The 144179-nt window shown below is 42.7% G+C and overlaps 1 protein-coding gene across 1 annotated transcript; it reads right to left on the reverse strand.

The window, feature by feature from the left end:
* Nucleotides 1-33326: 33326 nt before the first annotated feature.
* RXFP2 (relaxin family peptide receptor 2) lies at nucleotides 33327-92769 on the reverse strand. Its single transcript, XM_054034345.1, is given in 19 exon segments — nucleotides 33327-33751; nucleotides 39078-39488; nucleotides 40579-40805; nucleotides 45520-45591; nucleotides 49633-49704; nucleotides 49806-49877; nucleotides 50890-50961; nucleotides 51854-51925; nucleotides 59974-60053; nucleotides 63062-63137; nucleotides 63487-63522; nucleotides 63524-63550; nucleotides 64880-64951; nucleotides 69709-69810; nucleotides 70749-70854; nucleotides 73003-73080; nucleotides 82125-82180; nucleotides 90094-90315; nucleotides 92698-92769. Coding segments are annotated over 16 exon segments (1968 nt in total). The 5' UTR covers nucleotides 73049-73080; nucleotides 82125-82180; nucleotides 90094-90315; nucleotides 92698-92769.
* Nucleotides 92770-144179: the final 51410 nt, after the last annotated feature.

Here is a 144179-nt window from a genome sequence, read left to right on the forward strand (position 1 = left end):
AAAATTGTTGAATTTGTAAATAAATCTGGGGAATACATTTATATATACAGACCTGGATTGCTTGGTAAGATGATCTTATTTCCACAACATGGATTTTATATCTAGAGCCAGCTGAAAATTATCCCGTGAAACAGAAAACTTCCATCAGAAAATACTGATTTGCAAAATCTAAACATTTCACAGAAATAAATCAATTTTTTCAAAATCCTTGATGAAAAGTTATCAAAATGAAGTGCTTTGATAAGATTAAAACACTTCATCATTTAGATAAGGCAATTTTGATATTTCGAAAACAAATTTTTTTTAGAAATATCGTTTAGCAGAAAATTTCAACTTTTCATTCTAATTCAGGATGAAAGGATGTTTTGAAATGTCAGAATTTCCCATTAAAAGGAAATTCCAAGTTTCAACCAGCTCTAGTTTTAACACAGCCAAATGCAAGATCAGACTTTTAGGAACAAAGAATGTAGGTCACATAAGTATGGGGACTATATCCTGAAAAGCAGTGACTGTAAAAAGAACATAGGAGTCACAGCAGATAACCATTTGACCACAAGCTCCCACTGTGATGATTAGATCAGAGGAGGAATGCAATCCTTGGATATATAAACAAGGGAATATCGAGTAGGATTAGGGAGATGATATTGCCTCTGTATACAGTATGAGTGAGACCATTACTGGAATACTGTATCCAGCTCTGGTGTCCGCACTTTAGAAAGAACATTGAAAATTGGAAAGGGTTCAGAAGACAGCTAGCTACAAGAATGATTTAAGGTCTAGAAAGGAGGTGACTTGATCACAGTCTACAACAGTGGTGGGCAGCGTGTGGCCCACAGGCTGCAGGTTGCCCACCAATGGTCTACAAGTACCTATATGGGGAAACGATTTTTGATAGTAGACGTTCTCTTTAATCTATCAGAAAAAAGCATAGCATGATTCATTAGTTGGAAGCTGAAGCTAGACAAATTCCAATCAGGCATATGTTTTAAAGAGTGAGGGTAATTAACCACTGGAAAAACTTACTTGAGAATGTAATGGATTTTCCATCACTCGCAGTCTTTAAATCAAGACTGGATATCTTTCTAAAAGATATGATATAGCTCATATAGCAGCTATGGATTCAATGCAGAATTATTGAAGCTATGGAGGTTTGTTGCCTGTGTAATGCAGGAGATCAGACTAGGGGTATGTCTACACTGCAACTGGGAGTGTGCCTCCAAGCCTGGGTAGACAGACATGCACTAGTGCTGCTCAGGCTAGCATGCTAAAAATAGCAGTATGGACATTGCAGCATAGGCGTCAGCTTAGGCAGTAGAGACCTACCCTAGATTATCACAATGGTCCCTTCTGCAGATTTATGAATCTCTAGGTTACAAGATAATTAGCATTTTATGTGACACCTCTCACCCAAAGCCTGTCCAAAACTATTTGCATATAAGTGGTCTAATTTACATTTTATTTGTTTACATAATGCCTTTGAGCCAAAGTTCTAGGGAAAAACTACAGAAGGACATAGGAAACAATGTAAAAAAATACATAAAACTGTAACAATGATAAACAATAAATACAAACAGATCAACAACTGATGGTATTAAAGTGTGAAGTGACTCTGTAAAAATGTCACCATGGAGCTCTGTATTTATTGTCTCTCCAAGACTATATCTAGTTTACAAATAAAGCCCCCCGCCCCATCCTGTAGAAATTTCCACAGCTGCACAACTTTACTCATATGAGTAGACCCATTATCTGTAATGGGACTACTTGTGGAAATAAAATTATACATGTGCTGAAGTGTTTGCAGGATTAGAGACAAAAAGATGATTTTTTAAAAATTGCCTGACCTGGAATCTCTCAGACCTGGGATCTGAAAGTCAGGCTGGGCTCTTTCCTTCTCATGCATCATCTTTAGCAATAAATGCCCTAATCTGCTAAGATACTTCATGCAGATGGAGAAGGCATAGTGGGTTCAGGGGTTGGGAGTTAGGGGTCTGTCCCAACAGAGCAACATACAGGATCAGGGCCAAAGTTTATGCAGGCCAAATTATGCACTCAGAAACATCTGTGCAGCCTCATTTTCTTCTTATTGTTCCTTCAGTTACACAGGACTGGTAGGAACCTGCTGGGTCATTGAGTTGTGTCCCCTGCTAACACAGGTAACCCTGTCAGATAATCCCATTCATAAATTTATCAACTTCATCATAAAACTAGTTAGGTTGTTTACCCCCCACTATTCCTAGTGGAAAGCTGTCTCAGAATCTCACTCCTCTGATGGTTAGAAACCTTCTAATTTCTAGCCTAAATTTATTCATATCCAGTTTATACCCTGTTGTTCTTGTGCCAACATTATCCAACAGTTTAAATAGCTCTTCTCCCTCCCTGGTGTTTATCCCTCTGACATACTTATAGAAAGCAATCATATCTCTGCTCAGCCTTCATTTTGCTAGGCTATTATAAAATGGGCTCTGCATGCCCCCTGATCATCCAGTAGCTCTTTTCTGAATCTATTCCAGTTTGAATTCCTCTTTCTTGAACATGGGTTACCGGAATTGTACATATTCCAGATGAGGTATTACTAGTGTCCCGTACAATGGGATTAATACTTCCCTAACTCTACTGGAAATACCTTGCCCGATATATCTTAAGGATTGCACTTGCTTTTTTTATGGCCACATTACACTGGTGGCTCATAATCATCCTGTGATCAGTTAAAATATCCAGGTCTTTTTCCTCCTCTCTTATATCCAACTAAGCCCCCGTTTATATCAGGAATTCTTGTTATTTGTCCCCAGGTGCATGATCTCATCCCATTTATATTACTCAAGTCCTCTAGGTTATCTAATTCTTGCTCTATAATATTCTGAGCTTCCTCTGTATTTACAATGCCTCCCAATTATGTGTCATCAGCAAATTTCATTAGTACCTTTTGTGCCAAGATCATTAATGAAAATATTAAATAAGATCAGTCCTTGACATTAGTAACTTCCTTCCAGCCCAATAGTTCTCCTCTGAGCACAATCCATTGTTCTTTTTCCTTTAGCCAGTTCCTTCCCACCTTACTATTCCTGTACTAATCCCCACCTTAACTAATAATTTACCTTGTGGTGCTATGTCAAATACTCTACTGAAGTTGAGATAGATTAGATTTACTGCATTTCTCTTGTCTAAGAAATCAGTTATCTTATAAAAGAAAGAGATCAGGTTACTCTGGCATGATCTAGTTTTGGTAGACCCATGTTTCATTTTATTCCATTTCTCATTTACTTCTATGTCTTTAATGATTCTTTCCTTCAAAATTTGTTCTAAAATCTTGCATACTATTAAAGTCAGATTAACAGGTCTGTAGTGGCCCAGATTGCTTTTTTCTATCCTTTCTTAAATGTAGGTACTACATTTGCTTTTCTCCAGTCATAGGCTACTACCCCAATTTAAAAGATTTATTACAAATACTTGCAATTTTATGTGCCAGTTCTTTCAGTATTCTGGGAAGGAGTTACACTTGTGCAAGTCCCATGGTGAGGCTACAGGGTCGGCAGTTGATGGGGCGGGGGGAGGGGCAGAATCATTTTTTCTTATAAACTGACCCATTTGATCTGGAAGTTATTGAGAGATGATAAACTTAGAACTCTAGTAGCCAGTTTCAAATAACCTCTTTTCATGATAGAACTACAAATAATAGAAAAATAGAAAAAATAGATATTTAGAAATGTCAGGAGTAGAGTAAATGTTGGTAAGAAGATTGGGGAAAGATGGGTGAACAGAAAGAAAGGAAGTAATAGCGAGAAGTAGGAAGGTCTCAGGAAATAGCATTAATTCTACTCTAAATCAAGCTATCTATGGTATTTATGAGTTGCCTATCAGAGAAGAAAAATTGTCCAAAGAAAACACTAAGTTTCCCAGCAATGACAAATAGAAAGATGGGAATATAATCAAGTATAAGAAAAATGGACAATGGAAAAGAGGAAAAACAATTGGTGAGGTGATAAGATTTAGAAGAGAAGAGAAACTTCAGGCTGACTTGAGTTCTTTTTGTGAAAGTTAGCAATGGAGGTGGTGTTCAAATTGCACTTTGATTATTTATTAATTATTATTATTTGTATTTGTCTTGCAGTAATGCTTAAAAATGCCAGTTATAGACCAGAACCCCATTGTGCTAGGCACTATACAAATACATACAAAAAAAAGAGACATTCCCTGTTCCAAGGAGCTTACGGTCTAAGGCCCCCAGGGCCGTCTCCAGGCACCAGCCCAGCAAGCAGGTGCTTGGGGCGGCCAAGGGGAAGGGGCGGCTCGTCGGGCTGTTCAGCGGCAATTCGGCGGCGGGTCCCTCTTGGAGGGAAGCACCTGCCGCCGAATTCCTGCCGAAGAAGAAAGCTTTATTTTTTTCTCGCTGCTTGGGGCGGCAAAAACCCTGGAGCCAGTCCTGAAGGCCCCAGTCCTGCAAACTTTACATGTGCTAAACTTTACTATTGAGAGTAGCTTCATTGAAATCAGTGTGCCTCCTCACAGTAGTAAAGTTAAGCACATGCATAACTGCTTGAAGGATTGGGGTCTAACTATAAGACCGAGACAGAGGGATACAAACAAACGGACAGGGAGAAAACACAAGAATGGAGACTATCTTGCAACCTTAACTATGACTCCATAAAATACAGCAGTGAATGAAATGCAACCTTCTTGGAATGCAAGGTTGCAACCAGGTGCATAGCACAAAAAAAAGGGGGAAAGGGCCAGCCGCCAGGCGAATTTCAGTCATGCACTCAGGGGCAATCCCCTATTCTTTTCTCTTTAGGTTCTTATACTTCCCTCATCACTGTACTATCTCAGTACCCTACAGTAGTGCATAAACAACATGATTAACATCTCTCTCATCCTCTCCCTAGAGGGAGAATTCTGTCTGCAGTGTAGTGTTTTCTTTTGGTTGGGTTTTACTTTTGTGTTGTTGTTTTTTTAATTTACACACTGCTATGTGTTTATAATAGAGAAGGAAAGGCTGAAGATGTGCATGGCTGGAAAAGTTTGCACACCACTGCCTTGGGTGCTAAATTTAGGAGGCTGCAAACAATGAGGAGACAGTGGACTGTGAGGTGTGGGGAGTACGAGGGAGAACTTGATGGGATTCAGTAGAGACTCAGTTGGGATGGTAAACCAGGGGTGCAAGAGGAGCCTGAGAGAGAAGGGAGTATGAGGAGTAGGAAGAATGGGCTGCAGAAGGAAACTGGAAGGAAGAGAATGAAGTGGAACAGGGCATAGGGAGGCAGTACAGGGGGATGTGGGAGTACAGGAGGTGGCTGAAGGAGTGAAGGGGAATGAATGCACAAGAAAAGGTTGTTGGAGGATAGGAAGTTGAGGAAGATTCAATGGAATGTAAAGGAGCAAGAGGAAACTTAGGGAATACCCTTAAAGGCTGAAGATCTAGAAATCTGGAGATTTTGTACCAATGATTTACTAGTGTAATTTGCATATATCATGAGTAATTCATTCTCCTTTCCCTTTAAAATTTACTTAGTGGCTTGATTGGCCATCCCCATTCCCCGTATCCCCTTCTAACCCTGCAACTCTTGCTCCAGGATAAAATACTCCCACTAAACAACTTCTGCTGCACCCCAGGAGCTTATATGGGGATTTGTGCTTTTCTTTCTTTATTTTTTAAGATGAATCATATTCAGGGGTTGAGGATGTCCTGCTCACTCCTTATTAGCTCAGTTTTAAGTAGGAATTTGACAAGGAGACCTAGCTTCTCAGATTTGGAATCTGATCCCAGTTTGTCCAGCTGAGGAGCCTAGCAGGAAATGGAATAGAGAGGTGACACCCTCACAGATGCCCTCTATCAGGAGAGGTGACCGAGGAGACAGTGCTGGCTGCACTTGTGCTCTTAGGAAAAGTGCTAGAGCATCTTTAGGGCCATATTTTCAAAATCACATTTAGTTTGCAATGCTACCATGCTGAGTACTGTGGGCGACTTTCAGACTGAATATTGAAAATACTGAAGTTGTATTTACTCTGTGCCTACACAAAGTGCTTGACTTTTAAAAGCTCAGGAGCCCAGTGCTGCACAAACAAATGTCATGCAAATCATGTATTTCTGTGCTCAAACTACCAGTGAGATATCTAGTTGACTACATATTCAAATATTCAGTTAATGTCTGTATAGTGAACAGACAGCACTCATAGCATTCTGTATTATTCACAAATCTCACTAATTGCATGTGAAAATTAGATGTACTGTGGTATATGCACTTTTGCATTTGGTGTAGGCCATCTGAGTTTTAAAAATCAGGCATTTTATGTCTATTTAGAACAAAAAGGACCTCATTCTTTTTGAGGTCTTGTCTGAAAGAGACACACGTAATACACTGCATGTTACTCAATTTAGCTCTCTTAGAAAATTTAAGGATGAGTCAACTCTAAAGGGATTTGAATCTGTGGTGCCAGGGAGTCTAGATATTTCACAGTTGAACCCTAGACAGATAAATTAATCAGTTATTTTTCAATCCCAAACACCGAAAGTAAAAGTTCTTTTATGTTAGATTATGAACTGCTCAGTGGAGAGACTGCATCTTAAGCATATTTATAGTCTTAAGTAGTTATTGTAGGATTAATAATACAAATTATTTTTTCCATTTGATTTCTCTTGTTTGCACATTATTCTGCTTTCTGAAACCATAATGAGTAATACACCTTTGGGCTAAACACAAGACATTGTCTCACAAGCAGAAATGATCCATTTCAGACTTCCCACTGCTGATGAATTTACCCTGTAACCTACTCTTTGTTGCTGACCCAGACATTTTCTTGAAAATTAAAAAAACCAAGCACCACAAGTAACAGAAAATTAATGGCTGATTCTGGGTACAGTCATTAAGAACTCCAGGTTTTTTTCTCATATTCAATATATACATTGAGTATTATACAGAATATTCCTTAACCCCCCTACTCCTAAAATTACTATATTAGCTCAAAACATGGCAGTAATGCTACTGTAATCTACAGCATTTTGGACCATTTGTGTAGAGACATCAGTGTGTATTTTTAAAACTTCACTGCAAATCCTTTCAATATATTTTTTAAGGATCTGCGCTAATCTGTGAATTCAGCAACTCGCATCTTGACTACAAGGAGCTGGACTTAGCCAGCAGACCCAGAAATATATATTTTTAGATTCTGTAGGATTCTCCTAATTACTAAGTAGAAATTACAATTATAAATTGGTTTGAAAAATATTCACCTATAAATGTTTGCTTTTAGAACACTGTTAATGCAAAACTTACATTTTTTAAAAAATCCTTACTTCTGTTACTAATCACACCTTGAAATTAGGGCTATCAAGCGATTAAAATATTAATCGTGGCACTGTTAAACAGTAATAGAATACCATTTATTTAAATATTTTGGATGTTTTCTACATTTTCAAATATATTGATTTCAACTACTACACAGAATACAAAGTGTACAGTGCTCACTTTATATTTATTTTTTATTACAAATATTTGCACTGTAAAAAAACAAAAGAAATAGTATTTTTCAAGTCACCTAATACTGTAGTGCAATCTCTTTATCGCGAAAGTTGAACTTACAAATGTAGAATTATGTACAAAAAAATAACTGCATTAAAAAATAAAACAATATAAAACTTTAGCGCCTACAAGTCCAATCAGTCCTATTTCTTGTTCAGCCAATCGCTCAGACAAACAAGTTGCTTACATTTGCAGGAGATAATGCTGCCTGCTTCTTGTTCACAATGTCACCTGAAAGTGAGAACAGGTGTCCTCATGGCACTGTCGCAGCTGGCATCGCAAGATATTTACATGCCAGATGCGCTCAAGCTTCATATATCCCTTCATGTTTCATCCACCATTCTAGAGAACATGCATCCATGCACCCGGGAGAACAGTAAAATAAAGACAATGGATTTCAAGAAGGCAGACTTTAGCAAACTCAGGGAGTTGGTAAGTAAGATCCCGTGGGAAGCAAGTCTAAGGAGAAAAACAATTAAAGAAAGTTGGCAGTTTTTCAAAGAGACATTATTAAAGGCACAAGAGCAAACTATCCTACTGCTGTCGGAAAGATAGGAAGTATGGCAAGAGACCACCCTGGCTTAACCAGGATATCTTCAATGATCTAAAAAATCAAAAAAGAGTCCAAAAAAAGTGGAAACTAGGTCAAATTACAAAGAACGAATATAAACAAATAACACAAGTATCATCATCATTATCATTATAGTCCCATTACGCCTCTGGCATTTAGGGCAGTGACAAAGCTCCTCCACTCCTATCTGTTTCTGTTACTCAATGGGGGAGGGGGAGACAATAACTGAAAATGCAGAAATGGCCGAGGTGCTTAATGATTTCTTTGTTTCTGTTTTAACCAAGAAGGTTGGTGGTGATTGGACGTCTAACATTGAAAATGAGGTTGGATCAGAGGCTAAAATAGGGAAAGAACAAGTTAAAAATTACTTAGACAAGTTAGATGTCTTCAGGTTACCAGAGCCTGATGAAAAGCATCCTAGAATACTCAAGTTGCTTACTGAGGAGATATCTGAGCCATTAGCAATTCTCTTTGAAAAGTCACTGAAGACGGGAGCGATTCCAGAAGACTGAAAAAGGGCAAATATAGTGCCCATCTATAAAAAGGGAAATAAGGACAATCTGGGAATTATAGACCAGTCATCTTAACTTCTCTAGTGGGAAAGATAATGGAGCAAATAATTAAGCAATCAATTTGAAAACACCTAGAAAATAATAAGGTGATAATTAACAGTCAGCATGGATCTGTCAAGAACAAATCACGTCAAACCAACCTGATGGCTTGTTACCCTGTTAAAGAAAGCTTTGTGGATAGGGGGAAAGTGGTAGACGTGGTATATCTTGACTTTAGTAAGACTTTTGATACTGTCCCGCATGACCTTCTCATAAACAACTTAGGGAAATGCAACCTAGATGGAGCTACTATAAGGTTGGTGCAAAACTGGTTGGAAAACCATTCCCAGATAGTAGTTATCAGTGGTTCACAGTCATGCTGGAAGGGCATAATGAGTGAGATCCTGCAGGGGTCAGTTCTGGGTCCGGTTCTGTTCAATATCTTCATCCATGATTAGATAATGGCACAGAGAGTACACTTATAAAGTTTGCGGATGATGCCAAGCTGGGAGGGCTTGCAAGTGCTTTGGAGGATAGGATTATAATTCAGAATGATCTGGACAAACTGGATAAATGGTCTGAAGTAAACAGGATAAATTCAATAAGGACAAATGCAAAGTACTCCACTTAGGAAGGAACAATCAGTTGCATACATACAAAATGGGAAATGACTGCCTAGAAAGGAGTACTGCAGAAAGGGATCTGGGGATCATAGTGTACAAGCTAAATATGAGTCAACAGTGCAGCACTATTGCAAAAAAAGCGAACGTCATTCTGGGATGTATTAGCAGGAGTGTTGTAAGCAAGACATGAGAAGTAATTCTTCTGCTCTACTCTGTGCTGATTAGACCACAACTGAAGTATTGTATCCAGTTCTGTGTGCCACATTTCAGGAAAGATGAGGACAAATTGGAGAAAGTTCAGAGAAGAGCAACAAAAATGATTAAAGGTCTAGAAAATATGACCTATGAGGGAAGATTGAAAAAATTGGGTTTGTTTAGTCTAGAAAAGAGAAGAAAGAGAGGGGACATGATAACAGTTTTCAAGTACATGAAAGGTTGTTACAAGGAGGGGGGAGAAAAATTGTTCTTCTTAACCACTGAGGATAGGACAAGAAGCAATGGGCTTAAATTGCAATAAGGGAGCTTTAGTTTGGATATTAGGAAAAACTTCCTAACTGTCAGGGTGGTTAAGCACTGAAATAAATTGCATAGGGAGGTTGTGGAATCTTCATCATTGGAGATTTTTAAGAGCAGGTTAGACAAACACCAGTTAGGAATGGTCTAGATAATGCTTAGTCCTGCCATAAGTGCAGGGGAGTGGACTAGATGACTTCTCGAGGTCCCTTCCAGACCTATGATGACAGGTTCTGCTCGATAACAATCCAAAGCAGTGTCGACCGATGCATGTTCATTTTCATAATCTGAGTTAGATGCCACCAGCAGAAGGTTGATTTTTTTGTTGGTGTGACGTTGTGCAGTCTATATGGTTTTATAAAAACAAGATAATAAGTGAATATAATGTAACTGGAATAGTTTTATAAAAACATGATAATAAGTGAATATAATGTAACTGGAATATGCCTCATGCAAAAGGTCTCTTGTAAGGTATCATTACAAAGCTTATAATCTACTGAGTGTGATCATCCTATTTGTATAAACGTATCACTCTTGTATCTAAAACTAGAAATATAAAATATAACTCTGAGGGCCTACTGTAATTATGCAAAGTGTGGGCCATTAATGAGGGTTTGGAATCTTGATGACTCCCTTTAACCAGGACCATTGTCTGTAAATGGCTGGGTTTTACCTGTAAATCTTCCTGTATATGTGTGTGCTGGCAAGTGGGTAATGAAGTCTTGCAGTGACATGTGATCATGTCACCTGAACTGGAATCCATCTTTAACCTGGTGCTTTTCCAGTGCGGGGGGGGGGAACCCAGAGGCACAAAGGGTTCCCGCCTTATGGAAAAGCTATATAAAGGGGTGGAACAGAACAAAGGTGAAAGAAGAGCCATCATGAAGAATCCCCTAGCTACCACCTAAGCTGGAACAAGAGCTGTACCAGTGGAAAGAATTGTGCCCAGGCCTGGAAGGTGTCCAGTCTGAGGAAAAAACTTACTGAAGCATCTCTAAGGGTGAGATTATCTGTATTTAGTTTCATTAGACATAGATTTGCGCATTTTATTTTATTTTGCTTGGTAACTTACTTTGTTCTGTCTGTTACTACTTGGAACCACTTAAATCCTACTTTCTGTATTTAGTAAAATCACTTTTTACTTAGTAATTAACTCAAAGTATGTATTAATACCTTGGGGAGCAAACAACTGTGCATATCTCTCTATCAGTGTTATAGAGGGTGAACAATTTATGAGTTTACTCTGCATAAGCTTTATACAGGGTAAAATGGATTTATTTGGGTTTAGACCCCATTGGGAGTTGGGCATCTGAGTGCTAAAGACAAGCACACTTCTGTGAGCTGTTTCCAGGTAAACCTGCAGCTTTGGGGCAAGTAATTCAGACCCTGGGTCTTTGTTGGAGCAGACGGCAGTGTCTGGCTCAGCAAGACAAGGTGCTGGAGTCTTGAGCTGGCAGGGAAAATAGGAGCAGGGGTAGTCTTGGTACATCAGGTCGCAACTCCCAAGGGGGTTTCTGTGATCAAACCCATCACAGTTGGTTCAGGTTCTGTATCTTTTGCATCAGAGTGTTGCTCTTTTAAGACTACTGAAAGCATGCTCCACATCTCATACCTCTCAGATTTTGAAAGGCACTTCATATTCTTAAACCTTGGGTCGGGTGCTGTAGCTATCTTTAGAAATCTCACATTGGTACTTTTTTTGCGTTTTGTCAGATCTGCAGTGAAAGTATTCTTAAAATGAACGTGTGCTGAGTCATCATCCGAGACTGCTATAACATGAAATATATGGCAGAATGTGGGTAAATCAGAGCCAAAGACATACAATTCTCTCCCAAGTTGTTCAGTCACAAATTTAATTAACGCATTATCTTTTTAATGAGCATCATCAGCATGGAAGCATGTCCTCTGGAATGATGTCCAAAGCATGAAGGGACATACAAATGTTTAATGCCGGCTACAAAAGTCCCTTGCGAAATACCTGTTCTTGCTTTCAGGTGAGATTGTAAATAAGAAGAGGGCAGCATTATCTCCCATAAATTTAAACAAACTTTGAATTTGTCCTAGTGACTGGCTGAAGAAGAAGTAGGTCTGAGTTGACTTGTAGGTGCTAAAGTTTTACATTGTATTATTTTTGAGTGCAGTTATGTAACAAAAATATTTACATTTATAAGTTGCATTTTCACAATAAAAAGATTGTACTACAGTACTTGTATGAAGTGAACTGAAAAATACTATTTTATCATTTTTAGTGTAAATATTTGTAACAAAAATAATAATATAAAGTGAGCAGTGTACACTTTGTATTCTGTGTTGTAATTGAAATCAATATATTTTAAAATACAGAAAAACATCCACAAATATTTAATACATTTAATTTGGTATTTTATTGTTTAAAAGCGTGATTATGATTAAAATTGCGATTAATCTTTTCAATTGCAATTAATTTTGTCGAGTTAATTGCACGAGTTAACTGCAATTAATCGACAGCCCTTGAAATACTAAAACTTAAAAGAATCTTATTTGCTTGTCAACCTTTATGATGTTTATTGATATTTTGCATTTCACTTGGCTTAGATAACAAAAAGAGACAGGCTAGGTTTTTGCAGTCAGTCTCACTCTCTGGTTATCCTGCATGAATACAATGGTTTAGTTTTGCAACGCTGAACAAGAGTGTTTAAATTTAAAATGTTTCCATGGAAACGAAATCATGTACACGTGGTTTCAGATCTACCGATGAACAGCACTATATGAGAGATAATGATTATTATTTATTTTCATATTAGCTGTTTCTCTTCTTTGTTCTGCCACTTTATTTTTCTAAATTAAAGGCCTCGAAGACAGACAATATTGAATAGATCTTTCTCCACTCCATGTGGAGGACACATAGTTCTTGCTACCCGGGGGACGGTGTTTGGAGGTGGAATTTCCTGGTCTCTCCATTCTTCTCCTGTAAATAGCACCACAGGAGACTAGAGTTTGGCCCAGCATTTGGTATCTAAATAGGGTTGCCAGTTTTCTACTTACCAAACACCCTTGCTCCGCTCATGCCCCTCCCCTTCTCCGAGGCCCTGCCCACCGCTCACTACATCCCCCCTCACTCTGTTGCTCTCTGTCCCCACCCTCACTCACTTGCTCATTTTCACCAGGCTGGCTCAGGGGATTGAGGTGCGGGGGTGTGTGTGAGGTGTCCGGCTGGAGGTGCAGAGTCTGGGGTGGGGCTGGGGATGAGGGGTTTGGGGTATAGGAGGGTGCTCTGGGCTGGGGGGTGGAATCGAGGGGTTCAGAGTATGGGAGGGGGCTCCGGGCTAAGGCAGGGGGTTAGGGTGGGGGAGGGATGTGGGCTTTGGGCTGGGGGTGTGGGTTCCGGGACGGGGCCAGAAATGAGGAGTTCTGGGTGTGGGAAGGGGCTCTGGGCTCGGGCAGTGAGTTGAGATGCAGGAGGGTTGAGGGCTCTGGCTGGGGGATGCAGGCTCTGGGGTTGGGCTGGGGTTTGGGGTGCAGGAGGGGGCTCTGGGCTGGGACCAAGGGGTTGGGGGGATGGGAGGGGAATAAGGGCTGGGACAGGGGGTTGGGGCATGAGATGAGGTCGGGCTGCAGAGGCCAGGTGGCGCTTACCTCAAACAGCTCCTGGAAGCAGTGGCATGTCCCCACTCCGGCTCCTATGCAGAGGTGCGGCCAGTCGGCTCTGCGTGCTGCCCCATCTCCAGGCACTGCCCCCGCAGCTCCCATTGGCTGCAGTTCCCAGCCAATGGGAGCTGCGGACCCAGCACTTGGGACAGGGGCACTGTGCAGAGCCCCCTGGCTGCCCCTACACATAAGAGCCGGAGGAGGGACATGCTGCCGCTTCCAGGAGCCGTGCAGAGCCACGGCAGGCAGGGAGCCTGCCTTAGCCCCGCTGCAACGTGGACCGGACTTTTAATGGCTCAGGCAGTGGTGCTGACTGGAGCCGTGAGGGTCCCTTTTCGACCGGACATTCCAGTCAAAAACCAAACACCTGGCAACCCTAGGCCTAAAACTAGTTGACACAATCTCTCTAAAATAAAGTAGCCAGTAACACCAGGTTAACTACAGCCTTGCAAACAGAATGAAGTTAAAAGTGAGTCTGTAGTTGGTCCTGTGCCAGATGTAAATCCCAAAGGAGCTGTTTTGACTTAGAAGAATGTGAATTATGACACTGATTAAAAGGAATAATAAAAAACACTTAGAGACCAATCCTGTGGCCATGAAGGCCTAGAATACAACAGAACCAGTGCAGGGGGAGGCAGGGGACCCCTGCACTTCAGCATAGCTAAGGACTTTGGTGTGGATGTAAGCAGGGGAATGGGCCCACTGTTATGGGGAACTTTCTTGGCTTCTGCACTACCCCGATGGAATTGGATAGCAAAAGGATCTGAGTCCTCACTCCAACTCCAACTTTACCTGCAGGCCTGCCTGACCTTGAGGACTCCCCTGCCACTCTCCCATGCGGCAGAGTCCTTGTAACCCCGACAAGGCAGGGCCCAGGATTTCTGGGAGGCTTAGCCCCCAGTCTTGTCATGGTCACTTGGACAGGGGCAAGGCTATCCTCACTCTCGGGTACTCTCTCCACTCTGGACACTTCTCTGACCCACTAATCACCACATTAAGTTCAAACCAAATACAATTGATTAAACAGCAAATGTTGAAAAATAAGAAAAAATGGAAAAGATTAAAGGAAACAAGGAACGCTGCCCTATGGGCATGGGGAGCACCATAATCATCAGTCTCTGGGATGTAAGAAGAATCAGTCTTTTGTCCCAAGCCTCCCTCCCAGGACCTGGCAGTACTGCAGTTGTACCACAGGTAAGACACCTGCTCTGATGGTGGCCACACACCCTTAGGCTCTAGATGGCAGGGACCCTTCTCCCCAGTATTGGCCCTCCCATCAGGTTCACATCTCCCCCTCCAAGGCCCTGTCTGGCGATGGCTCCCTGCACTAGGCCCCCACCTCGCTCTCCCCAGCCGCTCACCAGGCTTGGCTGCAGTGTTACTTGTGGCACAACCGGCGTCAGCTATCCTGGCTCTGGCCCTGCAGCTCCCCGCTGTAGCTCAGCCCTCGCTCACCGTCGGCACAGCTGGTCTGCACTGCTCCAGCTCCGGCTCCTTTGGCTCTGCACTGCAGCTCTGCCTCCAGCCTAGCTCTGGATGCTGCTCTCTCCTTAGCTCTGCCCTATTCTGGCTCAGGCAGCTGCAGCCCAAATGGAGGACAGGCCCCCGAGCTCCCGACTTCCTCATTGGCCCTGGGGACTGTCAGTCTGAGGACCTGATTTCTCTTCAGGTCTCCCCCTTCCTTTTGGTATTGGGAGAGGGCCAACACAAACCCCCCACTAAGTTTCAGTAAGGGGCCAACAGCCCCCTACATGGGGAAGCAGAAAGGCCAAATTGACTCCTTCAGTGTGCCTCAGAGCCAGCAACAGTGGTGGCTGCAGCTGCTGGGCTGCTGTAGTTCTGTCCATGAAGCACCTTTTTATCTGCTCCAGTGTCTGGGGAAAGTTTTGTTCCCTGGATCCACACATGCTATCCTAGTGCACAGCCCATACACTCAAGCTGTGTCCTGAGAAGATTTGGCTTTTTATTTGGGAAACCCACTGGCCCAAAGCTGCTCACCTCAAACCACATGGCCTTGAAACGGGAGCCCAAGTGTCAACCCCCTCTTCGTCCAGTTGCTATGGAGAACAATTGCATCTTTCACCATAACAATATATTCTGGTATGTGCAATGTGACTTTTCTGCATTTAAAGTCTCTTCTCCAGAGGTGGGCAACCTGCGGCCTGCACACGGCCCGTCAGGGGTAATCCCCTGGCGGGCTGTGAGACAGTTTGTTTACACTGACCGTCAGCAGGCACAGCCGCCCGCAGCTCCCAGTGGCCGCTGTTCGCTGTTCCCAACCAATGGGAGCTGCAGGAAGCAGCGCGGGCCACAGGGACATGCTGGCTGCCACTTCCTGCGGCTCCCGTTGGCCAGGAACAGCAAACTGCGGCCACTGGGAGCTGCGGGTAGTCATGCCTGGACAGGGTCAATGTAAACAAACTGTCTTGCAGCCCACCAGCAGATTACTCTGATGGGCTGCATGCTGCCTGTGGGCTGCAGGTTGCCCACCATTGCTCTTGTCAAACTATAGCTAGAGGTTGAATGTGCATATGCCATTTTTAAAATCAGTATCAACATAATTTAACATGCTCCTAAAGTCTATAGTGTTCATTATGTAAAAGCCTTTAACTCTCTTAAATTGTAGCTTCGCTCATGCTCAGAAAGCAAGATGGCAAGTAATCCATTTCAGGACCAGATTGTGCCTTAAAGGCACAGCGCTGTGTTGTGGGAGTGTATTGGAGAAGGGTCATGTTGCAGCAGGAGCCCCATCTGGAATTCCTATTGAGGGTCCCAGTGACGGCATGCTGCAGTAGTAAGTCCACTGCTCTTCAAATGGGTGCAGCATGTACTCCCCTCCACCCATTACCAATAGTGCTGGCTGGGGTAGAGACCATGGTCTTACCCTAAGCCAGCACTTCGGAAAGTCTAGCACCACCAGCAGTGCTGACACGACTCAGTCACTTCATGGATACTCCTGTGACAGGTTTCCCTTGGGGTGCCACTTGGAACTGGGGTATCACTGAGCCCCCCTGACCCACCAGCCTGGGCTCCCTTTACACTGTACTGCTGTGACAAGCCCTCTCCCAGGCTCCAGCCTAAACTTTTACCAGCACACATACAGATAGGGATACACCCAGCTGCAGTTACATTCAGACGGGTTCTTTTACCAACCCCTGCATGAGAAGGCACAGCTAGTGCACCTTCCAGTTCCTAAGGCACGAACCTCCTCTCTGAAGTGTAAACCCCAAATTATACTGTCTTGAGCTACACAGAGAACTGGACAGAATAAGCTCATGAAATTCACCCCCTCCCTCTATGTGGAGAGGAAACATACAACAGCTTTCTGCCCCAAGTTATGACTTCCAAACACACTGGTTTTAGATAAAGCAAAAACAAGTTTATTAAGATAGATAGATGTTAAGTGATAGCAAACAGATCAAAGCAGATTACATAGCCAATAAACAAAAATGCAATCTAAGCTTAATATACTAAATAGGTAGGATATGAATTAGCAAATTCTCACCCTGAGTGATAAACAGGCTGGCAGATCCTTAAGGCACAAGCTTCCCTGGTTTTGCAGCTTTGGTTTCCCAGGTGTTCCAGTCACAGGCTAAAAATCCCTTTAGCCTGGGTCCATTACTTCCCCCAGTTCAGTCTTTGCTCCTTAGGTGTTTCCAAGAGTCTCTTTGGGTGGGGAATTAGTGAAGAACCTCCATGATGTCACTCCCCTGCCTTAAATAGCTTTTGCATATGGCGGGAACCCTTTGTTTCAAAGCTTGGGTCCCACACTACTCAGTGGAAAAACACTGGCATCTCAAGATGTAGTCCAGCACCAGGTGACCTTGTCATATGTCCCTTAATGTCATAGCAGCCATGAGTCAGAGGCTGTTTGTAGTGACTTCAGGAAGGCTCCCCAGGTCCAGGAAAATAAGCTTCTTCTAAGGCCTATTGTTTTCCTAACAGCTCATTAACCTGAATGGGGCCTTCCCAGCCAGCCATCTAGACTAAGTACATTCTGCCTACTGGGCGGTGCCCATGTGTAAACACAGATACATAGTCAATATTCCTAACTTCAGATACAAAAATGATACATGCATACCAAAAGAATAATTCATATTCAGTAAATCATAACCTTTTCAATTATATCTCACATGACCTCTTACATAAAATACATCATTATGCCATAATCATATCATAATAATATCTCTATGAAGAATATGGGGTGCAGTGTCACAACTCCCTCTTCAGTGGGACAAGGATGAAAGGCAAATGATTCTTGTGTTCTTTCCGTGCCTAGGGCACCACCCCAGGGACAGCCACAATCTGGCCATGACACTGAATTCTTATTAAGCACCATATGGAAATGGGATGAAGGGCATGCTGCTGTTTTAGCACTAGTAGGAATAGCAACATCATCACTACTAAGAGTAAATCCCCTTCTTAGGATACATACTCCTGCAGTGAATGTCTGGCATATCATTACAGAAAAGGCTAAAGAGCTACTGTAGTAGAGCCAGGAGCTCTAATAGAAACACCTTGTTAATTTCTTTGTAATGTATTGCTTGGTGAACCCTTACAAATAACATTATTTACCCTCTGATTCCTCCATACTGCTCCCTTCTGTGTGTGGTAGCAATAGCAAAGTGAAAGTAACAATAATACCAGCTTCAGAAATCAGCATTTGCTTGAGCTCCACTGTGTTACTGTTACACACAAAGCAATGGTGGAAAACAACATAGGAATTAGAGGCAGATGGGGGAACGACAACAATCAGTGGGAAGAAAATAGGAAGATTTCAAGGCTAGAAAAAGGAGAGTTTCTTACTTCTTTACATGTAACTTTTTGAGCTTCAGCTTTCTGTCTTCTCATACAACAAAGTGATAAATTAATAGTGCCCCCTCTGCTCCAGTTGCCTGGTGCCTCTGGATGTGCAGAGATGTTTTCAAAGCCCCAAATGTCTGGCCTACATGTACCCAAAATCCACACAAAAAAACCCAAAACAATTTTTGCCATTCATTTCTAGGTACAAGAGTTGCGTATAAGATTATTTTTGGTTACAATCCCTGCTTTCATTAGTAAATGTGAATGAAACCATTATATAACAAATCAGTAGTCAACTGATGTGTATATCTAGACCTACAAGATTTTATCTGACATGATTTGTATTTCAGTGTTTTGCTTTTCTTACATTTTCAAGCAGCAAAAAGATCATATTTAAATGCTACTCATTCTAATGAAAAAAATCAATATGTTTGTGCTTTCAGTAAGTGTTGATCTCTAAATGTCAGACGGTGGAATAATAGGCAAAGGCAACTGAAGCCACTAATGTATTTTTGTTGTTTACAGCACTCTTCTGGAAGAGGCAAAGAGATGACCCCATCTAGGCCTAGTCACACTTTTGATGCATAATTTATTTAGATACTGAGACATCATTGAACATGCAATACACAGCCATCATCATCCATCATACTGGCATACATTCTATGGATTTATACTAAAAGGAAGGTGACTAGCTTTACTCTTGGTTCCATTATTCATATGTTGTCCTGAGGGGACCTGTATTTGTATTAAAATATGTCTCATGAGCAATCTTAGTTCTGGGCTACAGAGCAGGGAAGCTAAGTAGTTCTACCTTGGACAAATAGTGAGGTACACAGTGTATTAGAAATATCCTAAGGGCACCATACATACTTACTTCTAAAGCACTGAAATGTACAAAAGCTAAATAAAATAGATTAATCTAAAAGCCTCTCAGTATTATAACATGAGAGGGCATCTTCCAATCAAAAGAAGAGGAAAGTTCAGACAATGTATTCATCTGTCCAAGAGAGAGCATAAGTGCTTTATATTTCAAGTAAAATTATGGAGACATAGGGAAAAACTCCATAAAGAAGGTTGTGTTTAGGTTTTTACATAAAGCAGAATTAAAATCTTCCTATTCCACAGTTCAGTGATTGAATTTAGTCTGCAAATTGACTAAGATTACTGTTACAGAGTGCAACTGAATTTTTGCTGTCAGTTTTTGGATAAAATAGTTCAATTATTCAGGAGAAAGCTATTAAAAAAAAAAGCACTTATTTTTGATACTTGGCCCCCAATCAGTCTAATTTTTGTGGTCCCGTAGTTAAAAAACATAGTAAGCACAAACTTCAAATTTCATTCATTCATTCTCTCTCTCACCTCATTCCCTTGCCTCACTCAACATAGACAGGTTTTGCCATTTTAAAAATTAAACAGGAAGTTATTTCTCTTGTTTGTCATAGCCATAAAGGGCATAAGTGGCTGAATTTTAACCAGAGAAGACATCAGTTTTCCTATCCAGACACAGATCTGCACTCACAGAATCAGCCAACATGGTCAGAATCCAATCTACCTTATCCATGAAGTAGATAGATATTCCTCACAATATGAAAAATCTGACTGTTTGAGAGTGGAGGGAACACAGATTCACCAGGCTGCCTACCACCTGGAGCAGTTATGTTAACAACAACATTTCACAGATAAAACTGTGAAGAGAAGAACTTTTTTGTTGCCTGCATCACAGTCACACTGCAGGACCTTAAAAATTCTCCTATATTGCAATCAATAGGACTACAATTGTGATTTCCACCATTAGCGCTCTAACTTCTGACCCGTATGTTTAATCAGTCATAGGTAATTTTTATATCAAAGTGACCCGTGAGGGCAATGTATAAGAAAAGAACACTTAGGAACCACCAAATTGATGGTTAAGGACAAGAGATAATATTATTCGCCACAGTATTTTGTAGGTAAAATTTTGCTCTGAAGTTAGCCATTAGCTTTTTTTCTAGTTAAATAGATTTTCATGACTGCATGGCCAAAAGTTTTTTTTAAAAATTGACAGTACAAAGGCAGTCACCCTCTCAAATCTCCACAGCATTTTCTTTTTAAAAATAAGCACAATAGAAAATTCTAAGGAGCATTTTATTAGGAAACCAGACGTTAGATCTTATTTCTCTTTACAGTTAAAAACTAGGAGATTGTTTATATATTTTACTGAGACTAACAGTGAAAAAGAAAAAGCCACACCATTTTAATCACACTCAGTATCCATACATTAAAAACAAACATAAGACCAGAATGAATAAGCTCTTTTTTCCAGAATTCCATTTTTTTGTCACATCTCAGCAATACAGTGGCATGGTCACAAAGCTGTACAACCAATTAAAAAAAAAAAAAGTGTGGCTGTGATGCTTCCCAGGAGTGCCACTACCCCTGCCCTTCGCGTGAGGGAGCCTGGTCTTTGAATCAGCTCCCTGAAACACCCAGCTGCTGGCAATACAAGCACTGCCTTCCAGGCTTGGACAGGCCTTGTTCTCTGTACAGGTTAGGGACGCATCAATCACTGAGTCCTCCAAGTGTCCATCTGAAGTGGCTCAGCCCCTGTTCCCCTGAAAGCTCACAGATCTCTCAGATCCCTATTCCCAAAGGAATAGCACATAGCAGCTTGTAAGATTCAGCACAAGATCACCACTTTGCTTAACACATAACTCTTATTTATATAAAACCAAGAATACGTTTATTATCAAAGAACAGAGATTCAAGAGATTCAGTGACAATGGGTAAGATTAATGGGAAAAAATGGTTACATATAAAACAAAAATCATAACATGCTTTCTAGAGATTAAGCTTAACTAACAAGGCATTCCCCTATCTCTTACCAGACAGCTTACCCCAAGTTACTTCCCCAGTGTTTTCAGCCAGTTTGGTTGAGACTCCTTCTCATATGATCAAGCCTGCTGGCAGCTTTTCTTCACAGATTCAAGGAATGCCCCAGGGTCCATCTGTACTCCAGATATAGTTTCAAAAGTTCGATGTCTTACCCCAAAGCAGGATAACTCCCACTGTTTTTATTTTTTCCTCCAATCCTCATAATCTATTGATTAGGATTTTGCTCAGTCAGTAAATGGGCATTCATTGTGAATGATACAATACTCAATTTGCATATAACCTGCCAGAGTGATATAAGCATCTCTTCCTCCCTACCTGCCAGGAATATGTGGATTACCTTTTGGTGACATGTCTTAACTCACAGATCCAGAGAACATCATTTTTAGTATCTATACATAACACTTATATTTTTCCATACCTATATCTCACAATGATTATGATAACCAGTGTGACAAGCTTTCATTAGAGACCTTACATGACATTCTTTTGTTCCTCTGTGCCCTCTATCAGTTGGAATCAAGAGGTCCTTGAGTCACAGCTGCAAAGGACAAATAGCCTTTAAAATCCTTCAGCATTTTATGTGCTAAATGAAATAAACTATGAGCAAAGAACAAGACATCTGAAACATTTTATTCAGAGAGTCTTTTTCTTCATTCATATTCATAACGAAGTCCAATAACTGGAAGCTGAGTGAGCAAAGTTCAAACTAGAAGTGAAATGCACAATTTTAACAATGAGAGCAAATTAACCATTAAAACAGATTACCCAGGGATGTCAAACTCTCCATCACTTGGCAGTCTTTAAAGCAAGATTGGATGTATATCTAAAAGGTAAGTTCTAGCTCAACCACAAGTTGTTGGGCAGGCTACCTGCAGTATTGATGGAGTGATTCTGGGCCTCTGTTATGTAGCAGGTCGGACTAAATTACGATAATGGTCCCTGTGCCTAAGATCTATGAGAATCTGTGGGAAATGCACATTGACCTCCATACACAGTAATATGCAAAAGCCCCACAGTACAGCATTCATTAAAAATGTGATGTGCCCTATCGTGGTCCTTTCTCAGGCAAAATTCTCTTTGATGTTAATAGGAGGTTGAAGGACTGAGTAAGGGCTGCAGGACTGAATCCAATTAACATCTGGATAAAATTTAAAATGAGACATTTGAGAGAATTTTTTACTACTAGAAAAAAAATAGAGCCTTTGACACAATCTTACTAATGAAACTTTTATTTTTCAAATGTATTCGCAAATCATTGTGCAGGGCTGATTTTAAACACGACAGGAGAACATCAGTTTGGTCACGAATCTTCCCTTCTTTTAGCTGCCACAAATGTAACCTGCTCTTTTCTTTGTGGTGTAGGAGAAGGGACCTGGCATGTGAGCTGGCCAGCTCACATTAGAGTAAACATGCTCTGCCAAGATAGGGTTATTCTTCCAGGGCAGTTGGAGACAGGAAGAAAAAGTGAGTCAATTGTCCAAGATCTCTCAGATCAGATTTCAAGGTGAAGGTCTCTTTTCCATTACCTACTGGAGTCGCTCTATGAGACCTTGAACTGTTGCTGTTGGTAATCTGGGAGGCTTGGAAGCTGCCTGTTGAACTCAGTGAGTTTGCGTGCAACCTCTGGCACCTCCACTATCTAAAGAGAGGGCAAATAACGGCTGTCCCTGCATAAATCTTGAGATCTAAATCCAGCACTTCCACAAACACTAAATTCACTAAAGCAAAGCATGAGAATTGAGCAATGATTTTCTTGGATGGTATAGTATTTGTAGGGGTGGGAGTGAATGGATCTGTTTCCTAGGAGCCCTGCATGAGAGCCAGAATAACCTTGTGTTTCTCTTTCCAGGGATTTGCAGTAGGTTGCAGAAGGTTCAGTTGAGCACCTGGAAGATGATTAAACAAACTTTCCAAATCTCTCAGCAAATTTGACTGGAAACCTCATGAGAAAGGTTACCTAGAGAAATACTTCATGTACTACTTGGGCAAAAAATACTAAAACAGCAGCTTTTCTTCTGATATTCGAGGATTTTGTGGTTGGTCAAATGTCTAGTGGCCCATAAAATGTAAAAACAGAGGGAAAGACAACCAAGCTTTTGAACCTCAAGAAAGGTTTATTAAAGTCTGGGGTAAAAGTTTGAGTTCACTCTTATGTTTTTCACCTAAACAGTATATATATGGGCACCTTCATGGAGGTTTTGTTTAGCACAGGTTAGTGCTGCCTTTTGAGCAACTCAGACTGCTTGTGTTTCTCATTCATTTCATTGCAGAGAAAGCAGTGTTTGCACTTTAAAACAACGGGGTGTTGATATATAAGTGCTACGACTACCCAAGCACTAAATGTCAAAATATCGTATTAAAATTTCATGATATTCCTGTCAGACTTCTTGCTACATGTGTACAAAGGGATTCATCCCCATCACGCACAAAGAGCATAGATAGTATGAAAAAAGGTTCACAGTCTGAATGGGCTAAATTATATAGTCATTCAGAAAAAGTCTAAGCATAGTTATTTAATATATATTACTGTAACACCGAGAGGTTCCAATGAAGATCAGGGACCCAGTCTACTTGGCATTGTACAGAAACATAGGAAGACACAGTCCCTGCCTCAAAAACTTTCCTGAGAAGGAAGGCACATACAATGTTACTTCCATTCTTGCCGAATTTATATACTGTCAAATTATGCAAGTTTCTGTAGAATTAATTTCTCTGAATTTAAACACAAATTAACAAACAACCCCCCAAAACCCTCCAGACTGTTAGGAAATGGAAAGATTGGCAAAAATGTCATGGATCACCGTCTTTCATCAATCTGTCTAAATGAGATTAGAGATCTTATTTAGATAGCTTGACTATAGATATTCTTGCAGTATCACATGAAACACTGGCAAAAGCACGTTATTAATCTACCATTATAGTTAATGAAAGCTAATGTTACATTACATAAGCCTGTGTAATAACTTAGATTCAAACTATGCCTTCACACAAGCAGGAGTCAATGGGAGTTTTGTGTGCAAATGAGGACAGCATTTAATTCTTCAGTTATATTTCATTATGCTATGAGGGCAGCATTCAATATAAACATCCCTGTAATGTAAACTCTCTAGGGTGGGATTAAGGGTATGTCTACATTTGAGCTAGGAGTTGCGATTCCCAGTTTTTAGCATCTAAAAATAGCATTGTATCAGCAGCAACTCAGGCAAGCCACCCGAGTACATATCCATGGGTCAGGCAGCACTGTACTCGGGACTGCTAGCCTGTGCAGAGTGCAACATACCCAGGGTACAACTCAGATGAGTGGGGGGCTGTGTCACCCATGCCCTGCAACCTTGGGTTCCTTACAATGCCTTGCCAAAGTAGCTCCCACCTGGGCTGCTCACAGACAGCCTTCCAGCGGGCAAGCCACACCCTGAGTGTCTGTGGGTAATTGCAACCTACCAAGCTATACCCTGGCTATAACCCGGCCTATACTGCCGGGTGATCCCAAACACATCCTGGATTTTCCTCCAGAAATGTACGTCTTGTACTTTTCCAGCCCTCTCCTGGAAAGTACAAATATATTAAGTCCCTTATTCCTTTAAGGGAATAATATGCCAGTTTGTTACCTTAAACAGTTGTCCAGACTCATCAACTTAAACGCACTGGATTAGAGAAAACAGTAAAACAAGTGTATTAACTACAAAGACATAGATTTCAAGTGAGTACAAATAATGAGGCATAAAAATCAGAAATGGTTACAAGAGAAATAAAGATAAAACACTTATTGGTATTTACTTAAGAAACTTTCTTACCACATGCTTCATCAGATTACTGACCAAACTCTCAGGTCAGGATCTCTCCCTCGGAGTCCAACGGCTGTTCCCTTTTGTCTTCTCAAGTGCAGAGAATGAGGTGGGCAAGGAGGGGGTGGTGGTGGCTTGGGGTGCTTGTCCCTCCTTTTTATAGTTTCAGTCCCCCTCTTGACAAACATTTCCAGCTGAGACCCAGGAGACAAAGAGTCTACGTGGAAGGATGTTCCCTGGTGGGGTTTTTTCCATGTGTTTGAATTACCTTTATTTTTCCTTTTTGCTTGATGACTCTGTTTACTGCATAAATGGAAATTAAGGCAAGCACACATTCCTTTACTTAGGATAGACCTGTTTGCAGACTTCTGCTTGGGCAGGGCTGTGGGATTTGGAACATGCGTTAATACTACCATACAGGGGAATCTTATAACTTCACATACAATGTTGCCAAACACATTTTCCCAGGACAATACTGACCAGCAAGTTATGAGTTTTCAAATGATATCTTACAAGGCATATCTTGTACAAAGATTATTACAACACTGTTTAGGGTGTGAATACAGGATTGTAATCCATCACACAGACACACTGCTCTTTTTTTTTTAGGGGCAGAGCTAGTGTAGATATGTCTGCTCAATCTAGTATCGGGGGTAGCCGTGTTAGTCTGCATCCACAAAAGCAAGAAGGAGTCCAGTGGCACCTTAAAGACTAACAGATTTACCACCAATAGGTTTTTTACCCGCAAAAACTTATGCCCAAATAAATCTGTTAGTCTTTAAGGTGCCACCGGACTCCTTGTTTTTGCTCAATCTAGGAGTCACATCACTCAGCTCAAAGCTAGAATTATTATTATTACCCTATGTTCATATATGAATACCAATCACAAAGAAGGAACTCACTTTCTCTGGAACCTCTAGCTGGTATTGTACCACAAATATGAAATAATACTAGTTTTTGTGAGCATATGTGTAGTATTCAGATCTGTAGCAGAAAGCCAGGCAGGAGATGACTGTAGAAAGAAACTCTACAGTGAAGCAGAGAGAGACTAGCTTTAGAGATAATACTGTTTTCTTAATTTTAATAAAGATTCTTGTTAGAAGAAAGTCATAATTCATTATCTTTGTCACATGACACTTTTCAAAAAGTTGTTGAGGATTTTAAAACTTGTAATGACTTAAGCTTCTTTGCTTCTTCCATCCCTAATAATCATTTGTCTCTGATTTGATGACAAAAACCTAGTTTCACATTGTCATTGGTGCTGGTCTTTTTCCAGGGCTGGGGGAGAGGCATTTCTCCCCGCTGCAGCCCTGAGCGCCTGCACGGCGCTTAATAGGCTGCTGTGCGGCCATGCAGCTTAGAAGGAACTTAGGTGAAAGGTAGTGCAGGCATCAGGGCCTAACAGATGGCATGTTTAAGTTAGATATGATACCATTCCTCCTAAGTCTCTAGATTGAACTTTTCTTGTAACGTTGCAAGAGGGAGGAAGGTAGCATTTTCACTAAATTGACTGATGGTCAAAATCTCTTTTCTAATGCAAGCTGGTCAAATGATGGAGTTGTCTGCTATGCAGAGTTTGAAGTTACCCCAGATAGAGGCCTTGGTATGAAAAAGGGGGTGACTTATATTTAGTAGACATAATATGCCAAATAATTATGGTTGCTAATTATTCTTTAGGGAATCAGTAGTAATCCAAGTGCAGCACATTGGAGAGAGGAAAATCTGGGGCTCTACAGCATGAGGGAATGCCTCATTGAGCTGCTTGGCTAAGAATTATTGCCTGATGGTAAAGTTTAAAGCTGGGAAATCTAAAACCACCTGTTTTGATAGGGAATTGTAATCTTTGTAGAGAGATTCTGGATTTGATACCAGCATCCACAGGAAGGATCTGAACATGTTGTTAATTTTTGGTAAAATAAAAGGGCGGACTATGGATAGGGAGGGAATTCAGAATAAAAAGGATCCTGGGAAGAACATTCTTTATTTTTTCCCCAAAGGGAGAGAGCTAGTGCCTGCCATATATTTAAATTGTTTGCTAACTGCATGATTAATGGGGCTAGATTAAACTTATCCTGGCATTTTGGCAAAAAACAAAACAAAACCGACAACACCATCTGCCATTTGTCTGCTGCCAACTAAATGTCCTGTTAGTGTAACCACTTCTAACCAAATCCGGTGAGATCTATCATTGTTTCCAACTTATCCCAATTTATGTTGTAGCCAGAGAATTTACCAATGTTATTTATTGTTTGTAGGATATTTGGAACAGACTGATCTGGATCTTTAATAAATAGGAAGATGTCCTCTGCATATACTGTAGAAGGATTTTTGTCTGAGTCCCTGATTTGATCCCTGGAATACCTTGGTGTTCCTTAAATAGTATTGCAAGTGGCTATGCTAGATTCAACAGGAGGGAGAGAGGGGACATCCCTATCTGATTCCCTAGTTCAGATGGGGTGAGAGGATGTTGTGCTATTAGAGAGAGTTGGGATTGGAATACAACAGGTTATCCATGAAATAAAGGATTTTCCCCAACCCAAATTTATACAGGGTAAGAAACAGATATTCCCAGTACATTCTGTCAAAGGCAGTCTCTGCATTGAAGGAAATGAGGAATTTCTAGAGAGTTGACAGAATACCATAACGATTAAGGCTATGTCTACACATAGAGTGCTGCAGCAGCACAGCTGTACTGATGCAGCTGAGCCGCTGCAATGCATGTGGTGAAGACACACTATGCTGACGGGAGAGATAAAACCATCTCTGCAAGCAGAAGTACATCAGCGGGAGAAGCTTTCCCGCCAACATAGCGGTGTGTACATGAGCATTTATGCCAGCGTAACTTCTGTTGCTTGCGTGGTGGTTTAATTCACATCCCTGAGCAGCGTAAATTATGCCAGCCTAAACAGCAGTATAGATATAGCCCAATTGATGTGTGTTATCTGAACCGGGCCTTTTAAAAATAAATCCCACCTACCTGGGCTGATTGAGTGATATGGTTACTTTTTCACACCTCTTGGCCAATATGTTTGAAAGTATTTTTAAATCAGTATTGATTAAAGAGATAGATCTATAGTCATTACACTTTTGCACATCCTTACCCAGTTTAATACAGTAATTAGGGCTTCCCTTATAGTAGGAGGTACAATACTTTTCTTTAAGGCATCTTCATCAATGTATATCAGCTTAGGAGCCAGAATTTCTTTGAAACTTTGGTAGAATTCTATCAGGGCCATGGGTCTTGCCTGGACTCATTTCCTTCATAACTGATTATTTTTTGTGATTGCAAGGAAGAGGCCAGCCTGGCATGCTGCTCTTCTGAGATTTGTGGGAGAGTAAGAGTTTTAATAAAATTATTCAGTTCTTCTGGGACAGGTGATGAATTATAGTGTAAAGAGCCCGGTAGAATTTAAAAAAAAAAAAAAAAAAAGATCACTGATCTCTTTTTGATTAGTAATAACCTGCCTTTGTTCAGCTTGGAGTGATACTATTTGAAAACTTTGACCTCTCGCTTTTAATCAGTAGGAGAGAATTTTTCCCACTCTCTTTCCCCCTCAACTCCCAGTATGTTTGAGTCTAAAAAGAGCAAATTCAGCTTGTACTGAAGTCACTTTGTTCACTCTATACTGATGATTAATTCATTTTTTAAAGGTTTTTTTTTGGTGGGGGGGGGGGGAAGAGAAGAGGGGTAGTTTTTACATTCTAAATCCTTAACTTTAAGTTGTTCAGTTAATTCCAGGAGCCAAGCACGGCTAGCCCTCTTCCTACCCACTGACATCAGAAATGATCCTACTCCTTAAAAAAAAAGGAGTTAGTATATCCTATTGGGTGATCTGGGATATTCCTGATGCATCATTTGTTTTGAAGAAAAAAAACATTTCTTCTGCAACATAGTTCTGAAAGTGTTTATCTTTCAAAAGAGGAGTTCAGTGTCCACCTTTTACAAGTCCCATTTGTCTCAGGAAGGGAAAATGTAATATCTTGGGTACATTCTCAGATATCATGATAGACCTGATTTCATTATTAAACACTGAACCCAATAGCTTTGTAGAAATGAGGAAGAAATCTATTTGTGAGCAAGTAGAATGTGGGGAGGGGGAAAAAAAATAATCGTAGGGGTCTGCAGTCACCATACACCTTTTAACCCCAGTTCTTCCATATCATCTTTTTTCATGTTTCTAGCATGTGATTATGTAGATTGTGGCTGGCCTGGTTTGTCTAAAAAAGGGTCCAACACCTCATTAAAGTATCCTGCTATGCTGTTATTAATCTGGGATATTAATTAATCTGGAAAAAATATTTTAAAAAAATTGGATCATCTTTATAGGGTCCCATCATGGGGTTTACTCACCCCTAGGGCACCCCCTCCTGCTGCTATGAGGATTTGCTCCTTCCAGGTCTGACTCCCCTTCTATCACTCGTTCATGTGCCCTGTTGCCCCTCCCCCCTAGAACTCAGGGTGCTCTCTTTGTTGCTTGGCCCTTCAGCCAGGTCACTATAATCCTCCCTTTTCAGGATATCAAAGTCCCATTGGATGACTGTCCCAGGCAGCTTTCTGCTCCATTGCGTAGTAGGGGAGCCCAGGCCCCTTCCTCTACTCCAGATTCCAGTTCAGGGACCCTAAACCTAGCAACTGGGATCTGCTTTCTCTCAGCCCCCATTGTTCTTTCCTTGGTCTCCTGCCTATGGTTCCAGCTCCCCTTCCCTGGGATAACTAGCTTAAACTCCCTCTTTCCAGGGAGTGACTGCAGACTACTTAAACTCTGTAGACCCCTTTCTTCCCCCCACACCGCCCCCCCCCCTTTTTTTTTTCTTTCTCTGGCTCTCATAGAATGACTGCAGATTACTTCCCCTGAAGCCTCTTTTTGCTGCTACCTTCCTGGCTTTATACCAGCCCCATCTGTTTCTTCTCAGCTGGGCTCCATCTGCAATCAGCCTCTCAAGCGCTGGCTCTCCCCCAGGTGTATCCTTTCAGGTTAATTAAACCTACTTTAACCTGCTCTGCCTTGTGTGGGGGTGAACACCCCATCACAGGTCTATACATATTAATTAGGGTATGTATATATTGAGTCAGAGATATTAGCCTTCATCAGCAAAAAAAACCAAACCAAACCAAACAAACAACGACAACACCCACCACCTATCTTCCGCCTCTTTCATTTACAGCTAGAATTTGAAAATTGAGTCTTTTGTTAAATAATAGCACTACTACATCTTTGGCTGCAGAGGAGAAATTGTTAAACCCCTCTACCCCATCCAGCCCCTCTTAAATTTCTCTGCCTCTGAGTCATTAAGTGGGGTTTCCTGTAGGAAGTTAATATCTGCTTTCAGTATTTTTAGATGAGTGATAATTCTTTTTCTCTTTATTGGGTGGTGGTCCAGGAAGCACAATTTGTAATATTAGCCATAAAGAGTGCTTAGATCAAATATATCTTTTTGTCAGGCACTTGGACAGTGTCTTTGCTTGGGCCATTATTAATTCCAGGTCTAGGAAAGGTATATCTGGGTTCCCTTCATCACCCCAGGGACATCGGGGGGTGGGGGGGAAGGATACAGGATAAGGCAGACCAGGAAAAGAAAAAAATAAATATGATGTGGGGAACAGACAGAGAAAAAGGAATAAAGTGATCAAAATTGATCAAGAATCACTTAAAAATATGTAACTCTTATCTCAACTGAAATAGGACCTAAGTCCAGCAGGTTTACAAGGGGGTGGCCTCATTACTCACTCTCCCCCCTCCCCCTACACTTCGGGTATAACAGGATTTCCTTTAACTTTATGAAGAAAAATAGTCTCACATCAAGGGAAGAGCATGATTTCTGCACTACTCACAACAAGAGCAAAAGACCAAAGAGGGAAGAAGGCTACCGTCTAAACTTAAGAACAAGCCTATAGTGGATTGTGATGTTATCTGATTAAAATATGACTATAGAGATCATTGTTGCAACCACTATTATATATTTGCAATATATCTTGTACAAAATGTGGCATGTAAGATGTCTATGAAAAGGTTATGATTTGCTTGTTACGATTATGCTATCTGTATACATGTATCATTTTTGTATTTGAATTTGGCACTATACCTGTATTTCAAATGTTTGCTCCTGGGGTAACTAACAAAGTAGTTATCCAGCACATCTTGGAGGGACTATTCAAATTGACTGGCCCATCAAAAGGACACTTAACTCACAATGGACCATGGGAGACACTCATTTACCCTGAGTGGACTGTCCTGTAAACGTGCTGTCTGGAGTATAGGTAATGGCTTCCTGCAATGACTGAGCGAAATTGGGCACGAACATGTGACTTGCCCATGTGACTCCAAATTCCCATCTTTTACCTGTAATTTTCCACTAGCTGTGCTGAGGTTTTTGTTTAAAACAATGGGTTTCCCTCCACAGGGCAGAAGATATAAAAGGCCCTGGAATCCCCTTCATTTTGCCTCTATCCTGCTCCAGCCTCTGGACTATGGACTTATACTAATGGAAGCATTCTAACCAATGGACTGAGGACCCTCCAATGATTTGGAAGCAGCCAGAGACTTGACTTAAGCCAGAAGTTTATTCCATCACTGCTACAAGCCTGAACCAAGAACTTTGCAATTACTGTACAGTAACTCCTCACTTAACGTTGTAGTTATGTTCCTGAAAAATGCAACTTTAAGTGTGTTCTGAAGATCAGGAAGGTGCAGAGCTACCAGTGTGATCTGGTGCAAAACGCAGCATTCCCATAGAAGTATGGCTTCCTGACAGAGTGGGGATGATCTTAGTATCCCTTGCTGGTTGATATAGCGCATTGCTGTTGTAGCCCTTCTACCTGGTGGAGCCGGCAGCAACCAGGGCTGAGTTCAATATCTAGGGATTCCTTTTCAATGATACAATTCAGAACCAGCTCAAGCCCCCACCCAATAACCTGGGAAAATTACACACCACCACTGGGCACCTATGAGAGGCAGAACTTCCCCACTTGCAAGCACAGAGTCTGAGTGTAGAAAAGAAACTTTTAATGAAAGGAGGGAAGTCACCTGACATTAATTAGGGAAAATGCCACAAGCTGGATTCATAATCATAAAATTGTGAGCAGGTCACCCAGCCCAGAGTGCATGGGGCTGTGTCTTCTGCTTCATGTTCTTGAGTTCTACAACCAAAAGTTCCTTTTCTGTGCCCCTCTCTGCTGCCTCATCACACCCCACTCATAGTGGTTGTCCTTGGTCAGTGAGGACTCAGGGTTCAGAGATGCATCTACGTGAGCTCACCTCCCACCCAGTGAAGAAGACACTTTGCTTGTTCTGCCATCTGAGCACTTGCTCTAGCTGGCCACCCTACTAGCCTTGCCAGCCACTCATTGCTCAGGACTTTAACTAGAACATATGTGGCACATAGGAAGTATGCTGACACCCTGCCCAGCACTCTATCTGGCCCATGGTGAGAAATATTAGCCAGACTCACACCATGCAACGTACAGTGCAATCTCACTGAGGCAAAGTACTTTTGGAGACTCCTTCATCTATATCTATTCAATGTTACAGAGACAATGGGGAATTACTAGTATAATTGTCAAAAATCACTTTAGAAATTCTTTAGAAATTGAAGTGAGTGAAAGTATGGACACCACTTGGCAAATTAAAAAAAAAAAAAAAGCCATGTGGCTTCTGGGTTAGTGCACATTAACTGTAACTTGAGACAAGAGGTGCCTAGCTATATGAACTGTGGCACCAGATTTTTGCCTGCTTGGCACTGCTTCACGGCAGTACTGTACTGGCATGAATCGCTTTTGCAGTATTTCTAGGGGAGTACACTGAAAGGACATATCGTCATCTGGTGATCCCTTCAGAAGTGGCCAATGGCAATCCTACCCTTAGATGGCTACTGACTAAATGCAGTGGTTGCCTTTTTAAATTCAGGTTCCAACCTCTCATTACCCTCTGAATTGTACCTAATCTTGACCTCGAGAGTCAGTGCTGAAAAGTCACAGCTGCACTGTCATTTTAGACCAGTTCTGCTTCCAGTTTTCCTGATGACAATAGGATTACTGCATGACCTCAAACCTTATAATACTGTCTAAAACATTTCAGGGTGTAAAATTTAATGCCTACTCCAATTCATCTCTTCCCTCCCCTCCCCTCCCGCACCACTTAGTGTCTGAAAGGACAAGCTAATTTAGTCTCTGCCATTCCATCAGGAATTAGGGCTTCATGGGGAGAGGGATGAATAATGAAAATGCCTCATTATTTTCAGCCCCAACACACAGTGTGATTGCACTGAAACCTTTACATGAAACTGAAATGATAAAAGCAACAGCTGTCATTTTATCTTACAGGAAGATGAATACAAAAATGGTAATGACAAAGACATTTCAAAATGAATCTCAAAAAGATTAACATAACTAATTCTGGTACTTCCAAGTCTCATGCTCTTGCTGAGAAACCATCATTCGTAAATTAACTTATTGACTTAGCCCCCAAAAGTTATTTGTTTAAAAATCCAAGTCTAAGAAAGGAGGCAGGAATTAAGGAATCATCTGTCCATACTATTGAAGTAGCCAAGCTTTTTCTGTCATTTTTGAAAACCGACCTCCTTCGATGTTTCTGCAGTAACTGCTTTAACTTCTCCTTAAAGAAAGTGGTGATGAGAGTGTAGAGAATTGGGTTTAAGGCACTGTTTATTGGCAGAATAAATATCACTATCCAGAAAGTGACAGTGCCTAGAAAAAATCACAATGAAATACAGAACTTTAGAAGATAATCAGCATTTTCTTTTGGTATGAAGTACATAGAAGCATCCATGTGAATGTTGCTTCTTACTTCTGATGTCTGAAGGGCAGTTTTTTTAATGGAGTAAAACATACTGACATATGAAAACACTATTATGATGAATGCTTGTAGGTTCACACCTTTTGGGAAAAACAGAAGATTCAAAAATAGGAAATCCTATAAAAGGGATATCCTCGTATCTTCCTTGTCTCCCATCATTTTTATATTCTTTCTTCCTTTCTAACTTTATTATAAATATTCATCACTGCAGATAGCTTTTTATTGTTAGAAGTATGTCCTATATATTTTCTGCTGTAACAAAGCCTTCTTAAGTACATGTACTCCCCTCTGTTACATAGTGTAAAATGAAGGATTCTGTAGTAACTTACTATAGAAACAGATAGCTTCCAGAATTCCCCAGAGGTCTGAGCCCCTGACTAGATATGCTCCAATAAGGCTGGAACACAAAGTATCTGTAGGAATCCTGCATATCGATCGCAGTCGGCTTTGGACTTAACTATCTAGAGCAGTGGTCCCCACCCTTTTTACCTCGTGCCCCCCCTTACCCTTCTGTGTACCCCCCCCCCCCGAGCCAGGAGCGGGGCCGTGGCTCCAGGACGGGAAGATGCAGATGGGGTAAGGGAGCTGAGGCTGGAGCCACAGCAGTGGGCAGAGGCGGGAGCGGGGCTGAGACTGGCAACTGGGGCCTCGGCCACAGGGTTGGGAACCGTGGTGGGGAGCAGATCCCTGGGTGTGGGCCAGACAGCTGGGGCCTCGGGCATGGATCTCTGGGCACGGGGTTGGCAGCTGGGGCCCCGGGTGTGGGGCCGGGAGCGGAGCCCTAGGTGCGAGGCTAGCAGCTGGAGTTGGGGCCAGGACCAGCCAGGGCCAGGAGCACAGCTGGGTGGTGCTCCCTTCCCATCCCCCATAAGGGCTGAACCAGGCCCCAGCTGCGCGCCCCTGAACTCTGTGCCTCCCTAGGGGTGTGCACCCCACAGTTTGGGGACCCTCTGATCTAGAGTAATTTTGTATCATCTGCAAACTGCAACCTCACATATACACATAGGAAGACATGGTCCATTCTGTGATGAGTGTAGAATCTAATTTTATACAAGACACAAGTGAATGTAACAAACAAAAGGAGGGAAAGAAGTGGGGGCAGGGACATGGCTAACAATAATAAGATAATTCAATTATATAGCCATGGCCAATTCTAGGGGCCAGCAAGCAGGGGAGTCAGTCTGGGCACCAATTTCCAGGGGGTGCCATATCGCTGTGCCAGTTGGTCATTTTATTTGTTTGTTTTGCTGCTCCATGGGGTGCAGAAAATGCTTTCTGCCCAGGCTGGCAAAGGCTTAGGGCCTTTCCTGTACATAGCTGCACTGTATGCACAACATGATGGTTCCAAATCTTTTGAAACCTTTCCACTTTATAAATTAGTAAAATCAGGTATCCCCAACCACCATTCAACCTAGTCCTCACTGGGGATCATAATGGATCAAACCATCAAATTACAAAAGCAGATAACTTAGGTGCAGTATAATAGCAGAAAATAGCAGTCATATAAGATTAACACAGAGAATCTGAGGAATCATTTCCCTAGTTAGGCTATAAATTGCACTAGGAATAAGCAGCCACAAAAAAACTAAATAAAAACTCTAGTATGGAATACACACCACCATGCCAAAGATTAAGCATTAGTCAAACTCTTGGCACACTGTCTTCCCTCTGCCCCACAATCCCTAAGCCACATTTATACACTGCCAAAATATTTATATTTAACAATTATCCCCAATTTTTGTCTCTTGGTCACTGTTCCCAGGTTTTCTTTTAGCAAAACAGGCAAAAAATAACTATAAACAAAAATATAGGGTTGATGTTTGTCCAGAATCACATTCCCCTCCTGAGTCACAAGTGTGAGGGCAATAAACTTTCCAAAGACTACGTCAAACTCATGTAGCAATCCCCTGTTCAGTTAAAAGAAAAAAAAAAAGCTTCAGGCTATGCCACTTGGCAGGTATGAGCTCGCAAAGAAGGCCTCGCCTCTTTTTTCAAAAACAGAACCAAAATATGAATGATGGAAATCTTCTGTGATGAGGCATCCTGCTGAAAAACCCATTATACTTAGCACTGATTTGGGAAATACTGCATTTCCATGTTCACTGCAAATGTTATGAGCTGTAAATATAAAATGACACAGCAGGTGAGGGAAGATAACTCTCTTCTGTGTTCTTGCTATACTAAACTATTCAGTTTAAAGATTTTGGTTTGAGGCAGTTTTCCTGGAACTGACAGAATGACCTTTTTGCGAGATCTTGATCTCTTCCAAGGAGGTTTTAGTGCAAGCTCAGGCAAATGAAGAGATAATTTTTGTTTTTGTTTTAGGCCCCAGTTCAGGAAGATTCTAAAGCAGTGTGTAACATTAGCTACATAAGTAGCCCTACTGGTTTGTATATGATCACTTTAAGTACATGAGCAATGCACATATATAAATACTTTGCTGAATCAGAGCCTTAGTAATTTTTACTTGGGACTCACTAGAGTTGAGTAAGGACTACTTGCATGACCAGGGTTGCAGAAATAGGACCTGTTTTAGATATACTTTTATTTTTGCTGCATTCACAGTAGGACTGGCTTATTAAAAAAGAAAAATTCAGAGGTTGCTGATTCAAATGTTTAAATTATTCCATCCACAAATACTGTTTGCAAATGTTGGGGTTTATTTTAGATTGTCCCCCCCAATCCCTTTTTAAAGAATCAAGAATCCAATATTGTTTTCAGTGCTTAATAGGAGGCTATCAAAATTCTTTTGTGGAAGATGATTTCTTATAAATATTTTATTGATATTAAAATTTGACAATAATAAATTCATTACAAATACATTAATAAGACTTTGTTTGTTTTCCTCAATTGCCTCCTGTGTAAGACTTCTCATAAACAACTATTTTCCGTCCTTCCATTGAACCTCTTTATTTAAAAGTTATTGTTCCATAGTATGACCTATATATTAACAAATATATGTATATGTTACAAACATAGGGTGTGATTACAGAAATCCAACCCGCCTCCCCAAGGGCCATGTGCTCCTCTCTTGCAGCAAACTGCATGGAGGGAGCAGAGCTGCACATAAAGAGAGACAAGAAAATGTTGCAAGAGTTAGCACCAAATCATGCCAGCTGATTCATAGATTCTAGGACTGGAAGGGACCTTGAGAGGTCATCGAATCCAATCCCCTGCCCACATGGCAGGACCAAATACTGTCTAGACCATCCCTGATAGACATTTATCTAACCTACTCTTAAATATCTCCAGAGATGGAGATTCCACAACCTCCCTAGGCAGTTTATTCCAGTGTTTAACCACCCTGACAGTTAGGAACTTTTTCCTAATGTCCAGTCTAAACCTCCCTTGCTGATATGCATGCAACTCCTACTTGTGGACTGTAAAGTGGACTTGGATAAAAATCCTCTTGTAAAGGAACACAGAGGATACCTCTCCAGGGAGGGGGCCCCCCATTATTGTGCAGGAATACTAAGGATACTTCTCTGGGGGAGAGGCTCCAGGATATTAGGAAAAGACAGGTAATAGTAATGGGGGACTTAGTTGGATGTGTGATGACTGGAAGAACTGCATGGTGAATTGTCTGCCAGGTGTAAAGATTGCAGACTTCTCGAAACATCTAGACAGACTTATATGCAGTGCTGGGAGCAGACAGTGGTCATGGTACATTAGGTAGAAAGGTAGAGGAGAGGTCCTGGGTGCCAAATTTAGTCTGCTAGGTAAGTGATTAAAATTCAGGACCTCCTTGGTAGCATTCTGGAAAATGCTTCCAGTTCCCCATGCAGGGCCAGTTATACAGGCAGAACTTCAGGGTCTCAATGCGTGGATGAAACGATGGTGTTCAGAGGAGGGATTTCGGTTTATTAGGGACTGGAGAACCTTTTAGGAAAGGAGGAGTCTTTATAGGAAGGTTGGGCTCCATCTAAACTAAAATGGAACCGGATTGCAGGCATGTAAAATTAAAAAGGTCAGAGAGGGGTTTTTAAAGTCAGAACTGGAGGAAAGCTGACAGGTGCAGAGGAGCACACGGTTTGAACAGACACATCCCTTAAGGTAGGATTTATTAAAGGGGATAATCTATATCTTAATAAAGAGGAAAGGACAGAAGTTGATAAAGTACAGGTAGGAACTGAAGAGAAACAGTCAAACAAAAAGGAGTCCCATTCAATTACATTGCATGAAGGCAGACAACTAAATAGTGACAAATTTTACAAATGCTAGAAGTCTAAATACTAAGATGGGTGAACTTGAGTGCCTGATATTAAATGAGGATATTGATATAATAGGCATTACAGAAACTTGCTGATACAATGATTCTCAATGGGACACAGTAAGACCAGGGTATAAAATATACAGGAATGACCGAATAGGTTGCACTGGTGTTGGAGTGGCACTACATGTGAAATAAAATATAGAGTGAAATATAGTAAAAATCTTGAATCAAACAGTACCATAGAATCTCTGTGAATAGAAATTCCATGCTTGAATAATAAGAGTATAGCAGTAGGAATATGCCACTGACTACCTGACCAGGATGGTGACTGTGAAATGCTCATGGAAATTACAGAGGCTAAATAAACAGAAACCCTAATAAAAATGGAGGATTTCAACTATCCCCATGTTGACTGAGTACATGTAACCTCAGGATGGGATGCAGAGATAAAATTTCTAGACACCATTTATGACTGCTTCTTGGAGCAGCTAGTCCTAGAACCCACAAGGGGAGAGGCAATTCCTAAGTGGAGCACAGGTTCTGGATCAAGAGGTGAATATAGCTGAACTGTTCGGTAATAGTGAGCATAATTTAATTAAATTTAACATCCCTATAAGTGAGGGAATATAGAAGAAACCCACCAGAGTAGCATTTAACTTCTTAAAGAGGAATTACACAAAAATGAGGAGGCTAGTTAGATGGAAATTAAAAGGAATGATCACAAGAGGGAAATGCCTGCAAGCTGCATGGAAACTTTTTAAAAACATCATAACAGAGGCTCAAACTATAAGTATATCCCAAATAAAAAAACAACAGTAAGATGACCAAAAAAAAATGCCACAATGGCTAAACAACAGAGTAAAAGAGGTAGGTAGAGACAAAAAGACATCTTTGAAAAATAGGAGGTCAAATCCCACTGAGGAAAATAAAAAAGGAACATAAACTCTGGCAAGTCATGTGTCAAAGTATAAGTAGACAGGCCAAAAAGGAATTTGAAGAGCAACTAGTAAAAGACACAAAAACTAGCAGGAAAAAAAATTAAGTACTTCAGAAGCAGGAAGCCTGTCGAACAATCATTGGGACCACTGTAAAAATATATCTGCTATACATGAGTTTTCTGTTGTCTGGAAATCAGTTTTTGTAGTGCAATAAGAGAAACAAGTAATAAAGATGTATGAAAATATTAAACTTACCAAGAAAAATCCCAAGAGAATACCCCTTGCCTCTAATTTCTTCTGTTTGATCAGAATAAAGTGGGAAACAAACTCCATTTTTTCCATAATAATTTCCAAAAAAATCCTCATCCCAAAATGAGATTATTGCTATTACAAACCCAATAAACCATATGGATACAAGGATTATTATTGTCTGATGCTTTCCTGGTCGGATATTACTGAAGGAAAAGACAATTACTAAATATTTTTCCAAAGTCAGATATGTCAACAACAAGACAGAGACCTCTGTAGAAAACATGGCCAGGAAACCCATGATATGACATGGTAAACTCTCCATCCACAGCACAGCATATTTTTTATATTGTCCACAGTATTTAATGTCAAAGACTTCAATGGAGAAGAAGTACACTCCCATCAGACAATCAGTACCTATTTAAAAAGAAATGTTCAGAGTTTATTAAAAATAGTTATTAAATTTAAAGATTTATATACTAAAAATGTTTTTAGAATTGGCCAGATCCTGGCTGACATATGCAGTAATGTAATTTAACCCAGAGTTTGTGGCATCAGAATGAATTTGATGGAAGTGGCTGAGATAGGGTGACCAGACAGCAAGTGAGAAAAACTGGGACAGGGGGTGGGAGGTAATAGGAGCCTATATAAGAAAAAGACCCAAAAATCGGGACTGTCTCTATAAAATTGGGACATCTGGTCAACCTAGTCTGAGATCATGCCATGAATACTAGGTTATGGCACTGTAGTAAATCTATGAACTGCAGGTAACCGACACCTCTCATTTGAAAATCACATACAGATAGGGAGATGAAACTACAAGCTAGTACTACTTGAGCCAAGGGAGAATTCTCTTAGCCTGGACGTAGAATCAGATTCCATATCCTCTCTATAGGCTAGAAGAGGGCAGCATCACACACTCATTTTATAAATGGAAGCCAGTATAAATTGACTTTAAAGAAGTTGCACTTGTTTATAGCAGATCTAAATTTGGCCCTGTGTTAATATTGTTCAAATGCAGGCTCTTAATTCCAAAATTATTGTTAGACAAAATATGGTGCATTAATTTGGAGTCAATATAATTTTCTGGCTAATTATGAAACATGGAATTTATAAACCACAGTGAAGTTTACTAGTTGCTGGTGCCAAAACTGAGAAGAATAAGATGGCACGGCACATCACAAAATGCATGCAATAGCCAGTCTAGCACTGGTTAACCTTTCTGTTTTCTTGGATGTAAAATTAACAGTAAAATTAATAAAGTGAAACCATTAGGCTGCATAGACTCTTCTTATACATCTTGACCATTTGAATTTAAGGGTTAAAAGCAACTTTCTGCTTATATTTAGAATATTGGAAAATGGGACAAAAATAGCAAAGTTTACTAATATTTTGAAGTTAATGCCTTGCTTATATTTTTATCTATAATGTAAATGGTTGAATACTCTAATGTACATAGTACAACGGTCTGTCTGATTTAAAAATAATACCACTAATATATACTTACAACACAACATTTTGATAGACGTGGTGTGCGTCTTGTTTTCAGCACTGATAAATGATCTCATTCCAATGACAAAAAGATTCCCAAAACAGGTAACACAAGCTATGACCCAGACAAATACTCTAAGAACATTAGCCAAGAGGTTCTCAAATGATGAAATCCCATCTGTTAATGGTGTGCACATTTGCACATGGAGTGCATAGGAACAATACGGAAAATTTTTGAAATAGTTGAAAGCAAAGAAATGAACATATAAAACTGCTGTTCAAGCACAGGTCAAAGTCACAGTTATGTATTAGATATGCAATTACACCTAAAGAAGTGAAAGAGAGGAAATTCTAACAATCAAAATTATGCCTATTGGTTTAAGTAGGAGGTGTAATGTGAATAGCATTTCGCATTAGTTAGTGTAACATGCCGCCAGTGTGAAGCCCTTGATCTGTGGCTGATATTAGAAGGCTTTTTGTCAAATCAGCTCAAAGCTGGTTTTGTTTTGAGAATGTGGCTACTTTGAACTGGTGACCCTAATGCATCCCTTTGCACTAATCCAATTCTGCTGCCTTCCTTTTCTTCATACTGGGTTGACAAAGATGCAGATCTGTTACCATGTCTTGGCAGAAAAGATTTTGCCAGGACACTACTTTGCTTTCTGCATTATCAGACTGCTGGTGTGTGGACTGACTGTAAGTTGATAGTTGACATTTAAGGCCCTCAGCAGACTGGATCTCATATATGTTACTGAGCTGACAATTCTGACTTCTTAGGCCAGATGGAATGTGGTTTCTGAGGAAGGCCCATTTCTGCAGAAGGGGTTTGTGTGGAAAAGTTCATTCCCAATGTATACTAAAAATAATAGTAAGTTTAAAGCTATTGACATTAGGGCTGTTGATTAATCGCAGTTAACTCACATGGTTAACTAAAAAAAATTAACTGTGATTAAAAAAATTTGTCATGATTTATCGCACTGTTAAACAATAGAATGCCAATTGAAACTTATTAAATATTTTTGGATGTTATGCTACATTTTCAAATATATTGATTTCTATTACAACAGAGAATACAAAGTGTACAGTGCTTACTTTATATTATGATTTTAATTACAAATATTTGCACTGTAAAAATGATAAAATAAATTGTATTTTTCAGTTCACCTCATACAAGTACTGAAGTGCAATCTCTTTATTGTGAAAGCGTAACTTACAAATGTAGTTTTTTTTGTTACATAACTGCACTCAAAAATAAAACAATGTAAAACTTTAGAGCCTACACATCCACTCAGTTCTACTTTTTGTTCAGCCAATTGCTGAGACAAACAAGTTTGTTTACATTTACACAGATACTGCTGACTGCTTCTTATTTACAATGTCACCTGAAAGTGAGAACAGTCATTCGCATGGCACTTTTGTAGCTGGCGTTGCAAGGTATTTACGTGCCAGATATGCTAAATATTCATATACCCCTTCATGCTTTGGCCACCATTACAGAGGACATGCTTCCATGCTGCTGATGCTTGTTAAAGAAAAATGTGTTAATTAAATTTGTGACTGAACGTCTTGGGGGAGAATTGTATGTCTCCTGTTCTGTTTTATCCGCATTCTGCCATATATTTCATGTTATTGCAGTGATGGATAATGACCCAGCACATGTTCGTTTTAAGAACACTTTCACAGCAGATTTGGCAAAATGAAAAGAAGGTTTCTAAGGATGGATACAGCACTCGACCCAAGGTTTAAGAATCTGAAGTGCCTTCCAAAATCTGAGAGGGACAAGGTGTGGAGAATGCTTTCAGATGTTTTAAAAGAGCAACACTCTGATGCAGAAACTACAGAGCCCAAACGACCAAAAAAGAAAATTAACCTTCTGCTGGTGGCATCTGACTCAGAAGGTGAAAATGAACATGTGTCGGTCGGCTCTGATTTGGATCGTTATCGAGTTGAACCCGTCATGAGCATGGATGCATGTATTCTGGAATGGTGGCTGAAGCATGAAGGAATCCTTAGTGCATCTGGCATATAAATATCTTGCAATGCCGGCTACAACAGTGCTATGCAAACACTTGTTCTCACTTTCAGGTGACATTGTAAACAAGACGTGGGCAGCATTATCTCCTGCAAATTGTAACCAAACTTGTTTGTCTGAGCGATTGCCTGAACAAGAAGTAGGACTGAGTGGACTTGTAGGTTCTAAAGTTTTACATTGTTTTATATTTGAATGCAGTTATTTTTTGTACATAATTCAACATTTGTAAGTTCAACTTTCATTATAAAGAGATTGCACTACAGTACTTGTATTAGGTGAATTGAAATATACTATTTCTTTTGTTTTTTACAGTGCAAATGTTTGTAATCAAAAAATAAAATAAGCACTGTACACTTTGTATTCTGTGTTGTAATTGAAATCAATATATTTGAAAACGTCCAAAAATATTTAAATAAATGGTATTCTCTTATTGTTTAACAGTGCGATTAATCGCACGATTAATTTTTTTTAATTGTGCGAGTAATCGTGATTAATTTTTTAAATCACTTGACAGCCCTAATTGACATATATTTACCAAAAGAAAATATACATTGGTGGCGCGTGAATCACAGGTTATGGGAGGCTAGCCCCCAGCCACGCCCTTCCACCCGAGGCCCTGCCCCTTCCACGCCCCCTGCCAGAGTCCAGAGCCCTCCGACCGCTGGCTTCAGCCGCAGGCTAGTGCCCCCAGCCCCAGAAGAGCAGGTGCTGTGCCTGCAGCCTCCCCAGCCCCAGAGCGCCAGGAGGGCAGGCAGCACAGCTCCAGCCTCCCCAGCCTCGGAGCGCTGGGAGGGCAGGCGGCATGCAACCAGCCTGATCCGGGGATACCGCACAGGGAGACTGGAGCAACACCGAGTGGGAAGCAGGATGGGGGGGGGTGTCTGAGGGCAGATTCTGGGTGGGGCCACACCTGGCTGTTTGGGGAGGCACAGCCTCTCACAGTCTATGATACCTGCTGTCCATGGAAATATAACTTATGATACTTTATAGTAGCATCTATGCTCTTGGTTCTAACACCTCCCAAACCTTTAGAGTGACAGAGTTTGTTTCATGGATCTCTCCTTCTAAAAGCTTTATCTTGGTCTGACATACACAGGAGGGCATTATTGCATATTTTGTCAACTCAGACGTTATGTTCCATATGCAAGAACAGTAGCTAAGTTTATAAGATACCCAATGAAGACCTCATGCATATTTGAAGAAAAAAACAAACATTAATATTGTGAATCACACAAAATCATAAGAATACTCTTACCACCAACTGCTAACAAAGGGTCTAATCATCCAACCCTGAGTCAAGCAAGTAATTCCACTGGTTTCAGTGGAACTACTAGCATGAATAAGGGTTGCAGGACTGGGCATAAAGGTTCTAATACATCAAAGCACTTAAGCATATGCTAAACTTTAAGCATGTTAAATCCCATTGACTTCAGTGAAACAAACATTTGGTTAAGCACTTTGCGGAATGCTTTAGGCACATGCTTGAAGTTAAGCCTGTGCTTGAGTGCTTTGCTGAATTGGGGCCCTAAAGGGCTGTAACAAAATATTGGCATAAAGATCAAATTCTAAAATCAAACATTTTATCAGTGTTTGTATCCATCTATAATCGTAAAACTTCCCACTCTATTTGTGAAATGATGCACGTGGATAATAAATTGTTAACGAATATCAAAAGTATAAAAATATGAAAGATACAAATATGCAATAAAATTAAAATGGGAAAATATTCATTAGAAGACACTATTTTTCTGAAATTATTGTGAAATGTATGAAAGTTGATATGCCAAATGACAGCATGTAGGTGTGACCCAGCCGTTTAGTGGGTGGGTCTGCCAATCATACAGAAATCTATTTAAGTTTCACACTTGGATGGCATGGGGAAGCTAGGAAAATTATGAAGCTTTCAGTTTTCAAGAAGAGTTGAGGGATGTCAGACAGAGTATAATTTGAGCTCTAGAAACAAAGTGAAGAAGAACACTGCACACTTGCTTCAGACTGCTTACTTTGTGTGTCATGGTAGAGAGGTAGCAAATGTGAACAGGGCCGGCTCCAGGCACCAGCGGAGGAAGCACGTGCCTGGGGCGGCACTCCATCCATTCTTGGGGCGGCACAGTCTGAGCGTTTTTTTTTTTTTTTGCTTGGGGCAGCAAAAATGGTGGTCGAGCCGGCCCTGAATGTGAATATTATGAGGGAGCCACAAAAGAAAAAAAAGGCAGCCTAGAATGAAGTGCTAGAGCAAAAGATTAAAGATGTTCAGTTAGAGTGGGATTGACCCTATAGTTACTGCCTTGGAGAGGAGAGAGACCTTGTGGCATGTGTCCTGGCTGGGGTCAATGAGGTGAGAGAAAACATGATCCATAAGCTGGGGTCCTCTGCCTCAAAAACAGGGGAAAAAAGGGGTTTTGTAGTTCAGAGGCATCCAATAGTACTACAAGCTATGACATGTTATGAAGCTACTGAGACATGACAGTAGAGGAAAATAGTCACGTGAAACTGTCTGCACAAACATATACAGCTCTTCCCCCAGCCAAAAGATACGTACTCTTTGCATACAGTAAGTTTTTGGGTAACTCTACCTCTCTTATGATGTTAATCACTTGAAGAGCTATTCTGCTTCCCAGAAGTATACGTAACTCCAAGTAATCAGGCAGAAACCCCCACCACCCGATGTCATAAAAGTGGTTACAGTGTGGGGAAGAGAGGGGTGATGCCCTATGGAAATATGAATTACATGGAGAAAATGTATTTTTCTTTATTTTATTTGTATAAAATGATATACTTAACATTTTTTGCAGAAACTGGACTCCATTGTGACAAATATTTTAGTATTTAATAATATGGAAAGACTTAATAATCAGAGCTACTTTGTACATTCTTATATGCTAAAGGAATGTCACCATGATGTCGGCTATTTTCCATGCATGCATGTAGGAAAGGTTCTTCAGGGACTGAAACATTCTTGACTTTATATTTGGAACCTCTATAGTTTCCAGGTCTCTGGAAAAGAAGTAAATTTCGTTATCTATAAACAAACTTTAAAATAGTTTTATTTTAGTTATCACATCCTGAATTACACGAAAAAGTGTATTTCCCAAATCACATGGTAATAAGTAGCCTGTGCACAATGCACAATATGCTATTGCAACAAGACTACTCTTAGTATTTTGTTCATCACAGTGAGCTTGTTTATGGAAGAGTATAGAATCATAGAAACGTATAGGACTGGAAGCTACCTAGAGGTCATCAAGTCCAGGCTCCTGTGCTAAATGGTCTAGTAAACCTGACAGGTGTTTGTCCAACCCGTTCTTAAAAACCTCCAATTAAGAGGATTCTACAACCTCCCTTGGAAGCCTATCCAGAGCTTAACTATCCTTATAGTTAGAAAGGTTTTCCTAATATCTTACCTAACTCTCTCTTGCTGCACATTAAGCCCATTATTTCTTGTCCTACCTTCAGTGGACGTGGAGGACAATTGATCATAGCCTCTCTAATAAAATAAAACACTTAACAAATCTGAAGACTATTATCAAGTCCCCCCTCAGTCTTCTTTTCTCAAGACTAGACATGCCCAGTGTTTTTAACCTTTCCTCATAGGCCAGGTTTTTTAAATCTTTTATCATTTTCATTACTTTTCTCTGGGTTCTCTGCAATTTGCCCACATCTTTCCTAAACATGGCACCCAGAACTGGACACAGTACTCTAGCTCAGGCCTCACCTGTGCCAAGTAGAGCAGGACAATTACTTCCCATGTCTGACACACGACATTCTTGTCAACACACCCCAGAATGATATTAGCCTTTTTCACAACTCATCACATTGTTGATTTACATTCAAGTTGTTATCCAATATAACCCCCAGATCCTTTTTAGTAGTGCTACCACCTAGCCAGTTATTCCCCATTTTGTAGTTATACATTTGACTTTTCCTTCCTAAGTGTATTACTTTGCTTTTCTCTTTATTGAATTTCATCTCGTTGATTTCAGACCAATTCTCCAATTTGTCAAGGTCATTTTGAATTCTAATCCTGACTCCAAAGTGCTTGCAACCACTCCCAGCTTGGGGTCATCCACAAATTTTATAATCATACTCTCCATTCCATTATCCAAGCCATTAAAGAAAATATAGTACTGGACCCAGGACTGATCCCTGCAAAGCCACAGTAGATACACCCTCCCAGTCTGATAGCAAACCATTATTAAGTACGCTTTGAATATGATCTTTCAACCAGTTGTGCACCCACCTCATAGTAATTTAATCTAGACCACATTTCCCTGAGTTTGCTTATGAGAATGTCATGAGGAACTGTCAAAAGCCTTTACTAAAAATCAAGATATATCATGTCTACTGCTCTGTCTCCATCCACTGGGCCAGTAACCCTATCAAAGAAGGAAATTAGGTTGGTTTGGCATGATCTGTTCTCGACAAATTCCATGCTGGCTATTCCTTATAACCCTATTATCCGCTAGCTGCTTACATATCTATTGTTTAATAATTTGTTCCAGTATTTTTCCAAGTATTGAAGTTAGGTTAACTGGTCGATCATTCTCCAGGTCCTTTTTGTTCCCTTTTTTAAAGACAGGCACTATGTTTGCCCTTCTCCAGTCCCAGAGGATTTCACCCATCCTCCAGGAGATCTCAAAGATAATTGCTAACAGTTCCGAGATTGTTTCAGCTAGTTCCTTAAGTATCTTCAGACGAATTTCATGAGTCCCTGCTGACTTGAATACATCTAACTTATTTAAATATTCTTTAACCTGTTCTTTTCCTATTTTGGCTTGCCTTCTTTCCCTCTTGTTAATTGTGTTCAGTAGCTGGTCACCCTTAACCTTTTTAGTGAAGATTGATCAAAATAGCCATTAAACACCTCAGCCTTCTTGATGTCATTTGTTAAGGGTCACCTTTCCCACTAAGTAGAAGACCTACACTTTCTTTTGTCTTTCTCTTGCTCCTAATGTATTTAAAGAGCCTCTTCTGATTGCCTTTTATGTCCCTTGTTAGGCGTAACTCATTTTGCGCCTTAGCCTTTCTGATTTTGTCCTTACAAGCTTGTGCGTTTCTTTTATACTCCGCCTTAGCAAGTTGTCCATGTTTCCATATTTTGTAGGATTCCTTTTTGATTTTCAGGTCATTAAAGAAAGCACTTGATGGTGCCATAATTGGCCTATTTACTATTTCCATATGTCAGATATAATATATGTTTTGTCTCCACTAATCTGGGATTCACTAATTTGAGTGTCCAGTGATATGAGATCTCAGTCTCAAAGAATTATGATTTCCTGCTGATTATTAGGGTTATTGTGCTCTGAAATCCTTAAGGAATACACCATGTTTATAAAGGAATGAAAGGAGTCCAATAGAATATTGTAAATATGCCAAATATCCAATTCTTTATGGCACTACTTTCAGCAAACTATAACAGAAAATATTTTAAGGATACCAAAGATGTAAAAAAAGCAAAACAAACAAAAAACAAAAGACAACCTCCCCTCACTGCTCCCAAAATCTGCAAAAGTCTTTGAGTCCAAATAGTCTCAAATGATTTAGAAAAATGTAGTTTCTGCCCTGTTTTGCAAACTACTGTTCAAAAGACTTGCATCTGAAGAAGTGAGATTTTTACCCATGAAAGCTTATGCCCAAATAAATCTGTTAGTCTTTTAGGTGCCACCAGACTCCTTGTTGTTTTTGTAGATACAGACTAACACGGCTACCCCCTGATACTTGTTCAAAAGGCTGTACACTCACAAAGAGTGTATAGTTCAAATAACTACAGATGTAAAGCTTTTTAGATCAAAACTTAGTGTATTGATTTTATTTTAAATAAATGCCCCAGTTCCGCGATTTCTATATATCACTATGTTCAGATTCCCTGCTGATATTTTAAAGGAATCCGTTTTTGAAAGACACATTATAATTAACAATAGCATATAGCAGTCACACATTCATCCTCTAAGTTTTGTGGATAAATTTTAAGACTAATTTTGTTGATTTATACAGAGAAAAAAGTGTAATTGGACCTCATTATCTTGCATCTTTTAGAAACCTCCTTTTAATTGGGATTTAAAAAATTAAGATTAATAAATCAAACTGGTACCTGTGCATGACAATAAGTACCTGATTTATCTGTATGCATTGATGCCATTGGGAGACGTACATGCACAGATAAACCAGGTATAGATTAACCATACCTACCTGTATTCCATTAACATAAACTTCAGTCTAATTTACAATAAATTACAAATTTGGCTGGTTATAGATTGATGTTTATAATATGAATCTATTTGTCAATGGACAACCAAAAAGGATGCAGAAATTCTGCCATATATTTCATGTTATTGCAGTATGTGGGTAAAACCAGAGCAGAAGACATACGATTGTCCCCCAAGGAGTTCAATCATAAATTTAATTAGCACTTTTTTTTTTTTTTTAACATGCATCATCAGTATGTCCTCTGGAATGGTGGCCAAAGCACGAAGGGGCATATGAATGTTTAGCATATCTGGCACATAAATAGCTTGCAATGCCGACTACAAAAGTGCCATGCGAACACCTGTTCTCACTTTCAGGTAGGGTGACCAGATGTCCTGGTTTTATAGGGACAGTCCAGATTTTTGGGTCTTTTTCTTGTGTGGGTTCCTATTACCCCCCATCCTGATTTTTCACATTTGCTGTCTGGTCACCCTACTTTCAGGTGACATTGTAAATAAGAAGTGGGCAGCATTATCTCCCATAAATGTCTTGCCCATCAGCCTATGCACTGTAGGAGATGTATAATTTATTTTTTGTCTGAACTCTTTGGTTGCTCCTAGGCTTACTGTTGAACACGGCAGTAAACTTTATCAATCTTTGTGGCTGTGAATTATACATTTTGGGCCTGATACGTCTAAGTACTGAGCACCTATCAGTGATGTGCTGACTGCCCTTATGTCCCTTTGTTCAGTATCTCACAGTATCAGGCCTATTATAATTAACCAATATTTCTCCTGGCTTAGAGGCATACCATTCAATACACTATGTAACATATTTCAATTCTTCACTTACAAAGACTCAAGTTGTTGAAGACTGTCAAACTGATCCCCATACAGCTGAGAAAGTGGATTGCAAGACAAGTTACTGAAAATAAAAAAACAAAAAAAATTGCTTATTGCTCAGAATTTAGAAAAAAAAAAATCAAGCCAAACTACAATATTCTAAAAATCTGATTTGTGACTTACAGTTTTTGTAAATGTTTCAGATCTTCAAAAATATAATGTGGTAATTCTGTAATTAAGTTGTTGGAGAGGTCACTGGGAGAAAAATAAAGACCAAAACCATTGGGAATCATCATCAGTGTTGTGCTCTTCCATTTCAATAGATAAAGTTTCATTCAATAGCATATTTGATCTTGAGGAAGCCAAAGAAACAGATTTTCTGCACTTTTAACATTAGCCGGAATCCCTTCTATCCTGTTACTTAACAACTCATGACAAACGCTTCCATTTCACTTGAGAAGAATTATTTGTTTGCATTGCTTCCGTCCATTCTATCACTTGTTTCTTACAACATCCTTCCTCTTTTGGGATGTTGAATTGATTAAATGCATGCATTGGTGTCTGGTGATTACTAAACATTAATCATCTGTTTGCTATATTGAGCTGCAATTTTTACATTTTAGTACAGTTAGAGTAAGAAAAAAAAAAAAGAGTGCTTTCAACACTGTGAAGATTGAACAATATGATGAACCAACTAATTTTATACAGAATCACATTACTGAATACCCTGCCCACCTCTCAAAAGTTTCAACGTTCTGGCAAGTGAAACCCCCTACCAATTAACAGCTCCACCTACTCCTCTCTATTCAGCTGCCAATGACAGTCAATTCTAATCACTCATCATGTCCCTCTCTCCAGACTAGGCTGATCAGACAGCAAGTGTGAACAATCGGGATGGGGTGAGGGGGGCTAATAGGAGCCTATATAAGAAAAAGCCCCAAATATCGGGACTGTCCTTATAAAATCGGGACATCTGGTCACCCTACTCCAGACACCAATGATCCATTATTTACCCTTCCCTTCTAGACTTCTACTCCCTCTCCAGCTATTTGCACATGTTCCCTTAGACATGGAACACCAGCTAGTTTAGTAACCGAGTCCCCCTTTTAGGATTCAAGAGAGTGCTAGAGCTATCTTCTGCTCTTCTCCAGTATTGGTTTACAAGGAAGGGAGAATACACTGCATGTGCCTCTTAATTATTCACTCCCACAAATTACTAAAATGTAACAGACCATAACTATCATTCAAAAACAGAACAACTTCTCACAGTTCTCCCAGATCTCTTAATGAAGAAAATGTCTTTTCAGGCACAAAACAAATTTGATTTCCACAAAGAAAACTGTGACATTAAATAGATGTTAAAGTAACAGTTTAATGTTTTAATATAGTTGTTTCTGGCTTTATAGCTTTTCTAGTTGAATTGGAATTTACATAGGACCAGGCTCATTTTCACAAGCGGTGACGTATTGTACTTTTTTATTCAGCTCAAAAGCAATTGTGTTGAGCTAAGTTCTGAGGTACTTAATCAAACAAAGCCCTCCCAGAAGGCAATGGAGAATTTGACTGATTAAAGGCTGATGGCTTTGGTCTATAGACAAGAATCTTAAATACTCAAAATGTAGCATCAGGTTTTTGCTCTGTAAATCCCCCTGAATTTCACACAGTCCTACTCTAGAGACCCCAACTGGAAAAAATCAGCATGTGTAAAATGCAGGTATTTATCCTTTTTCTTGATCTCCAGAAAGCTCTCCAAGTGCACATGAATCCCCTCCAAACTCTACTTTGCATAACCTGGGAAACTGACCGAAGAATCTTGTTACTGACAAAGAGATATTGTTGTATAGCCACAACTCACATGGTAAACACCAATGCAGCTGAATGCCCTTCTTCAACATCAGCTTTGTTTCTGTCTGATATTAGGCTCCTGGTCTTGACACATTAACTTAAAGAGGGATCTGATCATAAGGCAGAAACAACAGAAGTTGTCTAATTCTTATTCTATTTGTTGAACCAACTGATAAAATGATCATTTCCAAAAGGCTCCTGAAGGCTGTGCATAAAATAACTAATTATTATTAGTTAATTAACAATAAAGATTGTTCCCTTGACAAAATGCTATGAAGCAGAAGTGTCCCTGACTAGGAGTTATGAATGGAAATAAATCATGTGTTGAGTAATATGATTTAAGGAGTTTTTATTGCTGTCATTTTATGAACTGTTTATTTACTTACAGTACTGTGAGTGCATCACATTCCAGTAAGGTGGTATTAGTTAAGGTCTTGATACGATTGCCTTCAAAATCCCTGAATGAAAAACAAGAGTTTTTATTTACTTTTTATGAACAAATCATACAAATATTTTCATGGCAGTGGCCCCAAGGCTCTGGGATGTTCTTATGCTTTTGAACTTTTTTACTACAAACCATCCCTTATTCCAGGACATAAACATAAATGTCAAAGAGAGGAAACTCTGTTACTGGCCCAATTGTGACCATCCCCTCTCTCATTTCATCAGAACTAAACCAACCTGCCTGGCATTTCTCATGTGTATTCTGTGTACTGAAGTATACAGATCAGGTGTGGCCAAACTTACTGACCCTCCGAGCCACATACAACAATCTTCAGAAGTTCAAGAGTCGGGATGCGCCTGCTGGGGCTTGGGACCTCAGCCCATTTCCTGCTGAAGCCCCGAGACCCCCCTGCTCCTCTCCCCACACACCCTGCTGGTCAGAAGCCAGAGGTGAAGCATGAGGGGGGTCATGTGTCCCCCTCTGATTTTTGCCAGGGTTTGCTGGCCCCACTCAGTCACATGGTGCCGCTGGGCCCCTCCCTGCACAGCAGCTGCTGGAGCTGGCAAGATGGGAGCTGCGGCCATGGGGAGAGGCAATGGCAAACAGCTGGGAGCGGCAGAGAGAGCTGCTACTTTTGCTGCTGCCTCTCCCCATGGAGCTGAAAGAGCGGCCCCTCCCTGTGTAGGGATATTAAAGAAGGAACTAACAGTGATTCCCCCAAGAGACAGTGACCCCCTCATAATTTGGCCCTCACACTTTAAAATCCAACAGTTTCACCAAGTACAAAAATCTCTTGGGTCTTCTGTTAAAACTTGTAAGCTACTGTCTGTAGAAACCATTGATTATATCTATCCTGTGACTACTATGTAAAACTTACAAACAAGTTAACTGACTTTGTTATACAATGTAAACAAACACTATAAGCTGTTAAGTGTCTTTCACTTCATTCAACTGCTCCTAGGACAGACCCCCACCCTCTGTGATTAAAGGGCCGGGAGTCTCAAATGAATTAGCACACACTCTGAAAGTGGTGGAGACCATAAATTAAAATATGGTTAAGGGATGGAATGTATGCTGATGAATGCTTGATATACATGGATGGTTAGGGAGGTGCCAGCCTAGAAAAGGAGTATCCATCGGCCGAAGAATGTGTCAAGTGGATGACCAGAAACCCCCGGAGGGTAAACTGGGACCCACCCCATCACCTGGAAGGATGAGAAACACAAACTTTGGACAGTGTGGAGCCACCAGGAATGTGCCACTTTGGACAGGAATGTGCCATCTGCTGATTGAGTCAGCAACAGCAGGATGAAACAGCTCCCATAGACTAACATAGGAATTAATTCCTATAAGAAGGGACTCTAAAGACTGATGACTTTGAGTCTCTGGTTCTGCTGCCAGCCTCCAGGAGCATCAGGTGCACCTGACACAGACTCGGCTCCATCCTCATGACCAAGATACCTGGCCAGTAACTTGGCATGAGCAACTTCTAGGCTGGTAACTATAACACCTATACAGAACTTGAATGAATGATTGTGTGAATGAATCTCTCTCTCTCTCTCTCTCTATATATATATATATATGTGTGTGTATGTATAAGAAATAAGTAGTCAAACAACGTTGTTTATTTTTATCTTTTGCTTTATCAGTATATTTACAATAAATGTGGCATCTTTGCCTTATCCCTCTTAATAAGATCCTGCTGGTTTTTATTCTATTGGTATAACATTTTGGTGGAGAATTGCGAAAGGGGGAATATTGGTAAAATGCCTCAGTTATTGTGAACATTGGTGTGCACACAGCCGGCTCTATAGAGAGCGGTTCTATTTTTGGTTAACCAAAGCCTACTGACCTCCGGTGGGTAGAGGCTTCATAAAAGAGCTCATAGAAACTTTAAGCTACAATTAATCTTATCCAAAGTGTTCACTGAGAAATCAGGGGTAACAAGAGCCTATAGGGCAAGGTAAAGCTGCTCGCTGAACGAGATCAGGGGTAGCAGGATAAGATAATTTAGGCTGTGTCACTCGCTGCAAGGGTTCAGGGGTGACAAAGGAAACTATACACGTGGTAAAAATGTTTAAGAAAAGACAAGGGAGAACAGTCTCAGAGACAGGAATGGAGTTTGAAGGAGCTCCAACCTCACCTTTTGTAAAAGAAATAACACCCTTTAAACAAATCCTTCAGAGATATGGGCACAGTCCTTGGACTGAACAAGCCCTTGCAGATGCTTGCTCTATTTCAGACCTGGAGGATAGATTGGCCCACTATATCCTCATATGTAAACCCCCAAATGCAGCAAAAAGAGACGCTGCAGGGATCTGGCTGCTGTGGGAGGCTTGTAATGACAGCTACCTCCGCCTAACAGCCTGTACAGAGGAAAACTTACTGTTTCTCGCTCTGATCCTGGGAAGGATTTTTATATTTGGTGGATGAACCCTCGGTGGTAAAAGCTCGAGCAATACAGAGGGAAGCTTAGCATCTCTCCCTCTGTCCCAAAGTGGGTTAAAATCATAAGATACAAATCTTGTTCTGTTAAACCAAACTCTGAAGAATATAGGAGTTTGGGCAGTGTAGTGTGGTTTATGTTTGTTTGTTTGTTTTGCTTTGTTTTGTTTTTCTTGTGAGTGATATTGTGGTCATTTCACAATATTGAAAGAAATGTTTAAGGAAATGGACCAGGAAGGGTGGGGGCTGGTTGAGAAGCCCACCCTCCTTGCTAAATTGGTAGTGGAACAAAGCTTGTGCCCATGGAAAGGAAAGGTTCTTTGGAAAAAGCAGGATCAGGCCCAGACAAGCAGGCAAGAAATTGGTTGGAAGCCTTAAGGGCATAGTGGCAGGAGTAAGAAAGCAGTAAGTACAGGCATGAATCCCTGGAACAATACTTAAAATGGTAAAATCTAATTGATAAAGGTGTCATTTTGGGAGATAAACAGTAATTTAAGGAAAGACCCTGAAAAGTTAACTCTACAGAGGCTGAACAGAATTAAGCAGTTAAACTTTGTGAAAATGCTAAAAAGTACCATGTTAAAGAGAAAAGGAATTCTTGGTTCCTTTGCAGCCATTCTGAAGGAAAAATGGGCCCTTTTCCAAAGGAATGTCTGTAAATAATCCAGGTATTTGAAATAATTTGACTATGAACAAATTAGTCAAATTTGTTAAAAACATGAGGGGATTCTATTGGAACTTAACTGACCCAAATGTATGAAGGGAATATAATCTATGTACAGCTATGTAAAAACAGCAATGTAGAAAAGATGTTAAGGGAAAGAAAATGTGTATGTATCTATTTGTCTGTGGAAATATGTAAAGTTCTAAGAACCTAAACCAACACATCTGGTTTGTAAAACTCCTGTTTTGTAAGTTTAAGATAAATTACTTTTGTTTTGTTTTAAATAATGCCACTAAAAATCCATTTAACTATTTGATTCAAAGTTGCAAAACTGACAGACCTTTTTGCCAGACACAGCTAATCAGTGTTGGCTGGCTTTTGGGATTTGGCATTTAACCCTTAAGGGGTAACTCGGTGCTTTACAAAATTTAAAATGTTTTTAATAAAAACCAACGTTGTGACTGCAGCAGGGCAGTCAAAATCAGGAGAATAGGAAAAGATTCTGGATTCTTCTTGTTTGTTTGTTTAGTTGTTTTTTTGTGTGTAACAAAATAGCAAATGAGAGCTGTAGTAAAAGAATAAGAAATTAACAGTGCCCCTCTGAAGCAACAGCAGGGGTGAGGTGCACAAAACAAAAGGAAGCAGCTGCAGTTTGGCTTCTATGGAAGACCTGTAACAAGGTATTCCTTCAATTGGCTAAAGGCAAAAATTAAAAACTGCACCAAGATTTACAAGCCTCTGCTGCAAAAGCAGAGAAATAAAATGTATGTCCATTAGTACCCAAATCCAGTTAGATGTCCTTAAGGTTGGGTACAGAGAGTTAAAACAGCACTCTCAAATCTTACAGCAGCAGTAACATCAGAAGAAGGAACATTTAAGACCCCAGAAGGGGCAGATTTTTGGGACCCCTCTGGAAATTGGGAAGGGAGATATTTGGGTAAATTCCTCCTTCCAGGGCCAGAATGCCCTTGCAACAGTAATAACAGTGCCTGCTTCTGCCTCAGACCTCCAGGCCATGGCAAAGTGGCTGGGGATTTTAATATGAAAAAAAAAAAAAAAATTTAACTCACAAGAAATGCACCACTTAATTAGCATTTGTGCAGCCCCAAGTATCAAACACACTGTGGCAGAGACCAAGCAGGTTCTGCCAGGGTGAAAGCACTGTGCTAATTTGTTTCCAAGCTTCTATCTTTCAGGCTCTGAACCAGAACATCAGGAGAGCTGGTACCAGCTGAAGAGTTATAAAAGACCATGGTTATAGTGTCATGACAAAGTCTGTGTTCAGTGTTGTGTGTTGCATGTTCTGTGTCTGTCTCTAGTGGTGTCCTGTGCTAGCACTGGGTCTAGAAAAAGGGGATACTACACTAGGCAAGACAAATGTCTTTTCTTCTACTTCCCCCGTATCCATCCAACTTATCAATCACCACTTGTGTCCAAAAAAACTTTGGTTCCCCAATGCATCAGGTTTATTTTTTGTTAGGTTCTCTAATAGTATTGTTAGTTACATTCGCTTGTACTATTAATTCCACACTTTCCTCTATGCACTCTGTATTCTACTTCCCCAAGCCCTGAAGGGTAGTTCTTGGGCCCCCATAACCTGTAAGACCTTGGCCCATAATTGTATGGCCCCATCTTTCAGGTCCCCAAAAACCTCTGAGAACAACTGTTAGAAATAGGGGATTCTGCATTAAAAAGGTCCTAACCTCAGTAACTTTTATTGTTTGATGACTATTGCAGCATCAAACTTGGACCTCATTTTATTTGTCAATGTACTTAATTATTGTAATGGTTTTAGGTTTTATTGTATTCCCAATTATTATAATTATTTGGTTGCATTTCTGTTTATATTATATCTGGTGTTTGGTCAATTGTAATGATTTTAGTTATACTCACCTGCTTATAATTGTTTGGTTTGTTTACAACAGATCACCTGTGCCCTACAATGACAACTACTGTACTGTAATGATCATAGATCAAGGGGCGGAGAGTTGTAGGAGCAGCACTGATCTGTATGCAAACGGCTATAGCTATGGGATGCACTGAAATGCAGATACTTGCCCTATCTACTTTGGAACACAAAATGTTTTGGGTAACTTTGGGTAATATTAAGGTTTTAATGCATTTGTTAAAACAAAGGAAATGATCTCTGTTTGATACTTACCAATATGACTGGATGCAGTATGTTTCCAGCACTGTGAAACCAGACTTGTTAACTGGGGAAATAATTGTAAAAATAGCACATCAACAGTCTCTGGAAGCAAAGGTGTGGAAGGTTAGCCCACTCCCCATATTACACATGGGATCATTCTGGCTGCCTCAGACCTCGAGCCAGTGGGCTGGGGAGGGAGGAAAACTATTGGACACTAGAGGTTGTACCAAATGGACTCCTCAAAAGTGGGGTATGCCTCACCTTACCGGTTGCCCCAGAGCCTTGTAGTAAAGATGTTTCATTGGAATCATGTATGTGGGATGAATTGGATAATGACACCAAAGTATTGTACAATGGACAATGTGTATGTATCCACTCATGGGAGGAAGTATTTTGGGAGGATGGGAGTGTTAGCAACCCCCCCAGTAGATGAATGTAAATGATTCTCTGGATGGTCCCCGACTACCACTGGCATCCTATCAGTAATGCTACACCCCTTGATAGTAGTCTTGATATTAAATTGTATTTGTATAATTGGTATGTATGGCATGTGTTTTCAGATAAACAGAATGTACGCTAAATTGGAATCACAAACACATGTTGCCTCACAGTACCTTCTCTTAAACAGGTTAAAAAGAAAGTGACACTAACGACTATATAAATATCGTAGTGTCAAAAGGGGGATTATGTAGGGATATTAAAGAAGGAACTAACAGTGATTCCCCCAAGAGACAGTGACCCCCTCATAATTTGGCCCTCACACTTTAAAATCCAACAGTTTCACCAAGTACAAAAATCTCTTGGGTCTTCTGTTAAAACTTGTAAGCTACTGTCTGTAGAAACCATTGATTATATCTATCCTGTGACTACTATGTAAAACTTACAAACAAGTTAACTGACTTTGTTATACAATGTAAACAAACACTATAAGCTGTTAAGTGTCTTTCACTTCATTCAACTGCTCCTAGGACAGACCCCCACCCTCTGTGATTAAAGGGCCGGGAGTCTCAAATGAATTAGCACACACTCTGAAAGTGGTGGAGACCATAAATTAAAATATGGTTAAGGGATGGAATGTATGCTGATGAATGCTTGATATACATGGATGGTTAGGGAGGTGCCAGCCTAGAAAAGGAGTATCCATCGGCCGAAGAATGTGTCAAGTGGATGACCAGAAACCCCCGGAGGGTAAACTGGGACCCACCCCATCACCTGGAAGGATGAGAAACACAAACTTTGGACAGTGTGGAGCCACCAGGAATGTGCCACTTTGGACAGGAATGTGCCATCTGCTGATTGAGTCAGCAACAGCAGGATGAAACAGCTCCCATAGACTAACATAGGAATTAATTCCTATAAGAAGGGACTCTAAAGACTGATGACTTTGAGTCTCTGGTTCTGCTGCCAGCCTCCAGGAGCATCAGGTGCACCTGACACAGACTCGGCTCCATCCTCATGACCAAGATACCTGGCCAGTAACTTGGCATGAGCAACTTCTAGGCTGGTAACTATAACACCTATACAGAACTTGAATGAATGATTGTGTGAATGAATCTCTCTCTCTCTCTCTCTCTATATATATATATATATGTGTGTGTATGTATAAGAAATAAGTAGTCAAACAACGTTGTTTATTTTTATCTTTTGCTTTATCAGTATATTTACAATAAATGTGGCATCTTTGCCTTATCCCTCTTAATAAGATCCTGCTGGTTTTTATTCTATTGGTATAACACCTGCTGCTTCCAGCTGTTGGCCACTGCCTCTCCACGGGGAGCTAACTGCTGGAAGATGCGGGGGTGGGTGGCAGCTGAAACTAAGGGGGGACAGGACTCAAGCTGTTGGGGGGAACCTTTTAATGGTGCCCCCCCCCCAGCAGGCACCAGTCATCTCTGGCAGAAGCCCCTAGCCCACCACCCCGCCGCAGGGTCGCCTACCAGATTGGAGCAAGCGGGGTATGGGGAGCTCCACAAGCCAAACTTTAACTGTAAAAGAGCCGCATGCCGCTCATGAACCACGATTTGACCACCCCGATATAGATTATTATGGCAGCAGGCATCAGCAGGTGGCACTGTTACACATATGCTAAGAAACAGAACTTGGAAGACTGAGAACAAGTTTTTAGTCTGTTAAGAAATGCTGTATTGCTAGTTTTGTTATGTGGGGAGAATCTGTGGCAGATAGAAGAGAGTTTGCTACTGGCTTTAATCTCTATATTTGGAGGAAATTCTTAGGACAGGGTAAATTTTGGGCATTGATATGTGGGGTAAGATTTCTGGAAGAGTGAATTACAAGTTACAATTAGAATATACCCAGATTCTGCATCATCAAATTCCTCCCCATTAGGAAGCTCACCTGCCCCAGACTTCTGCTACTGCATCAGCAGAGGAGTGTCACCGATGTAAGAAGAGGGACACCGGTGTCAGAAGGGGCAACTTTCTATATTTAACTTTGTAGACAACTGGTTGAAGCACCTGTCAGATGATGGTTTGAAACACAGGAGAGTTTAACTTTTGCAAATTTCCTGATGCTGTTTTGCGAATGTCCAACTCTCAAAAATGGCTTGACCTAAAAACTCCACATCTGATTCGTTCTGTTATCTTCACAGAGGCCAAGTGACAATTTTTGGACAACCATAATTTAATGTTTTAGGATGAGGTTTTTGAAAGTGCTCAGTCTTAGCTATTGACTTCAGTGGGAGCCGAGATATGCCAATGTTGAGTGTTTTTGAAAATTCCACCCTTAAATGTTAATAATTTATTTGAGTAAATAACCAGATAAACCTTTTGCATAATGTACTTACATCCAGTTAATAAAAGGCATTTCAGTACACATTTTCCTGGGAAGGGCCTCAAGTGAGTTGCTTATCATAAAAGGAAGACACTATTACAAAAGGAACTGTTGCATTGTACTCTAAAACATACTGTCTAGTAGTGGAAAAAAACATTCAAAACATAAACTTGTGAGCGAAGAGTCCATGAGGTTAGGTTAGTTACATGGCCTTAAAAGCAAGAAATTAAGTTTGCTACAGTCCATTAAGAAAAAAAAAAAATCAGTGATTTAAATGGGTTCCCCCCCCCCCCCCACTTGTCTCTGTACCATGGGGCATGAGTCACTTGCAGGTTTAAACTAGTGTAAATGGTGGATTCTCTGTAACCTGAAGTCTTTAAATCATGATTTGAGGACTTCAGTAATGCAGCCAGAGGTTATGGGTCTATTACAGGAGTGGGTGGGTGACGTTGTGTGGCCTGCAATGTGCAGGAGGTCAGACGAGTCCAGGGGTTCTCACAACAAATTTTTTGGTGGCCTCAGAGTGCGGCCACCAACTCTTGCTGGTGTCGCACTGACATCTTTTTCCTAAAATTATTTATTTTTCCAAAAGTTAATAAAGTAATATGCACATATATACATCCAAATCATTGTAATTTATTTATGTAAGGTTTGGGAGGGGGGTTGCCTCCCTGCCAGTACGTCCCTCCTCACCCCCCCCCCCCCCCACTTGCTGCTGGCTTGCTGCGTCCCTCCTCAGTCCTCCACCTGCTGCTCACCTCCTCTCAGCCCCCCACCTGCTACTCACCTCCTCACTCCCCTGCCAGATGCTCCCCTGCATGCTGTGAGAACCCCCACTCACTGCTGGCTCACCACTCATTCAGGAGCAACAGGGAGGAAGGGGAGGGGCTGATGCTTCCTCCCCCATCACTGCCCAGGAAGCTTTCCTGGCTGCAGGGAAATCCCCTGGTGGCCACATTTGAGAAATGGTGCACTAGATGATCATGATAGTCCCTTTCTGACCTTAAAGTCCATGAGTCTATAACAAATCTATTATCTTCTGACAGTGGTATATCAGGTATTTTCTTAACAAACAATAAATAATACATGCTCATGAAAGGAGTCAAATTGACAACCCCAGAGTATTTTTTTCCATAAAATAAACTACAACCCAGGTAGTGCTAGTGCCAGTTTCTTTCAATCCTGTTCCCCAATCCTATTCTGGAGGCACCAACTCTAAAGGCTTACATCCACCATTTCTTCATTGGTCATTCTGGGAAGACTGGCAGCATGGAGACCAACTAGTATCAACTATAGTGGTTTCTGTGATGTAGGACACTGTTTGCCAGGAGCTTGATTGAAACAACCAAATAGTTTAAAATAAATCATTGCTCTAAAATTGCTGATTAATCATTTTTCATCTCTACTGACCTGGACTGGATTTGAACCAATGGCCTATTAGTGAAAGTCTCTGTATCCGATTATCAAAACCCCAAATTGTTCAATTCCCTGGAAATTATTTAAAGCAGCTGTAGTTAAGTTTTCAAATAAATATGCTGTAATAATATATGTTTGGGAAAGAAATCCAGGAACTCCTGAGGAGAGCTAGACAACTAATGGATTTTTTGATTCTCTGGCAATTAAAAAAAAAAAAAAGTTTTGTTTTGGATTGATCTGAAAATGACATTTTCAAAACTTTTCAGTGAATTGAAAAACCAAGGACTGTTTGAGTCCAAACATTTTAGTGGTGTCTCCTTATAAGTTTTGGGCCAGTGGTTAGAGTACACATCTTGGATGTAGGAAACCTGGATTCAGTTCCCCCTTCAGCCTGATAAGGAGATGGAATCTGAATTTGGGCCTCCTACGGGAAGAGCACGCTTGCCACTGGACTTTAGAATATTCCAGTGCAGGGGCTCTCTCAGGCTAGGTCTACACTGGTGGGGGGGAGGAATCGACCTAAGATACGCAACTTCAGCTACACGAATAGCGTAGCTGAAGTTGCGTATTTTAGGTTGACTTACCTGGCTGTGAGGAAGGTGGCGAGTCGACCGCTGCCACTCCCCCGACGACTCCGCTTCCGCCTCTCACTGCGGTGGAGTTCCGGAGTCAACGGCAGAGTGATCGGGGATCAATTTTATCGCGTCTACACTAGATGCGATAAATCAACCCCTGATAGATCGATCGCTACCCGCCGATCCAGCGGGTAGTGAAGACGTGCCCTCAGTCTCTTCTCTTGAAGCTGTTCCACTTTTAATAAATAATTAATCAGCCCTTGCAGCCAGGACTTGAATTGTTCTAAATTCAATCCCTTCTGCTGATCAGGCACAGGGGGAAATTTAATCCCCGTTTATCACATCCCAAGTGAGTGCTCTAACTGCTGGGCTAAAACTTACAGAGGGAAGCATCAACACCACTGTCTCCTCCTCTAGCCATTTTGTGAGTCTAGTCCTCCTTTCCTTTGCTTTTGTCAAAATGCCTAAAAGTCAAAACACATTTTTTGGATAGAAATGAAATTAAATATTTTGTTTCCATATTGGAATATTATTGATATTTTTCAGTTCAATGGAAACTATTCAGTGAGCCTGACATGAATTCACAAATACATGTGTTGGACGCGAAACTGTATTTTTCATTGAGTAAAACTATTTGCCCAAAAAGTTTCACCTAGCTATGCTCCTGAGTCCTAATCCAAATTTTATTTTTAGACTTTTCTATAGTGCTCATCACCATAGTATCTGAGCACTATATAAGTACTTAAATATTACTCCAGTTTTCTATGTCTATTGTAAAAGAGGGTAGGAGTTAGCTATGTATGTCCAAGAGTTTTCAGTGTAGAAGCAGAGTTTTCTTTGTGTGTTATGAATGTAAATAAATAACTTTGACATAATTCAAATCTTAATAATAGCATAGTACTTTATAGTGTGGACAATAATGGACCTTAAAAATGGAAGGAAATTTGAAAGCATCCCTTATTATTAGGAAAAGTTGAAAGGTGAGATTTATTCATGAGGAAAATGTTTGAAAATCTTATGGAAAGAAAAGAAGTATATTATGGCTTTTAACTGGTAGCAGTGGCACTGATACTGAAAAATACAGATATGAGAAATGTACAAGACTAGTACTTACATAAAAAACAAAGACTTTAGCCCAGTAAATAGCTGCTGTGAAATTTTCGCTATTGGGTTACCATCTAGAATTCTAGCAAGACATAATTGATTTGTTACTACATGAAAGACATACATAAAGTCAATGAAAAATGGTCCAGAAAACTAATTCATGAGGAAGTTAGATGAGTGGTTTCTTTTTGAGATCACAAAGTGACTAGAATTTGATATCTACAGTAACTAATATGTAGCCTATGGGATGATTGTAAGGATTGCAAAATATCTGCTATCATGAATTACAGTTTCTAATTCTTTTTTTTTTCTGCAAAACCAATTACAAACATAACATTTATGTTTTGGTTTTATCATTTTAAATCTACAGTGTAGGTACACATTTACAATGACTGACATTGCTTTTAAAAGTGAAGAAAATGGTCACTCACAGCCATTTCAATAGGTCTCTGAATATCCCAGATATCCCTGGTGATACAGTTATGACTGAGATATCTGTGAAGAAAGGACTATAATGTTAAGACTAAAACAACAGTACCTGAATCTAGATTAGACTAACAACCAAAAAACAAAACAAAACTGAAAGCTTCTTGCAGTTAGACATTGATGTGACAACACTTATGGAATATTTATGGATGACTGTAGCAACCGCCTTTGTGTTTTTAAAACCCTGGATGATAGCAATTTAACTTCTGTCTCTTACAGAGGTTCTGTACTACAAGAACAAGACAATTTGATTTAATCTTTCTTTTCTTGTGTTGTTAGACATTTAAAACTACTGTGGATAAAATATTTGCAAATCTTGCTCTATATGGGGGTGAACAACTATAACTTGTTGTGTTCCTGTGTTTCAGTGAACAATATTTGCCTTGATCCTGCACAATTCCTTTTAAGATGAATGCAGGCCTAGTAATAAGAACTCTTAGTATTTATATAAGCTAACATTCAAATGTTGATTCCCAAAGTTAGGCATCTAACTCCATGTTAAGGGACCTAAATAAGTAGCTTGATTTTTCAAAGATGCTGAGTACCTACAACTCCCACTTGAAAATGTCAGGTCTTCACTATCCCTCAAAAAATCAGTGTGTTGTTTGAAATAGACAGCAAAATTTGGACTGAGGTGCCTAACTTTAGAAACCTAACTGACTAAAATGCTTTGTAAACATCAAACTAATGAATCCTCATCACCACTGTAAGGAAAATATAGTAACTGATTATTATTATAGGTTGACACTAAGACACAAAGAGGTTAAATGATTTGCACATACTGTAGTCACAAAGCAAATTCAGAATCAAAGCTGGGAACAGACCTCAGGAGTTCCTGGTTCCCAGCAATCTTGCTGAGGCCACTGCCTCTTGATTGACCAAGGGCTGGTCCACACTAACCCCCCAGTTCGAACTAAGATACGCAACTTTAGCTACGTGAATAACGTAGCTGAAGTCGAAGTACCTTAGTTTGAACTACAAAGTACTTACCGCAGGTCCAAACGTGGCAGGCAGGCTCCCCCGTCGACTCCGCATACTCCTCTTGCGGAGCAGGAGCACCGGCGTCGACGGCGAGCACTTCCGGGATCGATTTATCGCGTCTAGACAAGACATGATAAATCGATCCCAGAAGATCGATTGCTTACCGCCGAACCCCAAGGTAAGTATAGACATACCCTAAGATTTGAAAGATAGAGCACAGCTGAAATTTCCCATAGGAATATTTTTAGCAACCTGTAAGTCTTACAAAATTCAATTTTATAAATTATGCACATTCTATTGTATACACTAGACAATTAGTTATATTAAAAAGTAAATATAAAGCAAGAGATTACTCACAATATCTGAAGTTTGTATAATCCAAAAAATGCTTTCCTTGAAATAGTTTGAATGCAATTATGTTGCAGAAATCTGATAGGAATAAGATTAAAAAAAACAGGGTAATTATCTTTCACAAACATCCTACAATTGCAGATGTTTCATAATCTCACATTTACCCCTTCTGCCATGTAAGCCTGCTAGGCTAAATTCATTCCAGGTGTAATATCTCTGAAATAAGTGGAGTTACACTGGGGAGGAATATGGTTCAATATTTCCCAACGAGAATGAAACTCTCTTGACAACTTCTTCACCTTTACTCTCTGTGTCAGTCTGTAGGGGATGCTGTCTCTCACTGCCTCAAGGAACAAGTTCATTATGTCTGTGGAACATAGTCTCATATGTCATAAGGACATAATATGCACAGCAGTATGGGGGAAAGCCCTATAGAGTTTCTCACCAAGCTTATAGTGTTCTGAGTTTTATCACGCAAGGACAATCCCTATTCACATTCAGGGATGCACTTACAATATATTATCATGTGCACTGAGAGGAAAATAAACCCTACTGTGTTTACACTTTATTAAAATAGAAGTAATTCTAGTGCCAGCCCATTCTTTAAATTATGTGACCCTCTCAAATGATTGTAGTTTCTGAAGGCTGCCAGTCTGTTCTGAATGGAAGGCAGTTTGGGCTGTCATTAGGACCTGCCTAATAACAAACACATAACCTCAAATCAGATGGAATAATCTCATATACTGTGTTCTTGGAGGATTTACTAAGATTTACTTAGTCTGCTATATGAATTCCTGACGTTTTAGCTGTCACTCTTTTCTCATGTAGAAAGGCCAGGATTATATGTACCTAGTGCTTTGTATGTACAGTTCAACCCTATGAAGGTTTATCTGAGAGTGACATTTGGTATGAAGCGGTTATCAGCACAGCTAATATTTTTGTTGTTGTTGCTAGTAGCTATATTTAACAGAATCACGGCACATTTTACCAGACTGTATAATTTACACAAGAGTTCCTCTTACTAAATGAACATCAGATTGGTTTCTATAGTAACACTGATAAAGCCATACTTAAAGCTTCATACATTGAATTCCAGTAAAAGGTCATCTGATGCTACCATTTTAAAAATTCATTTTTGTTGATGTGGGGCCCAGAAGTGCCACAGAGGATCACGGCCTGATTGTGCTAGACACAATACAAACATGAAGGACGACAGTCCCAACCTCAAAGAGCTTATAATTTGCACATGAGATACACATTTCATAGCTCACTCACTTCTGTAATAGGCCAAACCAAATCCCGGGATCCAAACACACGTGAACTTGGTGGGGTTCAAAATTAGTATCTAGAACTTTTATTACAATTCAGGCCCATCTCTAGTGAAAACAGTGGAAATTAGAAAGTTCCCAGGGAATTAACTGATATCCCAATAATAAGTATTTAGCAGTAGGGATATATTACCAACAGCCTGACCAGGATAGTGATAGTGACTGTGAAATGCTCAGGGAGATTAGAGAGGCTATTAAAATAAAATACTCAATAATAATGGCGGATTTCAACTGTCCCCATATTGACTGAGTACATATCACTTCAGGACGGGATGCAGAGATAAAGTTTCTTGACACCTTAAATGACTGCTTCTGGGAGCAGCTAATCCTGGAACCCACAAGAGGAGAGGCAATTCTTGATTTAATGCTAAGTGGAGCACAGGATCTGGTCCAAGAGGTGAATATAGCTGGACCGCTTGGTAATAGCGACCATAATATAATTAAATTTAACATCCCTGTGGTGGGGAAGACACCACAATGGCCCAACACTGTAGCACTTAATTTCAGAAAGGAGAACTACAGAAAAATGAGGAGGTTAGTTAAACAAAGTAAAAGCTACAGCACCAAAAGTAAAATCCCTGCAAGCTGCATGGAAACTTTTTAAAGACACCATAATAGAGGGTCAACTTAAATTTATACCCCAAATTAAAAAACATAATAAGAGAACCAAAAAGAGCCACTAGGGCTAAACAACAAAGTAAAAGAAGCACCAAGAAGCAAAAAGGCATCTTTTAAAAAGTGGAAGTTAAATCCTAATGAGGAAAATAAAAAGGAGCATAAACTCTGGCAAATGAAGTGTAAAAATATAATTAGGAAGGCCAAAAAAGAATGTGAAGAACAGCTAGCCAAAGACTCAAAAAATAATAGCAAAAAATTTTTTTTAAAGTACATCAGAAGCAGGAAGCCTGCTAAACAACCAGTGGGACAACTGGAAGATCGAGACGCTAAAGGAGCACTCAAGGATGATAAGGCCATTGCGGAGAAAAAAAAAAATTCTTTGCATCAGTCTTCATGGTTGAGGATGTGAGGGAGATTCCCAAACCTGAGCCATTTTTTTAGGTGACAAATCTGAGGTACTGTCCCAGATTGAGGTGTCATTAGTGGAGGTTTTGGAGCAAATTGATAAACTAAACAGTAATAAGTCACCAGGGCCACATGATATTCACCCAAGAGTTCTGAAGGAACTCAAATGCAAAATTGCAGGACTACTAACTATCATCTGTAACTTATCATTTAAATCAGCTTCTGTACCAAATGACTGGAGGATAGCTAATGTGATGCCAATTTTTAAAAGGGGCTCCAGAGGTGACCCCAGCAATTACAGACCAGTAAGCCTGACTTCAGTACCGGGCAAACTGGTTGAAACTATAGTAAAGAACAAAATTGTCAGACACATAGATGAATATAATTTGTTGGAGAATAGTCAACATGGTTTTTGTAAAAGGAAATCATGTCTCACCAATCTACTAGAATTCTTAGAGGGGGTCAACAAGCATGTGGATAAGGGGGAATCCAGTGGATATAGTGTATTTAGATTTTCAGAAACCCTTTGACAAGGTCCCTCACCAAAGTAAGCAGTCATGGGATAAGAGGGAAGGTCCTCTCATGGACTGGTAACTGGTTAAAAGATAGGAAGCAGAGGGTAGGAATAAATGGTCAGTTTTCAGAATGGAGAGAGGTAAAAAGTGGTGTGCCCGAGGGGTCTATACTGAGCCCAGTCCTATTCAACTTATTCATAAATCTGGAAAATAAGTAAACAGCGAGGTGGAAAATTTGCAGATGATACAAAACTACTCAAGATAGTTAAGTCCCAGTGTAGTGGGATGGTCACCCACTCCTGCCCTGAGGGGTTTAAAACAGCCCTGGAGGAGCGCTGTGGAAGGGCAAGATGCCTGGGCTGATTGGGAGGAAGCAGGCTCAGCTGGGGCCACGTCCCAATCAGGGCCCAGCTGGCCCTATAAAGGCTTGAGCCAGGAGCTCAAGCAGAAAGCAGTCTCTCTCTGACTTGAGAGGGAAACAGGCCTGGTTGCTGGGGAACTCACCCAGAGGACCTAGAGGGAGGCAGGACTGGGGAAAGGCCTTAGGAGCTGGGAAGCCCTAGGCCAGCAACTCCCCAGGCTGCAGGGCCTAGTTCTAGGCCCACCTAGGTATTGGGCTTGCAGAGGGGCAGCCGGAGTGTGGATAAAGGCAGCCAGTCCAAACCCCGTGTTGCCTATGATGATCAGCTGATAGACTGCAGTCCGCCCCAGGGTGCGGGGGCTAAATGGAGACTAGCAGTAGCCATGACTGAGGTGACGTGGGGATATGGGGGTGGGGCTTCCCCTGGGGTGGGGAAACCCAGTAAGATGGTGGGGTACTGCAGGAGGCAGAACCCTGAGATAAGGGCACTGGGGTCCTGGGAGGGACACGGGGGGGGCCAACAGCAAGCGGATCACCGGCCAGCAGAGGGCATTCCTGGGTCGAAGAGCCAATTCCTGAGGATGACCAGCAGGAGGCGCTGCAGGGGTGAGTCTGCACTGTGCTACACCCAGGCAGACTGAAGAGCTACAAAAGGATCTCTCAAAACTGGGGACTGGGCAGCAAAATGGCAGATGAAATTCGATGTTGATAAATGTAAAGTAATGCACATTGGAAAAACATAATGCCAACTATATGTATAAAATGATGGGGTCTAAATTAGCTGATCTCAAGAAAGAGATCTTGGAGTCATTGTGGATAGTTCTCTGAAAAATCTACTCAATGTGCAGCAGCAGTCAAAGTGAACAGAATGTTGGGAATCATTAAGAAAGGGATAGATAATAAGACAGAAAATATCATATTGCCTCTATATAATCCATGGTACACCCACATCTTGAATACTGCATGCAGATGTGGTCGTCCCATCTCAAAAAAGATATATTGGACTTGGAAAAGGTTCAGAAAAGGGCAACAAAAATGATTAGAGGTCTGCAGCATCTGCCATATGAAGAGAGATTAATAAGACTGGGACTCTTCAGCTTGGAAAAAAGACGACTAAGGGGGGATATCATAGAGGTCTATAAAAGCATGACTGGTGTTGAGAAAGTAAATAAGGAAGTGTTGTTTACTCCTTCTCATAACACAAGAACTAGGAGTCACCAAATGAAATTAACAGACAGCAGGTTTAAAACAAACGAAAGGAATATTCTTTCACACAACACACAGTCAACCTGTGGAACTACTTGCTAGAGGATGTTGTGAAGGCCAAGCCTATAACAGGGTTCAAAAAAGAATTAGATAAATTCATGGAGGACAGGTCCATCAATGGCTATTAGCCAAGGTGGGCAGGGATGGTGTCCCTAGCTTCTGTTTGCCAGAAGCTGGGAATGGGTGACAGGGGATGGATCACTTGATGATTACCTGTTCCATTCCCTCTGGGGCACCTAGCATTGGCCACTGTCCGAAGACAGGATACTGGGCTAGATGGACCTTTGGTCTGACCCAGTATGGCCGTTCTTATGTTCTAAGGGTCAGCACCATTATTCTTACCTGTGACAGGGTCGGTAGCTCACCGCTGTGGCGCCTCCTCCTGGCCGCTTCGGGGAATTAGTTTTGCGCCAGTAGAGCGCCCTCTTTGGGTGGCGTTCTGCCTGTCATCTCGCCTCTGTGGGGTGCACGGACTTGCGTTGCTCCCGACGTCGGCGTCCTCTTCTGGAACACTGCCCTCCGGCAGTGTCCCTCTGTCCAAGCACACCCCCTTCCGGGGGGGGGGGGGGTTAAACAACAGCCCCACACCTTCAAGTCCGATCCTCACCGTCTAGGATCTGGTGTGGTTCTGACCGGCCGCTCCCTGCGGCCCGTGGCTGTGCATGGGGTAGCACAGCAAACAAAGGGGGAAAAAGGGGGGGGGGGACTCAGGCCCACCCACTACTCTGAGTCCCGGTCCAGAGGCCCTCATGTGACAGTCTCACTGTCCTCCTACTCCTTACTCCTCTAACTACCCCTCTGGACCGCTTCCCCAACAGCCCTTCACTACGCTAGGCCTCCTCCTCCCAGGCCTGCCGCCTAGCAGGCTATGGAGTAGGGCCTTCTCCCACTCTCTCAGGCTGGCCTGCACTGCGCTGTCCATGGTGCTGGCCTCCCAGCTCTGGAGACAGACCTTCCCCTCTGAAGGCCTGGGACAGACTGACTGCTCCTGCTCTGGGCAGCCTTTTATATGGCTAAGCCGGGCCCTGATTGGCTGGCTCCAATCTGTCTTCTTATTGGCTCCCAGTAAGCCCTCTCTTGATTGGCCGCGTGTCTGCGCAGGCGCCTAGGCCTGCCGCAGCCCAGTCTCTCTAGGTGTGGGGTAATCGCCCCACCACATTACCCTTAACCATTTTTTTTTTTTTTGGTGATACAAAGAAGTGTAGGCGATAGTAGGGAATATGACGTCCTATGCATATGGTGGGACAGCAGATTTTCCCCAAATTCTACAAACATATTCAGGTTGTGTTTAGCCATCTCATTTGTTTCTACAGCACTTTTATTTCAGAGAGGAAAAGAAAGGCAGGAAGTTGTATTTATGCATGTACAATATTGAGGTTTACAGTAGGGTTACATTGCTTGAAACAAGTGGAACAGATTTTAAATTAACATCTACACATTTTAGTTCAGTTTCTATGCAATCACAAATTTCTGGATACTGGAGGAGACCTAGAGGGGGGAAAAAAGCATTTATGACTGTGTAACATATGGATGACTATGATCTGCTTAATACAGACTGTTTGTGTCTTTTTAAAACCTTCCTTCAGAAAAGGAGGGGATATTTATATGGATCACAAGAACATCCAGAGTTATATTAGTAAGGATTAAAAAAAAAATTGGAAAAGCTATGAACACCATGCTTCAGGGCATAAGCCAACCTTAAAGGGGGATATTAGAAAGAAACTGTCCCCTATTGGCAGATGATTCCATAACTATCTATTCCAGTTTCTTGCACTTGCCTGTGAGGCATCTGATACTGGATGCTATCAGAGACAGGATACTGGATCAGATGGACCGTGTTGGTCTGTTCCATTATGGCATTTCTTACTCCTACCCAACTTTCTGCAAGAATTTGCTTTATATGAAGATTTTTGATGATGATGCCTCTCCATCTTAGTTTTGGAAAGACTTGGGAGTGTTCAGGAAGAGAAACCTACAAATGCTGCTTCTGCACTCATATCAATCCTACAATAATGGGCTTTCCTCAGTGATAACAGGGCTCTAACGATCAATCTTTTTAAATGGAAGCCAGACCTGTTTGGTGTGGCTCTTGATCCCCCTCTGGTGGTAGTTAGGCCAACTAGAGATTGATGAGCCTACTACAATCTTGGCTAATAGCACAGAGAAGGGGGTTAGCTCTGGCAGTAGAGGCTCATATGTTAACCTCCCAAAGGCCAAGGTTTGATTCCTTATAGTGACAACCCAACCAGAAGGCACAAGTGTGAAATAAACATCATTGGATCTTAGCGCTTTAAAAATTGTGAAAGCAAACACAAAAAGATAGAAGCAAAACTTAAATATCATAAGCTTGTACATATGAAAAGCTAGTGTTGGGATGGGTGCTTCAGGGCAAGAGCCATTGTGTGTCTTATAGCTGTACATCTAAAAATTAGTACTTTCCAAAGTTCTCTGATGAAACAATTTTCATTGAAACATTTTGCAGAGATGGTTCAATTTTGGCATGAGTCTGACAGTACCCAAGCAGGTTTCTGATGTGAATCTGCCTGGTTTCCTGCCAGCTTACCTGTCTGGCTCCTCAGTAGCCCACTTGGTGGGCTGCTGGGGACAGGGCCGGCTCCAGGCACCAGCCCACCAAGCATGTGCTTGGGGCGGCGCCTGGAGGAGGGCGGCGCGGCGGGGCGCTGTGGGGCGCTCCGGCCGCTGGGGAGAGCGGAGCCGCAGCGAGCTCGCTGCCCTCCCCCCGGTGCTTTGGCCGGTCGGGGAGAGTGGGACCCTGGCCGGGCTCGCCACCCTCCTCCCGGCGCTCCGGCTGGTTGGGGAGAGCGGAGAGCTGCGGCGGGCTCGCTGCCCTCCCCCCCAGCGCTCTGGCCACCGGGGGCTCGCCACCCTCCCCCCCGGTGCTCTGGCCGCCGGGGAGAGCGGAGAGCCCCGGCCTGGCTCTCCGCCCTGCTCCCGGCGCCCCAGGCTCGGCGCCCTCCCCTGCCGCGCTGGGGGGGGGGGGGGGGGCGGCAGGTGGCTTTTTTGCTTAGGGTGGCAAAAAAGCCAGAGCCGGCCCTGGCTGGGGAGCCCTGACTTCCAGTTCTTCAGCAGCCAGGGGCGGCGGGTGGCTTTTTTGCTTAGGGTGGCAAAAAAGCCAGAGCCGGCCCTGGCTGGGGAGCCCTGACTTCCAGTTCTTCAGCAGCCAGGGGCGGCGGGTGGCTTTTTTGCTTAGGGTGGCAAAAAAGCCAGAGCCGGCCCTGGCTGGGGAGCCCTGACTTCCAGTTCTTCAGCAGCCAAATTGGAACGAGACCAAATTTCTAAATCCTCTGCGAAAGAGAATTACTGATTTCTGCACAGTTGTCCTAAAAATAACAACTTGACACAAGTGACCAAATACATTAGCATTTTTCACACTGTGCCCTTCTGCTCCATGCTTGTGTGCATGCAAAAAACTCTGTGCTCTGGAAAACATAGGCAACTGAGCTGATCTAATAGCCTAGAGAGCCCTTTAATAAAGGTTAATACATTAATTTAATGGAATAATTCAGAAGTATAAAATAGATTAAGCATTTCAATCTGATCAATATTAAGTCAAAATGGTAATCAAATTAAAATAGAGAAGTGTATTGATTTTTTTTTTCATCTGGTATTACTTACAGCACTCCTGTGATATGTCCAGATAATTTGGCTTTCCATGGACCATGTCAAAGATATTTGCTCATCCACTATTATCTCCTATAAAACAGTGTTAACATTTGTCAGCTGCACTATAAATAAGATATCAGCTTGTAAAAGGAAGTGGGAAAGAAAAATATGAAAATGATTACATGAACATCATCTTGTTTAGAAAGAGGGAGAGAGCCATTGCCTGTTTGGTCAAAATTTCATAGCAGAACATATATCACATAATGCTTCAAAGACTGAAGTTCTTTATCTGGAAAGGACTGTTTCATCCCATGACTCAACTGCCCACTATTTAACTCATTTCTCAACTTTTCTCCCAAAGCCAGATATCATACATTCACATTGGGTTACCAATATACCTTTTTTATCTGGTATTTCCCATGCCCTACTTCTTTTCTTTCTAAACTATTAAGTTACCTTTTCCATGTTTTCTCTACGTTTTAGTGGGGGATCCAAGATGTATTTCAATGGGTGCTGTGACTGCTCTGCGCCTCTGAAAATCAGACTACTTATTCAGGTGGTTAATGTTAGGCTCTCAAGTTTGAACGTTTATTTATCAGGTGAAGCAAAGGCTTTCACCATGCTTTATTTAGCTATTTGCAGGCTTTGCTATTTTTCACTTTTTATTGGAATGGAATGCATTATATTTTGTATATGTCATTCTACAATTTCAATTGTGAAGTAATGACCATGAAACAGATTTTAATTAGTAATGATTGTTGCAGACAACTCACCCTCTCCTTTTAGAATGTTTGACAACTATTGCTTGGGGTCTCTCTGGTTTCTTAACAATAAATGATCATTTAGGGTTAGGTTGTGGCTTTGGATTACATGGTCATGCAGAGGAATAAGTCAGACCTCGGAAGTGTACAAGAATGTGAAGGATATTTCGCACTTTGGTTCAGTTAGGCTGTCTGTTCCAGACCCGTGGGCGATATCTATCAAATACCCTGGAAGCTAGAGGGAAAGTGCAATGATTTGAAATCTCAACAGCCAAAATGAGTTTGCCCCTTTTTCTATAAGTAAGGATACTATGCCCAACACAGCCAGTTCAAACTTTAAATTAATATTCCAAAATATGAAGTTAATATAGACTTAATTCTAAAAAATGGTATGCTGAAAAAAATAACTGAATATTGAAATAGGAGGATTAATACAATAGTGCATTTTTATATACTGTAGCATAGACACTTGAAAGGTAGCTTACAATGAGAATCAATTAAAATCTAAAATGAAGACAAAAATGTTCTAAGGCAAGATATAAAGGGAGAAAACTCACTGGGAAGACAAAGATTGTATCAGATTCAATAACTGGTGTAGCACAGGTACAAGAATGACCTCAAATTTCAGACAGGCTCATGGAAAATATTGAAAGTAGACCAAGGTTGGAACAGCCAAATTAACTATTAGTGGTTATGTAGGTTATGAGACTGGAAAGCAAAACGAAGAAAGCCCATGGAAAATTTAGAAAGCAAGGAAAACAGTTTTGAATAGAACAAATGGAAGTTAGTGTCATGGGACAAAGAAGACTCCTTACACAGATGGAGAACTTCAGTCATTGAAGCACTCAGTAGTAACATATGGTGTAATCAGGAGCTGGCAAAGTTAAGACAGGCAGATAAATGGATGGGTATTAGCCAAGGAAGATGTAAAATGGAAAGTCACCTGCACAAATGTCCATATTTAAAGCTAAAGGTAGAGGGAACAGGCTCATGGAGAAGAATAGAGGGAAAAGGAGGAGATTTGAGGCACCTAATAAAATAAGTGATGAAACAGAAGATATAAGACATCCTCTAGAAATGAAACAAGCAGTTACAGAGGTAGGATTCAAAACAAGAGATCAGACTGCTGGATGCACTGGCTTCTGATCCAAGATGTTTAAGAGTAGTACCAGAAAGTTCAATAGAATGCCATGTAGACATTGAATAAAATGGGAAGAGAAGGATCCAGGATCAAAGGTAGAAAGAATTTTATTAACCATCTGAAAAAAGGGCAGGCTCCTTGCTCTGATTTACATCTCTTTTTAGACTGTGTGGTCATGCAGATGGAGCAGTGTGTGCTTCCCAGATTGAGAAAGGAACTTTCTCATGAAACTCACTGAGACACTATCAAAGTGGAGACATGGCTCTCTCTCACACAAGACAGTTAAGACTCTTGTACCACCTTAGATCATCATACAATGGAAATTCTCTCTTACAGTATCTGGCACTTCCACTGGCAAAGGGTTTAACATAATACTCTCTTGTGCCTGTGAATCCCACCTCCCCAACTCTCTCTCTGTCACACACACACACACAAGTTGTTGGGATTCGCTCTCAGGAATGATATATAGTGTTCACCCTGCCATCCTCCAAGAGATTTTTGCTAGAAAAGGGAAGCTATCAAGTGTGGCCAGAGCTGTACAGGAGTTTTACCAGTGGAGGCTGCCTGGGACATGGGTTGAATCAGTGCCTCCTTTAGACAGCTTGGCTCACTCTTTCCCGGTGAGAATTGCCCAGTTTTGAGGCTGCACTGGCGGGCTCCAGGCCTTCTGGTTTGCAATTTTCCTCTTTCACAGCAAAAAATAGAAAATAGAAAACAACGTCGGGGTCGGTCCAGGGGCCGGTTTTGTTCAACATCTTTATTAATGATCTGTATTAATTGCACCCTCAGCAAGTTTGCAGATGACACTAAGCTGGAGGGAGAGGTAGATATGTTGGAGGGTAGGGATAGGGTCCAGAGTGACCTAGACAAATTGGAGGATTGGACCAAAAGAAATCTGATGAGATTCAACAAGGACAAGTGCAGAGTCCTACACTTAGGAAGGAAGAATCCCATGCACCACTACAAGCTGGGGCCCAACTGGCTAAGCAACAGATCTGCAGAAAAGGATCTGGGGATTACAGTGGACAAGAAGTTGGATATGAGTCAGCAGTGTGCCCTTGTTGCCAAGAAGGCCAACGGCATATTGGGCTGTATTAGTAGGAGCATTGAGAATAGATCGAGGGAAGTGATTATTCCCCTCTATTTGACACTGGTGAGGCCACATCTGGAGTATTGTCTCCAGTTTTGGTCTGCACACTACAGAAGGGATGTGGACAAATTGGAGACAGTACAGTGGAGGGCAATGAAAATGATTAGGGGGGCTGGGGCACATGACTTATGAGGAGAGACTGAGGGAACTGGGGTTATTTAGTCTGCAGAAGAGAAGTCTGCACTTTCATGTAACTAAGCAGCACAATGGTTGGAGGAAAAGTATGGAATTGTGGTTGGGACAGAAGATGCTCCATGAGAGGAAAATGTATAGCTGATTCCACAGCATAACTTGATATCCCTTCTCAACATCTGGGAGACCCAGAGTGAGGGGGTACTGTGGTGGGCAGAACCCCTGGGCAAAGGGCACCGGGGTCTGGGAGGGACACGGGGCCAGCGGCAGGTGAGACACCAGCCTGCAGAGGGTGCTCCGGGCTGGAAAAATAAAGCTAATTCCCGAGACGTCCAGCAGGAGGTGCGCACTGGTGAGTTGTCGCACCGCCACACCTGGTTAAAGAATTCAACTTTGAATTGTTTGGGGTCTCCTATGGGATTATCCCGTGCCTCGTAATCAAAATGTCTTCTTCTTTGGTGACTCTTGTATTCTTGAATAGGTGGGAAAATAGCTTCAGTGTGAAGTTCCTCTGCCAACTTCGGTGCACTCTTCAGAACGTTTGGAAATCCCTCATCTGACCGGTAAGACTGTAGGTATGACTTTGCTTTGTCCAGTTGTTCCATTGCTCCAGATCAAGATCAACACCTTGGAATCTCTTGCTTACAACATTTATTTCAAACAGTATGTCATGCCACAACACTAAGCCACACAGATATTTGAAGTTATGTATGTTTCTGGTGATTCCATTTCCCTCTGCCACTGTTCTCCTACCAACAGTACCTGTCATAGCATTATCCTCCATAATGGCAACTATGGCATCATCTATCTTCCCAATTTGGTGTTTGATAGGCTTTATGGCCTCCACTCGACTTTCCCATCATGTGGAACTCGGTGGTTTCACTGTAAAGAGAGGATGTTCCCAGATGTTGCTTCAAAATTTGCCATTGATGAGTTGATGCAGAGAAAAATACATAGATGCTTTGAATTACATTAAAAAAATTCAGCAGCCTCACTAGAAGCTGATGCTGCATCACTGGCCACCAAGTTCAATGAATGAGAACTGCATGGCCAAAAAAAAAAAAGCTTGAGGGTTTAACTCTCTGATCTGTGTCTGCACTCCTCTGTTCTTTCCTCTCATGTTGGCACCATTATCATAGCCCAGACCTCTCATGTCAGCTTTCGCAATTCCCGTATCTTCCAGCTTTTTAAGAAGCACATTTGTCATATCAGCTCCTGTAGTATGATCAATGTCAACAAATTCTAGAAAATGCTCTCTGACAGTCACCATTGCAGGGACATTTTCACTAGGTTCTGTTGTTGTTACAAAACGCACCATTAAAGTCATTTGTTCCGTATGGCTGATGTCAGGTGTACAGTCCAGAATAACAGAGTAATATCTTGCTGACTTCAGATCTGCCACAATCTTCTGTTTGACTTTTGTTGCCAGTAACTGTATGATGTCATTTTGAATTGTTTTCCCAAGGTGGTGGTGTGTGTACATTTCTTGGGTGGTGACTCTTCTTAGATGCTCCTGGAGTACAGCATCAAACTCAGCCATCAGCTACGCAATTTTAAGTAAGTTTCCATTGTTCGGCACATACAGCTGATCTGAAGTGCCATGCAATGCTAGGTTTTGGGTAGCAAGCATTCTCACAATGGCAATGAGCCTTTTCAGAACATTTTGCGATTAAAGAGACTCTGATGCAATCTTCTCTTGATCCTGATCATCTATGGTGGCCTTTAACCTTAGTCTCCTCTCAAGCTCTTTCCACCTATGGAATGCTCTCTGGTGATTTGCTGCCTTCTCATGGCATGCCAGATTTCTAGTCAGATTTTTCTAGTCCTTTGTTCCTGTAGAACCCAATGTGGCTGGAACACTAGACTGGAAGAGTTTGCAACAAAAACAGTATTCAGCATACTAGGTTTTTGAATACATAAGCCATGGCCTCTCCACTTTGTCACCATTGGGGATTTCATGCCAGTAATGTGTTGGATGGAAACTTCTATTTTCATTGTCTTTGGGGAACATGAAGTTTTTCACTTGTTGTGGCCCATGCAGTACAAGGAAGTCCCTCAGGCTACTGCTCAAGTGGGTCCATAGTCCTGGATCATCTAGACTTAAGGAACTAAACTCAGCAGCAGCTGTTTCTCGTGCCTTCACCACACTCTTCTCTGATCTACACTTTTTATTCAGGAATGTGCATGGTTACATCCACTTGAGATGGAGATATGGATGCTGCAGTAGCTGCCAGGTCACATGTACTCTGACGAACTGGCATTTCCTCACCACTCACATCCTCACTGGGGCTGGAAGGCTCACTGTGAACATCTGTGTCTACGTATCTCAGGAGAGCTCCTTCCTGCTTAGATAGAAAAGCTTCCTTTGCTTTCTTTCTTTTTCTGAATGTTCCCCCATAGGGGCGTTTTCTTCTTTCACTCATGACTGCAGTTCTGTGCCAGCTGTAGTGGCTCTCAACACTCAATTGAAGGGGATAAATAAGCAGGCTGGTAGCAGGGCCTGAGTGAGGGAAGATATCAGTGTCTTAAGGGCCTAACTGGCTCCTACTACTTCAGTTGACTGCCTGTTCTCCTCAAGTGGGTTCAGGGAAGCAGCAGGAAACAGGAAGCTCCCTGAGAAGCTGGTGTTATTCAGTCCAGGCTCCTGGGGGTGCTAGAGAGGTACATAAGAGGCTCCGCCTCCTTTCTCTCCCTGCAGCTCCTGCTGCTTTCTGTTATTCCCTCTCACCTTTTCTCCTGCCTGCCTGTTATGTCTCTTGTGCCCTCCTTCCTCCAGCACAACACTCCACCATCTCTGTGCATTGAGAGCAGAGAGAATACATATACACCAGCAGCAGACACAATTTTCTACACTTTGGGTCCTAGTGGCGCCCTCTCCCCTCCCCCGCAAGTCTGGCACCTGAGGCGGCTGCCTCAGTTCACTTCATGGTAAGGCCAGCCCTGATAATATCCAGCCTAGACCTCCCCCACTGCAACTTGAGACCATTGCTCCTTGTTCTGTCATCTGCCACCACTGAGAACATCCAAGATCCATCCTCTTTGGAACCCCCCTTCAGGTAGTTGAAGGCTGCTATCAAATCCCCCCTCACTCTTCTGCAGACTAAATAAGCCCAGTTCCCACAGCCTCTCCTCATAAGTCATGTGCCCCAGCCCCCTAATCATTTTCAATGCCCTCCCTTGGACTCTCTCCAATTTGTTCACATCCTTTCTGTAGTGGGGGGCCCCAAACTGGAGGCAGTACTCCAGATGTGGCCTCACCAGTGCCCAATAGAGAGGAATAATCACTTCCCACGAACTGCTGGCAATACTCCTACTAATGCAGCCCAATATGCGATTAGCCTTCTTGGCCACAAGGGCACATTCTTAACTCGCACTCAACTTCTCTCAGAGTAGCAGCCGTGTTAGTCTGTATCCGTAAAAAGAACAGGAGTACTTGTGGCACCTTAGAGACTAACAAATTTATTAGAGCATAAGCTTTCGTGGACTATAGCCCACTTCTTTGGATGGGCTGTAGTCCACGAAAGCTTATGCTCTAATAAATTTGTTAGTCTCTAAGGTGCCACAAGTACTCCTGTTCTTTTTACTCAACTTCTCTTCCACTGTAATCCCCAGGTCCTTTTCTGCAGAACTGCAGCTTAGTCAGTCGGCAGACTTTGATACGAACAGGCTTCTTTTAATTCATTAACAAACTCGTTGGTTTTGCCTCTCCGACATGCCTAGGTTGCAGTAGAATTACTTTTCACAGCTCTATGAATCTTGGAGATAATTAAATGAAGTTTACTTTTGGTTGGAATACTCTGTCCTGTGTTACAGTGACCGGTTATAAACAGGTAAATGAAACAAAATAGAGCCTATATATATATGGCCATTAGAGGGCAGTAAAATACCATATTTTTAAATACCACCAGGTAATTCATGATAAGCCCTAAAGTAGCTTCTGAAGATTAATAAATCACTCAGATAGCAGCAGCTGTTAAAACCAAGTGCTATCACCAAATCGATTACTGTACATTTATATATGTGCTCAGGTTTTATAATACATTCATACAGTATCGATACCTAAAAATTATCAATCAAAAAACAAACACCCATTTCTTATTCTGCATCATTTTTTTTTTTTAAACACGCAACAAATGTGAGGTTTCCTAATGTGATTCCCTGTAATGGCATTCCATAAACAATAGGGAAGTGCTCTATTTAAGATATGGACATTCAGCAACATTTTGGGGGTGGGAAGTTAATATTAGATACCAGCTGGAGCAGATGGACAATTCACTTTTCATTTCATTTCTATGTGCTTGGAACCTAGCTATCTGAGGGCTTGTCTGTATGGGAGTCACACTGGTGATAGACCACTTTTTCTCTGTGCCATACTACTGCATTTGCAGATAGCAGCCACCCCTCTCATTTCAGAATGAGAGAGGGGTGGCTGCTAAGGAATTCTCTCCGACTGCCCCATAACATTGGAATTCACTCCTTTCCTGCCTGGGTCTGAAACAGCCTGAATTTGCTCACACACATTAGGAGCATGCGGCAAAGCCTACCTACCCTTATGACAATGGTTTGTGCTGAGATCGTTTCAAGTTTTTATTGCTGATTACTGCTGGTTAGGAGACAGATGTAGAGACTGGAGTTGCAATAAGGGAGCTGTTCTAATGTCTGCATTTTAATTATGATAGTGGCACCTAAACTGAGTGGTAGATGCCCTTTTCATTTACTCTGGTAGGACTCAAAATAAATAAATATGGCAATAGACAGTATGGTAACAGGTGCTCTAGTAATAACTTCTTTCATACTTTTTGTTTCTAGCCAGCCAAACTGCAGTAATAAAAGAAATGTGTTAACCTATGTAATTAAAAGGCGAGTCATCATATATTCTCTATTACAGTAAAGCAAATGGTGAAAACATAAGAAAAATGAAGTAGCAAATTAAAGTAAAAATTATTTACACTGATAAACCTCCATCCACTACAACAAAGGAAACCATACTTTGTTTAAAAGAATTTTATAACATGAATTCCTTTTTCATGAGAAATGCCTCCATGACATGTTCCATCTTTCTTCCACCGGGTCCTCTGGACAAACATTTTCTCCAAGACATGGTTTTTCCCTCAGAATGGTATTTTGTTAAATTTGTTTGCTAAATACCATATTTAAAATTTCTGTACCTTATTAGTAATCACCGGTAAGTTTCAACTTGAAAACTGTTGTTTATTATGGGATTACTTTTCAAACTTCTACAAAGAATGTTATCTCCTTCCAGTCTCATTTCAGTAAGAACCATTTATTCACTTTTTTGGTCAGGAAACAACGAAATGTGATAAATACTTTTCATTATTGAAAGTGAAATCTTAATGAACTGAAAAATCATAATTTTGGAAAGTTTGTTTAAAAAAAATACTGTGGCTTTCCTGTATCATAGTATTAATTAAAACTTTTCCAGTAGAAATAATTGTTTCAGACATCTTTTTTGATATTCAAGATGCTGTCATATACATATAATGCTAAATTTAAATGTGTGTATACTGAAAAGGCTTATTTTTGTGTCATATTAGCATTTCAAATACATCTCTTATTAGATAATTAATGAAATCAATGAAGGCTTGGTAGTAAATTAAATGTTTACTTTTTTCTAAAATGTAAGGAAATACATTCTCCTACTAGCAAGAAGCTTGCAAAGATTTTGCAAAGATTTATTAATCTAAATATTTTTACAAAAGGACAAAATGTAAACATTTAATTTTACATTGAATAAATATGAATTCATAGTTTGTAGTAATTGAGGCTAGACATGGGAGCAGTATCAAGAAATCAAAGATAAGTTGTCTGCTTTAAACAATAAACCATTTATATTTTTTTTAAATAAAATTGTCTAATTGAAAATGCTTTATTTTTTTCATACTGGAGTGCATTCAGTCTCATAAGAGTAGTAGGAAAGGAATTATCTTACCTTTAATTTCTAACAGAGCAACAAGGAGCAGAAGTAGCATTTCAGGCAGTCTGAACCTAATAAGATTAAGAGAAGTAAGGGTATGTTTACAGCAACTGAGTTACACTTATGCACCTGAGCACCTTAGAAGCTGCTCTCATATAACAAACTCCAGTGCAGCTACGTACGTTACCAAGCATGTTCACAGCCAGCTTCTTGCAAACACTGAGGGGTAAGTCTCTTGTCACCCAGCAGGTTGTTAAAGTTATTTAAATCAAAGTAAAAGTTTAGTCTGGTTGCTTGATTACTATGGACTGAGTTCAAGAGAGCAAAGGACCTTAGTTTTACTGGATAGGTGAAATAAATTCCGTTCTCTTTTTATCAAAAGGGATAAAATATTTTTTTTAATATTGTACCCTGGTAATGGATTCACAAATCTGTAAGTCGGTTTGCAGTTGTCATCTCTGGTATTTTGTTATATGCGATGTAGTTGTAGCCATGTTGTCCCAAGATATTAGAGAGACAAGGTGGGTGAGGGAATATCTTTTATTGTACTAGTTTCTGTTGGTGAGAGAGACAAGCTTTAAAGCCACAGAGAGCTCTTCTTCAGATCTGGGAAAGGTACTCCAGCATCACAACTAAAATGTATGGTGGAACAGATTGTTTAGCAAAAGTAGTTAGCACAAATAAAGGACTATTCTACCTTGAAGGAGAGTTTTGTCTCTCTCACCAAAAGAAGTTGGTCCAATAAAAGATATCACCTCACCCACCTTGTTGCTTTGGTATTTTGTGTCATTTTTGTTTTAGGTCATTCAGGTGCCTAAATATGGGCACCATCCTGCAAACACTCCAGCCAGTAAGTAAACTTTATATAAATGAGTAGTCCCGTTGAACTCATTAACACACTAACCCCCAAGGGTGGGGATCCAGACCCTGAAAGAGTGCACATGCAGCATTTAGATTCCCTTCATGGAAACCAATAAAGAGCAATGGGGAATAACAGGAAATAGTTATGTGCTGTTGCCAAGGGCTCAGTTGAATTAAGTAAAAGAGGTGCTATTAAATCTCTATAGAATCACAGAATATCAGGGTTGGAAGGGACTCAGGAGTTCATCTAGTCCAACCCCCTGCTCAAAGCAGGACCAATTCCCAACTAAATCATACCAGCCAGGGCTTTGTCAAGCCTGACCTTAAAAACCTCTAAAGAAGGAGATTCCACCACCTCCCTAGGTAACCCATTCCAGTGCTTCACCACCCTCCTAGTGAAAAAGTTTTTCCTAATATTGAACCTAAACCTCCCCCACTGCAATTTGAGACCATTACTCCTTGTTCTGTCATCTGGTACCACTGAGAACAGTCTAGATCCATCCTCTTTGAAACCCCCTTTCAGGTAGTTGAAAGCAGCTATCAAATCCCCCCTCATTTTTCTCTTCTGCAGACTAAACAATCCCAGTTCCCTCAGCCTCTCCTCATAAGTCATGTGCTCCAGACCCCTAATCATTTTTGTTGCCCTCCGCTGGACTCTTTCCAATTTTTCCACATCCTTCTTGTAGTGTGGGGCCCAAACTGGACACAGTACTCCAGATGAGGCCGCACCAATGTCGAATAGAGGGGAATGATCACATTCCTCGATCTGCTGGCAATGCCCCTACTTATACAGCCCAAAATGCCGTTAGCCTTCTTGGCAACAAGGGCACACTGTTGACTCAAATCCAGTTTCTCGTCCACTGTAACCCCTAGGTCCTTTTCTGCAGAACTGATGCCTAGCCATTCGGTTCCTAGGCTGTAGCAGTGCATGGGATTCTTCCATCCTAAATGCAGGACTCTGCACTTGTCCTTGTTGAACCTCATCAGGTTTCTTTTGGCCCAATCCTCCAATTTGTCTAGGTCCCTCTGTATCCTATCCCTACCATCCAGCGTATCTACCATTCCTCCCAGTTTAGTGTCATCTGCAAACTTGCTGAGAGTGCAGTCCACGCCACCCTCCAGATCATTAATGAAGATATTGAACAAAACTGGCCCCAGGACCGACCCTTGGGGCACTCCGCTTGATACCGGCTGCCAACTAGACATGGAGCCATTGATCATTACCCATTGAGCCCGACGATCTAGACAGCTTTCTATCCACCTTATAGTCCATTCATCCAGCCCATACTTCTTTAACTTGCTGGAAAGAATACTGTGATTTGCCCTTGGTGAATCCATGCTGACTGTTCCTGATCACTTTTTTTCTCCTCTAACTGCTTCAGAATTGATTCCTTGAGGACATGCTCCATGATTTTTCCAGGGACTGAGGTGAGGCTGACTGGCCTGTAGTTCCCCGGATCCTCCTCCTTCCCTTTTTTAAAGATGGGCACTACATTAGCCTTTTTCCAGTCATCTGGGACCTCCCCCGATCCCCATGAGTTTTCAAAGATACTGGCCAATGGCTCTGCAATCACATCTACCAACTCCTTTAGCACCCTCAGATGCAGCGCATCCGGCCCCATGGACTTGTGCTCATCCAGCTTTTCTAAATAGTCCTGAACTACTTCTTTCTCCACAGAGGGCTGGTCACCTCCTCCCCATACTGTGCTGCCCAGTGCAGTAGTCTGGGAGCTGACCTTGTTCGTGAAGACAGAGGCAAAAAAAGCATTGAGTACATTAGCTTTTTCCACATCCTCTGTCCCTCATTCAGTAAGGGGCCCACACTTTCCTTGATTTTCTTCTTGTTGCTAACATACCTGAAGAAACCCTTCTTGTTACTCTTAACATCTCTTGCTAGCTGCAACTCCAAGTGTGATTTGGCCTTCCTGATTTCACTCCTGCATACCTGAGCAATATTTTTATACTCCTCCCTGGTCATTTGTCCAAGCTTCCACTTCTTGTAAACTTCTTTTTTGTGTTTAAGATCAGCAAGGATTTCACTGTTAAGCCAAGCCGGTCGCCTGCTATATTTACTATTATTTCTACACATCAAGATGGTTTGTTCCTGCAACCTCAATAAGGATTCTTTAAAATACAGCCAGCTCTCGTGGACTCCTTTGCCCCTCATGTTATTCTCCCAGAGGATTCTGCCCATCAGTTCCCTGAGGGAGTCAAAGTCTGCTTTTCTGAAGTCCACGGTCTCTATTCTGCTGCTCTCCTTTCTTTCTTGTGTCAGATCCTGAATTCGACCATCTCATGGTCACTGCCTTCCAGGTTCCCATCCACTTTTGCTTTCCCCTACTAATTCTTCCCTGTTTGTGAGCAGCAGGTCAAGAAGAGCTCTGCCCCTAGTTGGTTCCTCCAGTACTTGCACCAGGAAATTGTCCCCTACATTTTCCAAAAACTTCCTGGATTGTCTGTGCACCGTATTATCTCCCTATTATTATTCCCTTGCTATCCCTCTCCTACCATGTACTCAAAGGCATTTGTTCAGAAACCTCCAAGATGCAATAACCTACTTGTTTCCAGCCACAGAATAAAATAATTGCCAAGAAATATGCAAGAATCTCTGGGCCAGATCCTCAGTTGGGGTAAATTGACATGGCTGCACTGAATGCAATAAAGCCATGCTGATTTACTTCAGCTGATGAGCTGTCCCCCTGAGTTTTGATGGCACTGGCATACTTCTCAAATGTCACTTATTCTGAGAGATGTCACTCATTTTAGTTACCAGCCTTCCACACTAATTGGAGGTATCTTCATGTAAACTGTTTACATCAAACAAGAACTATTACACTGAGCTTACAGAAGGAAGTTTCCTGTCTGAATATTTTTGTCTCTCTCTTTTTGAGTCTTTGCCACACAGTCTCCTACACATATGGGCCTTGGCAAGTGGAGCTAGATGATTGCTGGCTACTGTACTTTATGCATAGCCTGTGGTACAAGTGACACTGTCATAATTTTTAGCAGTTGTTTTGCATCTCAGTTTACAATTGTGGCGGGGGGGAGGCGCGGGGGAGATGGACAAAGAAGTCAGTCATTAAATTGGTAATTAGACATCTATTACCAGAGGCTCACTGTTAATTTTGTAATTTTAGTATAAAATCTGTCTATGAGCTCAGTGAGGAAGATGCTCAGTTTGATTGATTTGGCTCTGTGTATTTCATGCGTTGAACAGAAGGGATGAATTAGCACTGACACAGTATTAGCTAGGTAATACATTACGGCCAAATCTTAGTCCCTGTGCACAGTTCAAGTAAACAGGCAGGGCATAGGGAGTTTCCTGGTTTGCCCAGGAAACTCCTGATTTCTGACACCCTGCTCCTGGCTCCTAATCAGCTACTACAATGTCCCCTTTTCACTGGCAGAGCTGCAGGGGTGACACTTGAGACAACATCACTATGATTAAGTTTCCTGGTGGATTTCAGCCAAGGAGACTGCACTCAAAACCATGAAGTGGTGACTAGAAAGGGTCTATGTAGGGTGTCATTTTGACCAAATCTGTACTTCTCAGGGGCCAGGGAAGGCTTAGGGACAGCACAGCCTCATCACAAAGGTTGTAGTAGATCTGTGTGTGGGCAGAGAGGTGACTAGGCTGTGTCTCTGTTTTGTCAGATGCTAGCCCTAGCTGGTATGGGGCCTCAGCCCCCTGGTCTTTCTTAGAGCCTCCAGCATGCTGTGGTACTAGCCCGTAACTGACCCAGTATCACCAGGGGCACAATGGCTGAGCAAGCACAGTCGGTACTTCAGCTGCTAAGGCTTTATGGGTCCTTACAGCTGATGGGTCCCAATGCACATATCAACTGCCTTCACCACCACTCTTCTCAGGGAATCAGACACCCTGGCCTGATACCCACTCCTTTCAGCAACTGTGGAATCTTTCCCAGCTCGCAACCCATCACCTTCATGAGCAGGACGACAAGAACATCAACTTATTCATCATGCTGCCCCCTGCTGACCCATTATTGGTCTGGGTGGAAGATCTGGCCAAGGGGAGACAATGACCCTTCATGGGTGGGAGGAACAATATGGAGACCTGGCCTTTTAATTATGTTCTTCTGTCATCAAAAAGAAATTAGAAATAATTAATGGTGAGACATTTGGACCTGAGTAATCTGGACAGCTGACATGATTTATGTAGCTGATGTAATTATGCGTTGGTCCCAAGTATGCAAATTAGGGTATTGCCTCATTTACATATATTTCCCAGATTTCTTAACTTTTTGCTTCCTCAGATTTGGTATTGGGTGGGACGGAATCCTTCTCCGAGTCCACAAAGCAGAAGCAAAACTATCACAGGACTGCTAATGCAACTATGGCTACAGCAATCTCTGCAGCTATTGTAACACCTTCCAGCCCCACCAGAAATGCCAGTAAAAGCTATCTTATAACAGTTGTTGATTAAAGTAAAGCATAAATGTTTAATTATGTGTTCTGTTTTTCTAATCAGCTTTATCCAATTCTAAAATTTACTGAAGCAAAAATCCAAGAATCCGTGTTGACAAAATGCTGAAGCTTGCAATTACTGTGTTGAATGTTTTTTTTTTAAAGGGGCCTTTATCAACTGAAAATGGTAAGTGGTAGGAAATTATGCAAATAAGGTACATGATTTAATACTGTTAGTTTACAATAAAACTTTTTTTATTTGAGAACAATCTACTTACCAGACGAATATGAAGACAGATCACCTTATGATGTTACATTCAAATCTAATGCCAAAATGCCTAATCAACTAATGAGCACTTTTTATTGAGTTGTAAGGACCACAGGATTTGGTCCATAAAATATATGGTTGGTTTAAGATAGAGAAATATAGATTTAGATTTTTGTACTTCTACTAACACATGATTTGCATAAAGAACATATTTCATTTTACCTCTATTGTCTAGAAGCACTCTGAGAGGCCAGCAAAATTCTACTCAGCTTTTATTGTTCTCCTTTCAGTACAGCCTTAATCATTTTGGAGTGATCCAAGTGAGTCATCACTTTTGTCATCACTCACTCCTGTGGTGCTTCCTGTGTTTTTGATGCAGGAGTAACTCAATACATTTCTTTTGTCAAAACTAACATTAAACATTGCAAATCAGTTAGCAAGTTTATCTTTGGAGATATTCTAATACAAAAAGCAAGGGCACATATCTCAAAACCAAAAATGCATGTCACATTTATAGGATGGGGGACTGTATTGTGAAAAGCAGTGACTCAGGAAAAGATTTAGGACCATGGTGGATAACCAAATGAACATCAGCTCCCAGAACTGAAAAACCTGCCTTGCAGGGAGAGACTAAAGAAACTCAATTTATTTAGTTTATCCAAGAGATTAAAAGGTAGCTTGATCATATTCTGTAAACACCTATGTGGGGAGAAGATTTCTGTTAGTAGATATTTTTTAAATCTACCAGACAAAGTCAGAGAAAGATCAAATGGATGGAAGCAGAAGTTAGACAAATTCAGACTAGAAATAAGGCATACATTTTTAAACTATGGGATAATCGGTTTACCTAGGTATGTGGGGGGTTCTCTTTTACTTGAATTTTTAAAATCAAGATTGGATAATCTACTCTAGCTCAACCAGAAGCCACCAGGCTTGATGCCAGAATCGCTTGTTGAAATTCGATGGCCTGTATATGCAGAAAGTCAGACTACATGAACATAATGGTCCCTTCTGGCCTTAAAATCTACCATCTGTGAATAGCGTGCCCAGAATGTGTGTCTCTGTAATCTCTGGAGTACTAGCTGTTTCACTATTAACATACTTTATGGTACTCAGGTTTTCAAACTTCATTTATTTCAAGATCATTTCTTCAGCTAGTTGGTGGCATGTTGACTCATTCATTCCCTTTATTTTTCAAATTTTTGGTTAATGATCAAAACTTCAGTTCCTAAATTGGTTATAATACCAATGATAGGTGTGTGTGGGGTTTTTGGCTGGGGGTGGGGGGGAGGGAGGGTTGGTTTTTGTTTGTTTGTTTGTTTTTCTCACTGATTAGCAAAATTTTCACTTTTCACCAAATTTTCCGAGCATCTCTATGTACCAAGTATGATCTGGTATAACTGATCTCAATCAGCACTGCAGTTTACCCCTCTCTTCTTGGTAGATTGCCTGATATGACCCACAGAATTACCTGGCAATTTAGATGCTCGCTTAAGCTTCAAAAGAAAAACAAAGTCTTTCTCAATCATTGTTTTGCTCTATTTATTCAAAATAGGGGATACACCTTTTGCTAATGGGCATTTTTATTGAATGCTCCTGCCAAATAATAGCTCTGAAGATATTTTATCACATTTCAATCATGTTGCTTTATAGCTCACATACATACATACAGATCTTCCCTACTACCTATGTTCCTTAACTCTACATATAGCAATCTATTTCACTGTGCTATTAGTCTCTGTCCATAGTTAAACTGGTTCAAAATATTGACATTTGTCTATGTCTTTTTGATAGTTCAGTACCACTATGTCCTTCATGTAAACACTTTCAAATCTGATATGTTAACACAGAAAGCAATATGATTTGGTTTCCCTTAACAACAGTCTACAACTGTGATGGGTTCAATCACAGAGACCCCCTTGGGACTGTCACCTGATGTGCTGGAATTACCTCTGAGCTCATTTTCCCTGCCAGCTTGGGACTCCAGAACTCTGCCTTGTTGAGCCAGACATGCTAGGCTGCTGCAACACAGACTCAGGGTCTGGGCCATGCCCCCAAAGCTGCAGACTTTAACCAAAAACAGCTCAGCATGTTACCTCTGCAGCACCCAGACACTCAGTCCCAATGGGATCCAAACCCCAAATAAATCCATTTTACTCTGTATAAAGCTTATACAGGATAAACTCATAAATTGTCCGCCCTCTATAATACTCATAGAGAGATATGCACAGCTGTTTGCTCCCCCAGGTATTAATCACTTACTCTGGGTTCAATAATAAACAAAAGTGATTTTATTAAGTATAAAAAGTAGAATTTAAGTGGTTTCAAGTAATAACAGAGAGAACAAAGTAATTCACCAAACAAAATAAAGCAAAAACACGCAAGTCTAAACCTAATCCATTAAGAAACTGATTACAGGTAATATCTTACCCTCAGAGATGTTCCAATAAGCTTCTTTCACAGACTAGACTCCTTCCTAGTCTGGGCCCAATCCTGTCCACTGATACAGTCCTTGTTTGTTCCAGCAGATATTTTAGGTGGTAAGCAAGGGTTTTCTGATGACTGGCCGCCTCCTTTCTTCTGCTCCACCCCCTTTTATAGCTTTGGCACAAGGTGGAAATCTTTTGTCTCTCTGGGTCCCCACCTCTCCTTCTAAATGGAAAAGTACCAGATTTAAGATGGATTTTAGTATCATGTGACATGGTCACATGTCCTGTGAGACCCCAGCCTCCATTCTTCCTGGGCTTGCTATGTACACAGGAAGGTTTGCAAGTAAACAGAGCCATTTACAGGTCATTGATTCTGAAGCACCCTTAATGGCTTCCACTTAATATGTTTACATCAGTAATACAAGTTTATATCTTATTGTCCTACCTCCAGACATAGAAATAAAACATGAAAACAAATAGGATGAACACACACAGTAGATTATAACCTTTGTAATGATACCTTACAAGATACCTTTTGCATAAAGCATATTCCAGTTACATCATAAGCATATTTTCATAAAGCTTCTGGAGTGCAACATCACAACAACTTTGTAGAATTTCTTTTTTTGTAGCCTCTGTCTACATGAACTTCCACATTACATGAGAGACCTCTGAGTGACTGTAGCAAGTTTATATGCAGTTATTTCCTTTTTAATTTCTTTGCCTTAATACTCAATTGAGATCAAGGTTGCAAGGTCTAATTTTGCTGGGAGTTTTAACTCATTACACGTGCACATGCACCCCATCTTGTGAAGCACTCCTAAGAACCTTATTTAGCAGTTACTCATCAAAGTACTATAACACTGGTAGTGTGTGAGAATTTTTTTCCAAGCATCCCATTTTTCATAATGGTTTGCTGTTCGTGTGCACTCCATGTCCTCTGAGCCATCTTAGAAAAGTTGTTTTTGCTAGATGCCTTGGGATGCATCTATCCACTAAAATAATCACTCTCATCACCCAACACTTCTTTTACATTCTGTGCTACCAGTTATCTAGTTTTGTTTTTGTAATACGTTTTCTGAAGGTATTATTCCTTTAGACATATTTTTCTAAGTACCTGATTTCCATATTTTTAAAGGCATTTGGTTTTGTTCAGTTTCAAGCTTTTTTCTCATGTAATTTGAAATACAGTATTCAATCTTTTGTCATGTTCTTCTAGCATGACCCTATCTGAGCCATTAGTGATTCTCTTTGAAAAGTCATGGAAGATGGGAGAGATTCCAGAGGACTGGAAAGGTGCAAATATAGTGCCCATCTATAAAAAGGGAAATAAGGACAACCCAGGGAATTAAAGACCAGTCAGCCTAGCTTCTGTACCTGGAAAGGTGATGGAGCAAATAATTAAGCAATCAATTTGCAAACATCTAGAAGATAAATAACAGTCAGTATGATTTGTCAAGAACAAATTATGTCAAACGAACCTAGTAGCTTTCTTTGACAGGGTCACAAGCCTTATGGATAGGGAGAAAGTGGTAGATGTGGCATATCTTGACTTTAGTAAGGCTTTTGATACTACCTCGTATGACCTTCTCACAAACAAAGTAGGGAAATACAACCTAGATGGAGCTACTATAAGGTGAGTGCATAACTGATTGGAAAGCCGCTCCCAGAGATTAGTTATTAGTGGTTCACAGTCAAGCTGGAAGGGCATATCGAATGCAGTCCTGCAGGGATCAGTTCTGAGTCTGGTTCTGTTCAATATTTTCAGCAATGATTTAGATAATGGCATAGAGTACACTTATTAAGTTTGTGGACAATACCAAGCTGAGAGGGGTTGCAAGTGCTTTGGAGAATAAGGTTAACATTCAAAATGATCTGGACAAACTGGAAAAATTATCTGAAGTAAGTAGGATGAAATTCAATAACGAAAATGCAGGAAGGAACAATCAGCTGCACATATACAAAATTGGAAATGACTGCTTAGGAAGGAGTGCTGCAGAAAGGGATCTGGGAGTCATAGTGCATCACGAGCTAAATATGAGTCAACAGTGTAACACTTGCAAAAAAAGCAAACATCATTCTGGGATGTATTAGCAGAAGTGTTGTAAGCAAGACACGAGAAGTAATTCTGCCACTCTACTCCAGGCTGATTAGGCCTTAACTGGAGTATTGTGTCCCGTTCTGGGCACCACGTTTCAGGAAAGTTGTGGACAAATTGGAGAAAGTCCAGAGAAGAGCAACACAAATTATTAAAGATCTAGAAAACATGACCTATGAGGAAAGATTGAAAAAAATTCAGTTTGTTTAGCCTGAAGAAAAGAAGACTGAGAGGGGACATAACAGTTATTAAATACATGAAAGGTTGTTACAAGGAGGAGGGAGATGAACTCTCAATCTTTTCAGTCCTACAATTCTATAATTATACTTTCACTTACTCATCATTAAACCCACATTAAAAATACAGACCATTCTTATATCCTACCTGACTTTTGACAGTCCCCATGGTAAGAAGACCCCTATGCGCCATTCCTGACATTAAGAGGCACAAAACTACAGAACTTCTAATGTCTTATTATTGCACCATTGTCATAGAACCTCTACTCACTGCTTGGCAGAACCTCCTCCTGGTTGCTCTGAGGATTAGCTCTTTCAGCCTGACACTCTCTTCTTATAGTCCCTCAAGCTGCTCCTGCCTGGGAGCCAAAGACCCTGGTAACTCTGGCAGCTGCTGAGTAAAACTGATAAGAATGTTGATTTTATTCAGCGGCTGTGAGGGTCCCAGGGAGTAGAAACCATACTTGTTGGTGTCTCCTAAACAATTACCCCTCCTCCCCCAGGATTTCTGGTTCATAGGAATTTTAAAAAGATGGATTTGTTCTGATTCAAAATGAAACCAAATACGGAAAAAGTGAAATTTCCCATAAACCAATAACCTCCTGTTTCAGTGAGCTTTATTCTCTATACTTAGAATGGAAGATATGAAAAGTACAGCCGTAAAGGAACAACTTGGAGGTGATAAATGTCCAATGTTATCCACTGCCAGTGTTTCCCTCTCTGACGGATAAAATCCCAAGCTGACTTGTCAAATGGCAATTTCATCTGGTTATGGTCAATGCTCAAGATACAGAAAGCAGTCCTAATAAATCCAAGAACTAAAGGTTGACTTGCAATCCCTAACTTTAGCCAGACCTCTTCTTTCCAAAGCACTGTTTATTTAAATAAACCTCATGCTACTCACTAGGCACTATGGGAGTTAGCCAAACTTGACTTCCATAACGAACAGTAAACAGCATTCCACCTGTATGAGAGACTGGAAGAAAATATCCCTTTCTGAAATCTTCATTAACAGTATAGAACTAAATCTCCATAACTGAAATACAGAATTGAGAATATATCAGAGATATTTAAAAAACACAACAAAACATACTGTTCAGACAAAATTTAATGAGACTGTGCTCATCAAATGTTTGTCTAAGCATTTTTTACAAAGCGCCTCTGAAATCCACAAGGTGGCACCTCTTAACATATGCATTAATAAATATTGTAAAAGGTAGCAGAAGAAGAAAGCAGTTGGTTCATAAATTAGAAATATTTTAAAAATCCAGAATTCAAATCACATTTTTTTCTAACTAATTATAGTAATCTACCTCTACTGGCATGATTTTTTCTTAGCTAGTTAGAAATTTCACTCCAAGTTGATGTAGTTACTCTGCACACTGCGTATATCCTTTCCAGGTCTATATCTTCCAGGATTCTAGTCTGCAATTGAGATTAAGTAGTGTGGAATAGTAGAAAGAGCACTAGACTGGGACTCAGGAGACCTGTATTTCTATTCCCAGCTCTGCCCAAGGCCTCCTAGTGGCCTTGGACAAGTCATGCCCCTACCTGTGCCTCACTTTATCCAGGTGTAAAATGGGGATAATGCTATGGATTTCCTTTGAAAAGTTCTTTGATATCTACTGATGAATAGCACTATATAAGAGCTAGGTATTATTATTTATTAGAACACATGCACACAACAAGCCCAATTTAAACTTGCACACTCTAGTCTTTATGGAACGTGAAGTCTCTCAGGTATTTGCACTAGAAAATTCAATTATATAAAAGAATTATGCTTGTCCTATTAGGGAACAGAAACAATCCCATGTGACTTTTGTGATCAATCACAACTACAATGTAGCTTGAATTTCAAATATCAAATATAGATACTTGCAAAAAACTGTTTGTGACAATCCAGGAAGGAAAAATTCTTGCAGAAATGTGAATGAATACCTTCCAGGGAATTATGACTTCCTCATAGACAGTCTGTGAGCAGAGGGAAGCTAAATGTTCACATTTTCATGTTATTCATTCAGCTCTTCTCAGCACGTCAGCATTTTCTTCACCTCCAGCTACAAACATTTACAAGCTAATACATAGCAGAAGAGGCAGAACAGGCTGGCAACACCATTCTGAAACACAATACCTCCCCTGCTCTCCCTCAGGCAGTGTGGCTCTACACCATCTACAGCTCAGGGCCACAATTAGGGCCGGCTCCAGCACCAGCTTGGCAAGCTGGTGCTTGGGGCGGCCACTCCGGAGAGGGGCGGCAGGTCCAGCTATTCAGCGGCAATTCGGCGGATGGTCCTTCACTCCTGCTCGGAGCGAAGGACCTTACACCGAATTGCCGCCGCAGATCATGGCTTTTTTTTTTTTTTTTTGGCTGCTTGGGGCGGCCAAAACCCTGGAGCCGGCCCTGGGCACAATTGAACCTTTTGGGGAATACTCATTGGTTAGGCCCTGATTCAGCAGGGTATTTAAGCACGAGTAGTTTCACTGAAGTCAATGAGACTAGTCACATGCTTAAAATTAATGCTGAATCAGGGCGTTGATGCTGGGATGGCATCCCATTTCCAGAAAATGACACTTCTGAGGAGATCAGTTTGTGCTGGTCAGAGTGCTCTCAATAAAGCAAGTACCTGGAGGAATCAATATTTGCCCATAACCTCATCAAAACATCCAACACTAGTATATCTTGCTGTATAAACAATGGTACACTGAAGAAAGTTTTTCTCATATTCATATTTGTTGTGTAATAGAGCACTAACAGTGTGCAGGTAGAAATCTAGTTATGAAATGCAATTGTGTGGAAATTATGCATTAGTATAACAAGCAACTGTGAAATGTTACAGATATGGACATTTTCTCAGTTTGCCAAGCTGCTTTCATAATACATTGTAGCATAATACATGCTACAGACTGACTAGTCTATTTTGTTTTTAAATTATGTTTTTTTCCTCCTGCTTTGTGTCTTAATATCTTCAACAAATTTCATTACTTGGGTAATACATGCTGATTCTGTTTTTTTCTGAGATGGTTCATACAGTGAATCAACTCATCTACACAGGGGTGCTGGAACAATTTGTATACTGAGGGTGCTGAGAGCCATTGAACCAAACTCTAAACTCTGTATATAATGGAAACTACTTCAAGCCCGCGGGTGCGGCAGCCCCCCAGCACCTCTAGTTCCAGGTTTATTTTGCAGTGAAGAGCCACTACCCTTTCCAGAAATCTTATAGCTTAGTCCACGAGGCCATAGTAATAGGCTATGAACTAGAGACATGTTAAGAACCTTAAAAGTTTAGTCTTAGTTTGTTGGTGTGCTTGATATTCTATTTGTTGAATACCTACTGCTGTGCTATTTTTAAAAAATTCTTTGATGTATTCCCAAAGCAAGATTTTTGGTGTTAATAGAGCCCTGCCTTTTATCCACCACTTCCCATTATAAAAGCCAGTTTTCGATTGCTTATAACTTTACCAGACTTTAATGACTCAGGCTGAAATTTTTCATGCCATGTGTCTACCTCGGGCTGAACTGCTTTGGACAATTTCAGCCAAAACAGTTCTGTGGTTTCCAAGAATGAGGTTTGGGAAAAATACGTTGTTTTTCAATGTTAAAAAAATTCTGGTGATCTTTTCTTTCGAAAGCTCTAGCACTTGTGCAACCTTAATTCGGCCCCCTTCTGCATATGCATTCTGATACAGTGTTTAATTACATGATCACATACGATTTTTTCCACAAAACCTCTGCCTCCTTCAGTGCCCAGGGTGGAGCTAGGGTGACCAGATGACAGGAAGAAAATATCGGGACACTGGGCGGGGGGGGGGGGGGGGGAGTGGCGGAGGGGTGTCCGCCAGCGGAGGGAAAAAAAATGCCGGCAGAGCAAAATATCGGGACAAATTGCATCCCGACCACTGATCGGTCAGGACACAGGACAAAGACCGAAAAGATTGAATACTGTATTTCAGATTACATGAGAAAATAGCTTGAAACTGAACTCTAGATGGAGCTGCTCTGGGGATGAATCAGGGTTGTATAGTGAACAAAAGGGTTGTCTGTTGAACTTCTGCCTCATTTTTGCAGAATTTGGAAGTTGTGTTGTGAATGAGGCAGGGGATTGCAGGAAGAGAAAGGATGGTCTCATGATTAAGGCGGTTGAATGCTGCCCCAGAGAACTGTCTCTATCCCTGTCTTTGCCACAGAGTTCCTATGTGATGCTAAGCAAATCACGTAAACCAAACTTTTCACAAGTGGTCACTAATTGTGTATTCCTCATGTTCTGGGTACCTGACCTGAGACTCTGGGATCTAATTTAGAGAAGCACTGAGCGTTCACAGCTGCAAATGATGTCACTAGAAGCTGGGCTTTGGACATATAAAGTCCTATATAATGCTAAATACTCTGAAAAATCAGGTACTAAGTGTCTCAGATTGGGCACCCAAAATTAGTGGATACTTTTAAACTTAATCTCTCCATGCCTTAGTTTGCCATCTGTAAAATGGGAATAATACTACCTCCTTACCTCACAGAGTTTTTGAGAGTTTAAATTCATTGATGTTTCTGAAGCACTCTGATATGATAGTGATGAGTACCATAGAAAAGCCAGTGAAGAAATTAATAAATCTGTCTTCAGGGTTTGAATAGCATACAGTAAATAGGGAATAGACTTTGCATTAAACAAGGATAAAACAAAATTTTGAATAGCTGCTCATTCAGTGAGCACCATCTATCCTGTGCACTGAATGAGGCAGGGGTCCTGTGGAAGAAGTGGTATGTGGTCATGTAATTAAAGACTGTATCATAACACATACATCCAAGAGGGCAACGTTAAGGTTGCACAAGCAATCTTCATTCTTGCATTTCATAACTTTTGAGTGTTTGACTTTGCAACCTTAATGTTCTTTTAACATACATTTTGTGTAATATAAAACGGTGTGTTTTGCAATAGAGTTAGCTTAACTTGATTAAAAATAGCCCTTCATGTCCATGTAGACACAGTTTAATACCTTTAAAGCCTCTGAGCTGGTGGCGTACCATCACGCCATGCAACACAACCAACTTGAATGATCTCAGTTGGTTCCTCCCCTCCCTACCCCTCCACTATGTGACTTTGGAGCAAAATTGCAGAGGAGAAAGCAGAGACTCCAGGTAGTAGGAGCAAATGGATCCAAAGCATCTGAGACTGCAGTTTGGGCCATCCCTCCTCCCAGCACCCCGCTGGACCCAGAACTGTGCAGGAAAGACCCCACTACCACCACCACACTGGGAGCATTAGCACCTGGTGATGCCTCCCCTTGAGTAGCCAGCCAAAGATTCCAGTTGGTAGCATCAGAAGCAGCCAAAGCAGGGACCTCTGGACATTCAGAACATTTTTCCAGTTCTGTCTGGGTTTTCTCTGTGCTGTGCTGATTGGCTATTTTCTCCAACCCACCTCCTCCCTCCTTCACACCTGCCCCTCTTATCCGCCTCTTCTTCCTGCCCTGACCCTTTCACCCTCCTTCCCTCATCTCTGCACTCAGCCGATCCCTCCTAAGTAACTCCTCCGGGGCCACAGAAAGCAGTACTAACACAACATTTGCTGCCAGCATATTGCTCACTCCGCTTGTGTGTTCTACCTCTTTTCCCATCCTCTGTCTGTCTTGTCTCTTTATATTGTAAGCACTTTGTCTACTACTCTATGTCTGTACAGTGCCTAGCCCAATGGGGCCCCATTCTGGGTTGGCCCTAATGGTTATGGTTCCACTATCATAATAAATATGATTAATAAGGTGTTAACTGGTGTCTACACTGGTATTAAGGGTTGTTTTCAATCTAGTTCTTTTAAGTCAGTTGAAAAAACTCCACACCTTTTTGCCTTTATAGAAAAGCCCAGTTGTCAGTAGAACATCATCGCTCTAAGCAGGGCTCTAACCCTTGCTAACAGGGTGGATCACAACACAAGGAGCTACTTTTGGCTCACTCCCAAGTCACACAAACAGCAGCTGGTTCAAGTAGTGCTAACCAGTTATGCTAAATAATCTGTTCCACCTTGCATTTAGGTGTGATCCTCGGAGTACCTTTCCCAGACCTGAAGAGGAGCTCTGTGTGGCTCGAAAGCTTGTCTCTCTCACCAACAGAAGTTGGTCCAATAAAAGATATTCCCTCACCCACCTCGTCTCTCACTTTGTGTTTGTGAATGTTACCTTTGCAACCGTAAAAGCTTTAATCGGACATATGCTCTACCAAGAACATACATTGCACTGGTGTGTTCAGTCTATTTTCAGTGATCCCACACTGGAGTTTTTCATATTTCCCTGGATAGATTATTCCACTTCCTAAACATACATCTCTCCAAAGGGAACTTGGAGAGATCCAGGCCATGACACCATTTCTCCCTCTCTTGCCAGCAGAGCCAGTCAGGTGCACTCTATATTGCTATTTCAATGGGATTTAAGCATATGCAAAAGTGCTATGCTGAATAAGGACCTTAGTACATACTGGTGTAACTTAGCTAATGTGTTCCCACATACATACCACCACATGTGACACTTAATGGTTAATTTCGACAGAATGTTGGAACAAACTCAAACATTTGTATAATTAATTCTAGGATAAGAAATAGTCAAAGGATTATTTAGGAATTAACAGTAGAACCAGATGTTTAGATTAAACAAAATATAACTGTCTACAAATACATCATGTTAGGTATTTCAAAAACACAATATTATTTTTAAAACAGTCAAGGCTGCTAAGTAACAGCCATGTATAATTTGCAAAACCCAGGTGCTATCAAAGCAAGGAAGTGAAAAGTTAAGGAAATTATATTTTTCACTCTCTGCATAATAGCCAAAATCACTTTATTTTTAACAAGTACAAAGAAGCACACATATAACACATTAATCTTAACTCTAGCCTAAGAATTGTGGGGATTTTAATTAAATAATTTGCATCAACTTTATTATGATATCTAAATATTTTATGGGATAAAGTTATGAGGGAAATATTATCCATATTCATCAACTGACTATGCATTTTCGCAAAAGTAATTACAACTGCAGCTTTTGAGAAAAATGTTGTATATTCAGTTTAATAGACAAGTGTATTGTTAATTTATGCTGAGGTTATGCATGTGAAATGTGGATTTTCATTTAAAGCTGAGTAGTACTACTTGTTCTTGCCTTCAAGGGCCTTCAGAACTTTATCCCTTCCTAATTAGCCACTCTTCTTTCTTCTCATATCTTCCCTTCTCATACCCTCTGATCCATCAACACCCAGTGCCAGACTCAACAGCCTACTTTTCTGCCTCTTCCTCTCAAATCCTTTCTCAGGAGCCACTTCTACCTTGATACAAGAAATCAGCCAAGTAATGATGGATTAATTCAGCAGAGGTCAGAATAGCTGACAAATAATGACAAAATTCAGATGACTGAATAAATCAAGTTGTGCATATAGCTTGCCTAAGTAACGATGTGATCTTGTTGTTGCCTTTCTCCTTCTGTATCCTCTTCCTTCTCCCACTTACAATCGCTTGTTGCATCTTGTTTCAAATTAGATTGTAAGGTTTTTGGAGCAGGGATTGAGTTCTCCTTGTGTTGGTCTACCAACTAGCATAATAGGGCTCTGAACCTGATTGGGATTTTTGGATGCTACCACAATACCCATAAGAAATAATAAATATAATTTATCACCTTGTGTACTGAAAGAATTCATATGTGGGTAGTGAATGAATGAAAATAACACAGCTGATGCATAAAAGCTTTTTTCTTTTAAATCATTGCAGCATGCCTTATTTCTGATGTCCTCAGAGCAGTAAGAAAACTGGTTCTCATTTTTCTCTCTATTAAGGGGTTAACTAATTGATGCAGTGTGACTGCAATTTAGCTAAAATTGGGAGGAGAAATCAGCGTTTCCCACCTGAAAGAAAACTTCAGTTTAGTTTAGCTGTTTCTCCTTTTCTTTCTTAGCTCATAAAAAGGAGACATTCTTACATGAGTGAGGAGCAAAAAAATAGTTCACTCTTCAGTTTTATCCACAAGCTAGAATAAATTATCCACTTTATAACAATTGGTCATTAGGCAGAAATGGACTGACTGGAACCTAATTTTAAAAGTCACAGGTGCAGCAATAATCAGTCAGCAAGAATTGAGGCAATATCAGAATTCTGTTGTGTTGAATCATTTCAGGAGAAGTTTGGGATTTTCTTTACATAGAAACTATAAAGAATTATAATAGTAAAGACAAAACTCTTTAGTGAAAATATCAGAAGTTGAAGTCAGAGTATGGATATAGTCTGACATTTTGGAGATGGAATTTAAGGGAGAATAGTAAGGAATGGGGAACATTCCTTCTCCCTACTCCCCTGCAGGTTTAAGAACAGTGCTACTTCTCTCCTTTCTCAGGGATTCCTTAACAATCACCCTCCCCAAAAAGATGAAAAAAATGAGCATTGTGATGAGAAGAATATAGCAGAACAAAGTGTCCAAGTGCGGGAATAGCAGGAGATTAGAGAGGAAATGTGACTAAGGGTGAAGCCATGCAGGATCCTGAATGTTAAGATGAGGAATCTGTATGTGATATGGAAGAAAACAGGGAGCCAGAGAAGGATCTTGCAAAGTGGAGGGTAACACACTTGGAGTATTGGGGGAGGAAAGTATGGTCACTTACCCTACAATAAATGTAGTTCTTAAAAATGCATTGTCTACACAGATTCCACTCTTGGTGCTCATGTGCATGAGATCAGAGTCTTTTGAATAGCAGCACCTGTTGGGGCCATCTCTGCATCCTCAAAAACCTTGCAATCATTGTAGTTGAGGGGGCAGGGCTGCCTCAGGTACCACTCAGTTCCTTCACCTATAACAATCCCTAGAGTCAGAACTCAGATTAGTGGAGATAGAGGGCTGGTCATAGAATCTGTGTGGACCACACATCTCAAAGAATCCTAGTTAGTAACCATTTTGTCTTCAAGTGATGGTCCACACAAATTCCACACTTGGTAACTAGAAAGCAGTATTCTGAGCTTGGGGGTGGGTAAGAGGAGTCCTGCTGAAATACTGACTGGAGGACTGCTCTACCAAAGATTGCATCTGATCCAGAAGCTTGTGGCAAGGCATAGTGAGTAGTGAATGTGTGGACTGAACTCTACATTGCTGCCCTACAAATGTTTGTCAAGGGGATATTGTTCAAAGTGGTGACCATCTTACACTTGAGGCAAATGGGATCTGACATGTCCAGGTGGATCCTTCTTTGTGATGATGTAATAGTAGCAGGTAAATATGCAGCCTGAAATCTATGTGGAGAGTCTCTGTGAGGATATTGGCTGCCCTCTCGTTCATTCTGCAAATACCACAAGCAATCTCAGTGAGGTCCTAATCGATTTGGTTCTGTCCATATAAAAGAACACCACTCTACCCATGTCTAGCATATGGATTTTTCTTCAGCCAGTGTCAAATTAGTTTTATGAAAGAAGACCAGCAAGTGATCTGATTAGTTAATGTGAAATTCCAAAATAAACTTAGACAAGAAATTAGCATGAGGTCTCACAGTGGCCTTGTTATTGTGAGAGCCAGTATAAGGGGTACCTCCCACAAGGGCCTGAATTTCACCTATTCTCCTGGCCGATGTAATGGCCAACAGGAAGGCTGTCTTCATCAAAAGGTCCCATCAATCCTGTCAGAGCTAAATTGAGATCTCACGGAGGACTGGCAGAAAGGCCTGGGTCAATCCTTTAAGGAATCTCATCCCTGCAGTGAGGGAGAATATTTTATGGGCCTGTATTGGGGGTTGGTAAGCCAAGCTGGTGGACAAATGCAACTTAATTAAGCTGGGAGATAGTCTTGACCATGTCAATGAGATCAAGTAGTCCAGTATATTGAGGATCAAACCTAGCATGGCCCTCAATCACTACTGCTCCACCCAAATGGAGAACCGCTTCCATTTAGCTCAGTAGAATTGTCTCATGAATGGTTTCCTATTCTGAAGCAGGATATCAAGACCTGCATTTGAGCAGCTCCTCTCAGCTGATGTCAACCAGCCAGCATCTGGGCTGCCAGATGCAGGGACTCTGAGCACAGATGTAGGACCTGGCTGTTGTTCAAAGACAGTAGAGCAGATAGACGTGGTAAGGTAATTGGTTTCTGGATTGATAGTCTCCTGAGGTCAGAGTACCAGAACTGTCTGGCCCCAGTTTCAGGCTGATGATGGTCTCTGAAGCTTGTTTGAGCTTCCACAGGACCATGAGAATCATGGGTATCAGCAGAAAAGCATTCATGAAGTCCGGAGCACAAAGGATGTGGAAAACATCGGTGAGGGATCTTGGGATCTCTCTTCCCTTGGAACAGAGTTTTTGGCATTTGTTGTGGCATGTTGCAAATAAGTCTGTCTTGATGTCCCCATCTGTGGATGACAGTTTGGAAGACTGAGGGTTTCAGGGAACAATATGACTCTTGAAGGATTTTCTGCTCGTGTTTTGAAGGCTCAGGAGATGGAGAGCTACCGGATCACCTGGTGCCAAATGCTCTGAGATTAGATTCATGGCTTCTTGGCATAGGGAGGATGATCGGGCCCCTCCTTGCTGTTGCTGTAGTGGATCATAGTAAGACTGCAAGCTGGACATATACTTCAATGCTCTAACACAGTGATGAGAAGGGATGTCTTGAGAGTAGGCCACTTCTGGTAAATCTGGAGTTGGTACAGGTGTATTCACCACCTCTGGGTGGAGTTGTCCATGATCAGGCTCTTCAAAGGAAGGGATGCAGAGAATGAAACTCCTGTGCATATCTGGTCCAGTTGTGTCCACTGGTCTACTAATGACAGGATCTCCTGGGAAGGGGGATCCACTTGTCCATGCTGTCTCCGTTAGGCTGATATACTTCTCTCAACCACCCTTGGATAGGGTAAAGATTACATCTGGCATGCTGCATGATGTACAGGCATGCTGATGTGACCAAGATACTTCAGGTAGGTTTTCACTTGTGTTATTGGTTGCACATGAAGTTGCTGCATGAGGTCTGACTTGGTTTGAAACCTGCACTGTGGCATCTGGGAATCTAATACTGCTCCTACAAATTCTATGCTTTGTGATGGGGTCAGTGCTGATTTGTCCCTGTTAACCTTGAGGCCTAGTGTGGCGAAGAGATCTAAGGTCTTATGCATAGAGGCTCTGACCTATGGAATAGAAGAGCTCCTTAACAGTCAGACACGCAGGGACAGGTACACCAGACTCCTTATCTCCTTAAAAGTGCTGCCGTCACAGTGAGGATCTTGGTGAAGACACTTGGGACTGTGGGCAGATAGAAGTGTAGGACCCTGTACTGATAATGCTGCTGTTCCTACCATGAACTGTGTGCTGAGTATCAAAATATGAAAGGAAGAATCCTGTAGGTCAAGAGCCAGGAAAAAGTCCATAGGATCTAGTTTGAGGATGATGGAGGCTAGGGCGACCATCCTGAACTTGAAAGGTTGAATAAAGGCAATGAGATGTCAAAGATCAAGGATGGGTCTCCACCCACCTTTCTTCTTTGGGATCAAGAAGTAGTGGGAGTAGAAGCTTTTCTCTTTGAATTCTAGGGGAACCTCCTCTAGCATGCCCAGTTGTAATAGGCAGCTGACCTATTGTTGTAGAAGAATCTTATGAGAAAGGTGCTTGAAGAAGTATGGGGAGGGAGTTGGAACAGTCTGAAACTGGATGAGATACCAGTGACCCTAAGAGTCCTAATACCCTCTGGCATAGTATATCCTATCTCTCCTCAGACCCAACCAGCTCACTACACCCAACACTCTGATGTCAGATATTTATCCAAAAGGTACGGTGTAAGGTACAGTATCTTTGGTTGTAAAGAACAAAGAGAAATGCCCCTTTTGTTGATATTGGCTTTGAAAGACAGATACATTTGGGAACGTCGGATATTAAAGCGATAGTAAATTCACAACCATTTGACCAAAACAATGTAAGAGAAAAGCAATATATTATTATTTTAGAAAATTCTCTTTCCTCACCTTTGTCAAGTGCTTTGAGATCGTAGATTAAAAGTGTTATACAAGAGCTCAATCCTGTAAAGTGCTGAACGCTCTGCTCCTGATCCAACAAAGCACTTAAGCAGGAGTAGGCCCAGTAGGGACTAAGTAGATGCTTAAAGTTAAGCAGATGTTTAAATGCTTTGTTGGATCAAAGCAGAGCACTTAGCTCCTCGCAGGATGGAGCCCCAAATGCTTAGTGTTCTTATATAGATTTTAGCAAGGGGCATGGCCTAGCAGGAAGCAGAGGGGTAGGGCAGGAAGTATAAAAAGTGTGGCCTGCAGCTTCTGAAGGAGACAGAAGCCTCCCACCCACTGCTGGGACTTGAACACCGAGGACCCAGAGAGACTGTCGTAGCTGCTAGCTGACAAAGACACTGCTGGCTGCATACCCTGAGGAGACGGAGGACACCTAGGGAGTAAAGATACCCTGTGAGGGGGTTGTAGGAAGTAGTCCAGGGACACCAAACCGTAGTCCGGTTGTATGGCTAGAATCCTGGTCAGTGTGTTTCAGCTGGATCCCCGCTGACCCAAGAGACCTGTGTTTGTCTGCGTGAGTTAGGATGTCAGGTGATGGACAGCTTGGTTCTCTGCCCTACCTGAGAGCCAGGCTCCAGTCTATGGACTGCTTGGCCCTGCCGCAAGAGCCAGGGCCTCAGAGATTGCTAATTCCCCAGTAACTGGTACCTTGACAGGGGCATGGCTTCCCTTTGAGACTGACAGGGAGGGATGGCCACAACCTCCCAGAAGATACATAATACCATAGGTGGCTGTAATGCGGTGTGGTCAAATACAAATATGAGGTCCCTGCTGCAGAGTGTTTTCAATCCACAGAGCCAAGGTCTGCTTCTGCACCATTAAAATCAATAGCAGATTTGAATTTAATAAGAGTATGATCAAGTCCCTAATCCAGCAAATTACCCATGTACACATGCACAGAGTGAAATAATTAATCTCAGATGCCCAAGCAGGAAGTCTTCATGCAGTTCTCATAGCTGCTGTAAGTCAGTCAATTGTAGAAAGGAATTGAATACAAGCAGCAACAAAAATTAAGTTCCATTCTTTATATGCAAACACTACTTCATCTTTTCTATTTTAATTTTATGTCTGCTCTCATTGGCAACAGAAGCAGAAGATTCATCTATCACGTTTGCAATTTATTAACTAAGAAACACAGCAATCGTTAAATGCAAAAACCCTCAAGTGATAGAACGAGCTATTTCATGCTTCATTCTATGTCTGAGGTCCAGATAAATAAAACTATATAATACTAACAATCTTCCCTCAAAAGATTTGTGTGCCTGCTAGAGTTCCCGGTGTGATGAGGGCTGGAAGGTGATAAATAACTCTGTATCCAGACGTGCAGGAAACACAGTGTTATGGTGGTTTTATTACACAATGTGAGATTACTAAGCACAAGAGAGAATGATCAAATAAAAACAAACAGACCAGGCAAAAAAATTCAAAAAATGAATGTGTGTGGACTATATACTGTACATACTTGTTCATTAGCCCATTCATTTATAAGCCGACCCCCCCCCCAAGATGGTTAGGTAAAAATAGCAAAAACCATATGATCCTTTCATAAGCCGACCCTATATTTCAAAGGTTGGCAAACTTTGGCTCCTGGCCCATCAGGGTAAGCCGCTGGTGGGTCGGGACAGTTTGTTTACTTGGAGTGTCTGCAGGCATGGAGCCCCTCAGCTCCCTGTGGCCACGGTTCACCGTTCCCAGCCAATGGGAGAGTTCCCGCAGCTCCCATTGGCTGGGAACGGCAAACCGTGGCCACAGGGAGCTGAGGGGCTCCAGGCCTGCAGATGCTCCAAGTAAACAAAACGACAATGTATTATATATTCAATTCAATGATTCCATAGAGTTTAAAGTCATCAAATTTTGGTGTAGACCCGTTTATAAGCCAATCCCCGCTCTTTGATGCGTTACTTTTTTACCAAAAATATTCGGCTTATGAACGAGTATATACAGTACTCCAAAAGAAGAAAAATGGCTTTGACTTGCTCAAGGCAAGAAGTCTGTCTTTCCAGTTCCTCCTTCTTCCAGGCTCTATATCACCAGCACTAGGGCAGTGGTTCTCAAACTTTTGTGCTGGTGATGCCTTTCATATGGCAAGCCTCTGAGTGCAACCCCCCTTATAAATTAAAAACACTTTTTATATATTTAACACCATTATAAATACTGGAGGCAAAGCAGGGTATGGGGTGGAGGCTGACAGCTCGTGACCCCCATGTAATAACCTCACAACCCCCTGAGGGGTCCCAACCTCCAGTTTGAGAACCCCTGCACTAGAAGTGATATCATGACTCCATACAGAATTTTAGAAGGCAGAATTCAATTTTGCATTTAAAGTAGGGATTCTCTGTTATTTATGAAGAATATAGTGTATCCTACCAGGGAGGGAGCCCAGACTCTCTAGACCCCTCTTAGGTCCCCCTGTCCATCATTTACCCTCTCTACTCCCCCAAGGGCTGCACTTGGGAGAGTTGTCTGGGGAGCAAAAGGGGCAGCTGTCCCTGGCCCTTTTAAATCGCTACCAGAGCCCCAGGCAGCGCAGGCCAGCAGCGCAGATGGGTTGGCTGGGGAAGGCTGACCCGCCAGCCCCGCCCCTTCTGCCCGAGGCTGCCATACCAGTAAGACTTTAATATTAATTTCACCCCTGTGCCAACCTCACAACATATTTCAGGAACATACACATAGCAAAACTTCATAACTCCACATACAATGATAGCACATAAATCCAACAGGATATTAATGTTCAACAGATCAAGATTTTTAAAATGATACCTCACAAAGCATACTTTGTACAAAACATATCATAATTATAAGACAGTGGTGAATATGGGGGTTCCAGGATGCTGCTTTGAGATACAGAGTGCCCCAGTAGCCCATCCCTTAGTTGTAGCTCATGCCTCCTCCCTGATGCTTGCTATTTGGAGTGGTTTCTCCTCACTCCTTACATGGATTGGGTCCTGGATTCTTTGTTGTGATGCCTAGTGTCTCCACAGGTGACACCTCTCTGTGCCTGGGACACCAAAGGTACTGTCCCCTGGGGAAATAACTAATGCTAGCACTCTTAACAAGGACCCAATACACAAACCACAAAATGCATTAATACAAACTCCAACAAATGAAATGCTATTCCCAAAAACAATATACTAAAGGAAACTTTATTGGGGGCAGGGAAAAAGGTTCTAGGGAAGGAAAGGGTTAAGATTAACTAGCAAATGTTTAAATATCAATACAATCAATTCCCTGCCTCCCCCCATTCACAGCTGTGCCTCAAACCCCAGCTCCCTTCCCGGCAACTTCCCACACAGATGAAATGCCTAGCATGAGTCTGGAAAAGTGTGTAGCCCTCAGTTCCAAATTAAGGGCATGAGTCACCTGCACACTTCAACTACTCAGTGCTGTTGTGCTGAATCTGCCTTCAAAAGTGAATATTAAAAAATGATTTAAGGTTGATACTACATAGCATCAAATCATTAGAAATATCTCCTGAGGATTTCATTTTCAGTGTTTATGTACAAATTGAATTAAAAACTACACCCCAGGAAATTCCAAGACAAAACTACTGTGTTAAAATGGAATTATAGTTGAAAATACTTATCAGTAAGTTCAGGGTGAAGAATAGTTTGTAGTAATGACACATGGAGGTGAAAAATATGAAAAAAACGTTTAATGCATCTTTAAAGATCACTTTCATCCAATTTCAACCCAATACACTAACATACTTTAATTGTAATCATATTTAATCATTGCATAGCATCATGGCAGTGTTAAGGGACCAAAATAACCTTAACTGTGCATTTCCAAACCCTGCAATATTCTTGGATTTCTTTCTAGTGCAACCTTGGTATTTGCAAAGTAAGTGCAAAGGAATGCACAGTGGGAAAAATAATCTCAACCATACAAAATAAAAGGGGTCTAAATTAGCTGTTACCATTCAAGCAACAGACCTTACAGTCATTGTGGATAGTTCTCTGAAAACATCCGCTCAATGTGCCGTGGCAGTCAAAAAAGCGAACAGAACGTTAAGAACCATTAGGAAAAGGATAGATAATAAAACAAAGTATTATATGCCACTAGATAAATCCATGTACAACCACACCTTGAATACTGAGTGCAGTTCTGGTCTCCCCATCTCAGAAAAGATATATTAGAATCCCCATATGAGGAGAGATTAAAAAGACTGGTTTCAGAGTAGCAGCTGGTTTGAATAAGGATTGGGAATGGCTGAGCCATTACAAACATTGACTCTATCTCCCCTTGTAAGTATTCTCACACTTCTTATCAAACTGTCTGTACTGGGCTAGCTTGATTATCACTTCAAAAGTTTTTTTTTTTTTCTCTTAATTAATTGGCCTCTCAGAGTTGGTAAGACAACTCCCACCTGTTTATGCTCTCTGTATGTGTGTATATATATCTCCTCAATATATGTTCCATTCTATATGCATCCGAAGAAGTGGGCTGTAGTCCACGAAAGCTTATGCTCTAATAAATTTGTTAGTCTCTAAGGTGCCACAAGTACTCCTGTTCTTTTTTTAAAAAGACTGGGACAGTTCTGCTAGGAAAAAAGACAACTAAGGGAGGATATGCTGGAGGTCTATAAAATCATGAATGGAGCAGAGAAATTGAATAGGGATGTGTTATTTACCCCTTTACATAAACACAAGAACTAGGGGTCACCCAAAGAAATTAATAGGCAGCAGGTTTCAAATAAACAAAAGGAAGTACTTTACACAATGCACAATCAACCTGTGGGATTCTTTGCCAGAGGATGTTGTGAAGGCCAAGACTATAACAGGTTCAAAAATGATTTATAAGTTCATGGAGGATAGGTCCATCAGTGGCCATTACCCAAAATGATAGGTAAGCAACTCCCTGCTCCAGGTATCCCTAAACCCAGGGCCATCCCTAGCCATTTTGGTGCCCTTCGCAGCCCCCCTGGCAACCTATACAGATTTCTTCCTTATCTGTTCCAGGATGGTATAAGCTGCAACAATGGATGGAATTCATCTTTGATATAACTCCACTGAAAGTGCACTGAGAGACATCCAGGATAAAGGTGGACCAAGAGAGTTTAGTTGGGAGTGCACAATAGTGCAAAACAGCAGCTTAATGCCAAGGATACGAGTGGCAAGCATTTTTCAAATCAGATTTCTGGTGAAATTATGTCATCAGTATTATTATAGTTAATTTATCTCAAAGACCTGATTGTGGGACACTTACAAACACATTGGCAAAAAATTAATCACATGAATAACCCCCTTAAAAGTTAACGGGCTGTTGACACAGGTAAGTGCTTACCAACCTAAAGAAACTAAGAGAGAACTGTACATTGGAAGCCAGTTTGTAAATCCTATAAACATTAGCTATTCGATCTAAAATTAATTGCATACTGCTGATAGTGTATTATGGATGAATTGAGTTGCTTTGCAGTGTGATTATTCTTGAATGAAGAAAACTGTAAACAAGCAAACAAAAACCTAAAGAAAGAATAAATCAGAAAAAGGGAGAAAACCCCTAGATGAAAGACGCCAAATGGGAAAGGGAAGAAGTGAGAACAAAGATTGACTAGTATTTTAGATGTTATTAGCCAACTAACCCATATTCAAATCGGATTTACCATAGGCATTACTCTAGAAACCAGAAATCCTAATGAAGTTACATGAGACAAGACAGTAGAAATTATAATTATTGTGAAGACTACAAAAGAAATTACATGACAAAAAACCCCTGATGAATAGTTTCAGCAGATCAAATAGAAAACAAGTTCACTAGAGAACAATTTAGTCTTTTTTCTACAAACTTCATTGTTCTGGTTGTAGAGGATCCATATTAACAGAAAATTGATGAACTTGAAAACAGGAGCCAGGGAGAATAGTCATCAATGGTCTCCAAAGGAGAAAAAAAATATGTGTAACATTTTCTTCCTACACGTCTTCTGAATTACCTTAGTTGTATTTTCCAACTAAATGACCACGCAGGTCATTTTGGCCTGGCAGCATGTGTAATACTTTGACATGTGTCTGGAGAAAAATGCCTTATTTCAGACTATTGTAGCCTTAGGAAATAATTTTTTTTAAAGAATTTGCTACTTGGATGAGCATAACTATACACAAATTAGTTCCCACAATCAGAATTGTTGCATGCTCAGTTTTCCTTGTAATTTTCAAAGATTATTAGTGTGTCAAATAAATTATTCAAGAGTGTTTAAGTAATTTAATGGATTAAGTCCCATTTTCAAAAATGACTTACAAATCTAAGTTTCCTTGAAATCTAAGTTAGGAGCCTAAGTCAATAGGCACTTTTGAAAATTGCATCCATTTTAAGTTCTTAATGACTTGTTTTTTTAAGGGGAAATAATTAACATAAACACTACCGTTCTATAATAATTTACAGTGTATATTTATAATAGGACAAAATCATGACAGGACTTGCAATGTGAATGAATAAAAGGAATAGTTTATTTATAGATTTTAAGGCCAGGAGGAACTACTATGACCTTTGCATAATATAGGTTATAGGATTTCACTCAGTAATTGCTGCAGTGGAGGGAATTTAGATTGATTGGATATATTTTGAATTTTATGCATTGATTAATTTTTTCCCCGGGTGCTACATAGCTCATTTTTCTGATTAATGCAAGATCAGTTATCAAATTAAGCATAGCACACTCTTGAGACCTCAAAACTAATAAGAAAATTGTTGAGGAAGGTTATTATTAGGGGGTTTATTTCTGGCTTCTTTTTCTGCCCAAGGATGTATACATACTGTTCTGATTGATCTTTAATTAGTGCTGAGGAGTCACACATACAAGTCTGAGAGCAGAATTTGGTTCAGGGCCAATATTTCTTACAGTGTATACAATTACATCAAATGATTTTGGGCTATTTGCTGTGTTACATAACTAATTCATTTTTTTTTTTTTGGCTGCTTCAGTGAAGGGTAGTAAGAAAATGAAGTGTGCCTAATTAAAATAGTATTCACTTTCCTGTTCTTGCAGCCCCTGAAGATGGTTGAGACTATAACAGATCACTAGGGAGAAAAAAAAATTAGAATCTTGACCTGGTACCGGCCACTGTTGGAGGACAGGCTACTGGGCTAGATGGACCATTAGTCTGACCCAGTGTGGCTGTTGGTATGTAGCTGTTGGACCCAAATGGCGCTCGAGAGAGAGAGAGAGAGAGAGAGAGAGAGAGCTATGTGAGGATTCTTCAGATGAAGTCTTTAAGAAACCCAAAGAATTCTATGGAGAAAAAAAAAAGCAATACATTTCCACGTAGCCACAGAAGGGGGAAAAAAGTAATAAATATAGGGTTTGGGGTCAAATTCTGTCTTAATGTACAGAGTACAATTCTCACTCACCAAATGCAGCTTGCCTAACTCATGCAACTGGTCCCACTTAAGAAGTCAGACTACTCATATGAAGAATATTTGGCCCCCTGACGCCAGTGGAAACAGATTGATGTGTGTGCACACGTGCACAGGCAGCTGAAGACAAGAACTGGCTTTCTTCTACTAGATATTCTATTGGACATCAACAAGAGGATAGTGGCTGCCATCTTCTTTCTGCATCAACTAACAATATTCAGTAGCCTTTATAGAGTGTCAAGAAGGGATATTATTATTATTCCCTTCATTCCTAATAGAATGGAACTGTACCTCAGATATCACTATTTTGTTCCTGTTAACAAATGTTAACCACTGTATCTCAAGATGAGTAGTAGAAAGGGGAGGGGGAGAAAGAGTGGTCAAGAGCAGTCATTGGGATATCAATTTTTTTCTTAAGAACCCCACCCCCCCAAATGCTTAACTTTTTTCATAGCTATGCAGCTTGCTATAAGGTATGCAGCAATTTGGCCCTTATTAATGAGTCCTTTTCATCACATGCGCCTTACTAGCACACTAAAATCAAAACCAGGCTATTATAAAGGAAAGAGTAATAAATTAAATGTGCTTGGGGTGGCACAATTCCAGGGGTGGCATTCCGGCCTTTTTTTTTGGTGGGGCTTAGGCAGTTGCGCTCTCGGAGCTTGGGGGCAGCAAAAAAACTAGAGCCAGCCCTGCTTGGGCTCTCAGACTAAATACACATTAGAAAATATGGGAAGTTACCAACTCATCCCTCCTGCTACATAAAACCTGTAATTGAACAGGGATCTATAAGGTAGTGCACTCTCCTCTAGTGCACCCCCTTGTGTCAGGTTGTAGCGCTGCAGAAATGCTCATCTCTAGCATCCCACCTGCTGGCAGCTACTTCCTTGGCCCTTCAATGGCCTGTCTTCATTTGGGCCTTACATAGCCTGGCCTCTGGCCAGGTCAAGTACAAGTTCACTCTCCTCCTGGGTAACTCCTCCTCCAGTTAAAAACAGTCAAATGAAACATCCCAAAACAAATCTTGCTTCTACCTCTCTTGGGCCATTTGTACAGGGTTGCCAAGTGTCTGGTTTTCAAATGGAATGCCCAGTCGAAAAAGGACCCTGGCGGTTCCAGTCAGCACTGCTGACCGGGCTGTTAAAAGTCCGGTCAGCAGAGCAACAAGGCTAAGGCAGGCTCCCTGCCTGTCCTGACTCTGCACAGTTCCTGGAAGCAGCTGACGTGACTGGCTCCTAGGCTGAGGGGTGGCCAGGGGGCCTCCGCGCACTGTTCCCACCACAAGCGGTGGCTCCACAGCTCCCATTGGCCGGGAACCACAACCAATGGGAGCTGTGAGGATAGTACCTGTGGGTGAGGGCAGCGCCTGGAGCCCCCTGGCCACCCCTGTGCCTATGGGCTGCAGGGACATGTCACCACTTCCAAGAACCGCCTGAGCGAAGTGGTGCCCAAAGCCTGTACCCACTCCAGCACCCCAATCCCTGCCCCAGCCCTGAACACCATCCCACACCCCCTCCCAGAGCCTGCACCCTGAACCTCCTCCCGCACCCTAACCCCCTGCCCCAGCCCTGAGCTCCCTCCCACATCCAAACTACCTCCCAAAGTCTGCACCCCACCGCCCCAGCCCTGAGCCCCCTCCCACACTCCAAACCCCTTGGCCCCAGCCCTGAGCCCCCTTCTGCACCCCAAACCCCTCATCACTGGCTCCACCCCAGAACCCACACACCCAGGGCCGGCTCTAAGGTTTTTGCCGCCCCAAGCGGCAGAAAAAAAAAAAAGCCGCGATCGCAATCATGATCAGCGGCAGCTCCACCGCGCCGCTTTCTTCTTCGGTGGCAGGTCCTTTCCTCCGAGAGGGACAGGGCTCCTCTGCCAAATTGCTGCTGAAGAGCCCGACGTGCCACCCCTTCTCCTTGGCCGTCCCAAGCACCTGCTTGCTCAGCTGGTGCCTGGAGCCGGCCCTGCGGACACCCCAGCCAGAGCCCTCACCCCCTCCTACACCAACCTGCTGCCCCAGCGTGGTGCCCCTTCCTGCACTCTAAACCCCTCATTTCTGGCCCCACCCCAGAGCCTGCACCCACAGCTGGAGCCTGAACCCCATCCCCCTGCCTAAGCCCAGTGAAAATGAGCGAGTGATTGAGGGTAGGGGGAGAGTGAGCAAGGAGGGAGCAGGGGTGGGGCCTCAGAGAAGGGGCGGTGTTTTGGGGCAAGGCAAGGGTGTTTTGTTTTGTTCAATTGGAAAGTTGGCAACCCTACATTCATGCCATAGCCCACAGTTTCTCCTCACTGCCTCCCCGAGGACTCTGACAGCTTCTTCTCAGGAATCTATGTCTCTAGGCCCTACCTCAGGGTATCACACAGGAGCCTAACCTGATCCCTCTGGTTCCCTTCAGCCTGCCTTCACCAGGCCTTTTCCAGGGAGGGAACTCCCAAGACTCTCTTGCATCTTCTGGCCAGACTGAGCTCTCAGCTAAGGTGAGTCATGGTTTGCCCTAAAGAACCAGTCAGCCAGTGACAGGATCTTAACAATGGTTTGAGGTGCACTGTAAATACTGACAGCCTACTAATGCAGAGTGATAGCAGTAAAGCCTAGCTAAGGGACTGAGTAGAAGTTGGATGAGATTCAAAAGAGAATTAAGTGAATAAATGAAGCAATTTTATTCACTCACAAAGAGACTTATTACTATTTTTATTCCACAAACTGTGGCATGGCATGACCAGCCTAGGGTAATCCTAGTAAAATAAAGACATTTTGCCAATAAGTTCATCATAACATTTTACAAACCAGGAGTGGGAAAACTACAGCCTGGGGGCCACATCTGGCCCTTCAGATGTTTTAATCTGGCCCTTGAGCTCCCACTGGGGAGTGGGATGTGGGGCTTGCCCTGCTCCGCATGGCTCCTGGAAACAGCGGTATGTCCCCACATCTGGCTCCTACGCGTAGGAGCAGACAGGGGCTCCGCACGCTGCCTCCGCCCCAAGCGCCACCCCCACAGCTCCCATTGGCCAGGACCCGCTGCCGGGGCAGTGCCTGTGGACAGGGCAGCGCACAGAGCCGCCTGGCCGCACCTCTGCGTAGGAGCCGGAGGGGGGACATGCGGCTGCTTCTGGGAACTGCTTGAGGTAAGTGCCGCCTGGAGCCTAAACCCCTGACCCCCTCTTGTGCCCCAACCCCCTGCCCTGATCTCCCTCCTTCCCTCTGAGCCCCTCGGTCCCAGCCCAGAGTACCCTCCTACACCCCCAACCCCTCATCCCCAGCCCCACCCCAGAGCCTGCACCACCAGCTGGAGCCCTCACCCCCCGCCTGCATCCCCTGCCCCAGTCTGGAGCCCCCTCCCACACCCTGAACTCCTCATTTCTGGCCCCACCCCAGAGCCCTCATCCCCTCCCACACCCCAACCCCCAATTTTGTGAGCATTCATGGCCCGCCATACAATTTCCATACCCAGATGTGGCCCTTGGGCCAAAAAGTTTGCCCACCCCTGTTACAAACAGTCTTCTAATAAGCTCTACCTAAAATTAAGTGTCCCGTGAAAAGTAACAGTTACTTACTCTACCTGTTGTTCTTAGAGATGTGATGCAGATGTGTATTCCACTCAGAGAGGTGTGTGTGTGTGTGTGCGCGCGCCCAGTGCCAATGAAATTTGCCTAGCCATACCCATAGAAGGGCGGCATTTGCATCTTGTGGCTATAGCAGCTCCCTTGGCTACACGAGGCAGTGCCATCCTGACCCTCCCTCCAGTTCTTTCACACTGAATGCCCAGAAACGAGACTAATGAGGAGGGACAGTGGGTGGGTTGTGGAATACACATCTGCATCACATCTTGAAGAACCACACTGTTACAATAAGGGTATGTCTACACTACAAAACTAGGTCGATTTAATAGAAGTCGATTTTTTAGAAATCGATTTGATACAGTCGATTGTGTGTTCCCACTAAGCGCATTAAGTTGGCAGTGTGCGTCCACAGTACCGAGGCTAGCGTCGACTTTTGGAGCTCCAATTTAATGCTGATGTCGTTTACCTCATGTTATTAAACATTTTCTGTTACACTCAGACTCCGTGCTTGCGAGAGGGGAAGTATTGTCTCTTAGAGGCACCCAGGGGGTGGTATGTAATTGTCCCAGGTCACTGGGTGGGGGCTCGAGCCGGTTTTGCATTGCGTTATTGAAACGGAACCCCTAGATACAGAACCCTTCTGCCCATCTAAGTTGGCAGCAACAAGGGCCGGGTTCTGTATCTAGGGGTTCCGTTTCAATAACACAATGCAAAACCGGCTCGAGCCCCCACCCAGTGACCTGGGACAATTACATACCACCCCCTGGATGCCTCTAAGAGGCAATACTTCCCCTCTCGCAAGCACGGAGTCTGAGTGTAACAGAAAATGTTTAATAACATGAGGTAAACGACATCAGCATTAAATTGGAAAAACACCACAAACAGGATTCATAACACAAACCATGAGCAAAAAACCCACCCCAGCAAGTTGGGCTGTGTCCTTTCCCTTGGGTTCTTGAAACCAGCAACCCAAGGATCACCAAAGTCCCAAAAGTCCAACAACCCCACAAAGTCTCTGTCCCTGGTCAGTGCAGCCCCAGAGTTCGGGGGGGGGCACGCAGGGTGTTAAGGGGCAATTTACGTGATCCGAGGCCGACAGGGTTCTGCCGCAGCCTTCACCACGAGCCGCTCCACTCCACCAGCTGCCCTGTGAGCTGCTCCCGCCGTCCCACGAACTGCTCTGGCAGCTGCTCCACTCTGCTCACCGACCTGTGAGCCGCTCAGCTCTGCTCCACTTCAGCCGTCCCTTGGGCCACTCCCACAAGGCTCCGCTCTGCTCTGCTAGCTGCTCCTCCAGTCACTCCGCTCCGCTCACCGACCTGTGAGTCGCTCAGCTCCACTCCAACCGTCCCTGCAAGGCTCCACTCTGCTAGCTGCTCCGCCAGCCGCTTAGCAATATAGCTTCAGGCTCCCCCACTGGTTAACACAGCCTCAGTGATCTCAGCTCTTAATAACTTTAGCTCTTTTGTGATTTCAGCTCTTAGCAATTTCAGCTCATAGTAGGGGAGCCCCAGTGCTAGTGCACCATTGGCCCAAAGTGAATTCAGCTCAGCAGTCTGTAACTATACTTCTAATGGAATCAAAGTTAGCTCTGATATTCGTAGGGTTACCATACGTCCTCTTTTTCCCGGACATGTGCGGCTTTTCGGCAGTCAAACCCCCGTCCGGGGGGAATTGCCAAAAAGCTGAACATGTCCAGGAAAATGGCGGCTCTGCTCCTCCCCGACTCTTCGGCTCTGTTTAAGAGCCGGGCTGCCTGAGCGCTACTGGCTTCGGGCAGCCCCGTGCCTCCAGACCCTGTGCCGCCGGAGCCCAGGAGGGGAAGTGCCCGGCTGGGGGCGCAGGGTCCAGAGGCATAGGGGCTGCCCAAAGCCCGAGCGCTACCGGCTTCACGGTTTGCTGGGCAGCCTCCAGACCCTGCACCCCCGGCTGGGCGCTTCCCCTCCCGGGCTCCAGCTGCACTGGGGAAGCGCCGGCTGGGGGCGCAGGGTCTGGGGGCTGCCCGGCAAACCCTGAAGCTGGTAGCACTGGGGCAGCCCTTTCCCCCTGGCTGGGAGTGGAAGGGAGGAGGGGGTGGAGTTAGGGTGGGGAAGGGGCGGAGGTGGGGCAGGGCTAGGGAAATGGGCAGGGCCAGGGCCCATGGAGGGTCCTCTTTTTTTATTTATGAGATATGGTAACCCTATTCAACAGTGGAGAGAGGAGGTAGTGCAATTGGTGTTTCAACCCCTCAGAGAGGGCCCATACCATCAAGTACAAATACCTGTCCCCATCCCATCCCATCCTCTCTCTCTCTCTCTCTTTCTCTCTTCACTGGGTTTTGTAACCCATGCCCCTTGTCAAGCAAGTGCTACTTAGGTAATTGTGAAGGACTCACTCAGTCCTTCTGTCATACAACAGTTTCACTGGCCTTGATTCACAGAATCAGGGTAACAAAACTTTATTCTTCCTGCCCCAATAACAGAGAAAACTGGGGATCCCACACCAGCCAAAGTAACCACTTTGAGTTGCTGTTGTTTCATGCCAGGCGAGTGGGTGTGCCTATGCAAACAAGATCAGCCCCTGGAGTTCTTTTCCACACTCGCCATAATTCACCACCAGATGTCAGGGTAGAGCTCATCCTGACTCTGCTTACAGTATCAATGAACATGTAGCAGCCCTGCAAATGTCTAATATGGAAATGTCAGCTAGGAACACTATGGGCATTGTGTGGTGCCAATGTGAGCCAAGAATTTCCTCTCTGGATCTTCCCCTCAGTAACCAGTCATCCAGATATGGGAAGATGTAAATGCCCCTCTTCCTGAGATATATGCTGTAATGACCATGTATTTGGTAAAAACCCTGAGGGCAGAATCAAGGGAACTTTCTGTGGCTTGGCAAAATCGCTACATGAAAGTGAGTGTCCTGAAGGTCCAGAGCTGCAAGCCAGTTGTTCTGAGATAATGTAGGGCACATAATTGATAGAGTGACCTTTTAGAACCTTATGTACCTGATATTTGTTGAGGCCACGAAGGTTGAGGATGGGTCTTACCCTGCACTTGGATTTGGGAACAAGAAAGTACTGGGAGTAGAAGCCACGACCCTATGTTCTGGCAGAACCTCTTCCACTGCTCCCAAATCCAGTAGAGAGCAGACCTGCTTGAGGAGCAGTATCTTGTGAGAGGGATCCCTGAAGAGGGACAGGCAGGGTGGGTGGGAAGGAAGCATGGAAAGGAACTGGATAGCATAACCCAATCTGACAGTGCTTAGGATCCCCAAGCATTAGGTGATCGATCCCCAAGCATTGTGAAAACAGGCCAGCCTGTCCCACCAAAAAGCAGGGAAGATGAGGAGGGAGGAGCAATGACTGGAACAGTGATCTAGACCAAAAACTCACAATGGGTGCTTGGGGGGCATCAGGGTAGGGCACGCAGACCAGCTGAACCCCAAGCCTGACTGCTTCCTCCTGTGGGATCTGTGCCCCTTTCTGGGGTAATCCTGCCTTGGAGTTGGGATAGGCTGGCCAAACATGTCTGCAGATGATCCTGCTGCATGCCATAGTAGCACCTCTGCACTACCAGCATGAACCATTGCCCCCTTTCCCGTCCCAGGACTGCAGTATAGCCCTGGAGTCCTTGAAGGAGTGCAGTGTCTCCTGAGTCTTGTCTACGGACAATGTTTGGCCGTTGAAGGGCAGATCCTCAATGGTTTGCTGGACATCAGGGGCAATGGCCACATTTTGCATCCAGGAATCCCTCCTCGTGTTGACCATGGGGGCTATCACTCTGGCCGAGGTATCTGTGATATCTAGGGCAGAGTGTAAGGACATCTTAGCCACGAAGGAGCCCTCAGTGAAAAAGCCCTCGGTCCAAAATTCCTCTCGTGAAGCCTCAAGCAGCTGGACTGTGAACTTTGACATAGTTGACCAGTTAACAAAATTGTATGTGGACAGCAAGGCTTCCTGGTAGCAATTCACATCTATAAGAAAGAAAAATAGGTGCAAGTCTTCCTGCCCATGAGATCCATTTGTTTAGAGTCCCTATCCTTAGGAGAGGACTTAAACCTGCCCTGCAGGGCTCTGTCATTCACTGCAGCTACAACCAGGGAATTTGGAGGCAGATGAGAGTAAAACCCTTCAAATCCCTGCAGGGAATGAAAGAGCGCTTTTCCCATGCGCTTAGTCACAAAAGCCAGCATGCTCCAGAGGAACCTTGGCCAGTTCAAGGACTCCATCATTGATAGGGAGGGCAGCTCTTCCAGGGCAGATGGCTGCAGGATATCCACTAATTTGTGGGTGTTCTCTTGCAAGAACTCCACTTGGATACCGAGGGAAGTAGCTACATGCTGCAAAAGGTCTTGATACACCTTAAAATCCTCAGGTACCAAAAGGAGGGATGAACCAGGCAGCATGGAATCATCTGGAGATGAAGACGAAGCCCTTAACTGGACTAAAGCTGTATCCTGTTCTAGGGCAGACAGACCCAGACAGGATGACGCTGGAGGCCTGCAGGGAGAGGGACCGCTGATGCCTGGGCCTGTGGTGAATTGGTAGTCACCACCACAGACATGGCTGGTGATCTCACCTTTGAACAAGACGAAAAGTGGGACCTCCGTGACAGAGCTTGTGGTGACAGAGCTTGGAGGCCACTGGCATGGATACAGCATTGGTGGCCAGTAGGCTCCAGGCCAGGGACCTCCATCCTGACCATGAGACAAGTGCCAATTCCAGTACCTGCAACAGTCCATCAACAGACCCCAATACTGGTCAGGCAATGGAGAATGGGAGAAGGATGACCCCGACTCAGATGCTGAGGTGCCTTGGGATCCCATGTATAAGGGCAGTGTGAGACCAAAGGGAGCAAGTAACCGGTGTGACTCATCCGTCACCTAGAACAAGGCAGGAAGCTGCTGAAGGAAGAGGAACCATTGGTACGGTGCATGCACGGTACCAGAAGTGGTGTCAATTTTGAAGTCAGCAATGGTACAAATATCAGAGGGGTAGCCATGTTAGTTTGTATCCACAAAAACAACAAGGAGTCCAGTGGCACCTTAAAGACTAACAGATTTATTTGGGCATAAGCTTTTGTGGGTAAAAGCCCCACTTCTGATGCCCAAATAAATCTGTTAGTCTTTAATGGTACCAGAGTGTCTGATGGCACCAACGTGGAGGGCAGTGAAAGCTGCCACAGTAACATTTGTGGTGCTGATTGCAGCAATCTGAAGAGATTCCTGGTACTGTCCCTGCTTCCACAAACTGTGGAAGGGGAACATTGGGGGTGCAGTACCAAAAGATCCGAGGGTTCATGGCTCATTCAGTCAACAGAGCTATAGATGATGCACTCCTGGCAACGTCCTGAACCAAAGTAGAAGTCAGGATGAAAAGGCAGAGGTCAGTAGCTGCCTGGTATGCTGCCGATGTGGAAACAGTCAGTTCTGGCATGTTCCTCATCATACCAGACTCGGATGCCCGGGGACCAAAACCAGAGTCAATGGTACATGATTTCTAACCTCTGTACTCGGTACCAAAGAAGGGTTAGAGGTACCCACACCATCCTGCACTCCAGCACTAACTCCTTGCCAGTCCACACTTTTCCTGGGGGAGGCAGAAGAGTCCCTCCTCACCCTGAGACCTGGAGCAGGCTCCATCGGTTTTATGCAATGTTTTCCTTGGTGCAGTCGATGGGGAATGGCTTGTTTGTTTCTTTGGAGAGGTACCTACTCTGAAATGCAAAGTGGCAGCACTCTCACAACTGGAGGGTGATCTCCGACTTGATGAGGGCCTCAGTGCTGAAGCCAGGCTGCAAGGCCTGCTCAAGTAGGTGTTGTTTCAGAAGGTCCTAAGCCACTTGAGTCCATTTCTTGAAGGATCTGCAGATTTCACAATGCTCTTTAATGTGGGCCTCACTGAGACAGAGCAAGCAGTGCGTGTGGGGTTCCCTGCTGGGGATTGCTCCCCCACAGGAAGATTTGGCCAGGAAAAGATCATTAGAGACTTCAATTAGAGCAGTTTCTTTATAGAGAGTGGAAGCCAGACTGGAGAGGGTAAAGAACAGAATTGGAAAAAGGGACCTCCAGACAATATTTTGCTGTATTTGGATATGAAAGCGGGGAAGGGTGCCCGCGGGGCTTGCCGCACTCCCGCCGGCGGTCCAGCCGGGGTCACGGGGCTGTGGGGCTGCCGCTAGGGTGACCAGATGTCCCGATTTTATAGGGACAGTCCCGATTTTTGTGTCTTTTTCTTATATAGGCTCCTATTACCCCCCACCCCCTGTCCTGATTTTTCACACTTGCTGTCTGGTCACCCTAGCTGCCGCGCTCCAGCAGGAGTTCCAGCCGGGGCTGCGGGACTTGCCGCGCTCCAGCCGGTGCTCTGGCCAGGGCAGCAGGGCCCCCGAAGATGACCGCCACCTGGGTGAGTGCGTGGGGCCCTCTTAGGCGCGGGCCCGATTCCGGGGAATCGGGCGAATCGTCCTAAAGCCGGCCCTGCTACTAAGTGATGTAGTTATACTGACCTAATTTCCTAGTATGTAGACCAGGCCTAGGTTTCCCAAAGAAAAAAAGTGCTGAAAAATTGCAATTGAGGACTCTAAAAAGTTTTGATAATGTGGAATCACTTCAGTGCAATAATGTCTAAATGTTTTGTTTCGATATGCTAAAATGCTTAATTTCTGTATTGTTGAAACAATAATGTAAAATATTAAAGACAACATATTGTAAATAACATTGAATGTAATATATTTTAAATACAGAAGTGAAAAAAATGAATTGAAGTGATAGATTTGCAACAATGCTTTCAACCTTAACAAAACAAATTCATTTAAATGTTTTCCCATAGAAAATGTAATCTAAATCAACACATTCCAACACATTTCTGTTTTGACTACCCTGCATGTTCTGACAGAAAATTGTTCCATTGGAAACTTTTTGTCTAGCTGCACTGATTATCATTGTTTCAGTTCCTGGACAGTAATAACTCTATACAAATAATAAAAGGGAGTGGCAAAATGATAAGTAATCTATTGAACAATCCGCATGAAGGCGATAACACAGCTGCTGTATAAAGTCAGGAAAAAATGAAGAGTGTCAGAGATAAGATGTCTACAGAAAGGTGCAAATAGGTACAGAATAGGGACCTAGTATCAATGGCCTTTCTCAGCCAAAACTCCCAGTTAAGCTCCAAGCTTGCTAAATCATAGAAAAATAAAGGAGATATCCTTTCTCCTTTAGTAAAACCGAAGGGAAGGAGCTATGGTTATGACTGGATTAAGACATAAACACTAAAACCCCACATACATAGGGCCCTCAGTATGACTACATCAGAAGCTGAACTTTAAAAAAAAATTCTCATGCTGTAATTTCCAAAGCAGTGGGCGGGGGGACTTGTATACATGAGCAGCATGGCATGTAGAGGGACGACAACAGCCACAGGAGTCCTCACCCCAGTTTCTGGAGATAGTTAGACATCATGAGCAGCTGGCAGAGCAATTAGATCCGTGGCTGCAATGGAGGGTTGTGTGTTTTAGAGGGGGAGGGGGAATGGGACACATCAGAAGGTATTGCCTCATGAAGATATTAGAAGATACCAAGTTTCGGGTGCTGTTGAGCAGCAGGGCAAGCCCAGTGTTGGTGAGCGAGGCATTCATTGGGAGGCTGCGGCAAAGATGGACTCTACAGTTATGGCAGCACTGGTTACAGCTGTTAAGCTAACGAAGGCCATTACTACAGCAGTGGGAGGAGATGAAGTGAGATCTCTGCTCTCCTTGGCTGAGAAGAAGTGACTAGAACAGGCTGTTTTGGAAGAAGCCAGGAAGCAGGCCCTGGAAAAAAGGAATGAACTAGCATTAGGGTTACCATATTTTGTGCCTCCCAAAGGAGGACACTCCACAGGGCCCTGGCCCCGCTCCCTGCCCCCGCCCCAAAGTCTCTGCCCCCTCCCCTGCTTCCCGCGAACATTTGAGTCGCGGGAAGCCTGAAGCAGGTAAGGGGGAGTGTGGGGGGAGGAGGCGTGGCCCAGGCTGGCCCCGGCCCTGGGGTGCCAGCCCCGGGCCTGGCCGACCACCCCCAGCCCGCCCAGCACTGCGGTCCCCAGCCCGGCCCCCGGGCCCCTGGCCGAGCACCCCCGGCACTGCACCGCCGGTCCCCAGCCCGGCCCCCGGCACCGCCGTCCCGGCCCCCGAGTCCCCAGCCCGGCCCCGCCGGCGCCCCCGAGTCCCCGGCGGAGCCCCCGAGCCCCCGGCCCGGCCCTGGAGCCCCCGGCCAGGCACTGCACCGCCGTCCCGGCCCCAGAGCCCCCGGCCCGTCCCGGCCCCCAAGCCCCCGGCCCGACCCCCGAGCCCCTGGCCCAGCCCCCCCCGATTTTCCCGGACATGTCCGTTTTTTTGGGCTTTCCCCCCGGACGGGGATTTGGAGCCCAAAAAGCCGGACATGTCCGGGAAAATCCAGACGTATGGTAACCCTAACTAGCATCTGACAAACAGGGCTTGGAGTTCCAGATAGAAAGACTGGAGTACTAAAGGGATGGACTTCATCTCCAGATATTTGATGGGCAGGGGAGAGAGCAATTACTCTCCGCGATCAGCCAGCTGAAAGGAGAGCTGGGGGCCTGGGGAAAGTCGAAGAAACAGACCACTAAAGAGTGGAGGAAAAAATAAGGCTTGGGCTAGAGAGTCTGGCTTTGGGAGCTGCGGTGTGACAGGGCGGCTGTGGAGTGGTGCTGTAATTGGGAGCTAGGCTGGGGCATAGTGAGACAGGCTGGAGCTGTACTTGGTGTTGGACTGCTGGGATGAATATACTGTTTGGAGTGGGCTGGAAGATTCTGGTTTATGGTATGGGAGCCCTGTTCCACTACAAGTACCCTATGTCTAGCTCCCTGCAGCCAGGCCCTTCTCTCCCTGAATGCAGAGAGAGACTCTTTCTGAGCTCCTGGCTCCCTGCCTTTATACAGGCCATCTGGGCTCTGATTAGGGTGTGGCCCAGCTGCAGCCACTTCCCCCAATCAGCCAGGCCCCAGCCCTCTGCAGGGCTTTTCCAACCCCTCAGGGCAGGAGCGGGTGTCCACCCCGCTACAGTAGGCAATGTTCTAAGGGGAGTGGGGTATGTAATAGGGTGACTTGACCATGGTATGGAGAGTCTGGGACTAAGCCAACCCTGATTACCAAATGAGCCCTGCCTGAGAGGAATCACAGAATATCAGGATTGGAAGGGACCTCAAGAGGTCATCTAGTCCAACCCCCTGCTCAAAGCAGGACCAATCCCCAGATTGGTGATTTCAGTATAAAATGCTGCAGAATGTGGGATGTGGCTGAGAAAGGAAAGATATGAGCACTCAGTCAGCACAAAATCAATATGTTGAGAATAAAATTAATCAAGAAAGCAAAGGACGTGAAGAGATGGAATTCATTAATTGCCTATATACCGATGCCAGGAGCCTGATAACAAATGAGATATTAGAACTGCTCATTTATGAGATTAATTTGTTCTAGTTAGTATTACTGAAACTTGATGGGATGATTTGCATGATTGGAATGTTAAAATAAATGGTTATAATCTATTTAGGGATGATCAAGTTGGCAACAGTGGGAGGGGAGTGGCACCTTATGTCAAAAATGGCATTAGCTATTTTCAAGACATTGATAATGTGGAAGAAAATGATCTTGAATGCTTATGGATCAGTGTCCTAACAGAGCACAAGACTGGAAATAAAGTGTAAATTTTTTTATAGTAAAGGTAATTAACCATTGGAACAATTTACCAAGGGTCACAGTGGATTCTTTATCACTGGCACTTTCTAAATCAAGATTGGATTTTTTTTTTTAAAGATATGTTCTATGACAGTGGTTCTCAACCTTTCCAGACTACTGTACCCCTTTCAGGAGTCTGATTTGTCTTGCATACCCCAAATTCATCTCACTTAAAAACTACTTGCTTACAAAATCAGACATAAAATACAAAAGTGTCACAGCACACTATTACTGAAAAATTGCTTATTTTTTCATTTTTACTATCTAATTATAAAATAAATTGATTGGAATATAAATATTGTACTTAGTTTTCAGTGTATAGTATATAGAGCAGAATGAAATTTTAGTTTGTACTGACTTCGCTAGTGCTTTTTATGTAGTCTGTTGTAAAACTAGGCAAATATTTTTATATTTATTTTATATATATTAGATTAGTTGTTGTATCCCCGGGAAGACCTCTGCATACATCTGGGGTACATCTATCCCTGGTTGAGAATCACGGCTCTAGGAATTATTTTGGGGAAGTTCAATGGCCTGTGTTACATTGGAGGTCAGACTAGATGATCACAAAGGTCCCTTCTGGCCTGAGAATCTATTAAGCTATTAACAAGATGCCACTGCTGGAAAATTTACTTGCAGGTCACCTTTTCCATGAACCGTTGTGTGTTCCGTCTTTTTTATATGGGGGCAGGACCCTTTGGGGGCAGGACCCATTTCTTTCTGGCTCTGACCTTTTTACAGTGTAGCACAGTATATATGCTTGATTAGTAATAAGTTCGATGCTTAGAGATCTTCCATGGAGCCATGCTGCCAGGAAACAGGAATGGGGAGTGGAGCCAGTATGGACAGAGCTCCAGCATGGGGCAGATGGTAACCATTTGGATGGCCTTCTGCAGATCTCCAGGAATCTGTGTTGATCACTGGAGAAGTCTTCCTGCTGTGGAGGGATCATTTCACTCATTCTGCAGGGAAGGGCAAACCAGCTCACCAGATGGAATGATTAGGGGAGAAGGTTCATGAAGAGATCTGCACATAAATTTATTCTCCTGAGCCAGGCCTGGATTAAGGCAATCCCTAGGGCTTTAGGCACACTGCAACACAGGGTCCTTCCTTGGAATGGCAGTGGCAGGAGAGCCCCACACACACTGCCAGAGAGGTAGAGGTACAAGTATGGGGCCATGGTTTCTCCCCAGAAGAGGCAGCGGGACCCCTTTCACTTTGAGAATGACAAGCGAACCCCAGTACTTACCTCAGCAGCTGGGCTATTTCTGTTGTGTGGGTGGGCTGAGCCTGTTGCACTCTTCGCCGCCTGCCACACAGGTAGTCCCTTATTGGGATGGTTTTGGCAGGGCCCCAAAGCAGGTGGTCTTGCTGTTATCATCCCATAGAGATGCATGGGGCAGTTAACACATCTGAGAGCTATTGTTTAGAACCCATCTTGGAACCTGAACTCACGGGCTGGTGACGAACCAGCATTATCCAGTGTCTGGTGGATCCAAGCAGCTCTGCCCCTTGGCATAGAAGACTGAGATTACAATGGAGGTGCAGGGGTTGAGAGTTCTGAGAGGATCCTTCTCTGTCCTGATGATGCCTCCCCACTTTGTGTCATCAGCAAATTTCTTTAGCCTACTGCAACAATGTCCAATAGTTAGAGTTTGCAGGACTGGGCTCTTAGTAAATAACTGATACAAATCAGCCACACTGTAAGATTTACTAGAAGATGAATTTAACACAGTGATGCAGAATTTATATTTTAGATAATAAATTAAAGGATGAGAATGAGTTTGGTCAATTAATTACTAGGCTTCATGGGCTAAATGTGGCTTTTCTCTTGCATAAATTAATTTGAATAGCAGATTGCCACTGTAGTCTAATTAGAGAGAAAAAGGAATTACACTAGCTTGAGTGAAACTTTCACTTCCCCATAAAAATGCCAAGTGTCCAATCCTGCTCACCTTGCAGACTATGGGAGTTTTGCCATTGACTTTTAGGGGACAGGCCTTAGCTAAAAACATTGTGTAGAATTAAAAGCTGTGTTGAGTCTGAAGAATTTCATTCCTAAAACTATTAACAGCTGTTTTCTTTGATCTTGCCCCTGTTTGTCCCACAGGTGTAAAAGTTTATTTTGTAGTTCAGTTTTAGTGTTACTGTATCACCGTTCGTGCTACTGGTGTGGATCGCAAACTACCAGCCAAGCAAGAACATAAAGGAGAACTGAACGCAAACTTTAAGGGAAAAATAAAGATTCTACGCATAAATCAGTGCTTGAAAAAGTCCATTCTAACTGGTGGTGAAAGTCCAGGAAAAATGTTAAATGCTAATGATAACAAAATTAGGAGAGAAGCCGCTAGTACATTTGTATCCTACTTTTCCTATTGTACCACCTGTTAACTATATTCATTTCTTTCAGAAAAGTATGGTACCATTTAAATAACCAGATATTAAATCTGTAACTGCATTGTATTTAACATTACAGTAAGGTGTATTTTGGCTGAGGAAAGCATATTTACTGTGGTTTTATAAACCTTGCTGTAGTGAGATCCCAAAATAGCCTGTTGCTTTTTATGCCATTGCGTCACAGAAGTTAATTGTTTTTAAAGCTACCAATTTACTGAAATCAGCTGGAAGATACAAAGCCTGGATTGGCATGAGAAATCTGGTGTCTTTTAGAATGAACAGAGCCCTCCTGCTTGGGACCTCCAAATCCAAGAATCTTTGACGTCACTGTATTTTATACAGCACTCCTGAGCTCACATACTTGGTAATAATTAACCCTCTAATTTGCTATTTTGGGGTCTCAACATATTAAGAGCAGCTTAATACAACTACAATTTTATTTCCAACTTTCATCAGAGACATACGGGTGTTGAATACTGTAATCTCTATTTCAAATTAATCAGTCAGAGAGTTGAAGAGACGTGAAAATATAGGCAACTGCACCCATAATCTAATATGGATAATGGGGTTTCTAACAGGAATTATATGCAGGTATAACAGCAGCAGATTCACATGGCTGTGATGAAGCTGTTGTGGTACGTAGAATAGACTACCATCTTTAAAGGTCTTTTGCAAGTCTTCTTTGGCAAGAGTCAGTACGGGAGGATTTAGGCTTCTTAAATTCCTCAAAATTGCATCTTCCAATCTCATTCATGATCATTCTCATGCTCTACTTCCTTCGACCTCAGGTCTATAAACTTTCTGTAAAAGCATAACTTCTTCTGAACATTGACATTACCCCACCATTACAATCATCAACTAGTGCAAGACTGCAGCTTGCCTGGATCATCTAAGTATCTCCTCATTTGTGACAGCATCAAACCAACGGATGTTAAGAATATACCATATTTTTTACACTGAAACATGGTTTGTTTCCTCTCCTCAGGCATGTTTCTGCTCCATATAACAGAACTGTCATCACAATCATGCTGAATGCTTCTAATTTAGCTGTCACACAGACATCCTGCCACCCCAACAGTGGTCTTTGAAGATGCTGAAATGCCACTGATGCAAGACTGATCTGATGTGTGACTTCTTCAGAGATGGAACCTCCTGCTGTCAACTGACTACTCAGATAGATAAAACCATTCATTCAATGTCATTGCCATCTACATGCAGCATCAGCAGGTTATTCATTTCCATTTTCTAGGAGGTGTGCATAACTTTGGATTGACCACCATGGTCTTAAATACCATAGATTTTGTAGTTTTTCACAGCTCTTCCAGGATTAGCTGTAGTTGGTCAGTAGTCTCGCCAAGGAAGGCAATATCATCTACACACTCAAGGTCCTCTAAAGGCGAATCTTTAAATTACACATCTCCTACTTAGGCCTCAATCGGCTCTGCTGTCACATAGTCTATTACAGTGGTTTTCAAATTCTAGTTCCTCCCCCACCCCAGCAGCCCATATCTCAGCCAGCCCTCCCTGATACAGAATTTTTTGGAGGAAAATATCAAAATTTTAGACTAACAATTGGGCTCAATAAAGTATCTCTCTAATTCCCAGCCTTGCCCCAGGGCTGCATGTCATTTGAGGGGTGATCATCTCCTCAGCTCAGCTTCCCTTTGAGGCATTTGTAGCAGTTCATGCCCCTGCAGGCTTCAGGAAGTGAGCTAGGCCGAGAAAAACCAGAGGCAAAAGGAAGGCTCTGTGTCTCCTGCTCCCCCATTTATCGAGTGTCTAACTGGGGAGCTCAGTTGGCTTTATGGGCAGGATGCAGTTTCCTTCACAGTCCAGGTGGAGTGGGATAGCCTTGGCCCCAGTTCCCTGGGCAGGAAAGGAGCCAGGAAGGATTGGGGAGGCTTACTCTGCTGGGCACAATGCAGCCCATGGAAGGCAGGGTCCCCTCAGCCTTCCTCCCCGGCAGGACATGAGGCAGGCAGGATTGGAAAGGATCTGGTTTGAGGGCAAAAAGTGGAGGACTTCAATTTGACTGCCATATGCTGGAGGTCCCATGCGGCCAGTACTAAAACATCCTTAGAATTTCTAAATATTATAGATGACAATTCCCTAACTTAAAAAGTTGTATTTACATCCAACACAGGGGAGTTCTATATTAGATCATGTCTTGACAGCTAAAAAGGAACTGATCACAGAAGGAGGTTTCTATGATCCAACCTGTCACAGTAAGTTTCTAGCTCTTATAGTTGCAGAGAAATGCTTGCAAACAAGACTCCAGTGCACCCTAAAGGCTTAAAAAGCAAAAGGAAAATGATGAATTTGGGGCTCTTTTTATCTGTTTTACATCATGATTTTAAGGGGCCTAACTCGTGATTTTTGAATGCTTGTAGTTGTCAGTTCAGGGCTGTTTGGATTCGTGTGTGGTGAACTCCTATATTGCTGAATGGTGAAAAGGTGGTGAGCAACCTTGTCTGGGGCCTCCTGCTCCTTCGCTTTGTTTCCTTAGCTTATTCTTCTGGGGTACCCTACCTCCTGAGGTTCCCCCTGAGCTGACGTAGCTCCACGCTGCTCCCTCCTCTGGTTTGTGCCTTAATGGCACAAGATGGCCCTGAGCATTCGTGTTTCACTTTGCCTGGGAATCAAACAGTTTGCCTGGGAACCACACTTGCAAACATCCGGTGTCATGTCAACATCCTGATTAGAAGACAACAAAGGGGCAGGGGAGTTAAACAGCTCGGGGAGCTGGTTGAACTTTTAAGCAAAGAGAGGAAGCAATAGCCAGGGGAAATGGGCTGTGTGGTCAGATGTTGGCTGTGCACGTGTTCATTCAGCATGCTGTCCCAACTCTGTGTAGATAGCAGAGATAGCAGACCTCAATTAAACTGCCCAATAAATCCACAGACTCGGTTTTTAGCAAAGGCACCCAGCCAGCTTTATTGTCAACGAGGCACGGTCCTAGTATTCCGCAGACTCTGCAGGACCACTAACACGTGTATGCCCGTTAGCTCAGTGAACGGCAGGACTTTCCATTCCCCACGAGGCCAGACAAAGACACTCCCTCTGAGATACATCTTTATACCCCAATACAAACAAATTACAAACTGCCCCTCTGACGTAGTTGGGTGCCACCCTCTGATGTTAGTTACTGCCCCCTCTGATGTAGCTACCCACCACCCATTACCTTGTACCTGTTGGTTCAATCAAAACATCTCTATCCATCATGCTCTCATCCTGACCTTATCTTTAAGATGGGTCAGCATGTTCCTGTTATCATTTGGGGAATGTGTTTGGTATCAAGGTGTTCTGGTACCACCTTTCTGGAATGTGTTTTCATTAGGGCTGTCAATTAATCACAGTTAACTCGCGATTAACTAAAAAATAATATTTTTTTAAATTGTGATTAATTGCACTGTTAAGCAATAGAATACCAATTGAAATGTATTAAATATTTTTGGATGTTTTTCTACATTTTCAAATATATCAATTTCCATTATAATACAGAATACAAAGTGTACAGTGCTCACTTTATATTTTTTATTACAAATATTTGTAATGTAAAAATGATAAACAAAAGAAATAGTATTTTTCAGTTCACCTCATACAAGTACTGGAGTGCAATCTCTTTATCATGAAAGTGTAAGTTACAAATGTAGGTGTTTTTGTTCCTAATTGCACTCAAAAACAAACCAATGTAAAACTTTAGAGCCTTCAAGTCCACTCAGTCCTATTTCTTGTTCAGCCAATCGCTAAGAGAAACAAGTTTGTTTTCATTTATGGGAGATAATGCTGCCCACTTCTTAATTACAATGGCACCTGAAAGTGAGAACAGGCATTTGCATGGCACTGTTGTAGTTGACGTCGCAAGATATATATGTGCCACATGCACTAAAGATTCATATGCATCTTCATGTTTCGGCCATTGTTTCAGAGGACATGCTTCCATGCTGATGACGCTTGTTAAAAAAGTAATGCATTAATTAAATTTGTGACTGAACTCCTTGGGGGAGAATTGTATGTCTCCTTCTCTGTTTTACCCACATTATGCCATATATTATAGCAGTCTTGGATGATGACCTTGCACATGTTGTTCGTTTTAAGAACACTTTCAGTGCAAATTTGAATGCAAATTGCAAATAAGGTACCAATGTAAAATTTTTAAGATAGCTGCAGTACTGGACCCAAGATTTAAGAATCTGAATTGCCTTCCAAAATCTCAGAGGGACGAGGTGTGGAGCATGCTTTCAGAAATCTCAAAAGAGCAAGACTCTGATGCGGAAATTACAGAACCCAAACCACCAAAAAAGAAAATCAACCTTCTGCTGGTAGCATCTGACTCTGATGATGAAAATGAACATGTGTTGGTCTGCACTGCTTTGGATCGTTACCAACCTCTGGAATGGTGGTTGAAGCATCAAGGGACATATGAATCTTTAGCGCATCTGACACATAAATATCTTGCGACACCAGCTACAACAGTGCCATGCAAATGCCTGTTCTCACTTTCAGGTGACATTGTAAACAAGAAGCAGGCAGCATTATCTCCTTTAAATGTAAACAAACTTGTTTATCTGAGCCGTTGGCTGAACAAGAAGTAGGATTGAATGGACTTGTAGGCACTAAAGTTTTACATTGTTTTATTTTTGAATGCAGGGTTTTTTTGTACATAATTCTACATTTGTAAGTTCAACTTTCATGATAAATAGATTGCACTACAGTACTTGTATTAGGTGAATTGAAAAATACTACAACTCTACCCCGATATAACATGACCCGATATAACACGAATTCAGATATAACACGGTAAAGCAGTGCTGGGGGGGCGGGGGGGGGGGAAATCCAGTGGATCAAAGCAAGTTCAATATAACACGGTTTCACCTATAATGTGGTAAGATTTTTTGGCTCCCGAGGACAGCGTTATATCGAGATAGAGGTGTATTTCTTTTGTTTTTTACAATGCAAATATTTGTAATAAAAATAAATATCAAGTGAGCACTGTACCCTTTGTATTCTGAGTTGTTATTAAAATCAATATATTTGAAAATGTAGAAAACATCCAAAAATATTTAAATAAATGGTATTTTATTACTGTTTAACAGCGCAATTAATTGCATGATTAATCGCAATTAATTTTTTAATTGCTTGACGGCCCTAGTTTGCGCATATATTCTTGTGCCTAGCACTACTTAGGAATGCGTGTTTCTGCAATACCAGCCTTGTTCTTGCCAGATTCTGTGAGCAGGGTCTGCCTCTTGCTTACAACTTAACTTTGCTTTATATCAGCAAAGTTTTGACCACTACTTTAGCCCAAGCCTCAGGCTTCATTCCAGGCCTCTGATACAAGGGCTTATGTTTCAGGCCCTTTTCCTACTACAGGCTGGATGCATGAAACCGCTGCTTGAGGTGAGAAGTTTGACAGGCATATTGTTTCTCTCATTCAGAATAATCAGTCTTCTAGGCATACTTTAAACAGTGCCAAAAGATCAAATCAAATAATACATGAACTGAAGAAAACATCTGTTTGGGAAAAGCCCCAGGGCCAGTACTTAGATTTTATTAATTCATGTATATTTATGTAATTTTTTTAACATGTGAAAATAAATTATGGGAGGCGAATATTTTAACAGGGGATTCCCACAAATTTTCCCAAGTTAGCCTCTGATTAAATGTCAATGTGTGCTAGGGGGGCCATTGCCAACAAAGTGGAGGAGGAGTAAGCAACATAAAACCTTTGGTGTACGGAGCACAGCATTTCAGATGTATGACATGTTTTATACATCAACATCACCTCTGTGTTTTGTATTTTATCACTTTGTTTAACTAAACTAGTTTATCTTCTCTTGTAGAGATCTCTTTCATTATTCACCAGATACTTTAATTCTTTTTCATAGGGTTTCTTAGAAAAGATTAGCCACAAACTCAGCTATTCATAATTTCACTAAATATATTTAAAAATCAATTTCTTAATCAAAGGAAATAAACTAGATAAACAAATATGCATTAGGTAAAAGCATCTATTTCCATAGGGAGAATGACTAGAATAATAATGTGAAAGTAGTATAACGATGGGTTGTGTTACAAGGCATATCAGTGGTAACATAAATTATCTAACCCAGCAAGTTAATCTATTTGGGCGAATCCCTGTATCTGCTTGAAGCCCTATTGGCTTCAATGGAACTACTGACATGCTTAAATGTAAATATGTGTTAAAAGCATGTTCCTGGAGTGGGGCTCATACTGGAGCTTCATAAATAGCAAATTGCCCAATCCTATTCCCTTTTAAAATCACTGGGGGCATGATCCAAATCCCCTTGGAGTCACTTTCATTGACTTCAGTGGGCTTTGGATCAGGCACAGGGAGTTTTGCCATGCTCTACAAATCGGATCAGGACTGGTTCCAGATTTGTCTAACAGTTTTCATGAGACTTCAGGAAACACTAAATTACGTTTGATCTTTCAACTGATGGAATATGTATTTTAATGGCATTGTCTGGGTCTGGGTTAGGGCCTGATATTGTTCCCGCTGAAGTGAACAGGAGCAGAATTAACCCTACTGATTGTAAATTGCAGGAGGGGAGGTACCTTTGTTTGTATGTTCATACTGTTAAGTCCATGTACATTGCCAAAGTTCAATAATATCGAGTGTTCAGCACCCAGATGCACAGTAGAAGTCACTAGTTCATTGTAAGTACTTCTCAACCAGCAGAAATTGTTTTTTTTTTTTACTGATTGATCTCTCTGTAAACAACTCTTGAACAATCCTCTTGAGACTTAGATTCAGTTCAACACTGAATTCCAAATGTTGTATGATATTGCTCAAGTGACACGTCTGAGCATCTTGTTACTGCTGGGATAGAGCTGAGCAAAATCCAGAATTTTCATCTGATGGGGAATTTTGACATTTCAACATTTGTTTTCATCATAAATTGAAACAAAAAAATTGAAATTTTTTGCAGCACAGACATTCTGAAAAATGTTGATTCTGAAGTGTCTAAAAAAATGTTTTGTCATTTTGAGTCAAAACTAAACATTTTGACATTCCCCAAAATCAAAATGTTTCAGTGTCATCTGCACTTTCTTATTTTGGTGCATTGTCTCCTGGGAGTTGTAGTCTGGGAATCTCATGCCCGCATTCTCCTTATGAACTGAGTTCCCTCCCCAGTCTGCATCTCCACTGCCACATCCAGAGATATGTAACTTGTGTGATACACGCAGCATGGTCAGAGATAAATCCACATTGTAATACAGGAGATATTGTCTTCCAGGAAGTTTAGTCTATAGGAGAGAATAGGGACCTGAAATACAACTCCTATATGGCAATGTACTGATAAGGAAATGCAGTTTAATATTTTGTTGAACTGATTTGAAATGAAATGTTTTAGGTCAGTTCAACTAAATGAAATATTGTGATTCAGGTCAAACTGACCCCAAACAAAATATTTCATTTTGATTTTCCCAATAGGAAAATCAAACCTTTTTGATTGCGTGGAAACTGCATTTTCCAGTTGAAAACCATTCCAATGGAAATTTCCCAACCAACACTTATCTGGAATAAAGAAATGACAACATTCATTGCCTTTCTTTGAGAAGGTCTTTGCAGATTTACTAGCCTGGTCTTTCAACTATGGCATCAGAGAGTTTCTCTGAATATAAAGTGTGATCGATGCTCTCTTGCCCTTATTCAGATCATGGAAGCCAGCAAAGGAACTGAAGAAGTGGTGTTCAAACCTGCTTCATACATATTAACGCCTGTCCAAAGAGTTGATAAAAGGGCCTACCTAATTTGCTTCTGAATTTGAGTGACTCTTAGAGAGAACGAAAAAGAGTCCTGTGGCACCTTATAGACTAACAGATGTATTGGAGCATAAGCTTTCATGGGTGAATACTCACTTCATTGGCTGCATCCGACCAAGTGGGTATTCACTCACGAAAGCTTATGCTCCGATACGTCTGTTAGTCTATAAGGTGCCAAAGGACTCTTTTTCGCTTTTTACAGATCCAGACTAACATGGCTACTCCTCTGATACTTAGGCCTTGTCTACACTACGAGAGTAGTTCGATTTTACTTAAATCGAATTTTTGGAATCGATATTGCAAAGTCGAACGTGTGTGTCCACACTAAGGACAGTAATTCGACTTTGTGAGTCCACACTAACGGGGAAAGCGTCGACATTGGAAGTGGTGCACTGTGGTCAGCTATCCCACAGTTCCCGGAGTCCCCGCTGCCCATTGGAATTCTGGGTGGAGCCGCAAATGCCTTCTGGGTAAAAAAAATGTGTCCAGGGTGCTTTTGGGTAACTGTCGTCATCCGTCCATCACTCCCGCCCTCCCTCCCTGAAAGCGCCGGCGGGAAATCAGTTCGCGCACTTTTCTAGTCAGTGACAGCGCGGACGCCACAGCACTGCGAGCATGGAGCCTGCTGCAACCATCACTGCAGTTGTGGCCGCTCTCAACGCCTCGCAACTTATCATACACCTTTCCCTGAGGCAGATGCAGAAAAGTCAGGCGAGGAGGCTACGTCAACGCGGTGATGGCCTGAAGTCTGAGAGTAGCACAGACCTCTCAGAAAGCAGGGGACCCAGCGCCGAGAACATCACGGTGGCAATGGGTCATGTTGATGCCGTGGAAAGGAGATTCTGGGCACGGGAAACAAGCACTGAGTGGTGGGACCGCATAGTGCTGCAGGTCTGGGATGAATCCCAGTGGCTGCGAAACTTTCGCATGCGGAAGGGAACTTTCCTGGAACTTTGTGAGTTGCTGTCCCCTGCCCTGAAGCGCAATGACACCCGGATGCGAGCAGCCCTGACTGTCCAGAAGCGAGTGGCCATAGCCCTGTGGAAGCTTGCAACGCCAGACAGCTACCGGTCAGTCGCGAACCAGTTTGGGGTGGGCAAATCTACCGTGGGGGTTGTTGTGATGCAAGTAGCCAAGGCAATCGTTGATGTACTGCTGCCAAAGGTAGTCACCCTGGGAAACGTGGAGGCGATCATAGATGGCTTCGCAGCGATGGGATTCCCAAACTGCGGTGGGGCCATAGATGGAACTCACATCCCTATCCTGGCACCGGAACACCAGGCCAGCCAGTACATTAACAGAAAGGGCTACTTTTCCATGGTGCTGCAAGCACTGGTGGACCACAGGGGACGTTTTACCAACATCTACGTGGGATGGCCGGGCAAGGTTCATGACGCTCGTGTTTTCAGGAACTCTGGTCTGTTTAGACGGCTGCAGCAAGGTATTTACTTCCCGGACCACAAAATAACTCTTGGGGATGTGGAGATGCCTATAGTCATCCTCGGGGACCCAGCCTACCCGCTAATGCCCTGGCTCATGAAGCCCTATACTGGCGCCCTGGACACTGAAAAAGAACTCTTCAACTACCGGCTGAGCAAGTGCAGAATGGTGGTGGAGTGTGCTTTTGGCCGTCTCAAGGGGAGATGGAGAAGCTTACTGACTCGCTGTGATCTCAGCGAAACCAATATCCCCATTGTTATTGCAGCTTGCTGTGTGCTCCACAATCTCTGTGAGAGCAAGGGGGAGACCTTTATGGCGGGGTGGGAGGTTGAGGAAAATAGCCTGGCTGCTGATTACTCACAGCCAGACAGCCGGGCGATTAGAAGAGACCAGCGGGAAGCGCTGTGCATCCGGAAGGCTTTGAAAGCAAAGTTCCTGAGTGAGCAGGGTAACCTGTGACTTTAAAGTTTGTGTATTGAGAAGCTAAACCTGCCCCCGTTTCTTTGCCCAGTTAATGTTGACTATCCTATCCAGTTACATACCCCCTTCACCCCACTTCCAACACACGTTTCAAAATAAAAATAGTTCTACTTTGTTAAAGCACACCGTTTTCTTTAATACTGTATTCGCGGGAATTTTTTAAAACTGGGATGCAGACTGTGGTGCGGAGCGGGTGTACTGTAGTGGCGCGAATGCAGCTTCTAAACTCAAGGATTGACAGGCTCCGCTGCGGTGGGATGGTTGTTTCAACGGAGCCTGTCACCCCTCCTGATAGGGACTGTGTGTATGGGGGGGTCTATGTGACTTTGTGGCAGGGGGAGGACGGTTACAGATCCCCTGCTGTGTGGCTCTGTGATCCTGCCTAAGGACCGCCGCTTAAGATCTGTAACTGCCCTCCCCTGCCACAAAGTCACAGAGCAACCCACCCCCCACCACATAACATGAAAACAACCTCCCAGACTAACCAGGGTAACTAGTCACTGCATCACTGCACTATGTATGTGCCCTGCTGCTGTGCCTGCCCCCGACTATATACCCTGCCAAAGGTGACTGTCCTGTCGAATTACCAACCCCCTATCCCCCCCTCCTCCAAAAGAACATGATGGAAACAGTAGTTAACAGAAACGTATTTTTTATTATCAACCAAACATGGAACTGGGAAAGTGAAACTTGGACGGGGGCTTGTGTCAGGCGGGAAGGAAAGAACTTGTCAAATTTTGGGGAATGAGAGCCTTCTGCTGCTCGAGCTCTCTGCAGGGGTGGAGTGAGAGTTAGCAGGGACTCTGCCGCCTCTCCTTCTGTGCACTTTGGGTGAGGGGAGTATGGGACTTGGTGGCAGGGGAGGGCGGTTAGAGATGGACTGCAGCGGGGCTCTGTCCTCCTGCCTCCGTTCCTGCAGAACATCCACAAGGCGCCGGAGCGTGTCCGTTTGCTCCCTCATTAGTCCAAGCAGGGTTTGAGTCGCCTGCTGGTCTTCCTGACGCCACCTCTCCTCCCGATCCATGTTGGCTTGGTGCATTCGGGTCAAGTTCTCCCGCCACTGGGTCTGCTGTGCTGCCTGGGCTCTGGAGCAGGCTATAAGCTCCGAGAACATGTCCTCCCGTGTCCTCTTCTTCTTATGCCTAATCCGCGCTAGCCTCTGGGAGTGTGATGACAGGCTAGGTTGTGAGACAGTCGCAGATGGGGCTGTGGGAATGGGAAAAAGGGAGTGAATTCCTCAGAAAGATAAATGTAGTTGTGAACAAAGAACATAGTCTTTCTCTGTTAACAAGACCATGCACAGCACCTATCACATGCGCACTCAGCACAAGGTCGAATTCTCGGCCTTCGCATTCAGTGCCTGGGGTCTTCTACAGCACATTTGAGAAGCCTCTCAGGAGAACGGAATTTCTGTTGCAGGCAGACATGGTAAGCCGTAGACTTGTGGCAGCTTAAAACTTTAATATTAGCAATGGCCTCATTTCACATTGAAATCAATGTCGGTCCCTGCTGCCAGCAATTCGGCAAGCAGGAAGTCTGCTCCTGTCCCACACCCTCGCGGCTGTCCCCGGGAACGATCCCTTTCGGCTGCCCCTCTCCCGCCTCCACCGCGTGGCTGCAAACCAGCGGTTACAGTTCTGTAAAGGAACGGCAAAGCAGTCCCAACACTAACATTCCCCTACCTCATTCAAAGCAGGTCATCATGAGCGACATCACCCTCATGAGGATCTCTGACAGCGAGAAAGAGAGAATGCTCCGGGAAAGCCTGCAAAGACCAGGGCCGTATGCCGCCATGCTGTGCAGAGCAATGATTCCAGAGTACTTGATAGTCTCGTGGCGTGGCAACGTGTCCTACTACGGAGGACCCAATAAGGCCGCTCTCCCCAAGAACCTAATGCAGCGGATTTCCAATTACCTCCAGGAGAGCTTCCTCGAGATGTCACAGGAGGATTTCTGCTCCATCCCCGGACATATAGACCGCATTTTACTGTAGCTGCTGTAGCAGTGACTAACCAGTAGAGCGGCTTGGGCAGGACAATCATGCAAAACCGGACATTGCTAGATTTTTTTTCAATAGTTGCACTGCCCATGACTGAACCGTTAAGCTAATCAAACTAATCATGAGAAACCCATTTTTTAAATTGTTAATATTCCTGTTCTGTTACAAATAAATGTTTAGATTTTTACAACACTTACTGGCTGATCCTTCCCCAGATTCTGTGTCCGGGGTAACGGCTGGGGAGGGTTGGTAGGGGATCTCTGTAAGGGTGATGAAGAGATCCTGGCTGTCGGGGAAATCAGCGTTGTGAGCGCTGTCGACTGCCTCGTCCTCCTCATCTCCTTCCTCATCTTCCCCGTCCGCTAACATGTCCGAGGATCCAGCCGTGGACACTATCCCATCCTCAGAGTCCACGGTCACTGGTGGGGTAGTGGTGGCGGCCGCACCGAGGATGGAATGCAGTGCCTCGTAGAAACGGGATGTCTGGGGATGGGATCCAGAGCGTCCGTTTGCCTCTTTGGTCTTCTGGTAGCCTTGTCTCAGCTCCTTGATTTTCACGCGGCACTGCGTTACATCCCGGCTGTATCCTCTCTCTGCCATGTCTTTAGAGATCTTCTCGTAGATCTTTGCATTCCGTCTTTTGGATCGCAGCTCGGAAAGCACGGACTCATCGCCCCACACAGCGATGAGATCCAAGACTTCCCGATCAGTCCATGCTGGGGCCCTCTTTCTATTCTGAGATTGCACGGCCATCACTGCTGGAGAGCTCTGCATCGTTGCCAGTGCTGCTGAGCTCGCCACGATGTCCAGACAGGAAATGAGATTCAAACTGGCCAGACAGGAAAAGGAATTCAAATTCAAATTTTCCCAGGGCTTTTCCTGTGTGGCAGTTCAGAGCATCCGAGCTCGTACTGCTGTCCAGAGCGTCAACAGAGTGGTGCACTGTGGGATAGCTCCCGGAGCTATTAGCGTCGATTTCCATCCACACCTAGCCTAATTCGACATGGCCATGTCGAATTTAGCGCTACTCCCCTCGTCGGGGAGGAGTACAGAAGTCGAATTAAAGAGACCTCTATGTCGAACTAAATACCTTCGCGGTGTGGACGGGTGCAGGGTTAATTCGATGTAACGGCGCTAACTTCGACATAAACGCCTAGTGTAGACCAGGCCTTAGAGAGAAGAGGGGATTTGAGAGGCCTTGGACCATATTTTGCTTCCTTTTTTCATTTTAAGTCTAAACTCAGAATAAATCCATGGATTTAATGTGAGTCCTTTACATTTGGAGGGATATTCATATGCATGAAGTAGGTTGCAGCAATAATTCGTCATTCAGTTTAGTGCTTGTGCTGGTTTCCATGATTTAAACAAAAGGGTATTATTCAAACTTTATAGTCAAATGAATTTCAATCTGCACAAGTGAAGTTCGCATATTCTTTTTTGTAGAGGTGGACCAAAGAGGTGGTATTTAGGTGTGGGATTGCAAAATAGGCCCCTTTGGGGGTTTTGGATCTGATACGGAACAAAAGCCATGTGGATAGGTTTGCACCTAGATGTTTGAACCCAAATTTTACCACCACCTCAACTCATACCAAATTTAGAGATTCTGGTTTTGGTTCATCTCTAATTCACTGTGCACAGTTATACTGCTTGATATAGTGAGCATAATTTTATACAAATCACTTAAGATATGACTGATCTAAAGCCTTGCTTTTCATCCATTGTGACATTTAGCTTTTCTGCTGCCACTGAAACTTTCTGTCAATTTGCTATTCTCTTTGTAAACAGACAGTTCATCACTGGTTTTGAGTCTGACCAGCTTTGCATTGACATAATAAATATATCCATATTTTTAACCTTTAAAAAGTTTCATCATCCATCTGACCTTTGCTATACGGCCATTAATAAAACCCTTTTTTAAAACACAAAACTGACTTTTTGGACAGTCTAGAGTTATTCACTAATGAGATCTTTCCCTGCACTGTGAATATCATGTGCAATTTGGATTATGCACATCTGTTTATTTGAATTTTCAAAGCTCAAAAATTAATTAAATGTAAATAAAATAACTGGCAGAACTGACATATGGAGCTATGCTTAAAAAAAAATCACAGGTACATTTTGGCTGACTAGGAATAATGTGATTCTGTGTGTGTCTCATAAAACTGTCTTATTGCAAAACTTGTACTGCAGAAGTTGTCAAAATAGTCTACATATTTTTGCTTGGACAAATAATTGCTTAGAAGTTGTATTAGTTAATTAGTAGTGATAATATCAATCTATTAGTATAAAAATAAGTTGTGTTTGGGGGACTGTAGCAAGGTGGACACCCGCTCCTGCCCTGAGGGGTTAGAAAAGCCCTGCAGAGGGCTGGGGCTGGGCAAGGTACGACCCTGGCTAATTGGGGGAAGTGGCTGCAGCTGGGCCACACCCTAATCAGAGCCCAGATGGCCTGTATAAAGAGGCTGGGAGCCAGGCATTCAAGAGTCTCTTTCTGCATACAGGAAGAGAAGGGCCTGGCTACAGGGAATGAGACACAGAGTACCTGGGTGGAACATAGGGTTACCATATTTTGTGCCTCCCAATGGAGGATACTCCACGGGGCCCCGGCCCTGCCCCCAGCCCCGCCCCCCCACCCCAACTCCGCCCCCTCCCCTGCTTCCCGTGAACATTTGAGTCGCGGGAAGCCTGAAGCAGGTAAGGGGGAGTGTGGGGGGAGGAGGCGCGGCCCAGGCTGTCCCCGGCCCTGGGGTGCCGGCCCCGGGCCCAGCCCCCGGCCCGCCCAGCACTGCGGTCCCCGGCCCGTCCCCCGAGCCCCCGGCCCCCGAGTCCCCGGCCCGGCCCCACCGGCGTCCCCGGCCCCGGCGGAGCCCCCGAGCCCCTGGCCTGGCCCCGGCGGAGCCCCTGAGCCCCCGGCGGAGCCCCTGAGCCCCCAGCGGAGCCCCCGAGCCCCCGGCCCGGCCCCGGCCGAGCCCCCGAGACCCCGGCCCCGGCCGAGCCCCCGGCCCGGCCCCGGCGGAGCCCCCGAGTCCCCGGCCCGGCCCCGGCGGAGCCCCCGAGTCCCCGGCCCGGCCCCGGCGGCGCCCCCGAGCCCCCGGCCCGGACCCGCCGGCCCGGCCCTGGAGCCCCCGGCCAGGCACCGCACCACCGGCCCGGCCCCCAAGCGCCCGGCCCAGCCCCGGAGCCCCCGGCACCGCACCGCCGGCCCGGCCCCCAAGCGCCCGGCCCAGCCCCCAAGCCCCCGGCTCGACCCCCGACCCGACCCCCGAGCACCCGCACCGCCGGCCGGCATGTCCCAATTTTCCCGGACATGTCCGGCTTTTTGGGCTTTCCCCCCGGACGGGGATTTGGAGCCCAAAAAGCCGGACATGTCTGGGAAAATCCGGACGTATGGTAACCCTAGTGGAGCAGGGCTGGGGAAAGGCTGAGGAGCTGGGAAGCTCCAGCCTGGAAAGCCCCAGGCTGCGGCCTAGTATTAGGCCAAGGGGTACTGGGGGTTGCAGAGGGCAGCCCAGGGCTAGGCCAAGGCAGCAGGTCCAAAACCCCCCTTGCCAGTGATGAGTGGCCTATACTGTAGTCTGCGCAAGGGAGCGGGGGCTAGTTGGTGACTGGCAGTGGCCTAGTGCTGAGGCAAGGTGGGGATAGTGGGTGGGGGTTCCCCAGGGAGGGGAGACCCAGATCTGTGGGGTATTGCCAGGGGGCAGCATCCCAGCAATGGGGCACCAATGTCTGCAACCACGTTCTAAGAGTTGAATTAAATAAGATTATTTTAACTTACGTTTTATTTAGTCAGAAAATCTTGGTAAACTAGAGCAGTGGTTCTTAACCAGGGGTACATGTACTCCTGGGGGTACACAGAGGTTTTCCAGGGGGTACATCAACTCATCTACATATTTGCCTAGTTTTACAACAGGCTACATAAAAAGCACTAGCAAAGTCAGTACAAACTAAAATTTCATACAGACAAAATGGAAAAGTAAGCAATTTTTCAGTAATAGTGTGCTGTGAAACATTTGTATTTTTATGTCTGATTTTGTAAGCAAGTAGTTTTTAAGTGGAGGTGAAACTTGGGATATGGAATACAAATCAGACTCCTGAAAGTGGTACAGTAGTTTGGAAAGGTTGAAAACCACTGGACTAGAGCTTAGCAAGTGTTCTGTTTCCCTGTCCTGCAAACACTGACCACCGTGGCATAGTGCTTGCTACTGTGAGCAACGTTCCCTCTAAATGTTCTTTGTACTGAGCATGACATTTTTCTACTTGGTCCAGCTTACATTTGTCCAAGAATGAAATTTGGGTTTGTTGGGGGGAGTGTAAAGCATGGGGGGAGGGAGCTGTCACACCAAGATGGGTGGGGGGTTCTGTGTTGGGAGGTGAGGAGTGCATGGGAGGGGTTTTGTGTGCGGGGGGGGGGGGCGGCGTTGGCCTCTCCACGGTGTTACACATTAGTCCCTGTCCCTGCCATATGGGGTCCCAGAGGGATGTGATTCACTCTGCAGCAACAGCCTTACCAGCCCAGCCAGGAGTCTGTGCAGAGAGAGGGGTATGTGTGTATGTATGTACATGTACGCATAAGACAGAGAGAGACCGCACCTGGCTGGGGGTTTTACTTACTTACTTACACACACACACACACACACACACACACACACACACACACACACCCTACCTACCTACCTACCTCCCTCCAGGAAGGGGCCCAGGCTGCAGCTCCCTCCCTCAGTGTCTCCTGGCAGCAGCAACCATTGCATCTAGGGTTTCCAGGAGTATGGTTTTCGACCGGAACACCCAGTCGAAAAGGGAATGTGGCGGCTCCGGTCAGCATTGCTGACCGGGCCGTTAAAAGTCTGGTCAGCGGTGCAGCAGGACTAAGGCAGGCCCCTAACGTGGCTCTGTGTGGCTCCTGGAAGCGGCCGGCATGTCCCTGCATCCCTTCGGGGGGAGGGGGAATCAGGGAAGCTCCGTGTACTGCCCCCGTCCCGCCCCAGTGCCGTCTCTACAGCTCCCAT

Source organism: Malaclemys terrapin, chromosome 1 (assembly GCF_027887155.1).
Source record: "Malaclemys terrapin pileata isolate rMalTer1 chromosome 1, rMalTer1.hap1, whole genome shotgun sequence".
Taxonomy (NCBI): Eukaryota; Metazoa; Chordata; order Testudines; family Emydidae; genus Malaclemys; species Malaclemys terrapin.